This window comes from Panicum virgatum, chromosome 4N, assembly GCF_016808335.1.
Source record: "Panicum virgatum strain AP13 chromosome 4N, P.virgatum_v5, whole genome shotgun sequence".
Taxonomy (NCBI): domain Eukaryota; kingdom Viridiplantae; phylum Streptophyta; class Magnoliopsida; order Poales; family Poaceae; genus Panicum; species Panicum virgatum.
In genome coordinates this window covers 32,879,909-33,020,888 of record NC_053148.1, presented here as the reverse complement: position 1 = coordinate 33,020,888, position 140,980 = coordinate 32,879,909, and the positions used below count along the sequence as shown (strand labels likewise).

General features: G+C 45.8%; 9 protein-coding genes and 2 long non-coding RNA genes across 20 annotated transcripts in view; 5 read left to right on the top strand and 6 right to left on the bottom strand.

Moving 5' to 3' along the window:
- LOC120670430 (ABC transporter C family member 8-like) overlaps positions 1 to 485 on the bottom strand; it is a 6,575-nt gene extending 6,090 nt beyond the window's left edge. The window contains exon 1 of the mRNA XM_039950525.1: positions 12 to 485. Coding sequence (XP_039806459.1) covers positions 12 to 48 — 37 coding nt within the window. The 5' untranslated portion in view covers positions 49 to 485. The remainder of the gene's footprint in view (positions 1 to 11) is intronic.
- Positions 486 to 669: 184 nt separating this feature from the next.
- On the top strand, positions 670 to 2,274 carry LOC120669332. Its single transcript, XM_039949102.1, has 2 exons — positions 670 to 700; positions 1,322 to 2,274. Exons 1-2 carry the CDS (start codon positions 670 to 672, stop codon positions 1,981 to 1,983), a joined length of 693 nt encoding a protein of 230 aa, XP_039805036.1. The 3' UTR covers positions 1,984 to 2,274.
- A 33,194-nt stretch (positions 2,275 to 35,468) lies between these two features.
- LOC120671564 lies at positions 35,469 to 36,608 on the top strand. The gene is made up of 2 exons (XR_005673675.1): positions 35,469 to 35,875; positions 36,105 to 36,608. It is a non-coding gene; the product is annotated as an uncharacterized LOC120671564 (long non-coding RNA).
- Positions 36,609 to 47,505: 10,897 nt separating this feature from the next.
- On the top strand, positions 47,506 to 50,480 carry LOC120670420. 4 transcript variants are annotated; one of them, XM_039950516.1, is made up of 5 exons: positions 47,506 to 48,756; positions 48,879 to 48,993; positions 49,730 to 49,795; positions 49,878 to 49,963; positions 50,036 to 50,480. In XM_039950516.1, exons 1-5 carry the CDS (start codon positions 48,622 to 48,624, stop codon positions 50,315 to 50,317), a joined length of 684 nt encoding a protein of 227 aa, XP_039806450.1. In that variant the 5' UTR covers positions 47,506 to 48,621; the 3' UTR covers positions 50,318 to 50,480. The 4 variants fall into 4 exon arrangements, with proteins under 4 accessions (XP_039806450.1, XP_039806449.1, XP_039806448.1 ...); XM_039950515.1 differs by lacking the exon at positions 49,878 to 49,963 and having other exon boundaries at positions 47,510 to 47,888; positions 48,575 to 48,756; positions 49,730 to 49,794; XM_039950514.1 differs by lacking the exon at positions 49,878 to 49,963 and having other exon boundaries at positions 47,510 to 47,888; positions 48,439 to 48,756; positions 49,730 to 49,794.
- Positions 50,481 to 50,584: 104 nt separating this feature from the next.
- LOC120670422 (K(+) efflux antiporter 6-like) lies at positions 50,585 to 52,192 on the bottom strand. 2 transcript variants are annotated; one of them, XM_039950519.1, is made up of 5 exons: positions 52,037 to 52,192; positions 51,832 to 51,896; positions 51,663 to 51,735; positions 51,452 to 51,531; positions 50,585 to 50,730 (listed from the first exon to the last, which is right to left on the bottom strand). In XM_039950519.1, the coding sequence occupies exons 1-5, from the start codon at positions 52,049 to 52,051 to the stop codon at positions 50,718 to 50,720; spliced, it is 246 nt and encodes an 81-aa protein (XP_039806453.1). In that variant the 5' UTR covers positions 52,052 to 52,192; the 3' UTR covers positions 50,585 to 50,717. The 2 variants fall into 2 exon arrangements, with proteins under 2 accessions (XP_039806453.1, XP_039806452.1); XM_039950518.1 differs by having other exon boundaries at positions 51,457 to 51,531; positions 52,037 to 52,191.
- A 1-nt stretch (position 52,193) lies between these two features.
- LOC120670421 (eukaryotic translation initiation factor 1A) lies at positions 52,194 to 52,972 on the bottom strand. The gene has a single exon (XM_039950517.1). The coding sequence runs from the start codon at positions 52,875 to 52,877 to the stop codon at positions 52,443 to 52,445; it is 435 nt and encodes a 144-aa protein (XP_039806451.1). The 5' UTR covers positions 52,878 to 52,972; the 3' UTR covers positions 52,194 to 52,442.
- A 2,700-nt stretch (positions 52,973 to 55,672) lies between these two features.
- LOC120670419 (K(+) efflux antiporter 4-like) lies at positions 55,673 to 63,468 on the bottom strand. 6 transcript variants are annotated; one of them, XR_005673199.1, is made up of 20 exons: positions 62,863 to 63,468; positions 62,636 to 62,679; positions 61,684 to 61,742; positions 61,507 to 61,579; positions 61,311 to 61,372; positions 61,139 to 61,214; positions 60,933 to 61,007; positions 60,136 to 60,207; positions 59,960 to 60,043; positions 59,471 to 59,539; positions 59,153 to 59,230; positions 58,928 to 59,016; positions 58,571 to 58,667; positions 58,394 to 58,447; positions 57,858 to 57,953; positions 57,492 to 57,697; positions 57,331 to 57,408; positions 56,870 to 56,914; positions 56,334 to 56,427; positions 55,673 to 56,246 (listed from the first exon to the last, which is right to left on the bottom strand). XR_005673199.1 is itself a non-coding variant. In XM_039950511.1 (20 exons), exons 1-20 carry the CDS (start codon positions 63,197 to 63,199, stop codon positions 56,230 to 56,232), a joined length of 1,797 nt encoding a protein of 598 aa, XP_039806445.1. In that variant the 5' UTR covers positions 63,200 to 63,463; the 3' UTR covers positions 55,673 to 56,229. The 6 variants fall into 6 exon arrangements, 5 of the variants coding, with proteins under 5 accessions (XP_039806445.1, XP_039806444.1, XP_039806441.1 ...); XM_039950511.1 differs by having other exon boundaries at positions 57,492 to 57,680; positions 59,153 to 59,239; positions 62,863 to 63,463; XM_039950510.1 differs by having other exon boundaries at positions 56,341 to 56,427; positions 57,492 to 57,680; positions 62,863 to 63,459.
- Positions 63,469 to 69,258: 5,790 nt separating this feature from the next.
- Positions 69,259 to 72,554, bottom strand: LOC120670417 (probable inositol oxygenase). Its single transcript, XM_039950505.1, has 10 exons — positions 72,189 to 72,554; positions 71,909 to 72,017; positions 70,744 to 71,030; positions 70,595 to 70,654; positions 70,444 to 70,496; positions 70,205 to 70,327; positions 70,034 to 70,103; positions 69,842 to 69,920; positions 69,651 to 69,732; positions 69,259 to 69,498 (listed from the first exon to the last, which is right to left on the bottom strand). The coding sequence occupies exons 1-10, from the start codon at positions 72,217 to 72,219 to the stop codon at positions 69,472 to 69,474; spliced, it is 921 nt and encodes a 306-aa protein (XP_039806439.1). The 5' UTR covers positions 72,220 to 72,554; the 3' UTR covers positions 69,259 to 69,471.
- Positions 72,555 to 79,389: 6,835 nt separating this feature from the next.
- Positions 79,390 to 81,134, top strand: LOC120670415. The gene is made up of 2 exons (XR_005673198.1): positions 79,390 to 80,711; positions 80,857 to 81,134. It is a non-coding gene; the product is annotated as an uncharacterized LOC120670415 (long non-coding RNA).
- A 5,518-nt stretch (positions 81,135 to 86,652) lies between these two features.
- Positions 86,653 to 91,093, top strand: LOC120669529. Its single transcript, XM_039949278.1, has 4 exons — positions 86,653 to 89,068; positions 89,433 to 89,698; positions 89,778 to 89,923; positions 89,994 to 91,093. The coding sequence occupies exons 2-4, from the start codon at positions 89,515 to 89,517 to the stop codon at positions 90,138 to 90,140; spliced, it is 477 nt and encodes a 158-aa protein (XP_039805212.1). The 5' UTR covers positions 86,653 to 89,068; positions 89,433 to 89,514; the 3' UTR covers positions 90,141 to 91,093.
- A 32,275-nt stretch (positions 91,094 to 123,368) lies between these two features.
- LOC120669331 (GDSL esterase/lipase At1g29670-like) lies at positions 123,369 to 139,423 on the bottom strand. Its single transcript, XM_039949101.1, has 6 exons — positions 139,381 to 139,423; positions 137,924 to 138,429; positions 137,235 to 137,528; positions 125,748 to 125,982; positions 124,903 to 124,923; positions 123,369 to 123,842 (listed from the first exon to the last, which is right to left on the bottom strand). The coding sequence occupies exons 1-6, from the start codon at positions 139,421 to 139,423 to the stop codon at positions 123,619 to 123,621; spliced, it is 1,323 nt and encodes a 440-aa protein (XP_039805035.1). The 3' UTR covers positions 123,369 to 123,618.
- Between the last annotated feature and the right edge of the window lie 1,557 nt (positions 139,424 to 140,980).

Here is a 140,980-nt window from a genome sequence, read left to right as displayed (position 1 = left end):
CCTGTTCTTACCAAGAACGGCCATGGCAGGATCACCCTTATCTGCCATTGCCGGCGCTCACATGCAGCGGCCGGCGACGGGAGCGAGGCGTCACCTATTCTTGGCCGAGGCACCACCAGTCGCTCTATCCTCTTCTCAAGTCTCAATCACCGCGCGCTGTGTGTTATGCATGGAGGATTGGGGAGGGGAGGTCGTTCGGCCGCAGCTGCCTCGCTCGCCGCCGCTGTGCGTGCAAAACTTGGACTTGTCCGCCGTCACTTTCAGAATTCAGAACCAAGATTTCCATTCCAGATTTCAGAACCGGATCTCGAATTGAAGGGGGCGGATCCAAGTTGTTGTGGTTTTGGCCTCGGCATGCTAGCTGCTGGTGGTGGTGTGAGACCATTGGCGTATGCTGTGACGTGGTAGGGGCCTGCCGTGCCGAGAGATGAGAGAGACGCATCAGAGAGCCGTACGTCTCTCTGCTGCTCAGAGAGGCCATTCTGTTCTTGCGGTCACGCCCATCAAATTGTTTGGTAGCAATGGAGGTGATACAGCAACAGTTGTCCCTCAGAGATGAGTAGCAATGGTGGTGCCCATCAGAGAGCCCTACGCAGGGTTTGTGCAAGAGTAGTTTGTCCGGGCATGTAGCAAGGATACAGCAACAGTTTTTGGACGCAGGCACCACGCATGATCAACGACAAGAGTGCCGTCGTCAGAGGTCGGACAACCACAGAGATGAGTTGATCGATGTGAATGCCGCACCGCACATTGGTCATGTTTGGATCCATAGGTTAAAGTTAGAGTTGGTTTTTTTGAGCCACTCTAACTCAAAAATCTTCAAACAAAATGGGTTAGAGTTGGTTAGATGTATCTAACCCACCCAAAAAACTATCCCCCTAAAATGTGCTTATTTGGGTTAGAGTGGTGGCCCCACATTTTCTCTCTCTCACTTTTCTCTCACTGGATCCAATTGTGGCCAGGCCACTCGGACCCTTCCCTCCCCTCCCGACCCCCCCCCCTCGAGACAGGAGGGGGCTTTCGCCGCCACGCCCCCCACCCCCGACGCCCTCCGCTGCCACTGTTTGCTGGCGCACCCCCCACCCCCGATGCCCTCCACCGCCCTCGTTTGCTGGCAGATCTGCGCCGCGCAGTCCCCCCCCCCCCCCCGAGCGGCCCCGTCCGTTCTGCGCCTCGAGCGGGCCACCCCCGACGCCCCTCCGCCCGCCCCCATTCGCCGGCGTCGCCGGTCGGAGACCCCTCGCCGGCGTGAAGGGCCGTCGGATCTGCGCAGCGCGGACCCCGACCGGCGTCCCCTTCCTCGTTCGACCAGCGGCCTGAGCGGGCCACCCCCGACGACCCTCCATCGCCGGCCTGCCTCCTCGCCGCGACCTCCAAGCCGGTCCTCCTCGCCGCGCCCTCGAAGCAGCCCCTCCTCCCCGCGCCGCCGCGAAGCCGCATAGCGCCTCGGGGCCGTCCCCGCTGGCCTCTCCTCTAGCCCCGGCCACCGAGGGCCCGCCGCGACCGCGCCCTCCGCGACAGCAACGGCGACGACGCGGCGCCCGCGCGGTTCGCTCTCCGGCCGTGGCTCCCGTGGCGCGGGCGCGGGTCCAAGCGGTTCCCCTTGCGGGGCTCCTCTCCTGTCGGGAGAACGCCGTCGTCGCCGACGACCCCGGCGAAGCCTACGCGACGACCGTCGACATTGCGGGCGAGGCGCACGAGGTGTCCCTCGCCGTGGAGGACTCCGCCATGTGGGTCGCCATCGACGGCGAGAAGGCCCATCAGGTGCGCCGCCTCCGGTGGAAGTTCCACGGCAGCGAGAGGCTGGACCTCCCGCGCGGCCGTGGCCGCCCGCGCGGCCGTGGCCGCGGCCGCATCACGTGGGACCTCCACGACTGGCTCTTCTGCCCCGATGCGGCTGCCGTCTTCGAGGTCTCCGGCGCGGACGAAGACGACGACAGGCGCGGCCCGTCAGGTCGGGTTCGGACACGGCGCCACACTTGAGCAGGTCAACGAGGCGTCAGTGACCGCGGCGCGGACGAGGAGGGCGCCGCTGAACGCCGCGACGAGAACGGCGGCGAGCGCCCTGCTCCGGCGTGAGAGAGGCGGAGGGGAGAGAGGGAACTTTGGGAGAGAGATGGGGCGGCGTGGGAGGGAGAGAGGAGCCAGGGAGGAGGGCACACAAAGCTGGCCACACCAAATCCTGCTGGAGAGATATTAAATTATTGGAAAAATGTATTTAATCTAACTCTAACTCTTCATCCAAACACAACTTTGGTTAGAGTTAGTCCAAGATTAGTTCTAAGTTAGAAGGCAACGTATCTAGTGCAAACCAAGGACCTCGTGCAAACCCGTGCAAACCTACTAAACAAAGTTTCAAAAAATTCTGAAAAAAATCATGAATGTGCTTCTCAGCTTACCTCATCTATATATAAAATTTCATGGTCAAATTCGTCTTAATCTAGAAGTTACAAAAAAGACAAATTTTCTGACAACAATAATGGTTCAAATGCATCTCAAATTTGTCTTTTTTGTAACTTCTAGAGTAAGACGAATTTGACCATGAAATTTTATATATAGATGATGTAATCTGAGAAGCACATTCATGATTTTTTTCAAAAAATTTTGAAACTTTGTTTAGTAGGTTTGCACGGGTTTACACGAGGTCCTTGGTTTGCACTAGATATGTTCCCAAGTTAGAAACCAACTCTAACTTCTAACCCAGTTAGAGTATTTGCTTGGCGCCACCTAGTCCCTTGCACCCATTTAACACTTGCTTAGGAAACCTGGTGTTCCTCCTTCGTAGGGCAGCGTATGTACAATAGGGCCACACGAGTGCCTGTCAAAGGGCCCGTGGATCATGCGCTCAATATACAAAGTCATATGCTGCCTTTTTAACGCCGTGGATCGTTGGTTGAGCTACTTGTTTTCAACTAATACTTTTGCTTTTACACAAAAAGCCATATGCTACGTTGGGATTAGGTAATCATTTTGAAATGGACCAGTAAGAAAGCTGCCGATTTTTTTCTTTATATTCACCTACTTTTAGGGATAGGGGCCCTATATATTCTTAGTCTGTCGTTAGCTTTCATTGGTCATGGTAGAGCCCCACGACGGTGGTGGGTCCATGGGTGAAAAAAAATTAATTTGGAATCGGAAACCAGACCGTATGCAAGGACAAATTTAGATTCATTGCTGGAGAAACTGAACAATAGTCGATATCATGCACGCCGAGTGAAAAAAATAGCAAATAGGAGGTAGAGAGAAACTAGATAAAAAAACGAAAAATGAATCTAAGAGTTGAGCGACGATGTATCATCCCTCGGCCAACGAAAAATAGGAGGTAAAACATTGCGAGTAGGTAGAAGCATGTCCCGCGAATGACGCTGGCAGGATGGCCAAAGATGCGCGCAATGATGTTGGCGACAAATGCAGAGATGCAGGCGCCAAAGCAGAGGATGGCTGCGAGCCCCATCTAGGGCAGGCAGGGGTGCCACCATCAAGTAGAAGTATAATCATTGGCAAGCAAATGCTGATGTGGAGGAGCGAAGAGAGGAAAGAGTGAAGAGTTTGGCTAGTATGCAAGCATTTGCTATCATTGGCTTATAGCCAAGCAAATGCTGATGTGGAGGAGCGAAGAGAGGAGAGAGTGGAGAGTTTAGCTAGTATGCAAGCATCAAGCTGGGCACGAAAGTATATGCAGGTGGTGATTAAATGAATGTGAGGAGAACTAGAAAATAGAAGATAGAACATGAAATAAAAAAGTTTCTTATAAACAAATAAGAGGTCATTATGGTATAGATTGGCGCTTATAACTTGACTAATAGCCTAGCACTCGACTCTATTATTAAACTTGTTCGTAGGACTGGCTTACAAGATTTGTGTGCCGGAGATACCACTATACAACATATAGCTTTTACACGTAGCAACCCATGAATATATTTATAGTTAAGGGGAGTTCACAGACGGGAGAAAACTTTATAGGGGAGAAACACAAACTAAAAATAAAAAAATCTATTCATTCTCGGAAGATATGGCTAGCTCCACCTCGTAAGAGCCGAAAGGTATTTGGCTCCCGGGCTCTGTGATTGTCCAACTAATTGGTCGGCTCATCTTGAATTTTCATGAAACTCTGCTATTCCTGGACTCCCTCCAGTAAAAAAATCATGTTGCTGTGCTCCTTCCATACTATTGTCTCCATCCCAAATCATTAGTCAATTTGGTTTTTATAGTTGCATAGTTTTTATTATGCAGTTAGATGTATATTATATCGAGATACATAATAATCTGTATATTAAAAAGGTAATACTTCCCTACGACAGACACTCGTGGCCATCCTGTGCCCGCGTAATCCCACTACCTACGGATATCGTGCGGCTTGCGATGTCGCAAGTGTATTCACTTAGGACTCGTTTCGTTCCCCACGGCAAAGCAGTTCTACCACAGCAGGCAATTGTCTCCTACCTAACATCCGCTCGAGATGGAGAACGAGCGATAGCTCGGACGGTAAAGGCTTGAGTGGCACGAGCCGCCGGTCGCGGGTTCGAGCTTTGCTCGGCCCGCAATTCTCAAGGAATTTGCCATTTCTTTCAGGTACTGGTGGTCGTCATTTTACATGTGAGTTCAGATACTACAGCTTGTACTCTAGTATAGGACTCTAAAAAAAATCCGCTCGAGATCCAAACCTGAGCCGGAATCGATGGCACGAGATCTACACCAGCAAGATCACAATAATCTCAAAACCTAGTAGGCTTGTAGCGACCAGGCCCCTTGTAAAGTTATAATCCAAGTTACCACGAGCTTCACATGCCTCAGCTAGAGGCATACCTATCGTCGCTTTCAGGTTCTGAAGGTCAAAGATGGAGGGCCGGACGACCCTTCTTCATCCGGCGTTCCGGCAGCAGTAGCGTCGACATCGACCATAAGCAGTGGCCAGTGGCTTCTCGTCATCGACATGCGACACCAGCAGGGGCTTATTTGCGAGACAAAAGGCTTAATTCCAATACTTCTATATGCGGTAGGATCAAATAAATTCATATGCAATAATTCCGAAGGTCTTTCGGTTGACATAATACTTTTAGAGGGATGAGAATTTGCAACTTATTTTCCGACTTGACATGCACTACATAACTTATCTTTTTCAAATTTCACATTCTTCAAACCAATAACTAAATCATGTTTCACGAGCCGGTTGAGTTGTTTCATACCAACATGACCAAATCTTCTATGCCATAACCAACCCAAAGATAATTTAGAGAATAAGCAAGTAGATAAATTTGTCTTTCTAGTAGTGAAATCCACAAGATATACATTCTCATGTCTAAACCCCTTAAACATTTAATCATTTCCATCCATACTAGTCACTTCAACATCATCTTTAGTGAAACTACACTTATAGCCAAAATCATAAAGTTGAGTGACCGACAAGAGATTTAATTGAAGAGAATCAACTAGCAACACATTTGAAAGAGAGTGATCATTTGAGATAGTAATTTTACCAACTCCTTCAACCTTGCCTCGGCTATTGTCACCAAAAATGATATCACTATAGCCAACAACATTTTCATCAAGAGAGAAAAACATCTTTGAATCACCGGTCATATGTTGAGTGCATCCACTATCAAGCACCCAATGTTTTTCTCCGGCCTTATAATTCATCTACAAAAGAGAATTAACTCTTTTAGGTACCCAAATTTTCTTGGGTCCTTGGATGTTAGTGACCAAGATTTTAGGTACCTAAATGGAATTTTTTTAGCACCAAATATAGGTAGCACAACATATTTAGCACAAACACTATCTTTAGAATCTCTCATAAGAATATAACTAGAATCAAAGGATATAACTTTCTTGTTTATGCAATTCTTCTCATTATGACTTATATTCTTGCACTTCTCACAATAAGACCGTCCATCTTTCTTCACAAATGTAGTCTTGGTAGCATAGAAGGCTTTCTTGCCTTTCTTTGAAATGTACCCAATACCTTGCAGATTTAATGTGAACTTTTTGCTAGACCAACAATAATTGAATTTGGCTCTACTATCATAGCGCTTGCTCAAATCATTGGTCAAACAAATGACTTTTTTCTTCAATTTTTCATTCTCCAAAACAAGTGATTCATCACAAGAAGATATATTATTTGTGCTACATGAAGGGTTAATGGAGCTAGATACACAACATGATTTGCATGAATCATTACTAACCCCCATACTCAAATTAGCCTTATTCTCGTGAGCAAGCAAGGTGTTGTGAGTTTCCTCAAACTTCTCATGAGCTTTTTTAAGATTCTCATGAGAGATCTTTAGCTCCTCATAGGAAGTTTGAAGTGAATCAAATTTCAACTTCAAATCCATCAACTTTGCCTTTTCCTTGGTCACGAGTTCACCGGCATCATTGAGCATGTCAACAAGATCATCATAAGAAAATTCTTTAAGTTCATCATCTTGCAATATCTTTGAACCACCTTCTGCCATAAGACAATATGGTGTGAAGAAGAGTGATGGAGCTTCCTTGATGGCGATCCCGGCAACTCCCTTGGAAGGCTTGTCATCCTCACATCATCATTTTCATCGGAGTTTGCATCAGAATACTATTCAACAAAGTAGGCTTGACTATTTCTCTTCTTCTTGATGAAAGTAGGCATGACATGAGAGATCACATTCCAATACAACCCTCTAATTTTGTCCTTGTTCCCCCTCTTAGGCATAAAAGTGACTCTAGCAATCTTATTTATAACTGTTGGATGGTATCTAAGACCCTAAATGCCTCCAAAAATGCGAGGAATTCCCAAGGAAGCAGACTCATAGAACATAGGGTAATCATTCTCATATATGGGATTTTCTAATACACCATTGGCACTTTGCTCATCCTTTAGAAAATCATAATCTAACTTGTTTGCAGCTGCAAATTGATCAAAGGTTGCATAATAGACTCTTTTTTCCAGTCATCCACCACAATTTCTCTTCTTCTATGTTAATTTATGAAGTTGCATAGAATTGGTGAATCACTGTCTCATTCTAATCCCATCTATGCCGAAAGAAATTTGATAAGCCCATATTCTCAAATCTAGCCACTAAATTAGCCATGACAGCTTGGTTACTCATGTAAGCTAGATCTATGGTTTGATGACTGAAGACAATTTTCTTGACCATATGACCAAAGAAGGCATCTTGCTGTACCTGAGTGGTGGAGTATTGCACATTGGTGTCACGAGGTGTATGATACTGATTCACAGACCTTGCATTGGAGTATGACTCAGTTGTCCACTGTCTGTTAGGAAGATTTAGGGCAAGGAGATCAATGACCTCGTCCTCATCACTCTCAACTTCCTCCTCAGATGAATCTCCAACACCGGCAACTGATGATGCTGCAGCCATGTCACTTGGATTAGGACTATAATCCTTATCATTTGAATCATCCCCATCTCATTGTCTCTTAGATGCACTAGCCTTCTTGATTTTGGAGGTAGTAGCTTTGAGGATCTTCCTTGGTGGCTTGAGGTAATGTTATCGCCATAAATTAACAGGTTAATTTATGGGCCGAAAGCAAGATGGGCTTAAAGCAGAAGATCAAGAAGACTTGTAAATCGGCTCCTGCGTGAGCATCTGGGCCACATGGGCCATGTATCTTAGATTTAGTTTAAGATTAGAGATAGAGTCCGATCGGGACAAGATTAGTTTAGATTGTTTCCCAAGTCTCCGGACTATAAATATGTATCCTTTGTTATTCGTAAAAGGGGCGTCATCACGACTCGCAAACAACAACTCTCGGCGCATCGCCACCCCTAATCCTAGGGTTTTCAACCAAGTAAGCGCCATGCTGCCCTGATCGCTTCTTGCGATCAGGACAGCATTGTTCTTGCTTTTACCTTGGTATTACTCGTACTGAAGCGTTTTTGATGGCGAGTAGTACTAGTTATCTTGATGTTCGTAGCATGTCTTTTAGTAGATTCATCATGCTTTCGTTGCTTATCGTCTACGAATATCACGTTGTCTCTGTGCAGTCACGTTTCAATCTCATGCTAGTTCTTGTCGCATAGAATTAGTCGCACAGAGGCAACACCCTGCTTCTTTTATATCTAGTAGATCTGATCTGTTCTGGTTTGCTCTTATCTTAAGAGTTTGCGTAATATCTGCTAGGTTAGGCCTTGCAAACGGATTGGATGATCCGATGGCGTAGTAGATGCTTTATCTTAGCCTTGATAGGGATTGTTCCGGGAATCGGCTTTTGCTAGTTCTTAGGCCTCTGTTTTAGGTTATGGTTTAGTTATTTGTTACGTTCATTAGGCCTAGTCACGTGCAGGATGTTCCGATCTAGCAGTGAAGCTTTTACCATCGTGGATTAGATTAGTTAGATTTAATTGAAGCAGCTTTACAGTTATTCGCTTATTTCATCGAAATCTGGATGGTTACAGATCCGATCTGACATCGGGACTCGATCGGCTCTTTAAAGCCGATGCAAGAGTCGTCCCGGGGAGCCGACCACGGCTCGGACTTACGATTACACGTGTCTTTGTATGCAGGAAACTGTTCGGAGCACGTCTGCACCCTCCTGATCGGGTATAGGTCAGGTGGCACGCCCGGTTTTCCACAAAACCTCCGGGCGCGTGACGGAATTGCGGGCCGTCGACGAGGGAGTAGTGCCTGCCAGCGCCCCAGCAACCTCCCGGCTCTTCGTGTTGCCCGTCGCTGCTCGCCGGTGGGTTTCGACTGATAACACATTCTGGCACGCCTGGTGGGACACTTCTCGGCAACAACATCTACTGCAACAATGACTGGAGCTCAAGATCAAGAACCCGCTCTCAAGCCCGTCACGTATGAAGAGCTTCCTCCTGAACACAAGAAGAAGTATGATGAGGTCAAAGCTCTGCTGGAAGCCGATCTCATCGGCTCTTTTGAGAGGACCCGCAACCATGGCATCAGGTGGAAGGGGTTCTCGCCTGAAGGCGCTCTCGACTATGTGGACCTGTCTGTACCATCAGAGGAGCGCACCAGGGCCCTGCGTCAGGAGATGAACTACATGGTGGCCCATTCGCTTCATCGGCATTCTCAGAGCCTGATGAACGAGCTTGAGCGCATGGCGCATCGCGTCATCCAGGAGATAATCAAGAACCAGTACTCTCCATCGGGGCCAATCCTGGGGAGTCACATAGAGGAAACTGCACTGCATTCTAGGCCGCAATTGCCATTCTCGTTTGCAGCTCCCAGACCACAGAGCTCGCCGATCTACGTCGTCCACAAGATCGGCGGTGATCCCGGAGAAGGCAGTTCCTCACCGAGCCACCTAAGGAGATTCCGCATGGCTACACGTGCGCCTACATCCCTGACAGCGTCAGTCCAGCACGCTCGGTGCAGATGGTGAACCCAGGAACTTCTGGAGCAGACGCAGAAAAACAAGCGTGGCTGGCAAAGTACGCTACTGGGCCGAGTGCTGAGCCATCGGCCCCAGGAGTTCTTAGTGTGGAGTAGGTCAGTGCAATACTCAGAGACCAGTTCGGCATCCTGCCCAAGAGGAAAGCGATCGGCTATTCCAAGCCGTATCCAAGCGACTATGACTTGATCCCACTGCCACCCAAGTATCGGCTTCCTGAGTTCACCAAGTTCAACGGGTCAGAAGGAGCCAGCTCCATCGAGCATGTGAGCCGATACTTAACGCAGCTTGGGATGATCTCAGTGTCGAATCCATTTAGGGTCTGGTTCTTCGGCCAATCCCTTACAGGCCCAGCTTTTGGATGGTATGCGTCACTAGCTCCGGATTCAATTCGGACTTGGAGACAGCTTGAAGATCAATTCCATACCCAGTACCACTCGGAAGCTGCAGAAGCTGGAATTGCCGACCTCGCCCAAGTCAGGCAGAAGTAAGGAGAGACTGTGTCAGAGTACATACAGCGCTTCAGGGAGGTCAAGAACCGATGCTACTCGTCGCGCATCACAGAGAAGGAGGCAGTCGATCTGGCTGTCCTGGGACTCTCTAAGCCGATCAAGGATGCGGCTTTTCAGTTGGAGTTCACATCTCTGGCGCACCTGGTGCAGAAGCTTACAGCATACGAGCATTACCATCCTGAGCTGTACCAGAACAAGTTCAAGCGCCATGTAAACATGGCACAAGTTGAAGAATCTGACGACTCTGGCGAGGAGCAAGAAGTAGCCGTGGCAGAGTGGACCCGGGGGGCAAACCCTGTCCCGTGTAAGTGGGTCAAATAGCAGGGACTTGTGAAGGGCTTCGACTTCGACGTGACCAAGGCAGAGCAGATATTTGATCTGCTCCTCAAAGAAAAACAGCTGAAGCTTCCAGAGAATCACAAGTTGCCAACGGCCCAAGAGCTGCAGGGAAGACTGTACTGTAAATGGCACCACTCGTTCACTCATTCCACGGGTGAGTGCAAGGAGCTACGTCGTCAGATACAATCGGCTATCGAGCAAGGCCGATTAATCCTGGCTCAACACACGATGAAGGTTGACACCAAGCCCTTCCCGCAAGCTAACGTGGTGGAACTGTCAGCTTTCGGATCCGAGGGCCAGGACTTGGCATTCCAGATCAACATGGTGGGACCCATGCGCCGCCATGACAAGCAGAGGGGAGAGGCCGTTTCTGGCAAACGGCCGCAAGATGAACGTGAGCTGGAACAGCGGCATGTGACTGAAGAGCAGGTGCGCCACATCCGCAATCAGCTTCCAGCTTCTAATCGGCTTCTGGAAAAATACCAGTACCAGTACCAGCTACGCCGCCGATATGAATCGGAAGAAGACGAGTACAAGCACCGCTCAGGAAGGACATTGGGGAGGCGCCAGGCTATACGCGACCACTGGCATTGCCCGTTCTTCAGGTACTGTTGGAATTTCGGCATGAGCCGATTACCTACTATAGATGATTGCTTGGAGTGCAGGCTTTGAGGACATCAGCAGGAAAAGACATCAGTGTTCCGGCGCTTGGGGCCCGGAACGCGTCAGGATGACCACGTGAGGCGCCCATCCAGGGGTGATTCAGAGCTAGAGGAAGAAGACAGGTACCATCGCCCACGGTGGTGTCCTGACGGGCTTAATCGGTCGCAGAAGCGCAGAGTTCAGCGCTTGCGCAATCTGGAAGAGGCAGAAGCAAAGTATCTTGACGTGCTGAGGAAAGCGCGTCCGGATCTCGCGGAGCAAGTCAGGCGACCGCAGAGGGAAGAGAGGCGCCCCCAAGGAAGGAGTGGCGCCCCAAGCAGACAAAAGCCGATGAGAAGCCATCGGCTGATGTGAACATGGTGTTCGTGCTCCCGTCGGAGTTTCGAGCACCCCAACCGGAGGAACTGGCCATCGCGCAACTGGATCTCGGCCCACGGCCAATCATTTTCGAGAAGCCCAAGGAGAAGAGCTACAAACACTTGAAGGGGTTATATCTCAAGGGCTTCATCGACGGCAAGCCTGTGAACAGGATGTTGGTCGACACTGGTGCCGCAGTCAACCTGATGCCATATTCTGTGCTGCGCCGATTGGGTCGTTCTTCTGCCGATTTGATCAAGACCAATGTGATGCTTAATGACTTTAATGGACAGCCATCAGAGGCGATAGGGGTTCTTAATGTGGAACTGACAGTGGGCCGCAAGACTGTACCAACATCGTTCTTCATCGTTAACAGCAAGAGTACATACACAGTGCTGCTTGGAAGGGACTGGATTCATGCCAACTGTTGTATCCCCTCCACAATGCATCAGTACCTCGTCCAATGGGACAGCGATGAAGTAGAAGTGGTCCCTGCAGATGATTCCAGCGAGGTCTCCGTCGCGGATATGCACGCTCGGGATGCAGAAGGACAAGTGCCGATCTCAGGGATCGCTCTTAAAGACTGTGATCGGATCGAGGCGACAAAAAACGGACTGAGGCTGGTCTTATCCACTAGCCTCACAGAATAGATGCACCCTGGCTAGCCACGGGGTGTAATAAAAATAGAGAGGCCGGTCCCGGCGATCGGCCCCGAAAAATAGAAAAATTCTGTTTTTGGTCGGAATTGTTACATCATGTACACACGATGGCCTGCTCTAGCAGTTGGCCATCCATTGACTATTTGGCTCTGAGAAATAATAGAAGTATAGAAGTGGCCAGCCCGTGTGGATGGCCAAATAATTTTTCTTGTCATCTCCCTGTGTTTGCCGCTGATCTTGTGGATGATGAAGACTCGCTTGCGTTCGCAGCTGATTTTTCAGATGACGGCAAACTCGGATACGGGTTCACATCAGCTGATGATTTGGAAGAGATTGACATCGGTCCTGGGGATAAGCCACGGCCGACATTTATCAGCAAGAAGTTGGATCCGGCTTTGCGAGAGGAGATGATCGCACTGCTAAAAGAATACCGGGATCCGAGATGCCCAGACTTGATAGAAGCATAGTTGAGCATCGGCTCCCGCTCAAGAAAGGGTTTCGGCCGTTTCAGCAACGAGCACGTCAGATGAAGGCCGAAGTCTTAGAAGAAGTTAAGAAAGAGGTGGAGAAGATGCTGGATGCTGGGTTCATCAGGCTGTACCGGTATGCAGAATGGATCTCCAGTGTGGTGCCGGTACAAAAGAAAGATGGCCGATGGCGTGTCTGCGTCGATTTTAGAGATCTCAACAGAGCAACTCCGAAGGATGAATACCCAATGCCTGTTGCAGATACATTGATCAACGCCGCTGCTGGCCACAAAATGATGAGTTTCATGGACGGTAATGCCGGTTACAACCAGATCTTCATGGCCCCGAAAGACGTGAACAAGACCGCGTTCAGGGTGCCAGGCGCAGTTGGCTTGTTCGAGTACTTGGTTATGACCTTTGGACTGAAAAATGCCGGTGCTACGTACCAACGTGCTATGAATTACATTTTTCATGATCTCATCGGCAAGCTGGTAGAGATTTATATTGATGACGTCGTGGTCAAGTCCAAATCAGTTGCGGGGCATCTAGAAGATCTGCGCCAAGTTTTAGAACGGACTCGAAGGTTTGGACTCAAAATGAACCCGAAGAAGTGTGCCTTCGGTGTATCGGCCGGTCAATTTCTGGGATTCCTGGTGCATGAACGGGGAATCGAGATCGGCCTAAAGAGTCAAGAAGCTGTGAAGACGATGAAACCACCTACTACGAAGAAAGAGTTGCAGAAACTCATCGGTAAAATTAACTTTGTCAGGCGATTCATTTCTAATCTGTCTGGGCGCATTGAGCCGTTTATGGGTTTAGTGAAGATCAAATCCGAGGATGAGTTTCGCTGGGGGCAGAACAGCAGCAAGCTTTCGATGAAATCAATGAGTATTTGTCAAAGCCTCTAGTGTTGGTTCCTCCTCAGCATGATAGGCCGTTTTATGTGTACCTATCCGTGGGTGACACTTCCATTGCTTCGGTGCTAGTTCAGAAGCATGATGGCCAAGAGAGGGTGGTTTTCTACCTCAGCAGACGCATGTTAGACGCCGAGACCAGGTATCCTGAAATCGAGAAGCTTTGTCTTTGCTTATACTTCACATGTACGAAACTTCGCCATATTTTGCTCTCGGCGGAAACAATTGTCATATGCAAATCGGATGTCATAAAACATATGCTGTCGGCCCCTGTCCTTAAAGGCCGACTCGGAAAATGGATGTTTGCATTGTCAGAATTTGATATCCGGTACCAGCCTGCAAGAGCAGTCAAAGGACAAGCACTGGCGGATCTTGTTGCGGACAGGATCAGCACTGATATTGCTGCATTATTTATTCGTGCTTGGACTATGTTCTTTGATGGATCGGCTTATGATGACGAGTGCGGTGTGGGAATTCTGTTGGTGTCGCCTCGCGGGGCGACTTATTCCTTCTCCATCAGAATGATTGTCCCGTGCACCAATAATTTGGTGGAATATGAAGCCTTTCGCAAAGGGATGGAATTGCTTCTCGAAGCCGGTGCAGAAGCGGTGGAAATTTTTGGAGATTCGAAGCTGGTGATTTCTCAGCTCACGGAGGAATATAGGTGTGAGAGCGAGGCTCTTTTCCCGATATGGATGCAGTGCTGTGAGTTGATGTCACGATTCAGGTACATCAATTTCCACTGGATACGCAGGACTCTGAACAATGAAGCCAATGATTTGGCACAGATGGCTTCTGGCTACAAGGAGACAGCCGATGGAGTCGACGTGGAGGTTCAGTTTCTTGAACCTGGAGACTGGAGAGCCGATATCTTCAATTACTTGAAGGATTCGGATCGGGGGGCACCCAGAAGGATAAGACTCAAGGCCATGAAGTACATTCTGATGGGGGATGACATGTTCTATAGGACCTTAGAAGGACTACTGCTCAAATGTCTGGGACCTTCAGAGTCAAATCGGCTCTTGCATGAGGTTCATGAAGGAGCATGCGGTACTCACCAATCGGCTCATAAGATGAAGTGGCTGATTAGGCGATCGGGTTATTACTGGCCCACTATGCTTGAAGATTGTTTCAAATATTACAAGGGATGTCAAGCATGTCAGAGGTTTGGTAAAATTCAGATAGTGCCAGCATTAGTGATGAATCCTATCATCAAACCCTGGCCATTCAGAGGTTGGGGCATGGACATGATTGGACAGATTAACTCGTCGTCTAGCAAGGGTCACCAATGGGTCTTAGCTGCCACAGATTATTTCACAAAGTGGGTATGGGTAGAGGCAGTACCCATGAGGTCAGTGGTGTCAAGAGATGTGATCAGCTTTGTCAAAGAACACATCATTCACAGATTTGGGATCCCTCAGACCATTACGACCGATGGAGGATCGGTCTTTATATCGGAGGAGTTCAGAAAGTTTGCCGATGACATGGGGATCAAGCTGATCAGATCATCTCCATATTATGCCCAAGCTAATGGACAGGCTGAAGCATCCATCCAGAGCCTCATCAAGCTCATTAAAAGAAAGATCGATGAATATCCTAGGCGCTGGCATGAGGTGTTGTCAGAAGCTTTGTGGGCATATCGTATTTCGTGTCATGGGTCCATCAAGACGTCGCCGTACCATTTAGTCTACGGCCAGGACGCTGTGCTACCATGGGAAATCACGGCTGGATCAAGGCGCGTTGAGTTTCAGAATGATCTATCTGCTGAACAGTATACAGCCTTGATGAATGATAATGTGGAGGACCTGACAGAGCTAAGGCTTTGGTCGCTGGAAAAAATCAAAGAGAACAAAGCCAAAGTTGCCCGTGCATACAACAAAAAGGTCACGCCTAAGGATTTCCAGGTGGGAGATTTGGTTTGGGAGGCAGTATTGCCGTTGGGAACTAAAGACAGAAAGTTCGGTAAATGGTCTCCAACTTGGCATGGTCCGTACAAGGTTGATCAGGTTTTGCCTGGGAATGCGTACATGCTCGAGGAATTGGACGGCGTTAAGTTTCCTGTTGCTGTCAATGAACAGCATCTGAAGAAGTATTTCCCAAGCATGTGGAAAGGCGAGTAAAGAAAAGCCGATGAGATCCATCTGGCTGCAGTGTAGGCCAACACGTTGAGTTGGCCGCAAAAAAAAAGATGATAACAGGCCAACACGTTGAGTTGGCCGGTAAAAAAAATGATGATAACAGGCCAACACGTTGAGTTGGCCGGTAAAAAAAATGAAGATGGTAGGTCAACACGTTGAGTTGGCCGGTAAAGAAAGATAGCCGATGTGTAACCATCGACTTAAGATGTTTTTAAACAAGTACAACTTTCAAGTTAACTGGCAGTACTAATTCTCTCTTGAGCCTATCTACTGGTTCAGGAATTCCTCTATGGCATGGATGGCTTCAGTACGGACGGCGTCTGCTCGTGCTACGATCACTTCGTCATCCTTGTCATCGCCTGTAACTATCTGCCGACTCAAGGTGCTGATCTCTGCAAACTCTGCTTGTATCTGCTTGGATATTTCCTGGGTTTCTTGTTTGGAGTTTGCAATGGAAGCTTCCTCGGCCTGGATGAGTTCTTTGGTAGTGCGGACCTTTTCTTCGAGTTCCACCAGTTCTTTCTTCAGGAGGTCGAGTCGATTCGTGTTGGCAGACACGTCAGCTTTGATATCTAGAGTTGCCTTCTTCTAGTTAAGAGCCTTGCACTTTTGGGTAATATCAGCTTTTAGAGAAGCTTGAGAGCGACGTGCTTTCATCCTTTCTTGCGCTTTATTGACTTCTATCCGAAAGAATGGAAGGTTGCTGGCTGACCAGAGTTTGATTTGCAACGGCTCCGGAAGTTGGGATTCTATTTGCTCGAAGATGTTCTTTATCTTGCTGGAATCATCAACTAGAGCATTGATCGGAGCAGATAGGAGGTCTTTGATGAGTTGAAGCTGATGTGCCAAGTTAGCCGATTGTTGTAAGGAAGGTGTTTCTGCTCCAGGGACAGTTAGGCCCATTGATGCAGGGTCAAAGGAAAGCAAACATGAAATATCAAAACTCTATGGGCACATCTGGAGTTAGTGCAAGATGCATTTATGGAGTTATCGGCTGGTTCAGAATTGGTTTTTGTAATGTTACCTATTCTGAAGAAGAAGTCTTGGACGGTTCAGGAGCAATCGTCCTATCAAAGCTGGTGTTGACGTCAAGAGCATCTGCTGCATCGGCTTGTTCCTCGTTTGTATTCATCAGTGCATCAGGTGTTGCAGCCATCTCGTGTTGTTCCGGGCTTTCTGCATTGGAGATGTTTTCGGCTGCATCCTGGAAATAGAATTACAGTCAACCAGAGCATATATGTATGAAATAAAGAAGGAGGTTTTGAATGATGAGTTACCTGGTTGGTATTAGACTCTGATGGACTCGGAGGAGTTGATACTAGTTTCTTGATCACTCGCCTTGTGACATCTTCCTTTTCTTGGTCAAGACTCGGGGGGCAACGCTTGCAGAAGTTTGTCTTCGTTTGGAAGCCGACTGAAGTAAGTCTGGCTGAACAGTCATTATCACTTTCTTCATTGGTGGTGATCCTTTGCAGAAGAGTACATCAGGAGCAGTTGGAAGAAAGTGAAATGGCTCCTCAGTACTGGTCATGGGTTCTGGACCATCTTGTTGCTGACAGGATGAGCAGTTTAAGCCAAGAGAAGGGAATAGAGGATTTAAAAGGATAAATGCATAGAATCAGTACCTTTTCCTCGGGGATTACATATTCAGGATCAATTTGCTGCAGTCGAGGACCTAGAGCTTTTCTGAAGACATGAGTTTTCCACATCTTCCACCAGGTATCAAAGCCGATTGATGAAGAAGTGAAAGACAAATCGGCTGGTATTGGAATGTGGAGGTCATCAAACATGCTGTAGCATCTTGAACTAGTAAGACCGTCAGGCAGATCGGCTCTGCTCTCCACCAAGTGGTGAATATGGAAATGGGGAGGGACCTGTCCTAGGCCAAATTGCCGAGCTGCTATAACTGGTTGGTAAGATTCATAACCTGGCTTGATAATTCTGTTAGAAGTGCAGATGCCAACGGGGAGGAAGCCAGGTCGAATCATCAGAGAATACAGATGCCGAGTGCTGTCGTCATCGGCAAAGTTATCTAATCTAAAGGCAGTTGGGTTCTCAAAGGATTCAGATTCAGTAAACGGGAAGTAGAGAGGATTGTCTAGTCCTTTGTAGAAGACTCTAAACCAGTTTGTTGCATCTGTTGAATTCAGTTTACTGCCAGGGAAACTGAACAAAGCTTGGCCGTAGCTAGTACATCTAATTGGTTTGCCACTCTCATCAGGGAAAGAGTTCTTGGTCAGGCCTTGGAAGTTGGGAATATGGTGCTGGAAGTACAGTTGTGCCCACAACTGAATGAACCACCAAGGGCCTCCAGTTCTCAGTTTCTTTTTGTTAAGTAAATTAGATGTCATCAAATGGAGATATCTGTAGGTTTCTCCAAGGAAGAGTTTGCCTAGGCCGGTGTGATTACCATGGGCTAGGTGATAGGCCAAGAGAAGATAGTTCTTAGTGGGAGCTAAAGAAGGACCACAGAAGATGAAGTGCTCTAACCAAAGATTTAAGAAGGTTGTGTGTTCCTTCTCAGTCACTGGACCTTTTGTTTTCATGTGCTGACTCATGTAAGTACCCCAGTTTGTGCATTTAACTTTGGAAGAAAGTTTAAAGGGGTCTTCTGCCATTTTGTGAGCAGCAGGATTGGGAGAGCTAATGTCTAGTCCAGTGATCATGGTAACATCCAGCAGAGTAGGGGTCATGGGTCCATGACCAAAGAGGAAACAATTCAGAGCATCAGACCAGAAATAGCCAATGGTTTTCAGAAGATTTTCATCTTTGTCAAGAGGTGATAGTGATAAACTAAGAGCATCGGCTATGTTTAAATCTTGCCACAAGGGCATGTGAGCTTTTGCTACTCTGTTGTACCATGTAATCCAGCTCTCAGGAGGATTAGGCCAGGCTCTTAAGCAGTCGGCCCAGAGGTTCAAATCAATGTTTTGGCTCACAAAAGGGATCCTATTTGCTTCACAAGAGATCAAATCTATGGGATTTTCATGGGTTTGTGGGCCAAGACAGAAAGATTTTGGATTAGAGGGATGCGGCAAAAGGATGTCTGACACCTGAAGTTCAGAAATTCAAAAATATGCGTACGGTGTCATGTTTCAGAGTTTCAGTTTCAGAAACTTGGTAAGCTGAAGAAAACTAAAAGACTAGGCCGGATAATACCTTCAGGCCGTGGATTGCCGTATCATGGATATCAGAACTTGTTGTCTGAACTGCAAAATCCGCCATGGTTCAGATCTGTTGACTTAGGGTTGGATTGCTGTGAGTTCTGATTCGAATTCCGGCTGCTTGGAGAGTTTTTGCTCGGATTTGTAGAGTTTGGTTTTCGAATTACACTCGAATTTGAGAGTTCGTCGAGTTCGGTTCAAGCTGGAAGTGATATTCTACTCTTGTGCGGGTTGCTCCTAGTTTGAATTTCGTCGGCTCTTGGATATTTATGGAAGCCTGATGCATTGCCATCGGCTTTTTGTGAAATAAATGAAGACATGCGAAATTGGGGAAACTCGATTTCATTTAAAAGGAAGGTTCATTACAAGGAAAGCCGATTTTACAAAGGAATTAATCCTTCGGCTTTGTGATCCTACCCCTACGATACTACTACTGTTCGTAGGTACCTAGTACCTATGACGCTTGGGGCTTCGGGCCGGCACATCCCCGTTGTCGTCGTCGTCGCTGCCGTCGCCGTCATCGTCGCTGCTGAAGGTGCTGCTGCCACCTTCAGACCAGGAGTCGCTCCAGCCGTTGCCGTCGCCGCTGTTCTCCTCCTCGCTGTCCTCCTCGGAGGACCCGAGGAACTGGAAGGGCTTTCCGCCCATCGGCTCGTCGTCATCGGAAGGGGAGTCGATCTCCTCTTCCGAGGAAGAGTCGACTCCGTCCGAAGAGGGGTCTTCTTCCTCGTCCTTCTCCGACTCCTCTTGGAACAGGAGCCGGAGGTCTTCTCCTTTAGTTTCGGGCTCGTCCTCCTCGGAGGCGACCCCGAAGTCGAACTCCTCTGCATCCCAGTGCAGAGGAGCCAGTGCTTCGTACGCCGTGGTTGGGTCCCACTCTGGCGTTGGCTCCCGACTCTTTGGGATGGAGTCGACGGAAGAAGCAGGAAGGGGGGAAGAAGAAGGAGAAGAGGAAGAAGAAGAAGAGTCACCGAAGGAGTTGGAGTCGGAGGAAGAAGAAATCGCCATTGCTGGTGCTGGAGGATTGGGGTTTCTGCGCTATTGGCTTTGGGAGGAAGAAGGAGTTTCGCTGTGGAGAAGAGCCGATTCGAGTGAGATTAAATAGTGAAAAGATGGAAGACGGATCGACAGTTTCACATTCTACGAGGAGCCAGTTGCAGAGACGTTGCGTCTTCCTTGGTGGTTGCAGTATGTTTAATGAGCATTAACGGGAAGATGAAGCGACGGATTGGTTTTGGAACTATCATTGTCAAAACCAGGGGGGCATGTGTTATCGCCATAAATTAACAGGGTTAATTTATGGGCCGAAAGCAAGATGGGCTTAAAGCAGAAGATCAAGAAGACTTGTAAATCGGCTCCTGCGTGAGCATCTGGGCCACATGGGGCCATGTATCTTAGATTTAGCTTAAGATTAGAGATAGAGTCCGATCGGGACAAGATTAGTTTAGATTGTTTCCCAAGTCTCCGGACTATAAATATGTATCATTTGTTATTCGTAAAGGGGGCGTCATCACGACTCGCAAACAACAACTCTCGGCGCATCGCCACCCCTAATCCTAGGGTTTTCATCCAAGTAAGTGTCATGCTGCCCTGATCGCTTCTTGCGATCAGGGCAGCATTGTTCTTGCTTTTACCTTGGTATTACTCGTACTGAAGCGTTTTTTATGGCGAGTAGTACTAGTTATCTTGATGTTCGTAGCATGTCTTTTAGTAGATTCATCATGCTTTCGTTGCTTATCGTCTACGAATATCACGTTGTCTCTGTGCAGTCACGTTTCAATCTCATGCTAGTTCTTGTCGCATAGAATTAGTCGCACAGAGGCAACACCCTGCTTCTTTTATATCTAGTAGATCTGATCTGTTCTGGTTTGCTCTTATCTTAAGAGTTTGCGTAATATCTGCTAGGTTAGGCCTTGCAAACGGATTGGATGATCCGATGGCGTAGTAGATGCTTTATCTTAGCCTTGATAGGGATTGTTCCGGGAATCGGCTTTTGCTAGTTCTTAGGCCTCTGTTTTAGGTTATGGTTTAGTTATTTGTTACGTTCATTAGGCCTAGTCACGTGTAGGATGTTCCGATCTAGCAGTGAAGCTTTTTACCATCGTGGATTAGATTAGTTAGATTTAATTGAAGCAGCTTTACAGTTATTCGCTTATTTCATCGAAATCTGGATGGTTACAGATCCGATCTGACACCGGGACTCGATCGGCTCTTTAAAGCCGATGCAAGAGTCGTCCCGGGGAGCCGACCACGGCTCGGACTTACGATTACACGTGTCTTTGTATGCAGGAAACTGTTCGGAGCACGTCTGCACCCTCCTGATCGGGTATAGGTCAGGTGGCACGCCCAGTTTTCCACAAAACCTCCGGGCGCGTGACGGAATTGCGGGCCGTCGACGAGGGAGCAGTGCCTGCCAGCGCCCCAGCAACCTCCCGACTCTTCGTGTTGCCCGTCGCTGCTCGCCGGTGGGTTTCGACTGACAACAGGTAATGAATAACTCATAAGATCAATTATCCAAGTGTAAGAAATTAAGCCACAATGAATTATCATAAGTCAGCAAGATTCTGCAAAACTGGACATAGGCGGACCGTCCGCAAGGAATGTGTGGACCCTCCGCTAGGCTGGGCGGACCATCCGTGACCCGCTGTTCATGCACAGAGACACTGAAACCGCCCCAAATTTTGATCCATCCACAAACTGAGTTCTAGGCCAAATCTACTAACCAAATTTTAACCAAAGCACCACCTCAGCACTAGCAACAAGTTCCCCAAACTATTTTTACAAATCTATGGTCCAAAATAGATCAGAGTCCCAAACCCTAGCACCTTTCATTGATGAAATCCAAGAATATAGGAAGAAGAATCATTGAAATACCGAGAGGACATGATGAAGGGCGTCGCGGAGTGTCCGGGGATGTGCTCAAACCGTCCGAGAACCACGCCAAACACCCTTGTCCCTTGGAGGCCCCTCCACGTGCTTGAGGAGAAAGAAAAAGGCAATGGAGGCTCTTTTGGTCGGTTATGAGGTGGAAGAAAGAGACACTCCCATATAAGTCAGTTTCTAGACGACCCCACAATTTTCCGCAGGCGCGGACCGTCCGCGGTCAATGGGCAGACTGACCGCCAGCCAATTTTTACTCTAATTCTGAACTCAAACTGCCTCGGTAAAGATCTTATCTGTCAACGGTGGACAGTCCGCGGACCATGGGCGGACCGTCCGCACCACATCTTTTCTGCTGATTGAGTCTCTGGTAAAAACATTTCCCTTAACGGTGGACTATCCGCCTCTTACCCACGGACCGTCCACAAGTCAATTTCCAGAATGTCCAGGAATTTAGTGAATTTTCTCAAAACCAACTTCAATTTGGGATCATTGCTCATATAAATTTCTAAAAAATTGCAAAATTAGCATGAATAACATCTAGAAGCTTATATAAAAGTGTGAGAACAAGAATTCAAAATAACATAAGCGTAATCAATGAGAAATCAAAAATAGCCCAAAATGCATCAAAATTCCAGAAAATTGAAATAAAAGATGCATAAAAGACCCAAATGCCATATACAGTAGTTTTCAAGCCACATTTAAGAAGTCAATGACAGGTAGCTCATTTCTCAACTTGCAAAACCGAGTTTCATCCAAAGACTTGGTGAATATATCCGCTAATTGATCATCGGTGCCAATTTCATCAATCTTGATATCACCCTTGTTCACATGATCTCTAAGAAAATGATGACAGATATCAATATGCTTGTTTCTTGAATGTTGCACCGGATTAGTTGCAATTTTCATGACACTTTCATTATCACACAATAAGATAATTTCATTAAATTTGACACCAAAATCAAGAAGAGTTTGTTTCATCCATAATAATTGTGCACAACAACTTCCGATCAAAATATATTCCGCTTCGGCGGTTGAAAGAGCCACTGAATTTTGCTTCTTCGAAGACCAAGATACAAGAGACCTCCCAAAAAATTGACAACCGCCGGAGGTGCTTTTTCTATCAACTTTGCACCCGGCATACTCCGAATCTGAAAATCCAACCAAGTCAAAATGAGCACCATTGGGATACCATAAGACAATATTTGGAGTGAATTTCAAGTATCTCAAAATGCGTTTGACGGCGGTCAAATGACATTCTCTAGGTGCGGCTTGAAATCTTGCACACATGCAAACACTAAACATAATGTCGGGCCTAGATACAGTCAAATAAAAGAAACTACCAATCATGGAATGATAAAGCTTTTGATCTACCGAGTTACCTCCCTTATCTAGGTCGATATGTCCATTGTTAGCCATAGGAGTCTTGATTGGTTTTGCATCTCCCATACCAAATTTCTTCAAGATATCCTTCACATATTTAAATTGACACACAAAGGTGCCTTTATTAAGTTGTTTGATTTGAAGTCTAAGAAAGAAACTCAATTCACCAATCATGGACATCTCAAATTCCGTAGACATCATTTCACCAAATTCCTCAAAAAATTTGGGTTACTTGAATCAAAAATAATATCATCAACATAAATTTGACAAACAAACAAGTCTTTATCAATAGTTTTAGTGAACAAGGTAGTGTCAATCTTACCAATTTTGAAGCTTTAGAAATAAGAAAATCCCTTAGCCTTTCATATCAGGCTCGGGGAGCTTGCTTAAGACCATAAAAAGCTTTTGAAGGCTTGTACACATGATTTGGCTTCTTAGGATCTTCAAAATCGGGGGTTGCTCAACAAACACAAGTTCACTAATTTTACCATTCAAGAAAGCACTTTGCCCATCCATTTGATAGAGTTTTATATTATGTGAGCATGCATAAGCTAGCAAGATTTTAATAGCTTCTAGTCTAGCTACGGGAGCAAAAGTTTCACCAAAATCCAAACCTTCGACTTGAGTGATGCCTTGAGCCACCAATCTTGCCTTGTTTCTCACAACAATTCCATCTTCATTTTGTTTGTTTCGAAAGACTCATTTAGTGCCAATGACATTATAATTATTGGGCCTCTCTACTAAATCTCAAACTTGATTCAGGGTGAAGTTATTCAATTCTTCATGCATAGCATTCACCCAATCCGGATCTCTCAAAACTTCATCTACATGGTTAGGTTCAAGAGAAGATACAAAAGAGTAGTGTTCACAAAATGAAGCAATACGAGATCGAGTTTGAACACCCTTGCTAATATCACCCATGATTTGATCCATGAGGTGATCCTTTGCAAGAACATGATGAATTATTTGAGGAGCAATGGGCTCTTGAGTTGATGTAGAAGGTGAAGTGGTTGAGAATACTTGATCTTGTACTTGAGAGTCATCATTAGTTAAATCTTGTACAATTGGTTGAGCTTGATTATTTGAGATAGAAGTTGAAGGATGGTATGCCACATGCTTCGGCATGTTAAAAAAATAAAAAAATAAAAGATGCATACCCAAAGAAGGTATGCCACATGCTTATGCATGTCAAAAAAAAGAAGAAGATAGCCCCTTGAAGGCTCCACAATCATAGAAACCATAGAGAGAATCTCCCTAATGATGAGAAGTGACTGAATAATTCCATACAAATCTTTGAATTTAAATTGACTTCGATGCTCTATATATGATGAGTGATTGACTGGATTACTTGAGGCTTTACCGGTTTAGTCCATATATCATATGTGCATGATTATGCTAGCGGCTGCGAGGCGGCGGCGGTGGCGTCGCGCAGGCGTCGGTGTGCGCCTTCATCCTCATCGCGACGGTCTCCCTCATCGCAGGCGCCACACTGTACGGGTGGTGCGAAGGCATTTTGACTAAACATGTTGTCGCGCGAAATCTAACCGAGTCCCAAAAACAGCCTGTTTAAAAGGCCCCGCTGCAAAAGTCACTCGAGTTAAGGAGTGTTTACCGAGTTTCTGTGTGGGGTAGGGGTCCAAATTGGTAGCTAACTTGTCAAGGATTGTGACACGTTCAAAAGATTCCAGAACAAGGCGAACATCTCATATACTGTTGGTGGACCCGGAAGGCACAATGTTCAAACCAAAGACCCACATGCAAGTGCCAAGCACGTCAAATGAGGAAAGTACCCAATTTCAGCTAACGGTTCAGCGACTTCGTCTCCATCCTACGATCAAGATCTAACAGTCCTATTTCGCGATGCTATGTAACGGGAGTTGTCGGCAAAGGAGCTGCGTTTGGTACCAGGAGACAATACGTGGAGTCTTTTCAAAAAAGAAGACCCTAGGATCTATTTGGTAAAAAAATATGCAAGGGCAGTTTGAATTGTTTATGCAGGTTTAATTAAACGCCTAGGATGGAGCCATGGAGGTCAAGAGCCCTTATGCATACAATGTAGGTGTTTGAGCAAAATGACACTAAAGTATTATCAAGCAAATGTACAACGACCCCTCCTGATAGTACGGCTATCCATCTTATTAAACCGGTCATTTTCATCCTCTATAACAGAAAATCTACTCATGAACTAGTGATGAAAAATTAAGGTAGAACAGCTCAAGAGATCCATCTACGCTGCATCCTGTGGTTCGGGCAGCGTTTGCAGGAGGAGGGCTGCCGCAATGATGTTCTGGCCCGCGCGGAACCCTTGCGGGAGCCACGCGCAGGCGTCGTTGGCGATGTCGCGATTGACCCCGCGCCCGCGCAACCGTGCCAACCGGCCAGAATCCCACGCCTGCTAGGAGACCATAAAATCCTTGAAGTATTTACTCTCCGATAGCCAAATATCCACTATCTATCCAGCAACCTAGTGCAATAAATAGCTAGCATTTTTCCTGCCCGCTCTCTGCGCTGGTATATTCTCTCTAATAGAAATAGAAGGACCACCTTCATCCTCATCTTCTTCTCTTGGTGTAATATCACCAATGGACATATTCTTGATTGCATTTCTCAAGTCATCACTTCTCACATCATCAAGATTTTCTTGTTCATCATGAGACCCATTTGTTTCATCAAACTCCACATCATATGCTTCTTCCACAATACCATGACTTTTGTTATAAACCCGATAGGCCTTGCTACAAGATGAATACCCAAGAAGAAAATCTTCATCACATTTGTTTTGAAAATCTTCTTGAGAATATAGTATTTGCAACCAAATATAAAAAAATATGAGATATTTGGCTTCTTTCCAGTTAACAATTCATATGGGGTCTTGTTATGGAATCTATGACAATATAACCTATTAGAAGCATGGCAAGCCGTGTTGATTGCTTCGGCCCAAAAACTATCCGAAACATTATACTAGGAGAGCATTGATCTTGCCATATCAATCAAGATCCTATTTTTCCTTTCAACAAGACCATTTTGTTTCGAAGTGTATTTGGTTGAGAACTCATACTTGATTCCCTGGTCATCACACAATTCCTCAACTCTTGTGTTTCTAAACTCACTTCCATTGTCACTTCTCACTTTCTTCACTTTGAGTTCAAACTCTTCAGCCCTTGTTATAAATTTTTTGAAAATATCATATGTATCGGCCTTATCATAAAGAAAGAAAACACATATATATCTTGAGTAACCATCCACTACCACAAGAAGCGATTTCCTCCAATACTTCTATATGTGGTAGTGAAAGTGATCGGACCGTGCTCTAGCCTAAGAGGGGGAGGGGTGAATTAGGCAAGTTAAAACCTTAACCTATGGCTCCAACTAATTTGCACAATATTAAACTAAAACATGCTATCTATATATGCAACTAAGGTTGTTCTAGTGTGAAACCCCTATCCCAAAAGAGTTTAGAAACCTATACCATTTCCTATCAAGAAACTACTCTATGATAGTAAAGGCATACAAGAATTGCTAGTAAGAAATGCGGAAGCTTAAAGAGCGGGATAGGAGGAAGCAAACTCTTGACGCGGGTGTTTATCCCGTGGTTCGGTTAGCCACAAAGACACACCTACATCCACGTTGTTGAAGCACTCAATAAGAGTATTGCTTCTCGGTAATCAAGTCTCTTCCGCGGACTCAACCACGGTCACCTTGATCCCGATTTCCACTAAGGAGCTTCTCCATAAAGGATGGGGTCTCCACGTCCCCCGCACAAGGTTGTCGTCACCGCTCCACACCAAGTCGGAGGGTCGATGATGTGCCGGTGAGCCACCAATGCTCCAAGGTGTCGGCGCACCGAAATCTTCTTTTGGTTCATTCAAGAACAAGAGCACAAAGACACAAAGCCTCTCTTGTTCACTCTCTAAAGAGCTAACCAAGCACTAACACCCTCAAATATGTGCTAAGGACTAAAGATATGATCAATAAGCGCTTGAATGGCTTGGAGATATTCTTGGGTGTGTTTGAGGCTTGTAGCAACTCCAGCAAACTTCAAATGGCCGGAGGATGGCATATATAGGCCACCAAGTGGAGAGAGCCGTTGGGAGCCATTACCCAACTTTTCTGCGTAGCGTCGGATAGACCGACGGTGGGTCACCGGATTATTTGGTCACACTGAGCCACAGGGTAGCCATTGGGGTCTCTGACAGCTGACACAGGAGGCACCGAATAAACCGATAGGGTGGCATCGGTTCATCCGGTGCGCGTCGGATCATCCGGTGCTGAAGAGATCTTCGGCTGTCTGCTGACGTCATTGCTTCGACGCTATGCTCCGGTGCCCTTCGGATGATCCGGTGCTAAAGGTTTGGCTTCAGCGCGCTTGACATCGTCTCTGGTACGTCCTCCGATGATTGCTCCGATGCTCTAATCTTGATAGTGTCGGATCATCCGGTGCCACTTGACCTTCTCACACTTGTGCTGCAAATTGCACCGACGCCTCTGCGTCGGTTTATCCGGTGCCAACCGGATACACCGGTGCCCCTGCATCGGATCATCCGATGCCACTGACTTTAGCAGAACTCATCCATTTCAATCTTTCTTTGAGTTCTTTCTTCGTGTTTAGCTTTGCTTGGCCTTTTTACATTATCCGATTAATTGCGTTGTTACTCAATCACCAAAATCACAAAACAATGGCCTAATGGGGCCATTTTCCTTACAGGTAGAACCAAATAAATCTATATGCAATAATTCTAAAAGTCTTTCAGTTGACATAACACTTCTAGAGGGATGAGAATTTGCAACTTGCTTTCCCGCTTGACATCCACTACATAACTTATCTTTTTCAAATTTCACATCCTTCAAGCCAACAACTAAATCATGTTTCACGAGCCGGTTGAGTTGTATCATACCAACATGACCAAGTCTTCTAGCCATAACCAATCTAAAAATGATTTAGAGAATAAGCAAGTAGACAAATTTAACTCTGTAATAGTGAAATCCATAAGATATACATTCTCATGTCTAAACCCCTTAAAGATTTGATCATTTCCATCCATACTAGTCACTTCAACATCATCTTTAGTGAAACTACACTTATAGCAAAAATCACAAAATTGAGTGACCGACAAGAGATTGAATTGAAGAGAATCAACTAGCGACACATTTGAAAGAGAATGATCATTTGAGATAGCAATTTTACCAACTCCTTCAACCTTGCCTCGGCTATTGTCACAAAAAATGGTATCACTATAGCCAACAACATTTTCATCAAGAGAGGAAAACATCTTTGAATTACCGGTCATATGTTGAGTGCATCCAATATCAAGCACCCAATGTCTTCCTCCGGCCTTGTAATACACCTATAAAAGAGAAGTAACTCTTTTAGATACCCAAATTTTCTTGGGTCCTTGGATGTTAGTAACCAAGGTTTTACGTACCCAAATGGCATTCTTTCTAGCACCAAATATAGGTAGACCAACATATTTAGCACAAACAGTACCCTTAGAATCTCTCATAAGAATATAACTAGAATCAAAGGATATAGCTTTCTTGTTTGTGCAACTCTTCTCATTATGACCTATATTCTTGCACTTCTCATAATAAGGCCGTCCATCTTTCTTCACAAATGTGGTCTTGGTAGCATAGAACGCTTTCTTGCGTTTCTTTGGAATGTACCCAAGGCCTTGCCGATTCAAGGTGAACTTTTGGCTAGACCATTAATAATTGAATTTGGCTCTACTATCATAGCACTTGCTCAAATCATTGGTCAAAAAAATGACATGCTTCTTCAATTTTTCGTTCTCCAAAACAAGTGATTCATAACAAGAAGATTTATCACTTGGGCTACATGAAGGGTTAGTGGAGCTAGATACACAACATGATTTGCATGAATACCTTTGAACCACCTTGTTTCATAAGACAATTTGGTGTGGAGAAGAGTGATGGAGCCTCCTTGATGGTGATCCCGGCAACTCACTTGGAAGGCTTGTCATCCTCGTGATCATCATTTTCATCGGAGCTTGCATCAGAATCTCATTCAACAAAGTAGACTTGACCATTTCTCTTTTTCTTCACGAACTTTTTCATCTTCCTCTCATCTTTTTTCTTGTCCTTCTTGTTCTTGTCATTCTTCTTATTTGGGCAATTATGATGATGTGGCCCAATTCACCACACTCAAAATATGTCTTGTCAACAAATAGATTTTTCTTTGATGATTGCCTCTCTTGCCAAAGCTTTTCTTGTTCATGAATTTATTGAACCTCTTAACAAAGAGGGACATCTCTTCATCTAATTCTTCTTCTTTGCAATCATTCTCTTCTTCATTCTTGATATTTTGTGCCTTGAAAGCCACACTCTTCTTCTTCTCATTAATTGTCCCACCATGAACTTTATCTTGTGATTTCTTGAACATTCATGAGTGAGCACTTCTCGCAATAGTTGTGTGGGAGTAGCGGTCTTCAAATCCGACCACACTAGTAATGTCACAATAGTGTCATATCTTTCCAGAAGGCTTCTAAGGAACTTGTTATAGAAAACCACATCCGGCACTTCACAACCAAGGTCCTAGAGCTCATTCACAATGTCATTTAGCCAGTTGAACATCTCGGCCACACTTTCCTCCTTCTTCATGGCAAACTCACTAAACTTTCCCTTGAGCACATATACTTTTGCCTCTTTCACACTTGATGTGCCCTGATGAATTTCCATGAGCTTTTTCCATATCTCATTTGCAATGGTGAGATTCTTGACTCAATTGAACTCACTCACATCAAGAGCATTAAAAAGCACATTCACCGCTTGATCATTGAGTAGCTCATTTTCTTCATCTTGAGCGTTCAAGTTCTTCTCATCCAGAATGACATATCCATCATTCACAATTGTCCATATTTTCCTACTCATAGCCTTGAGATGAACTGACATCCTAGTTTTCTAATAGTCACAATTATTTTCATTAAAGAATGGTGGCTTCCCAACATGAAGTCTATTTTCACTAGTCATTGTTCTACTCCGTGATGATTAAATCATTGTTTAAGGAGTACTTAGCTCTGGTATCACTTGTAGGATCAAGAACACCGACTAGAGGGAGGTGAATAGGTGGTTCAAAACTAAAATCACAAGCACTAAAGAAATTTAATTAGTAACACAAGAGAACCCTATATCATGCTACAATTTGGGTTTGCAACCTAAGATGAAAAGATACAATTTAAGCTCTAGTAAAGTAAAATGCTCAAAGTAAATGCAACAATTAATGTGAGCAAGAGGAATAACCGAGCTTGACACAAGAAATTTTTTCTGTGGTGTTGATGACTTGCCGGTCACCCCTAATCCACGTTGAGGTGGATTCAAAGAGTCAATCGCTCCTCTATCAAGAAACTTCTTGATCTTGAGCCGGCTTGAATCGTTGAACCGCTCCAGACCTCGATTCCACTAGAGTTGCTCTTTACCACTCCGGTGAGGTGAGCAAAAGACCTCTTACAACCAATTTCGAGGCTACTCAACAATCTCCTTGGAGGGCTCCACGAAATCAACTCCTCCAAGCCGTCTAGGGAGAGGCAACTCTCAAGAGTAACAAGTCGATGACGCTTGCTTGAAGTTTTCTTAGTGCCATAAAGCTCAAACTCTTGATACAATGCACTAGAAAGCTCTCACACTCACAAGAATGCAATCCCTAAGCAAAGGGTGTGTGAGAGAGGGGAAGATCAGCTCAAATGTGTCAAGAAAGCTTTCAAAGTGTGGCCAAGAGAGACCTCAAATGGCCGGCCAATGGGTATATATAGAGTTCCCCTAAAAAAATAGCCGTTACACTCTTTTCTGCGTAAACGCGGACCGTCCGCGGTTCAAAAACTGGACTGTCCACCGTTCAAATCCAATGAGTTAGAGTGCAATGATTGTGTGTCAGAAGTGACCGTCGAAGTCCTGGCGGACCGTCCGCGACCTAAGGGCGGACCGTCCACAATACAAATACTCCGACCACCAGAGACGAAAACATCTCTGGACGTTTTCTGCAAATGACCGGCGGACCGTCCGCGCCCCCAGGGGCGGGCCGTCCGCCGTTCAACTTTAGAGCCCTAACAGAGTTGCAATGTCTCTGGACAAAAACTTCAAAAGACCATAGAGGCAAGTATGCCTCTGTAAAATTTCAAGTTAGAGGGCGGACCGTCCGCCCACATGGGCCGGACCGTCCGCCCTTCAGCAATCTTGCCCACCAGAGACAAAGTTGTCTCTGGACAATTTTTTCAGTGTATGGTGGACCGTCCGCCCATCTGGGCCCGACTATCCGCACTAGGCAGTCAGTGCATAACTTTTGAAACCAAGTTTTCACTTTCTCAACGTTGTTAGCCATCATGCATGCAACAACTATTTTTGAGCAAAATGGCACTAGAGACCCGCCAAGCAAAGGTGCAAGGACCCCTCTTGATAGTTCGGCTATCTATCCTATTAATCCGGTCAACTTCATCCACTAATCGCCTTTTGACCGGCAAAAATAGAAAAGCCCTATGTTATACCTTTGCCTTTTGTCAGAGAGAAACGAGATAAAAGGCAAACGCAGATCTTGTTTGATCTGTGATTATAATAAGCCGGCCATGTTTTTTTTTCTTTTCGCAGGGGCAAGTGCCATGCATACTGGATACTGTCATGCATACATGTGCGCATGGATCTTACTCATCTTGTTTGGCATCTTGTTTCCTATCAGAGAGATGCGATGACATGAGTAGCAGGGCTGCAGGGGCCTTGCCGGGAGAGGCTCTCTCATCGGAGAGGAGGTAGAGGCGTACTACGTCTTTGTGCTGCTGAAAGATCCAAAGCCATTCTGTGCTTACGGTCACGAACATCAAATTGTTTGGTAGCAATAGTGGCGGCGACCTATGTTGTCTTTCTCTACGTAGGATTTCTGCTAGAGCTTGTCCGGGCACGTAGGATACAACAACAGTTCTTGGAGGCACGCACCACGCACTAGCTGTCCACTCGTGATCCATTTTTGTTAGAGTGCGCAGCGAAATTCAGTTCGGCCCGCTATACTCACCAACCGGCACCCTACCTTGTTCAGATCCACGGATGTAAGATCCAGACACCCCTCGGCGCATCCTCGCACGTTTTCTATCCCCGGAGACGGAGATGAGAGACATGATTGGAGACGGTCTACTGGAATTCAATGCTCCGACCTGATCTGCAGTACTCCTACTGAAGAGGGGGACTCAGCTACTGCTACTGCTACTGCGATATGCAATAATTGCTTCAATCATTCAACGACAAGATCTCCGGCGACAGCCGTAGAGATGACTGGTGCCGGCGCCACGCGCATGCAATGGCATGTGTGGTGCGGAACAATTAATACATTGACGCAACTTGCTTGCCGCTGCTAGATCGGTCACGTTGCTGGCCGCCCATTTAACACCTGCACCAGCAGCAGCTATTGTGAGGGCGACGCCGCCGGCGAGAGGTGCTGATCCAGTTTTAGGGCGTGTAAAAAGGCTCGTGGATCATGCGCTGAATATATATACTACAAAACTTGAGTACATGATCGCTTTTGTCGCCTAGGATAGCACCATTGTGTTCAAGCTACGTGTTCTTTCCAACTAATATTTTCTTTTTACTTTTTACTTGTAGGGTTGACACACTAGCTTGCTACATTGTTGTGCTAGTCAGGCGTTGCTAGATAGTTACTCTTTTATTACTAGCCGATCGATCGCCTTGCTCCATTGGTATGGACTGCTACGATTGTGATTAGGTAAAAGTTTCTAGATTCATCTCCGGTGAAAAATAATACTCTACCAAGTAGTGGTAACATGGAGTAACATGTTTTTGACAGCTAAGAAGCCGAAAACCTGTATTTTTGACAGCAAAGTAACATGTTTAGAAACACTCAAAATCCTGGCGAAAATTGGAGGAAGCAGGGACTTACTCCGTAAAATACAGGTGGCAGTAGACTATTGTCGGACGATAGTGTGTAACTGTCGCAATTTACCAGTTCATGAAGCAATGCCGTCTTGTCTTTGTCCAGATGAGCCGTGGCAAACGCAGATCTTGCTTGAGTTGATCTTTTATTATTTTAAGCTGGCTGCTTTCTGTTTCTTCTCGCAGGGATACGACCTGCAGGTGCCATATGCAGAGATCTCACTCATCTTGTTTTCGGCATCTTGTTTCCCGTCAGAGATTCGGCGCAACCAGTTCATCTGACTCGCACGTTTGTTTATTTTTTCCTTGTCGGTATATGCCAACAGTACTGCATTTCCTGCATGGTTGTTTTTTCTTTATTATTTTTCGAAGGAACCTGAAGCTCTCATGGTGTCCTTTTTGGTTGAATTTATTCCTTTTGAATTCAAGTTGGATTTGGTATCTCTTGGCACGTCTATAAGGATGATAAGAGAGCTCTTTTATAACAATTAGCATAGCGCAACCAAGTTTATGGATTTACATTGTGGGTCAACAATTTTGGACTGATATACATTGTTGCACAAACTACATTTACTCAAAGATAGTCACAATGATTTTTGGACCCGTGTAGATTATTACTGAAGAAAATAAATTTAGTGAATGCAACAGTCAAAATGGTAAGTATAAAGGCAACGTATGCTATGCAAACCATCTTCGTATGCAAATTATGGAAACTCCAATCTGGACCATCGGATCAACATCCAAGGGGAGGGGCACAGGGGGTGGGAGGGGGGATTTGTAAAAGTGTGATTGCCCAATCCAAGGGCAGGTCCAGATTGTAAGATTATCTCATCCCCCATGCCCTTGGATGTTGATCTGGTGGTCCAGATTGGAGTTTCTATAGTTTGCATACGAATGTGGTTTGCATAGCATACGTTGCCAAATATAAAAGCTAGGGTTCTCTGGTACAAGTGTTCGTCGAGTTTCAAAAGAATGCATAATGCCAGTTTCAATGGGAGTGCCATGAGCATTAAATTTATTAAATTTGTTGATATGACACAAGAGAGAGAAGGGGGAGTGTCATGGGATGTGAGCGGAGTGTCATCACCATGACACTCCTCCAGTTCAGTTATCTAGTTCACAATCTCATTAACTGTGCGATGATACTCTCCATTGAGATTGGCCTGACGAGTCATTGAATAGTGTGATATGTGGTCACACTGCCAAACTCCAGGGATAGACATGTGGGGAACTGTAGCGGCCTTCAGTATGGGCCAAGAAATAATTGAGATGGAGGTATATCTTCTAGAAGAAAGAGCATCAAATAATTTAACCTCGACCACCTCGATCTCATGCCGGCTGCGATTTCTGTGTACCCTTGTATGTGTCTCTATTTCTGTCTCCCCACTGTTAATCTTGTTATTGGGGCGTGAATGAAAATGCTAGAGGGCCCGGCTCTTGAAGATGAGCCAATCAGTGACCAAGCTGCAGCCATCTCATGCCCGCCTGGCCGCCAGGCCACTATCGTGCGCGGTCCACGGCGCTGCTCTCGACATCATCGTCCCTTGCCATTCCGCGGCTATGCTCACCTCCATCCACCTCCTATGGCTTGTGATAGTTGAGGACTCGCCGTTTCGCTGCGCCATCCACAGTCCACACACACACACCTTGTTGTTGTCCCTAATCACTGCTGACTACCAATTACTCTGTCAAGCAAGCCGCTCACTGTTGTCGGCTTCGCCCAACCAACGTTAAAAGAACATTCCCGCTTTCATCAAAAACACCCCTTTACTTAAGGGATTTTTGTGGAACCCTTTGAAGTCTTCTACATTGCATTTCTGTTTCTTATGCGATGATAGAGAGGTACGCACCCATGGAAAATCGGTAATGTAAGGATTTGCACATTCTCGACTGTAAAATGAAGTAAGAACCGCTCATTTCACCAGACATGAAATAGGTGGCAGAGCCCCGGTGCATGCAGGGCTGTAATGGCAACTTCGGAGGCCCTATGCAAAACTATGAAGTGGAGCCTAGTGGCCTAATAATAACTACTATAAAAATAACATTTATGTTATAACATAGTACATATAAACAACATTGTGTCAAACTCAGAGATGGCGATTACCTTCGATAGCTTCAATCCAAACGCTTGTCAATCCAAGTTCAAATGACGCTGGCACTAGCAAACACACAAAGGCAAGGCACACAGCCACTACACGTCCGCACCAAGCCTGCACCCGTGACCCGTGACCCGTGCACCGCACCAACCTGCACTACAGGTCTGCAGCGGCCAGGCGCAGGCAGCCAGGGCGGCAGGGCCAGGCCACGCGAGCGCCGAGCGGGAGGGGATGCCTGAGCGGCGGGTGGCGGGCGCTGCTGCCTGCTTCGCCCGATGCCTCGGTCGCCTGGGCGGAAGTGTAGATGTCGCTCGATCTCAGGCTGTTACAGTTTCCTCTTCTCCACTATATTTAAGCCATAATTTGCATTGTATTGGGCTAAAAATAACTAAAACAAAGCCTACTATATAAATATAGCTAATGCACTCATTATATTTTAGGGGCCTTGTGTGGTGGCACGGGCCGCACAGACCTAAAAACAGACCTGGGTCTATGGTTTTATTGCACTATTACTAAAACTGTCATATATATATATAATTGAAATTAATATGTACCTAGGTAAAGCATTTTGTACCTCTCACGGCGACCCCAATCCATGGACCATGGTTTGTAGCTGCAGACCGATTAAAACTGATCGTTAGAAAAAGGTTCCGCTAAATCCCAAAAATTTTTGACACCAAGCGCTGCCATACCCGCCCGACTTACCCTCAGTTTGAAATTCCAGCGTTAATCACGGGATTCCTTCCTGCGCCACCCCTCTGCACTCTCCCTGCCGTGCCGCAATTCCTTACTGGGCACCTGCCCGATCCCAAAATCGTCGCCACCTCCTTCGCCTTCCCCTCATCCCTCCCGTCGCTCGAGCACTGGACGGAGAAACAGGGCCGGGCGTTCGGCGACGAGGACCGGCGACGAGACAGAGGCGAGGACAAGGCGACGTCGGCGAGGCTTCGCGGTGTCAGGAGGCGGAAGACCGTCGAGGCCAAACCTGGAAGGGCAGCGGCGGCCACGGCGCGGGCAAAACGATACGAGCATCGCGGCCGCGAGCACAGGCTGATTCCGGTGATAGCCACCGACGGGTAAGAGTAAAAATGGACCCCCCCCCCCCCCCCCCTCCCGACCTCCTCTCTGTAATCCCCGGCTCCTTGGATGCTATCGTACCCTATATCGCCGCCGATTTCGCCGCACAGTGACGCCGGCCACCATTGTTCTGCTACCTCGGGTGTCATTGAGCTCTGCTTGCTAGCTGCTCGTTAAAATGCCTATTTCAGAAGTGCTCGTTGAAATGGCCTGTGTGTCTAGCTGCAGTGGCCACCAATGCACTACCGGGAAGGAGATTAATCAAGGACGGACCAAAGCAACTTGTTGGGGGGCAGTTTCGTGATGATGGCTTAGAAAAAAGGGACCTGAACACACTTGCATTAGGGGAGTTTGGGTCTTGTTTGTCTAAACCTGTCAGTGTGATGCCAGGTCAACCATGCACTTCATACGTCCTTCCACAAACGGTGCTGGATTTATTTTGTTTTTTGTTGCTTCTTCAAGGTAAATAATTTTAGAGTTAGCAGGCACCTGTGCGCTTTTACTGCCAGATTAGCAGGCACCATTGCTTCGTTATTTACAGGATCTATTTTTGACCTCTGTACTCAGTTATTGCTTGATTTTGTAAGCTGAAATATTTTGCTTGATCTTTGCATTTTAACAAAAAGGGTTTGGTTCACAATAGAGAACAGAAAGGGAACATCATGTATTCAAATATCCAGCCTCTATCTGGAATTGACATTGGTATGGTCAGATATCTGCAATTCAGTTTCAGTTGATGGTAACCATTCCATGGAATGACATTTGCCTTTCGTTTAAGCTCTATTATTTTCAGGATGACATTTAACCGGCTATCGATGAGCTGAGTTCTCCACATTCAATTTTAGGGTCTATTTGTGTGTCCGTGCTGATGTTAATCTAAATGCTCTGCACATGATGCAATAACTATTGTAATAATATAGATCATATGCCGTACAATCCAACACTCTAACACTCTGCAGGCACCTCATCCGCTGGTCTAACGCAAGGATTTTCCAGGTCATGTTGTAAAATCGGAATAATTTTTCCTGTGGATTGTTCATCTCCAATCAACTTGCTGACGGTAGGGACATGTGCGTGTTTTTTTGCATCATTATTTTTCAAACACGTGCGTGCCGCACGTGCATCCTACTAGTTAGCTTTACAATCAAATTAAGCACACTGTTACCAAAACTTTAGCTTTACAATCAAAATTAAGCAAAATTGCTGATGCTTCCCAAAAATTAAAAATTAATGATACGGAACTCTCATAGCACCCCATTATTAAGACTGATCAGTTGAGGGAACAAGGCCACGAGTCATTTCGTCCTACCAAAAGAGAGATTGGGTTTAAAGGACCGATAACAGAACCACACGTAGTTGCTACGTCAAGAGGGCTGTGTTGGGCCACTTATACCTTTGACTCTCACATCATTTTTTTGGAAAACCGTTGAGTTTAATTTGCACTATCATACATATGCCAGCTTTAACTTTTACTTAATATCAGAACAAATTGTATCTATGAATGCATGCAAATAATGTGTCCTATACCCGAGAATGATTATATGTTTTAGAGACATAGTTAACTTCTTATCTGATTCCATATGTCCTATGCTGCATAATAATTTGTGATATTTGTTGAGAGAGAGAGAGGGGGGGAGAGGACCTATTTTTTAGATAATGGATAGTGTTCTATCCGGCTTCATCTATCCAGGGTAGGATCAGACCAGAAGATTACAAAGTTCTCGGGAGTAATTCCCGGCACACAACCAGCAATCGAAACAAAGCACACCAAGAGAGGACCTATAGAATTTGTGTCCCGTACACATTCAACCTCAGGTTAAAGCATTTTTTTTCGGTACCTATGCTAAGAACACAGTTTTTTGGACCGATAGATGGCTGCTTGGGAAGAATCTCAAACAATCCTTACCTCATGTTTTTGAGTCCGTAGCCAACAGAGCAAGAAAGAGATAAGTTTATGATGCACTAACTGAAATGAGGTGGGTCTCTGATATACAAGGGGCTCTCTCACTGGATGTCTTGGCTGAGTTACCTTGCCTTGTGGGATCTTCTCTCTGATGTTGAGCTGCAGCCAGATGTTGAAGATGTACACATATGGCAATTTTCTGCCTCTGGTCAATATTATGTGAAATATTCCTATGAAGCTCTATTTATTGGGGGCACTCTTCTCAAACCATGTGAGAGAATTTGGAATAGTTGGGCACCTGGCAAATGCAAATTTTATATGTGGACAATGGCGCATAAGAAATGTTGGATAGCGGACCGTCTTGCTAGGAAAGGCCTCCCCCATCCTGAAGTTTGTCCCCTTTGTGGATCAGGAAGAAGAGACGATTGATCATCTTTTGGTTTCATGTGTCTTCTCAAGACAGGTCTGATTCAACATTTTACAGAAGGTAGGCTTGCAGATTCTAACTCCTCAATTGGAGGACAGTTCCTTCGAGGATTGGTGGGCTAATGCACGTGGGAATGGACAGATTCAAAAGGGGCTGAACCCCATTATCATTCTTGGGGACTGGTCCATTTGGAAACATCGCAACCGTTGTGTTTTCGATGGGATCATCCCTAGTTTGCCTAGTGTTATCGCTGCTATTATTGAGGACTTGCAGCAGGTCTCTTGCTGGGGCTCGAGGTTTCACACCTCCTGGCTCCAGTGCCACCAGCTGATTAGTTTTTTTGGTCTAGTAGGTCTAGTACTTCCTTCCCCTTTTTAGGGCATTACCTAGTTGTTTGTATGGGGTAGGTTACAGGCCCGCAAACTCTACACGGGGATTCTCCCCCTCTTTCTTCTTTCTTAATACATTGATACGTAGATCTCCTACGTGTTTGACAAAAAAAAAAGAGAAAGAACCTATTTTCTTGGAATCTAGATAAAGAAAACGAGAACAGTGAGGAAAACTCTAATTTATGGATAAAAGCTACAAACTGTTAGTGATATTGTGTTAGAAAATGAATAGGTGAGAGAAAGGGAACAATGATAAGAAGTTTTACTAGCGGCAGACTCCAATTTATCAATTGTGGTGTATCAGAACTGAAGGCAGCTCGAGGACCCGAGCAAACAGTTAGCCGAACGCCTATTCGTTTGGAACACGAACATGATGCCCTGTGTCACTATATGTGGGCTAGATGATTGGGGGCATCTCGCTGGTGACCCTAGTAGCAGTCAACAATAATGACCCTCCAAATCGGAGGTGTGTGATTACAATAATTCCGTGCCAAACATCTTGCAGACCACGAAAAAGGATGCATGTAACCCTAGATATATAGCAACTCTTCCAAATTAGTTCATTGAATATAGTAGCCACTCCTACAAAATAAAACGAAGCACGACAAATACACGACAACAACAACGAAGGCGCCGTCAATGAAGACTAGCATTTGAACCTCTCTTTTGGACGATCCTTGTCTGCATTAATCCTTTATCTTATTCTACTCCAAAACGGGATTTTTTCCCCCACTTGCTGATTTGCCTGGCTGACAAGCAGAAGAACTTGCCAAGTTACTCTTGTTCTACCGCATTGCTTTTCCGTAATAAAAAAAAAGACAGAACGATAAGCTCAAGGTACCAAAATGCATCACGGTTGAACCACTGATTAGTAGTAAGATGACTTGCTAGCTCTGAAAGTAGATTGGAAGGGGACAGGTTCTGATAAGGACAGTCTGAGACCGGAAGTACCAGTTCGACATCAAACTGATATCTCTTTTCCCAGACCAGATTCCATCGACACAAATTGGGAGTCAATGATGCATGCCTTTGATAAGTACTAGCAAAGCCGCAAAGGTAGAACAGTTTGATTGCTTGATTTAACAAAGAGGGAAAAAATAAAGATTCATTAAGGAGCAATATAGCACATTAACACCAAATCTATTATCTTATTATTTGGCCAACAAACAGAGCCTCCACGTTCGCTCTCAAGGTTTAGAAATTCCCACGTTAATCGGAGAAAAATAGAAAAATAAAATTACCTACCACTACCATTACGATAAAATTAGCCTAAAATACCCCTATGCCTAATTAAATATCACCCACCAATGCCATTAAAAAAAATAAATATAAAATATCATTTAGCTATGTATAAGTTACAAACATATACTATTAATAAAAAACTAAAGCTAACAACAATCAATTAAAATAAAACAAAAATAAGAATAATTATATGTATAATATTATTAAAGCTCAACAAATCAAATTGTTATTATAAGTAGATTTGAATTGTTTTAACCAACAATAAGACATAAGTTATGTAATGAATAGGGTGATGTATGGTAAAAAAAAGTATAATCTTTAAGTAAGGATATAACGACATGCAAATTTTTGAATTTTCAATACTAGCCGCGCAAATGTGCGGGCTATACGCCTAATTATTCATACATCACAACTAGTATGTAAAGCAATATTGTTACCAATCAACAACTATTTTTTTTACACAACAAGCAACTGTAACATGGGAAAGGTATATATAGCAGATTTGTTATGGTCTCGGTGATAACAAACTGCTCACAACTTGGAATCCAATCCTATCATGCTCATGCATGTGCTGCACAGATCGAATCTGCAACAAAACATATTACAGTACAACCATGAAGACACGTCCATCTAACCTCATCGGATCAAGCCAGGCAGAGCGCTTGCTGCCCCCTCCTTGGCCTAGCGGCGGTCAGTCTTGCGTGGTGACGGCCGGTTCAGTGCTTGGTCTTTTCCGTTGGCAGCGGGTGTGGTGGTGGTGCCAACCTGCGGCGTGTTTGTTGTTTTTGCTCTTTTTTTCGGTTGCCTGATGATTTTGGCCTCTCAGGACTATGGACTATAATCTTGTATTTTCTTCTGTTATATTTAATAGAAACGCACATGTGTTGTTCGTTCGGAGAAAGGTGGTGGTTGCAATGTCTTTGACATGGTGTCCCAACTCCTAACCACTGTGCCCATCTGAATTCTGAACCCTACGTTTTCCAAGAGCGCTAAGGCTTCGCTTGCTATAGCACGAATGGGTGAAAGGATCTTGGTGATGCCTAAAGCGGGGTGAATAGGAGAATCTGTAAAATTTGAAAAATTCTTTGCACAAGTTAATCTGTTGTAACTTCCGACCCTGTGTAGGGAGTTCTGACAAAATAAATGAAGTAGAGCGTGATTCAAAATCTAAGAGGAAATCAAAAAATCTGTTTGAATCAGAAGTTCATCAAAGTATTATAGATAACCCTGCAAATGATCTCGTGCACAAAACCAACTCCAGAGAGTAGATCTGGACAAAACAAGATCAAGATCAACAAGAACAATATGAAAACAAGAACATGTTGACACACAATTTATCCTGAAGTTCACTCCCACTAAGGAAGCTACGTCCCCATTGAGGTGCCCACAAAGAGTAGGGTTGCCCTCTGACCCTTTTTTCTCACCCAATCAAACACTTAGGAGGATTGAGTTACTTACTAGAAAAGTCCACAAAGGATGAGGTGATACAAACTTTATGGAGCGCACACACACAAGAGAGGGCGCTCCACGGGCGATGCCTAACCGTCTAGAAGCAAGCTTCAAGAGTAACAAATACGAATTGATGAATGGAGATGCTTCAAGTGCTCTTGAGATGAACTTGGTTGCACTCACAAGTCAAAGGCTCAAGCTCATACTCAAATCTTGCTCACACCCAAGCCCTAGCTCAAATCAAGTCAAGGATTAGCTCTTGGCAGGATTGGGAAGAAGTTTTGAAAGCTTGAGTGGGTGTTTTGTTTGTTGGAGTCAGCAACATTAAATAAAGGGAGTGAGGGGTATATATAGCCGAGTCCAAAAAACTAGCCGTTACATGCTGTTAAAGTGATTGTCGGAACTTCCGACCAGTTAAGAAACCTTTGGCCGAGAACCATTTGTCGGAAAGAGTGAGAAACTTCTGAAGGGGGTCGGAACTTCCAACCCCACCTAAATCAGTTGGCCGAGCACCCCTTATCGGAAGAACTTGGACACTTCCGATGGGGGTCAGAATTTTTGACCCCTAGTCGGAACTTCCGACACCAGCTGAGAAATAGGAACAAGTGCTCAAGTGAGTGCTTTTGTGTCTCTCATGGGTTGTTAGCATCTCAAGTTTTCACTTTGGCATCTCCTAGCAGTCTTTTCGCATCCCCTTAATAGTATGATATTTCCTATACTCAAATTCAAAATAGAAATTTGTAAAAGATCTTCAATGAAGCTCAAACACCATCTCTTTAGCAAATATAGTGTCATTTGCTCTTTTTTATTTCAATGATTTTTTATCCTGCTCATAGCTCACAATAAACGCATTAGCTCCTTAATTATGTACGTTATCAACACCAAAACCCACTTAAGGGCCAAATGCACTTACAATGGGCCTCACCACAAAAAGCTTGGGTTGGGATAGAAACACCATGTGATGACATGGACATACTCCTTTTTGCGGCCTGCACAGAAATCACAATTGGCAACGAAAAAAGGACAACCTTCTGAAACTCTGGACGATTAAACGCACTACAAAAAATCTATTGATCCATGATGATTAAATTTCATCACAGATCATTAAAAACCTGTCATAAAACAGTATCTATAATGATCTCAAATTGCGTCATGTATTGAGCATCATAGATTACACCTCGTGACGTTCCTTAAAATTTCATCACAGATTGTTTGATCCATGACATTTTGAAACCGTCATAAACTGTCTCCGAGCCCGGGGAACCCAAGCCCGTTTTCTATGACGAAAATAAACATCACAACCAGTATAATTTTCGTCACGGATTCCATTGCTATGTCACACATCGATGGCATGGAGGATGACGTGGCTTTTGACATGGCGATGACATGGATGTCAATGATGATATGTAATTTGACGTGGCCGATGACATAGCTGCTGACATGGCAGTGACGTGGAAAGTGGTGATGACATGGCGCCACATGGATGCTGACATGGACAACAATGTGGCAGCAGACACGTTAGCCAATTTGGGCATCATTTACACAACCCATATAAACAGCATGATCATTTCAGCACAACCCAAGATATATCAAATAAGAAATTAACATCTCATCACATAAATAAAGTTTGATCGAGCATTTCATCAAATGTCAAATCACATAAAAAATTTTCATCCAAAATTGCAATGAGATATATTTGAAAGCTAACATGCATTGGCAATCTGTACATAAGGTGTATCATTTCTCTTTTTTCTGTAGAGGCACTCAAACAAATTTGATGCACTTGGTCCTTGATCTTTGTACTTCTCTCCCTGAAAATTGCAAGCATGCAACAAACTTAATCTTTTTTAAAAGAAAAAATAGAGAAGCCATTTGCAAAGCTAGACTAATTGAGATACAAGAATTAGTTCCTGTAGGAAGCAAAATTCTCTGCATATGTGAAACCATGCTTTACAAGCAATCTGATAATGTCTAAGTTAGTTGTAAACTTCTCTTTTGTTGAGAGAGATTAGGGGGTCAATTCTCCCATCAATTGTTTCTTTCATTTTATTTTTTTGTTACATTTAGTAAGCTCTAATCATATAATATTTTTTTCTTGCTCATATTATCTTAAATATTCCAATATATTTTACCATGTAATAGAAAATTTTGCTATATCAATTTTTCTGTTTTCCTCCCTAGCATTGCACCCACACCATTATGTATTGCTCACCCTCATGTTGATCCATGACGAATTTATAGAACGTCACTATGTAGTGGGCCGGATCATGACGAAATTGATAAAACATCACTAATTTTTGGGCCTAGAACCCACAACTCCATATCCATGACAGAAACCACAAAATCATCATAGATTGTGCGTTATTGTGATGCCTTTTTAAAATGTCACAGAAAATTCGTCATAGATCAACAGATTTCTTGTAGTGCCGGCCGCCGGCCAAAGGACTTGGCACCAAATCTTTTCAGCATTTCTAAGTTCAAAAGGAGAACAATAGCAGAAGCTTTTACCGGAAGCACGTGGATCAGGACATACGAACTCAGCAATGGACCATAAAGTAAATGGCAGTTCCTTTGAGCTGAAACGAGTTTCTCAAATGCTGTCCCGGATTCCAGTAGTTCCGAATATTTCCCTTGCTGCTCCTTCCATTACCTGTATAATAAATGACAGTTTATGACACAAGGATCTTTGATATAAAAAGTTTCTGAATAATTATGTTCAGAATATCTACTTACCAAGATTCTACAAGCTTCAGTCAGAAATTCAACTTGGTGGGTCACAAGAACAACGGTCTTCTCAGCAAGTGCTGTCATGACACAGTCCTGCATGAAAGTCACCTTAGAATTGTCTGATGGAGAAAGCAAATCATTTTACGGATACAGATCTAGGTGGATCTCTGCAACTTACATAGAAAAGAATAGCAGCGGTGTGTGCATCAACTGCACTGAAAGGGTCATCCAGCAGATAAACATCTGCATCAACTGAATGTACCTGAGCACCTGGCCTAAGGCAGCAGGTCGAATGCTCTGATTTTGCTTCCCCAGGCCAGTGCCATATACGAACGCCGTAGCTGCTCTGTGCTGGCTCGCATGCGCGCAGTGGGGCTACTGGCCCAGCTAGCTGCCGATGCTGCCGCCGAGCGCCAGCGCACACGCGCGTGCCTGAAAGGCGCTAAGCCCAGCACGCATTAGCGGCGCTATTTCTTCTCGCCGCTACGGTCTTTAGCGACGCTAATTGCCTCGATAGCGAGCTTAGCTCCTCTAGCTGAGGAAAGAACCTTATTGTAGCGAGAGTTTCCATGAAATACTATAGCGCTACTATAGCCCACTATTTTAGTCATTGCATTTAACACATGCACCGGCTATTATTATGGGTCAGTTGGATCCATGTCACTCCAATTTCTTGAAATTGGATCTCATGTTGAAAATCATGCCATTAAGTAGCATGATTTTCAACATGACACCAAATTTCACGGAGTTGTGGTGGCATGAATCGAATTTTCCCTATTATTATTGTGAGGGCGACGCCGCGCCGGCGAGAGGTACTCACCGAATTTCAGGGCGTGATTGCAGGAGTGCTTGTCAAAAGGCTCGTGGATCATGCGTTGAATATACAAAACTTTTTTTTTGAACGGCAGATATACAAAACTTGAGTACATGATTGCTTTAGTCGCCTAGGATAGGACCGGCAAAACCCTAAATATACTCGGCAAAACCCTAAATATATTCAACAAAGCCTTTACCGAGTGCCACCCACGGCAAAGCACGCTCGGATTCGATACGGTCGGCAAATAGCTCTTTGCCAAGTGCTTTTTATCAGGCACTCAGCAAACCTTTATCGTGTGTCAAAAAGCACTCGACAAATAATTTTTCAAGAAAACAAGAAAACTGATTTTAAAAATAAAAAATCATTTTAATTCGGGGACATGGAATTTTTTGAACAATGTTACTATCATTTTGTCGAATGAAGAAAGGACTAAAATAAAAGTTATAGATCTTGAGAAGTTATACAACTTTATAGTTGAAAATATTTCCATTTGAATTAATTTACTGCTTCATAATGTGCTTTGAATTTATCATTTGCCGAGTATGAAAATAAAACACTCGGCAAAGAGCTTCTTTACCGAATGCAAAAAATAAAACACTCAGCAAAAATAACCCATTTTTAGGTGGCGGACCATCCGTCGGTCAAGACGTTCGGACATCCGAAATATCTGCATGTGAGTTCAGACGTTCGAAAAGAGCTGCCCGTTTGAACGTTGAATGGCCGACAATGTTCAAAGTTGTTTTTTTGTGGAGCTGGAAAGTCTATCCTTTGATTGCCCAAAAAAGAAAAAGAAAGTCTATCCTTTGATTGAAAAAAAATGTGATGGCCCAGAAGGTAACGGCGTAACGCGTGGGGCGGCCCATTTTGCGTGCTGCCGTCTGACTGCCCATTTGTAACCCAAATCAACTCCTAACAGACCGAAAGGAGTCCATTAGACCAACTCGTCACACCTCTCGGCGCCTCCTTCGAACCCTAGGAACGAATTCACTAGTCACCTCGTGCCGCCTCTTAGAGCATGGCTAATAATAGAGCTAAGTGTTTGACTATAAGCGAAGATACAAGAGTCAAGTTGTACAATAAGTAGTCTTTTGTTTGTCTACAAAATATCATTTAATTCATACCTCACATTCTCTTTCCTATTCACCCTCACATCTACTCCTACTTGGATCCACTTTTGCCTAGGAGCTTGCGCTTAGCTTTTATTTGCATGAGAGTCAAGCTATCTTCTATCCCCTCCCTTCTCTTACCCACATCAGCAAAAATAATAACTAGTTTGACTATAAATTCATTATTGTACTTGAGCTACAGTGATCCATGGGCATTGCTGGGAATACCCAACTTTGGGGGGGGGGGGGGGGGAATCAAGTATATATCAAGTATACATGATGTATATGATATATTGGGTCGAATTGTCTATTTTCTGGGATAGGAATCAACCCAGCGTCTTTTTTATTTTTATATTTTTTAAAATCATTTTTTACAGAAATATATTTTCGGTTTCATAATTTACAGTTTTGTACCCCTACCGCCCGGCTGCGGGGCGGCAAGCCCCCTGCCGCCCTCCTGCGGGGCGGTAGGGACCTGAATATAAATAAAATTTATTTTTAATCACATTTTAGCCCCTGGGGGAGCCTGCCGCCCCCCTGCTGGGCGGCAGGGTACCTGCCGCCATGTGGCGGGGCGGTAGGCCAGGCAAAAATTTATTTTCTTTTTAGTTTCCAAAATAGTGAACTTCTAAATTCAATTAAAAATTATAAAAAAATCAAAAAAATGCAAACTAAATTTTGTTAGGTTTATTAAATCAAGATCTATAGAGAAAAAATACTCATGCATGTGAAATGTCAATTTTACCCCTGCTAAAATTTTAGGTTATGTTTAATCTAGTTTATTTTGTATCTATTGTTCTGTTTGTCTAAAAATCCTGAAAATTTTGTGGTAGCCTACTCTTTTCATTTGTATTCCACTGGAAAATTTTCAGGTGCATATCCTAGGTGCGTGTTTGTGGATCTATTATTCCACTGCTAAATGATGGAAATCAAACAATAATAGATCCACAAACATGCACCTAGGCTATGCATCTGAAAATTTTCAAGTGGAATACACATGCAAAAAGTAGGCTACCACAAAATTTTCAGGATTTTTAGACAAACAGAACAATAGATACAAAATAAACTAGATTAAACACAACCTAAAATTTTAGCAGGGGCAAAATTGATATTTCACATGCATAAGTATTTTTTATCTGTAGATCTTGATTTAAGAAACCTCACAAAATTTAGTTTGCATTTTTTTTGATTTTTCTATAATTTTTAATTGAATTTAGAAGTTCACTGTTTTGGAAACTAAAAAAAAATAAATTTTTTCCTGGCCTACCGCCCCGCCACTTGGCGGCAGGTACCCTGCCGCCCGGCAGGGGCGGCAGGCTCCCTCAGGGGCTAAAATGTGATTAAAAATAAATTTTATTTATATTCAAATCCCTACCGCCCGGCAGGAGGGCGGCAGGGGCCTGCCGCCTCGCAGCCGGGCGGTAAGGGTACAAAACTGTAAATTATGAAATCGAAAATATATTTATGTAAAAAACGATTTTAAAAAATATAAAAATAAAAAAAACGCAATCAACCCAACTCGTCCTCCATCTCCCTCCCAAGTTGGCCCATTAGCTAGCAAGCAGCCCAAGGCTCACGTTCTCAGTGTCACAGAACAGAGGGGCACGCCATGCCTGTTCCTTAGCGTGGCGGCGCGGCTGGGCGGGCGACGGCCGGCGGCCGGCACCAGCACCACTCGCACGAGCGGCGGCCGGCGGGTGAGGCCTCGGTACGACGGTGCCGCGGCCGGCGTCGGGCAGCCGCGCATCGGCGGGTGACCCGGCGAGGAGGCGACTGTCCAGCAGTCAAGCCGGCCGGCAGCGAGAGGCCGCGCATCCACGGTGACCTGGTGAGACGGCGACCGTCCAGCGGTCAAGCGGCCGGGCTGAGCACTTGGACGGCCGGGCGGCGAGCACCGCCGACGGCGATTCTTCAGCAGCGGTGACCAGCCGACCAGAGGCTAATTCAATTGGGTGAGGACTAACTACCCTTTGCCATTTCATGATTTTAGAATTTCGTAGGAAGACTGGATCTGTTAGTTGTTTCCTAGTTCATTCTACATTTAATCTCTTCCTTACTGATATGCGGAGAGATAAAAGATTTGCAGACGTGAAAAGTCTAGCAGATTTCCGTTATGCTTGTTCAAACAGATATGCACCTTAGACATTAAACAAGCTTCTGAAATTGGTGCTAGTACTTCCAGTAGCTACTGCTAGTGTTGAAAGAGTATTTTCATCAATGAATTTTGTGAAAAATAAATTGAGAAACAAGATGGGGGATCAATATTTAAATGATTGCTTGGTCACATTTGTTGAGCGTGAGTTCTTTTGCAAGCCAAGGAAGCAGATATCATCAAACATTTTCAAGCCATGAAGGAACGAAAGTTAATATTTGATTGTAATATTTTTAAAGTATTTTGTTATTTTTCTTTTTTCATGGATATCTTAGTCCTTAGACTTGATGCATGGAACAATTTGTGCCTTTCGTTTACAATGATTCTGTGAGCTACTTTCTACTTTTTAGGTTGATTTTTTTCAAAGGAAATAGGAATACCCAACTTTGTAATCCTGGCTCCGCCACTGTCTCGCCGACTCGCCGTTGTCTGAGAGAAAGATTCCCTGTTAGCTGAAATTGGCTTGAGGTTTTTTTTTTCTTGAAGAACAAATTGGTTGGAAGATTGAATAGGGGGAACAGGAGGACTAGAGAATGGTGAAGGGGAGGGCGAAGCCAACGCCAGTCAACGCGCCGGCTGAGGTGGTCTTCGACCCATCGGCCTCCGGCGCCCGGAAGCCCCTGCACCCAGGGGCGCCGTCCACCAGCAACAAGTGGCGCAGCTTCATGGTTTGTCTCTCGTGCCTTCTCTCTGAAATATCCTTGTTTTATTGGTTCTGCCATTCCTCCACGTTCACTGTAGGAACCCAGCAATTTCTGTTTCAAGCATCCTAATATTCACTTCTCTCTAGGGATCGGATCTCTTGGATATGTATCAGAAGCCAGTTTTGTTGAAATCTGTGGACACATCTGATGATGAGCCTGACATTGATATTGGGAAGCTGTTGAAAGATGTTGAGCTCTTTGGTAATTACTCTATAACTGTTTACACCACATACACAGAAATTGTCATGTGTTTCTTACTCATATCTTGTTTATACCATCCTGTCATCTAATGTTTGGATAGCAATAGCATGCCTTCCCAACTATGTTAGGTTACAGTGACAAGAATTTGTAAACCAAACTTTTGCACTGCTCAAGGAAACCCTGAAGCAGCAAACTAGTGCATCTAAGGGCCTGTTTGGCAGGGCTCCGGCTCCTCCAAAAACAGCTCCGGCTCTGGCTCCTCAGATGGAGCGGCTTCTCTGGTGGAGCTGGAGCCGTTTTAGAAAATGTTTGACAAAATAGCTTCACTTGTTAGATTGATGTGTAAGCCGCGTGAAGCCACGATTTCATGGCTTCACCTTGCCTGTGTAAGCCGCCGATGGCTTCAGGACCGGCTTCACACGTGAAGCCGGTTACAAACCTACCGTTTGGGAGGGCTTCGCCTGGAGCCGCTCGTGAAGCCGCTCCAGAAGCCCTCCCAAACGGGGCCTAAATTAATTTGCTATCTATTTTTCTCAAACCTAGATTGGGTGAGTCTAGCAGCTTATTCTGGAGTTGGCACTAAACTACAGTCTTTTGTTGAAGAATATGATTTGTGTGTGACCTTATGTGCCTGTAAACTAAAAGAAGTGCTGCATCAGTGCAGCTTTCTCCCCCTATTATCTGGTTTTGAAGGACTTACTAATGTACAATCATTCGTTTGATGCTTCATTTTTAGGTGCATCTTCATTTAAGGAGCGGAAGAAAATCAAGAACCATAAAGTGGTCGAATTGGGTGGAAAGGTACTCTCTCATTTTCTCTACCTCTAGGCATTTTGGCTGGAAACTTTTTCATTATCTCAATGTTTATGTTATCAGCAATAGGCCATTAAGAAAACACCACACACCATTAAGTGTAGCAAAGCCAACTCTTAAGAATCAGAAGAAAAGAGAGTTGAAGAAAATTGAAGAGGTATTCTACTGCTTATCTGTTGCACTTTTTATTTAGGACGCACACAAGTAGTGAACCTTGAGTTTTACGCAGGAAAAGCTACTTGGGATTTTTAGGAAGCGAGACAAGAATAGCAAAGTTCAGAAGACCAGACCAGAGGACCGAGTTCTCAAGGCCATGGAAGGACACTTCAAGAATGGTATACTTGACGTGAAGCATCTTCTGTCGGCACCAAAATCATCAGGCAAGGATGCGCCGGAGCAAAAGATGAGAAAGGGCAAGCACAAGGGGAAGGGAAAACAGAAGGGAGGCAGAAGAAAGAAGCGTCGAGGAAAACACTTTTGTAACAAGTTTTGTATTAAGATAGATGAATGAAACTTTAGATGACACCTTGTAATCTTTCTGGCATTAAGATATTGTACCTTGTTCTGCTGGAATCTTGGAAGCAATACTTAAACCATGTAATCCTCGAGGGAAATGAAACACCTGTGACATAACGGCGCATGTAGAAGGTGCTGATATATAGGTTGAATGAAACTTTAGAATTGCATCCAAAAACAATCTTCCAGGTCATACTTTGTGATTTCCGTGCGCCTCATCTCAAATGGCAGAAAAAAAGGGGGGGAGTGAGCCTGTTCGGCATTTTATTTCGATGCCTCATCTTATTTGGATGCTGAAAAAATCATCCAACAGTGTAGGTGGCAGACAATATTAGCCTTTGCAGTAGAAAACTCAAGTCCCAAAGCAAATAGGAGAAATATCACACCAAACTGGGCTACTGTTTCAACCTGGAAACATATAGTGGAATGTAAGAAACGTCATACTTAAGAACATGAAATAGTTAGAGTATATCTTGTCAACTCTATCAACGCATTACTGGATCAGGAGCACAGAATAGCAGCAATCAGGAGGTCAAGGAGGTGCAAATTCATATGCAAAATATTCAAGACGAGCTGAGATGTATGAAGTGGTGAAGCTGGAGCAAAAAAATTATCCAAGTAGAAATTTGACTACCATGCTAAAGAAATATACTAAGAACTGAGCACTGCACATATACATAAAATAAATTTGTTTGAACTTTCTAAGTCAGTACGAGCATACATATATTTCAGCACCAGCTGACTGGCAAGCTCTCTGGTCCACAAGTTTCATTTTATTGTTCATGCTTAACCAGAAATAAGTTTCACTATACTATACCAGCTTACAGAGAGAGCGGATCCATAAGTTCAACCTTAAGTTACAAAGCTTTGTTCTAATAAGTGCAACTAATGATCATTAAAGACCAAAAAAACCAAAATGGTCATCCACAACCATATAAAGTACAAAACCATCAGAAGTAAATTAATGGCATAGGTACCCTAATTTATAATGTTAAAACTAATTGTATACATCCAAAGCAGCTGGCGTTGTTACAGAGTTAATGAGTGAACAGCTTAGCACAAGAGCATGTCAAATGTGGAAGCCAAAGAGATTTAGCATTTAAAAAACAAAAAACAAAGGTTAAAGCACCTTACTTGCACCATTTCATTGACAAAGCTAAAGCCTCCAGGCCCAATTATAGATCCTGCAAGTAGATAACCTGTAATCACCTGCAATATATTTTGAATTGTAGATTTACATAGCTTAACCTTGCAACATGCATCTTTTCAAACTGAAAAGTTATGTTTCCAGTTGTTAATAATGATGTAGAAATTAGAGAAAATAAAAGTAGGGTACTCACAGGTTGTCCAAGGCAAGCAAAGGCGATTCCACCACACGTGGCAGACACGATAACAAGAAGGTCTGATATCAACCTACAATAATATTATAATATACATTTAACAATTAAGTTTACATGAAGGAAAGATATTTCATTAATTGCCTCAAACACTGAGCACATAGTAGCATACCTAAGGTCCAACTGCAGCACAGGGTATTTTGACTTTAGATTTGATATGATAAAAACATTATCCTGGAGTGAAGATTGGAGCAACACAGAACTATTAGGAAACAAACGATAACATCATGTCCTCAGCTCTGTGCCTGCATGTATGGTGCATATGCAGTAAACTGGCAGAAAATACCAAACAGTTTATGAACTATGTTGTGAACCCATTTCCTAATATTCATTCATGGAGCAGATGGAACTGGAATTAAGCCTTCAAATTTCTCAGGAAGCCCTCACACAGCCCCCAAATTATTATAGACCGCAACGAGAGTTGCAGCCAATCAGCCAAATCAACAAACCTGACAACACAATCAAGAACAATAATAATCGAGAACAATAATAGCAGCACCAATATAGCACTTGTTGTAATAACATCATGTACCAGATTGGAACGATATCAATCCGCGATTATTTAACCACCTCAGATCCTAACCACATTTCGTCGCATTACAAGATAATGCTGGCAAAAGTGCAAATCCATAACAGCCAGCCTAAACCATATCACCACATGCCACTAGAACACATAACAATAAGTCACATATAAGAAAGTAACCACGACGAGAAACAGGAATCTTAGATCTTGTCGATGTCCTCGTCCTCGAACTGGATGTAGTCGCTGCCCTCCTCGCCGTCCTCGGGCCCGTCGACGTCGACGCCCTCGTTGAGCCTGAGCGTCTCGGGGAGCTCGCCGTAGGCCTTGAGCAGGCGCGCCTCGTCGTTCATGTACTTGAGAATGACGTCGGCCTTGTCGTCCTGGTAGTCGCGGAGGCCGACGAGGACGATGTCGCCCGCCGCGATCCAGACCTTCTTGTGCATCTTGCCCCGGATGTGGCAGAGGCGGCGCGTGCCGTCGACGCAGATGGCCTCGCAGCGGCCGTTGCCGAGCATGCGGGTCACCTGCGCGTACTCCTGCCCGTCCTCCTTGAAGACGAGCTCGCGCTTGTCGTCGTCCGCCTCGTTCTTACCCCGCTTCCGGTTCTTGCCTCCCTTACCCTTGTTCTTCGGCATCTCGGCGGTGGGACGAGGGCGGCGAGACGAAACCCTAGGCGTACGAGATCGAGGTGAGGAAAGGAGCGCAAATCCAATTCTGCGGACGCTCGCCCCGGGCCCTGCTAGCGCGCGATGGACGAGCGGTCCGCGTGCCGCACGTCTGCACCGCGGCAGCACAGGTACGTACTTGGTTTTTTTTTTCTTTTTTTCACTTTTTCCATTCAACTAGTTTTTTTTGTCATAGTAACATTTAATATTTGTACTCATGGATCCTTATGTGCATAATCTATGTACATAAGTTGTCTAGTAAAATTCCTATCCAAGTTATAACAAAAGCTATATGTATAATTTATATCCTTCATGAAAATTGTGCTACAAAATTATTATGCACAAGTTAGGAGGAAATAGTTATACATATAAATCGGATGTTGTTTAAAAGTTGTATGTATAAGTTACGTGTATAAATTGTATGTCTTGAAAGTTATGCTAAAATTATAGTCCATAACAAAATATTACTAACGAGCTAATAATCAAAGTTATATATATATATAAATTATTATATACTAAAAATAGAAAGTTATGGAAATAAAAAACTTTCCAAAAGTGGAAAGTTTGATGTTGTTAGGAATCGCTCGCTGGCGCCGCTTCTGTAGAGCGACCGCTAATTAGCTGGCCCCGGAAAGGAGGCTGTGTGGCTTGCGGTTCGTGGGACTGCTGTTGGGTGGGTGCGGCGGCGAGTTTATAGCGGGGAGCCGGGGAAGCGAGGGGAAGAGGGGGGGAGGGGTCTAAGCGCGGTTGGATCTAGGGTTGGGGGTGATGGACCATTGGGACCGAGAGAACGGGGTTGGTTTCTGGATAAGCAGGGAAAGTGGTGGACACGCAGACTCGTGGCAAAGAAAATAGTTTGTGTTCCATACGAAACTATTCTTCAAATTTTGCATGTCCTTCCAGTTACACGCGCGAGGACACCTCGAGTTAAAAGAGAAAAAAAATCTACTTTACCGCTCTCAACTATTACGAAAGTCTAATTTTTATCACACAACTATAAAATCAGGTATCTAGTCCCCTACCCCTCCCCCAATTATTAAAACCATTTATTTTACCTCCTAGGGGGTTTCACAAGTGGTTTTTGTATTTTTCTTTTAGATTTTTCTTTCTTATCCCTTTTTCACTCAATTAAGGTAGCAAATGTGAATAAAAATCATGAAAATCGGCATAGTGGTAGAGGAGAGTACAGAGAATCCAATTTCACAATTTTTCGAAGTTGAAACTAAACAAGTTTGAAATTTGAAATTTTTAAAAAAAGAAAGAAAGATTTCAAACTTCATTGAATTTTTAAAGCATCAAGATGAGCTCTGTTTTTAGAAAATTTGAACCGTGTGATACATATTAGAGGTGCATTATTAGAAAATTTTATCTGTATAACAAAGTTTTTAAGTTTCTCAGGAAGGGTTAAATTTGATCCTTTTATTTTTTTTAGAATTTGAAATCTACTCAAGAATTTGCATATTTGATGTATACATATGTAAATTCTTGAGTAGATTTTAAATTATGTGAAAATAAATAAAAAAAGATAAAATTTATCTCAAATTTGACCTTCATAATAAACCTTAAATTCTGATATAGAACCAATACTCCCCCAATGGTGTCCTTATAATATGTGTCACACAGTTCAAATTTATCTAAGATGGAGCTCATCTCGATGTCTTAAAAATTCAATGAAGTTTGAAATTCTTTCTTTTTTAAAAATTGTAAGTTTCAAATTTCTTTGGGTTTAAACTTCAAAAATTTGCAAAATCGGGTTTTTTGTACTATCCTCTACCACGACTATGCCAATTTTCATGATTCTTGAACCATGTTTGCAACCTCAATTGAGCGAAAAAAGAGAGAAGGTATAATAAAAATCTTTGAAAAAATAATGTAAAACCATTGAGAGAGGAAAAAACAAACGGTTTTGATAGTCGAGGAGACTCCATACCCGGTTTTATAGTTGAGGGATGAAAATCAAACTTTTTGCGGTAGTTGAGTGAGAGAAAGTAGACTTTTCCCTTAAAAGAACGACTGTCTGAAGCCATGTAGTTGGAGTCCTTGTGCATGCTCGGGGAACAAAGCGTGACCGACTCTGAGGAAGCATTAAAATTAAGGAAAAATTAAAGACCTAGGTCAACATTGACTAGGCAAAAACCAACAGAACATGTAGATTATAATATGTATATTAATGAATAAATTCATATTACTTGCGCTCGTGCTCGTCAACCCAATCATCAAGTAAGTTTATTCTTAAGATCTTGTCTATTATAATTAGACAATGAAAATACACGCCCTTTTGCTGTGCTTAGGAATGATGGAAAGGATAATAAGGGGAGGGGATTCGCGTGGACTGGATTCGAGCAGTAAGACAGCACTAACTTGTGACAACACACTCTGTTCGTTTGGCTTGTCAACCAACCAGCCAGCAGTACTGTTCTCTCATACTAAATCAGCAACAGCCACCAGTCAGTCATACTAAATCAATACCAGCCACCAGCTACAAGCCAGTCAGCAGTATTATTCTCTCATAACAAATCAGTACCAGTCACTAGCCACAGCCAAGCGACACAACGAATCAATACTTCTTTCATTCAAAAGATACCCCAAAGTATCCGGACATATACCAGAAATGTCCAGGTTGTCGATCGAATGTCCAAACATATGTCCGGAGTATCCAGGTTGTCGACCGAAGTATAAGATGCTATCTAATCCAAGGAGCAATTCTTATGTACAAGCATTTGGTACATGTATATAATTAGTACACCAACAAATGAGTTTCTGGATCAGGGAATGTAGAAGCCTTTCTTAATGAGAATATCAGCCGACGTAAGTTACGTAACTGAATGCTTTGTTCACATAACAAAATTCGTGATCTGATGGCTATTTGTCGTTACACACTTTTCGTGTTGTGATGATACACAGTTTTGCTGAATGAATACAACGGGCATAAAGATCAGGCCTACATCCTATCATGCTAATCCAATCAATTAATCACCATACATTCTTATGTTACATGAAACCCTCAATTGGGGTCGACAACCACTCACTTCACCAATCATTCACAGACACTGCGCTCTCAAAAACGGCAAACCAAATTGCCCTTGCAGCCGCCATGATGGGGGGAGGATACACCTTGCGCTGGGCGCAAAAATCAGAGTTGAGTCTCTTGCCACCACCCTTGTATATCTGGTACAAACTCTTCGGAACGGCAAAAATACTTTACAGAGCTTGTAAACTTAAGCCGTACAAAAAAAACAGCTTGCAGTGTGCCAAATGTCATGAATCATGTGATCCTTGGACTATCAAATTGATGCGCTTGCCACTATCGATGCGGAGGCCATCATTTTTCAGGCCCAACTGAAAAGGAAGAACCGATGAATTGATTGACAAACATTTCTGTAGTAAAACAATCAATAGATGAACTCAATTGATATGAACGTGTACCTCCCACCTGATTGCTATCAACAGAAAACCATCTCAAAAGAACCCCGAGGTGGACCATCGCTGGGATCATTTTGAATAGCAGAGGGGTCGTCACCTGCAGAGGTACACATGAGTCAGTAACCCATTTATATGTTTAGGATGAATCAAATGACAAAAGGGCGGGCATGATGTTCTCAAGATTTTTTAGGCAATGCCAGTTAGAATGGTGCTGTTCACAAACTGTCATTTAAAATGTGAAACTATCTCAAAAAGCCCCTTAATTGTACTGGCCCAATGGGCACATGTGTCCTTTCATAAAGTAAAAATGGGGAAAAGTTTGCAAAAGAATTGATGTGTGGCATATCTCATGTAGTTTCACTGTTGTCCATGGCATTATATGAAATCAACTCTCCAGAGTCAAATGACAAAGAAACTATTCTCTTGAATGAAATTTCCCTACAAAATGTGCTGGTCTCACTTGCGCTGAAAGTTTGAATGTTAATGTTTATCGAGATACAATGCATGGCTTAAAAGGAATGGGGAGATAATGCAAATACCAAGCTAAGTGCTGTGGTTCCAAGAAGAAGCAGGTATAGCTTGCCCTGTAGAAAACCAATTCAGCTATCAGACGCCATCAACACCAACTAAAATTTAATAATTGAAAAACAGTGGTGCTGCCTCATCGGGGGTGGGCAACCAAATAGGGACTAGTACCCACAAGACTATACAAGGAAGCATAATAAGTAGTTAATATTTTGATATAATCAAAATATTTATGCGCTTTATTAGGCATGTTGAAGTTAAGCTTAGCCATCGCAAGTTAATTCATGGTACACCAGTGCTTACAAGAGTAAGTTACCCCTGGCTTTAAGTTCTCAGCACAAAACATGTAAGGCTACGATAGAAGATAGTGACGGGAGTAGCCAGAAACTAAGAGGTTTTGCTGCACTATGAATGGATAACCATGGTGCTTGCCTATGGTAAAACACAAAAACGGAACATAATATCAAGAAATAACCTCAATCAGATGGATGCTTGAAGCACGGCTAAGTAGAACAAAAGCGAACTCTCCTATTTGTGCAAGAGACATGCCAACCTATAAAAGAGACAAGAGGTAATTGACTGTATGAGCAATGGCAGGTGTGAGTGCACATATTCAGACAGAGATGGAAGACTTACAAGAAGAGATGTTTTGTTGCTATAGCCAAACCCTTTTACGACAATAGCAACAATAAATGTCTTTACTGTGATCACCAAAATTACAGCTGCAAGGAGTATATCCACATGGTTCCACAGGAAATGGACATTAATTAGCATCCCAATGCTGGCAAGGAAAAGAGCAGCAAAAAAGTTGCGGATAGGTTCGATCTGCAGAAAGAACAAACCTGAAATAAGAGAACATATAATGAATTACTAACTACAAGGGTCTAGCTATGATTTGGCACGAGCAGTAAAAGAAAGATCAAACTAAATAGTAGTTCCACTTTTAAGTATGAAAAAAATGGGATAAGCAAAACAAAATGCAAGGTATAGGTAATAAATTACTTGTTCCAGAGTATGTTGTGCAAGGTCTGTCGTTGATATCATTACTCCAGCTGCGAATGAACCCAACTCAAGACTGAGGCCCAACTTATCACTACACTGCATCATAGAAGGTTGGTCCCATGTGAACAAAATTTGGGAATACATACCCTTAAAATTAGTTTCTGACTACAAGAACAAAGATGCATCATGTACGTGAGTAAACCAGCAATGCAACAAAAAAGAAGGAATGGCCTGTAAGTTGAAAAAGGTAACTAGTGAAAAACAAAATTACAATCTGAATGGAACGGAAAAGGTACTAGATGAACAGTTCGATATGAATTACATATTCACTAAAATTGATAAGCTAAATCAAAATTTACAAAAGTGAAGTTAGCATTTGCAGCACACCTATACTGGTCCATCTAAACATGACTTTCATACAGGTTTTATCACATGTAAGCGCATACTCACAATTTATAAGAATTAAGAAAAGATTGTTTTCCATGTTACTGCACAGGTTTTCACTGCGTAACAGTTCATGAGTAGCAGAAACTCACCCAAGCAAATAACAAGCAGAATGCAACTGCTGCCAGCTGGTATAGTTCATTTGTCTGTGTGAAATGCAGAGTAACCAGATCATTACAATTACAGCAAAGAATGTTTTAGAAGAATAAATTCAATACAATTGCTCGGTAAAAAATATGTACTGCTTTGGCCCCTCAATTAATCTTTACCTGAGATGAAAGACTTATCATCAGTTTAAGAAACCAAGGAACGCCAGTACGGGAGAGGATAGACAGAATGGCCAGGAACGTTATCAATACCACCAGCCTGAGAAGTTTTGTATCATAAAAATTGATTCAACAGCTGACTATATCCTATAATACTTTTACAGGTTCACAGAAAAAAAATGCAATTGGCAATAAAGGTCCAAATTTCAAGTGCAAGATGCAAAACATATCATAAACTAATAAGGTAGGCGTTGTTGCCATACGCACAAACAAAGAAAACATCCAGTTCATTGTAAAAGAAAACTAAAATATAAAGGCAAGTATTTCAGGGCAAAAGGGGAACGGAAATGCTGCACTTACGACTTTGTCATTGATGCAACTCCATGAAGAAGCCCAGATGTACCACTCAAAATTGGAAGAAGTGCAAACAGAAGACCAACAGCACAATCCTGAGGGAAGGGATAAGGAATCTTGTCATAAAACTGAGATATAAGACTTTATTTTTTACAAATATTAAGAGTCTTGAAAGTTAATTAATTCTTAACAAGGGTATCTTGCAAAAAAAAAGAGGATGAAGGACGAGACCTGCAATATAAGCGTCCCGACTGTGACTTGGCCATGAAGAGCATTGATACTGTTTCTTTCCATCAGAAATTTTAAAACCTTCATATACAAGAGATGCCATTATTTAACAATTAGATAACCAAGTGCACATGGCACATAGGCAGCACCAAGAATGACAACAAATGACATGTACAGTACGAGCTTATTGCAATTGCAAGTGATAGAACATCCAATGCATATTATATTAAGAGGTCAAACATCATTTTGCCAATTTGTCAGTTCGATCTATGATTTCGCAATACTAAATGTCTAAATCAAGGAGATTGGCCAGATACTTACCACAGCCGTTGAAGACATAGAAAGAAGAACGCCAACGAAAACACCTTCTTTTGTTTTGCCTCCACAAAGCTGCATACACACCACACAAAGATCTGTGAGCAATGGTCTTTGGAATAAAGAATGGAGAAAACACAAGGAAATATAATCCTACAAAGAAAAATGCCTAGCAAGGAAAATGCATCAATTGTTGCACAAGAACACTGGGAAGCGCATTGCAGAAAGCTTTTGACTAGGCTACTTCTAGTATATATTTTTGATGTAGTCACTTTTACTGGCAGTAAGTTCAAACGAGCAAAGGGTGCAACAAATATAGTTATTGGGATAAGATTTTATGAAGCAATTAATTATTTGATGCTTGGACATATGGTGCACAGGATGATTGAACCTGATGTTATTCAAAGAGAGTGTGATAACGAGCTTTACACAATGTACAAAACAAAGAGCTCCAAAGTGTAAATCATAATGTAGACAACAGAGACGAAAACATACTGTAGCCAAGATACCACAAAGAAACATGAACAGCATAATTTGGAGCAATCCTCCGAGGACGGCAACAGCACGAACAACTCGAAGCTGAGGCAATGTAAAAACACCACATATGTTAACTTCTGATCACAAATTGTTTTACCAACTTAATGTATCAAGGAATATTGAAGGTAGAATACCTTTGCAGTAGAAAACTCAAGTCCCAAAGCAAATAGGAGAAATATCACACCAAACTGGGCTACTGTTTCAACCTGGAAAAGAAATAGTGGAATGTAAGAAACGTCATACTTAAGAACATGAAATACTTATGTACATCTTGTCAACTCTATCAACGCATTACTGGATAAGCAGCACAGAATAGCAGCAATCAGAAGGTCAAGGAGGTGCAAATTCATATGCAAAATATTCAAGATGAGCTGAGATGTATGAAATGGTGAAGCTGGAGCAAAAAATTATCCAAGTAGAAATTTGACTACCATGCTAAAGAAATATACTAAGAACTGAGCCCTGCACATATACATAAAATAAATCTGTTTGAACTTTCTAAGTCAGTACGAGCATACATATATTTCAGCACCAGCTGACTGGCAAGCTCTCTGGTGCACAAGTTTCACTTTATTGTTCATCCTTAACCAGAAATAAGTTTCACTATACTATACCAGCTTACAGAGAGAACAGATCCATAAGTTCAACCTTAAGTTACAAAGCTTTGTTCTAATAAGTGCAACTAATGATCATTAAAGGACAAAAAAACCAAAATGGTCATCCACAACCATACAAAGTACAAAACCATCAGAAGTAAATTAATGGCATAGGTACCCTAATTTATATTGTTAAAACTAATTGTATACATCCAAAGCAGCTGGTGTTGTTACAGAGTTAATGAGTGAACAACTTAGCACAAGAGCATGCCAAATGTGGAAGCCAAAGAGATTTAGCATTTAAAAAACAAACAACAAAGGTTAAAGCACCTTACTTGCACCATTTCATTGACAAAGCTAAAGCCTCCAGGCCCAATTATAGATCCTGCAAGTAGATAACCTGTAATCACCTGCAATATATTTTGAATTGTAGATTTACATAGCTTAACCTTGCAATATGCATCATTTCAAACTGAAAAGTTATGTTTCCAGTTGTTAATAATGATGTAGAAATTAGAGAAAATAAAAGTAGGGTACTCACAGGTTGTCCAAGGCAAGCAAAGGCAATTCCACCACACGTGGCAGACACGATAACAACAACAAGGTCTGATATCAACCTACAATAATATTATAATACACATTTAACAATCAAGTTTACATGACGGAAAGATATTTCATTAATCGCCTCAAACACTGAGCACTTAGTAGCATACCTAAGGTCCAACTGCAGCACAGGGTATTTTGACTTTGGATTTGATATGATAAAAACATTATCCTGGAGTGAAGATAGGAGCAACACAGAACTATTAGTAAACAAACGATAACATCATGTCCTCAGCTCTGTGCCTGCATGTATGGTGCATATGCAGTAAACTGGCAGAAAATACCAAACAGTTTATGTGGTTGCACCTTTCGATCAATCAATGTCGGGACATCCTCTTGCTCAGATCGATCCAAGAAAACCTCCTTAAAGGGAAATGACCTTGAGGGAAAGGAGTCACAAGCTTTAAGCTCTATTGCAGATTCTGAATCTAAGGTTAACTCCATCTATCAAAAAAAAAATTGAACTGTGGGTTTGTGGCATACTTGTTATCTTTGGTCTCATTCTTCTTTGTTACTCTTCTAGCCACAGTTTCAAGAACTCCCTGGTATGAATAGTTGAATACAAGGAACAAGATGATCAGTTTGCATTACATATTTGATATATGCAAGAACAAAAAAATTTCCAAATACTAGAAAAAACATGAATAATGCACTGCAGCTATGTAAATCTAGGGTGCATATATGTGTTTAAAGTTCTACAATATCCAAATAGTAATCACTATGTTATTGTCTGAGAAAATAGGTGATGTGACTACATTTTTCTTGAGGCCAATGGGCATCATGCAGATAATATGGTATGCTTCAAATTGAAGAATAGAGTATATTGAGAATTGAGAAAGTAACAAATGTGGTAAAGACGATCAGAAAGTATTGCAATGGAACCATATTTATCTATTTGAGGTACCAGACGTCTAACAGAATTCCAGTGGGGACAGAGCTAGGGAATGTATCCAAAACTAGGTCTTCCTATAGCAGATTAGGTGTACTATAAACAAGTTTTAACTGTCTTAAACAGTAGCTTATCTGCACCATAAACATTTAGTCATATACGAATTGTTATTATTATTTCAAAGTATAGTACACAATAAATACCAACCAAAATATTGCCATTGTCGTGAGCACTAGGAAATGTCAATTCAAAGTGCATCAAGTCAAAACGCTACATACTACATACTAGGCCAAAGGGACCAAAAGCAACACAATGATGCCACATGGATGGACCATTGAATGCTTGGGTATTACAATACACTAACAACATGGTCAAGGCATCATAACAACAGATTCAAAGTGTAGTATTCAGCCACAGCCCAGTTCAAAAGCCCAACTCCATCAAATCTAGGCATCCAATCTTCTGAAATAAAAAACCGACAGCATCTAAAGTAGTTTCATAAATCAAAACGGTAGCGCAGGGGGAAAAATGGCGCGACGAACTGACCTGCTTCTCAGCGACCGTGTTGTTGAAGCTCCCAGGGTCGGTCTCTGCAAAACCAGAGCACAGATTAGCACGAGCAAGTCGAAACCCAACCCGGGGACCTCCATTCTCAACGCCCCAGAATCCCCAGACGCTCCAACCACCGAGGCCGAGATCTGGCCAGGACGGCCACCGACACGCTCGCCGCACCCTCAGAACCAGATCCCACGGGGGTGGCCAGATCCACGCACCTCCGCCGCCCTGCTCGCCCTCGGACTCGGGGAACTCCTTCTCCAGCGCGCGGTCGATCATGTCGGCGAAGCTGCCCTCCTTGTTGTCCGTGGCATTGCCCTGCGCCGCCACCTCGCCGCCGGCCTCCGCGATGGCCACCCGGTCCCCGCGCGCCTCCGCCTCGGCCTGGGCCTCGGCCTCCTGCTTCCCCGCGCGGGCCTCGCGCCCGGCGGCGGCCTCGGCGGCGGCGGCGGCGGCGGGGGAGAACGCGGCGGCCGCGGCCAGGAGCAGGGCGCCGAGGACGAGGAGCGGGAGCGAGGAGCCCGGGCGGCTGCTGCGGCGGCGATGCGGCAGCATCGCCGGCGGAGGTCGGGGCGGGGTCGGTGTGGGCTGGCTGGCGCTGACCGGCAGCCGGCCCCGCTGGGGTTTAGATTTTCCGGAAGGGAAGCGGCGCGTGGGCGTGGCGGGGACGGTGTGCGCCGCTCGTGCCGGGGAAGGGACGCACGCGCTCGCGCTCGCGCTCGCACGCACACGCAGAGAGAGAGAGAGAGGAGAGAGGGAGGGAGGGGGGCGGAGCCGCGGAGGGAGACGCTTCGCTTGCTTTGTTGGTGACTTCGCCTCCAAGTGAGCAAGCAGGCGGGCAAGATCGGCAATTTGTAGGGGCTTATTTTGTTTATGGAGTTAGTTAGGTGCTCACTTCAGCAGTTGCTTATATATGGATAGGTCACAGATCTATATGAGCTGTGCCATATACTATTAGCGTATTCCTCACTATCCAACAAAAGCTATATTAGCAAGTACTACTATGAGTATCTGTAGTATCATCTCCATTGCAACACCTATAACAAAGCTAAAAACTTAATTGAGATCTAGACCGACTCCCCCCACTTAGCATGGATAATATGAATGCCAAACCCATCAGCTTTTTTTTTCATTTTATCTTCTTTACTTACATATAATATGTAACAATATGTGGTGAAAATTGCATGCTGGCCGGCTAGAAACACTGAAGCCAGTATGCATAGGAGGATCGTGTCCCCTTCTTCTTCTTCTTTTCCTATTGTCAGTTTCTGGTATCACAAGATGGTGTCATGTTTGCTATAGTTGCAGGGTTCGAAGACAGTCTACCGAGCACTCGCAGTCTCGCTCCATCGGAAGGATCAGTCAGAATCACGACGCATGCAGCTCCAGTGGAGCAATCACTCCCCCAGGCCATGAGGAGAGGTCACCCTGTTCATGGTCCCGGTTTAGCGGGTTTTCTAAACCAACCCGCCCAGCCCACAATGGAGCCAGGTTCAGCGGTTTGAGACCCACAGTTTAGATGGGTTTCGACGGATTCATCGTGCATGCTGGTTGCCACAGTCCCAAAGCGCATCGTGAAGTTTCGACGCGAGAAAACTATTGACTGTCGAGCGGTCACCGCTAGGGAAAGGAGCAGAGCTGTTGGCAGATGCAAGGCTGTCGTCGAGCTGGCATCACGAGCGAGGCCTGCATCACACCGTCGGACCCGCCGCGGTGGAGCAGAGGCGCCGAGGTTGGCGGCCACCGCCGCTGCAGGCGGGCGGGAGCCCCCGCCGAGCGGCACAGACCCCGGTCAAACCGGTCCGGCCCGGTTCCGGTTTTTAAACCGGCCCAAATTCAAAATTTAAAATTGAATTCAAAAAAATGAAAAATTCCCAAAAAAATTCTAAAAATACTTCAAGGTGCGACAAATCTAATGGTGTCAAATTTTCTTAAAAATTCGTTCATTTAGTATAGTTTGCGGGATTTGAAGTTAAACAAAAAAAGCGTGCATACAAAAGTATACAAATACAATGTAAAAGTAGTACAAAAGAGGGTTGGAGGGTTCATTTAGGCTAAAACATGTTATACAAACATTCATTTAGTATACTTTGCGGGCATTTGAATTTAAACAAAAAAAATTGAATTTGGCCGGTTACCGGTCAAACCGGCCGGTAAACCGATCAAACCGGCCGGTAAACCGGTCTAACCGGCCGGTATACCGGTACGAACCGTTTGCACAAAAGATTTTAAATTCAAATTTGACTTCGACCTGTTTCCGGCCAAACCGGTCCGGTATACCAGTACCGGACCCCGCCGGCTTGGCTAGAGATGGCAGCGGATCGGGTTCGGTGCGGGTATCCGCGGGTTTCGGTTTTTCGGGTTTGGTGTTGGTTTTTCGCCCACGGTTTTCAGGTTCGGGTTTGGGTTTGGTTTCGGATTCGGTTTCGGATTTTGGTTTCCACCCGTGGATATCCAATGGATATCCGAAATAAATTATTTGGAATTAAAACTCATGTTTTATAATATGTTAATGATAATTTGTTTACTTAGACTATTAAATTTATTGAAAGTTGAGTCATGAAAATATTTATTATTTGTTGCCTCTTGTTTATACATGTGAATATGTGTATATTTATCTGCGGGTTTCGGATATCCATTCAGGTTTCGGGTATCCGCGGGTTTTTATTTTTTTGTGATGGATTTCCACCCGAATCGGTTTCGGTTTCGGGTTCGGGTTCGGGTTTCGGTTTTGGGTGCACGGAGACTCTACCCGATCCGAACCCGACTCGTTGCCATTCTTAGGCTTGGCCGGACCGGTCGGTAACGTAATCCCTGGCACAAACACGCTGAACTCGACGCACGCCGCCACCATGGGCGGAGCGGAGGCGCCGAGGTCGGCGGCCACCGCCGCCGCTGCGGGCGAAGCGGAGGCAACGTGCCGCTGCGACCTGGAGTGTGCGGGCGGGAGCGCTCGGCGAGCGGCGCGTACACGTTGGGCTCAACGGCGCCGCCGCCGTGGGCGGAGTGGAGGCTCTGTACCACCATGAGCGGCCGAACTGGCGAGCGGAGGGCGCCGGGAAGGTGGCGAGCGGAGCGCAGCGAGGCAGGCCTGCGCAGCCTCTGCTACGGGGACATCGCCGCTAGTGTGCTAGTGAGAGGCGGCCACAGCCTGCAAGACTCGCGCATAGCATGAGGAGTGCGGGGTGCTTGGAGGGCAGAGAGACTGACGGAAGTTGAAGACAACCTGCCGATTATGCTAATGAGATCCACAACACATTATTAACTGTGTTTAGTTCCAAAAAACTCCCCCCAATTCCAAACTTTCCATCACATCGACATCACATCGAAACATTAAATATAGCAAATGACGCATGCATGGAGTATTAAATGTAAGTAAATAAAAAAACTAATTGCATAGTTTTGATGTACACGACGAGACGAATCTTTTGAGCCTAGTTAGGTTATGGTAGGACAACAATTACCACAAACAAATGAAAAGTGATATGTATGCTACAGTGTCCGATGTGACTTTTCGCATCCCCTTTTCCCTCCATCTAAACACAGCCATTATCTCTCACCGGGTTAAGCAGTAGAACCCGGACTAAACCTAATCCGTAGGGAGCATGCAAAACGGTTTGATACGGTGCCGGTTCCACGTGTTTGGTGGGTTGGAACCGGACCATGTACAGGGCAAGGAGGAGGATCCAATCCAATCCACCTAGTTGCAGTGGGTCGTCTTTTGTTTCGCTGGATGGATGGATGGATGGATGGGAGGGAGAGGGCCAAACTATCTGGTCCGGCCAGCGTGGAGGGAGCGAGCAGAGCACGATGTCCCCGTGCGCGGAGCACTGGAGGAGAATTGTTGAGTTGGTTTGGGTTGGATGCGCAAAAGAAAATAATGCGGCGGGACCTTCCCGTCGGTGTGGACGGAGCAAGCGTTGCTAATGCTACTCCTACTTGGTGGATGGTGGTCTCGGCACACTGCAGGTTCGGGTTGGCCGCGGTCCACTCGATCGATCGATCGTGGTCAGACGCCCAACCTGACCGCAACGCATGATTGCTAAAAAAAAAATCATGACGATCGAATCGGCTGCGCAAGAAGTAGAGGAATTGCTTCCTCCTTGTTTAGATACCTTCAAAATTCTAAAATTCTAAAATTTTACAAGATTTCTCATCACATCGAATCTTTAAACGCATGCACGAAGTATTAAATGTAACAAAATAAAATAACTAGTTACACAGTTTGACTATAATTTGCGAGACGAATCTTTTAAACCTAGTTAACTCATGGCGAGACAATAATTACTAAATACAAACGAAAGTGTATATCCAAAACTTTTCGCATCTAAACAAATCCAGCGTCAGTTCAGATTCAGGCCCGCCGCGTCAAACTCCTCTGCGGGCCGCAGGGGCGGAAATAAACAAAGGAAACCCGAGTGAGCGTTGCTGTTGCAGTGCATCACAAGGGGGAAAAGGAGGAACGTCCTTTTCCATTGGGTGCTGGCCAAGCCTTCTGCTCCCTCTCCTCTCGCCGTGCTTTGAACGAAGCCAGCCAGCCTCGTTTCTCCTCCAGCGAAAGTTGAGTTGCCGTCGCCGTCAGGAACGCGATCCTGCGTGCTGCACTTTGCTCTGGACGTCTGGTCTGCCCTCGAGTACGGTACGGCGCAGGAGCTGAAGCGGGGTGCGCGCGGGAGAACTTATCCGCGGAACCGAGCCGTTCCTTGTCCAACCCGATGTGTTCTTCCGATCAGAGCGACAAGCCAGGGGATGGGGATCCATCATCCATCGTTGGTTCGCACGCGCCAGCTGCTGACCTGACTTGTGTTCGCCCTGCGTTTCTGCTGTTCGTTTGGTTGTGGTTGGTGGCTGGTATTGATTTATTATGAATGGTTGTGGTTGGTGGCTGGTATTGATTTATTATAAAGAAATAGTACTGCTGACCGGCTGATATCTGCTGGTTGGTGTTGATTTAATATGAAAAAACAGTATTGTTGGTTGGTTGGCTGGAGTCAAACGAACACATCAGTTCGTGGATGGCTGGGACTGATCGAGAGCCTTTCTCTACAAAGGTATCAGGTTTCAGGCCCATCAAAGAGACCCGCCATTTTGGACCTGACGTGCCAAGTTCCTCATCCCTTGCTGACTGACATGAACCTTCTTTTTTGCTCTGTAACTTTCTATTTCATTTTTTTCTAAATAACTTATATTCACATTAAATTTGAAGTTCATACGCAACTCAAAAAATCAGTTTCCGAAGCCCATCTGAGCATGTGATGATCTCTCTCATTCATCACATTAGGGTTAGTTTAATGGGCCTGATCCCTAATTGGGCTGTATTATCCAGATAGAACAGTACATTTATGGAATTTTACAAAAAAAACACCCTAGAAATACTGCAAATTACAACCAGCAACCCCCAGCGTGGAGAGTGTCCTACCCGGCCACCGCAGTCCACCGGAGCCAAGCCAATAGCCGCCATTTCACTAACGACGAAGTCCACAAGTGGAGACCGCGGAGGAAGACTTACTGCTAGACAATGAAGCCGAGTAAACAGCCTCCCAAGCACATTGGCCATCTCCGCAGCAAGTGAAGACCGGCATCCAATCCGACACCGCCAACCAAGAAGCTGACGACTGGAAGCAGAGGGTCCCGGAGCTAGCACCGCCAGCCCCGCACCCAAGGAACAACCATTCCGCCGTCGCTAGCCGAAAGACCAACGACCGGAAAAGGAGTCCGCTGTCACCCAGACGACCGGCGACCCAGACAAACCCAGCACCCATGGGGATGCCGCAAGCTCCTACCCTTTCGCAAAGAAACAGGAGGAACTCACTTGCGCTGACTTCACCATAGTCCATGAGGACGCCGAAGCAGCATCCAAACAGACCACCAAAGAAGCAGCAGCGAAGACAAAAGATCCACCACTCCACGAGTCCACCACAAGCAACCACCAGGAGGAGGAAAACAGGCCGCAGAGGATTCACCATCCATGGCTTCAGTCGAACCAAGTCGAAGAAGAACAGGGACAGGAACCTTCCGGCAGAACCAAAAGAGAGGCAAACTAACCTCAACCAGACTTCACCGTTGAAGATGGACAGATCATCTTCCAGGTCGGAGAAGAAATTTATTGGCCGACTGAGCAGATCAAGCATCAACACCGCTCGCGGCAAACTAGCTCCACCGCCGACGACAACAGCGAGCAACTCTAGGTATAGACAGACATCTAACCTATACAAGTCCGCGCGTCGATTCAGCCACCCCCCTCCCTCTTCGGCGCCGGTCCGGCCGCCGGAGAGGAAAGGGGCCGGCGGAATCGCGCTGGAAAGCTTATCGCCTCGTGTTCGTCTCCTTCGCCTCTCTCTACTGTAGAAGCAGATAAGGACGGGCAGCGAGTGATCCCCCTACCGTGTGGGTTGTGTTGCACGTTTGGGCATCTATAATCTTGCCAGACGAGACACCACGAGTCTCGCCACTACTACTACTGTTTCTGGTGCAGCTGCATTTGGAAAGCCCATCCAGAATGTTGACCAACAGAGCAATAACAGTCACTTACTCACTTCACACACGCCACGCCAGAATTTAGATGGTACAGCAACTCACAAAGGAAAAAAAATGATTTGGATGGCAAAGCGAAGTCACCTAATGCAAAGAACAGATGCAGCAACTTTTATTCGAATTTTATAGGATCGCATGGAACTCTGATCTTCACGGTACAAAATGGTTACACTCTCGACTCCACTCGGGTATGAAAAAATGTTCATACACGGACACCTTGTACTATATTTTTCTATGGTACATGGAGACTTGGAACAACTCTTTGGTTCCCCTCCAAGGTGGGTTGCGCCTTTTCACCATCTCAGCTTCGCCGGGAAGTACTGCAAAGGAACATTCAGACAAGAAGATGGCATCAGAAATTCAGAACGATGACACACTTCATCAGAGTTAACCAACCAGCTGGTGTTCTGACAGAGATTGAGCTAGGTTGCTAGATGCGAGATCAATGCAAGCACATGTATGCATGTTATACCTTGTCGATGAGGGACATGTAGTAGGGCTTCACCTTCTCCACATCTATCCTGACATTGCTCTTGCTGTACAAGTCATACTTGCTGCAGAAAAGGAATAAGAGATGGTAGCGTCACCAGTTGTAAGTAAAGTGTCCACGTCTCGATGATATCAAAGCCTGCAAGGGACCGATGGATCCTGTGGTTGTCTTACTTGAACACATGCAGCCACTTGAGGTTCTCCTTGTCCTCATCGTTCATCAGGTGCGTGTAGGCTCCATGCTTGTGCAGGGCTGAATCACATTAAAAAAAATGCAAGAAATCAGTAACCTATGATAATCTCTCTTTTTTTCTTTCCAAAAAGGAACTCCTATAACTGGCCACAAAAAGATTATCAGGAGCTTACGGTAGAAAGAGTGGTATCTGATGATGAACAGCCCAGCAGAAGGAAGGGTGGTCTTGTTCTCCTTGGCCACCTGAGATGGATAACAAAAATCTGAACATTCAGAAACACCGCAGCTGCAGGTGCAGGGTACTCGAAGAATTGCTCTGTAGCCTGTATGATGCGCGCACTGACCAGGTACATGTAGTCGTCATGGCCCCATGACATGAGCACTTTTTCGAGGCCGCAGCCCTCGGAGTAGACGCCGAGCTTGGTGTTGAACTTGGGGTTGTGGTAGTCAGGGTTCTCGTTGAAGTACTGCACCCAGTGTTCATTCATGCTGAATATGTTCAGAATTACGGAAGATGGATATAGAAGGTTCAGAGACTAAATGGGGCACTGCAATCTGCACCCTCCAGTTGCTCCATTATTACCTTGAAGTGCACGTTGCACTCGTCGTACGCGCAGCCGACAGGGAAGGTGTCACCTGACATTCAGAGGTTTTAGTCAGAGGTGGATCAGGCGATCAGCCAGTGTTCTTGAGGATCTGTAAAAGCAATGGTCAGAGAGATTGCTTTCACTTACCGACAACTGCCCACTGAGGGAGCTCCCCGAAGCTTGGGTGCAGCAGCACCTTGCCCAGGTCTGAAAAAACAGAGACATCTCCCATGTCACAACAGGTTTCAGTCAGCGAAGAGGCAGGCCGCAGCAAGGAAGAGGAAGAGGAAGGGCACCGTGGATGAGGCCGGTGAGGTGGAGCCAGTCCTGGTGGGGGTAGTCCTTGCGGATGGCCTCGGCGGTCTGGAGGAGGTGCTCGATTTGGGGCATGTCCAGGTCCGGGTCGCTGTCGTCGATGAACTCGTTGAGCAGCTCGATGCACTCCCAGATGCCCATCTCCGTCCTGTCGAGCCGCCCGTACTCGGCCCGCATCCGGGACACGAACTCGTGCGTCTGCCGGATGTGGTTCACCTCGTAGAACTCCTCCACCGTCTTCTTCCGCTCCGACTCCGCGTCGTAGTCCCTGCAGCAGGGTCCAAACTTGGGGTTCTCAGCAGTTTGGCTCTCTAGTCTCTATCTCAACAACAACAAAAAAGAGAGCTTTTGATTCGCCTGTTCATCAAGAATGAAATGAAACTAACCCATGGTGACAGAGACACAGAGTAAGAAAGGCTCATAAAAACAAGAGAGAAACAAATAAATTGAATTGGGCATGTTAGCAGAGCCGCAAAAATATCCTGCGTGTGGGGCCACTTCCATGGACGCCAGGAATTCTTTGGCAAATTGCATGCCAGAGTGTCCTTTAGTATTTTTTTAGATTGTTCTCCAGTTCTCCCTCCAGAGATGCGGGAAACCCCGTGGCATCTTTATCTTCTGAAGATTTAAAAATTCATTTGCAAAATATCTGCACATGAACGCCCTTAACTAACCAAAATTAAGGCGTACTATATGACAAAGTTCCTTTAATATTTTTCAAGAAAAAGAGGAAAGGTTCCTTTGATCTTTTTTTGCTTTGATGACGAGAATGCCCCAAAATGCAGGGGTCAAACAAAGCGGTCTGTTTGTTTCCTCCTTCCGCCAAGCTGAGCAGACAAGCAGTGCACGCACGCGACCACGAGAGAACCCTGCGTGTTGCCAACGAATTTTGCTGCCGTGGTGTGGTGATTCTCAATTTTCGCCCCATGTAAAAATGTAGATTTTTTTTATTTTTCAAAAAAATGTGGGTTTTGCGAGGTGTTTGTTTTGTTATTATGAAAAGCAAGAAAATCGAAACCGCCACGCATCTGTTTCTTGTCTCCGGCGTGACGTCGATGGCAAGGAGAGGCGTTTCTTTGCTTTCTGCCGCTGGCTTTTGACAGGAACGCACGAGAAGCAATCACCACCGGTGGTAGGCTGGTTCACCTGAAGGTGTTGCCGAAGGCGTTGGCGTCCGGCACGACGAAGCCGCCGTCCAGCACCAGCTCCGCGGGGTCGCCGCCGGCGGGGACCTTCCTCTCCGCTGCCACCGCATCTGCAGCCACAAAAGGACGCTGCCCAATGACACCACCGAATTCACCAATTCGCCGACATCAATTATTCCTGCTGCTCGAGTCTACTCTAATGGGCCCAAATCAACCCGACTGAGCAGGGCAGATCGGCAGAGGGGCTTTGCAAGAGCGAAAAACTGAGACGACGAGATTACCGAGCTGGGGCTGTTCAATGGTGATTGTCATCTTCTTCCTCCTCGATCAGCCTCCAAACAGCAGGAGGTTCAACAGCGAGAGAAGCAGAGTCCAAGAACGCGGCAATGGGAATGGCGGTGGCCTGTGTATCCGGAGGCGGAGCTCGCAGGGTATTTATAGCAGGAGGCCCGGGGCGCGAGGCCCCGGTGTCAGCCGGCGGCAGAGCCGGGCAGCACAGCTGTGGGTGACGCAGCAGGGAGGGATTCTTGGGGCGATCGGGGGGAGAGAGAGATTAGCGGTGGCGTTATCCGGGGGGATCGGGTGACTCAGCCATGGCGTGGAGCTGCGCCTGTAGATGACAGCGATACCTCACGGCTCGCACTCCTTGCTTGGTGTTGGTGGTAGGTGCTGGCGTGCTGCCCTCCTCGCACTCTTGCTTGCGTACTAGTGATTGGCGCGCGCCCATACGCGCGGGTTGTTGAGCGGGTTGTTGATGTGTTGTATATGTTGCATCATCAAAATAGAATTTCAAATGATGGTTACACATATTCAATAGTTTTAGCTAATTTAAAATTACGAAGTTCATTGTTGATCCAAGTTAAGAGAAAATTGATACATGAAAAGCAGTGTAGACTATATGTGCATGCAACATTGCTGACTCGGACGCTCCATTTGTTTTACTGTGTAATCGCCAGTAAAAGGGAAAAAGTTCACAAGAACAGCTGCAGCCTCATCGCAGCATAGTTTCAGATTTACTGGCAGATAAGAGGAAATTGGCATCAGCGTAGGAGTACTTGTTCTTGCGGTGTTTCTTGGTTTGTTACAATTATCAGCAGTATTTCCATTTTCTGGGTTCACGGTCATAGTGCAAATATGTGAATTTGAAAGGTGAATATAGTCATGTATGTTTACATATGAATAGGATATGATGAAATGGTAGAGTTTTTCGCGATCGTGCCTGAGCACGTTTTTTATAGGATGTGTTTAGCCCTTTTGGCCAAACTTTTTTGAATCAAATCTTGCTATTTCGGACTACTAAATAAATTCTATTTGCAAAACTTTTTGCATGGATGAGTTTTAAATCACAAGACAAATCTAATAAACCTACTTAATCCATAATTAATCTATAGTTAATTCATAATTAGCGAATGGTTATTGTAACATCGATGTTGCAAATCATGAATTAAGTAGACTCATTAGATTCGTTTCTCGATTTACAACCTATCAGTGCAAAAAAATTTGTTAATAGACATCATTTAGTACTTTATGCATATGTCCAAATATGTGATGTGATGTTTTTTGCCTTTTTTTTGGCATCTGAACACGATGAAATGCTAGAGTTAATCATACTTATTGCGTCACTGTCAAGACCGTTTGTGATTGGAGGGGGGCATCATGAAAAGGTACAAGATCCAAAGGGAGAAAAGAAAAGCAAGGAAAATAGATAATATATATGGAGGCATGGAGGAAATGCGAGAAAATAGAAAAGATATTTTTATTCACCTACACATGGTTGCCCTTGAATTAACACCGGATAAGATGCAGCTACGATAATTCACATTCTCTATTGTTTCTAATTACAGGTGTTATGCTCTGTAGATTACCACTGACCATAACCTCCCTCCGGAGGCCCATGGAGACGAGGCGCAACGCACGAATGGCACCGAGGCAAAAAGCATGGCACGCGGCAGCCGAGGACTGTTGCCTATTGGACAGTAGTCGTCTCCCAGTAAAAAAATGGTCAAAAGAAGCTGGCCGGCGTCGCAAGCCGAGCAGGATGTACACGTCGCCGATAGGAGGACGCGTGGCGACAGCGACCGCGAGGCAGCAGCTGAATTCACGGGATGCTACGAGCCAGGCGATGACGACCGGACGAGCAGCTGATTTTCCGATGACGTGTGCACGCTGCGCGGGCGCCTCCCCCGCCCCGTTTGTTATCGTAGATTAGTATACTTTCTTTGATTTTTTAGAGATATACAAATTGATAATTGTTAGGTGCATCTCCAATCTTGCTTAGTTGAAATATTTATACTAATTCTTCAAAATGAGATATTATTTTATAAAAATATCATAAATATTTTAATTAACGAGGGTTGGAGATGCATCTAAAAACACTAATTTACATCTCTAATTTTTTTCTCTCCTTTGCTGCCTCCTCAGCCTTGGGAGCTAGCTAGCTAGCTAGGGATGAGACGTCAGCTTGGAAGGGAAAAGGTTTTGCGGTTAGGATCCGGTTTAGTTCAGAGAGGAAATGTGTCGGTGCTTTCCGTAGTATGGAGAGTAATGGGGTGCTTTCTACTGTCTTATAGCAAACTTGAGTCATGTCCACAAGTTTTGCGGCTATTGTAAAGCACTGTCTTTTAGCGTCCACATGCATATATACTTGTTGATAGTTGGGACTTGCGAGGATGATCAGATTTTTTTTCTCTCAAATACCTACGAGAGTTGCACATCATTATATATATATATATATATATATATATTAAGAAAAGTGACTATATTATTTGTTACACATCCTCGAAGCATATAGCTCAGGCCAGCACATAAGCATATTTCCGAACAATCGGCACGTATGTAGAACATGGTTTTGATCACTAAGTTTTGCTATAATATATTTGTAACCTATGACAAAGGTATACTATTATAAGCTATTTTTTATGCACACCTTTCAGATATCAAACCTTAACGTATAAACAATAATTTATAATCAAAGTTCGAAGATTTTGATTTTGATTTCAGATATCAAACTTTAACATACAAATAATAATTTACAAATAAATGAGGGTATGAGAATCTTTTCACGCTACCACTAATTTGTTTGAAAAAAAAGTAGAATTGCACTTTTCATGGGACTAGGGCTGGGCATTCGGTTCTAACCGAACCGATCTGTTCGGTTCCTCGGTTCTCTTGAAAATTCGGTTCCAAGAAAATAGGAACCGATCGGTTCTTTTCAGATATAGGAACCGACAAATTTCGGTTTCGGTTCTTTCGGTTCGGTTCCGGTTCTAACCGAAAGAACCAAGTGTTCACAGAATAAAAAAAAAGATCTCGGGCAGTCGGGCGGAGGGAGCCGCCGCGGGCTTGCGGCGCCGGCGGCCACGCACGCGCTGGCCGCGCGCTCCGGGAAGAGGAGGTCGACGGAGGAGCCGAGGAGGTGCGCCATTGGGGTCTTGGGAGAGGAGGTGCGAGCGGCTGAGAGCGTCGTCCTCTGCCTCCTCCACCGCAAGACCTGCTGCCGCGAGCTCCTCCGGGGGCGGGCGCTGGGCGTGGGCGGCCGGGGTCGGCGAGCCGCGAGCTCTGGCCGGTGGGCGGTGGCGAGCGAAGCCCAGCTCTGAGGGCGGCGGCGGGAGCTGGGCGGCGGGGTCGGCGGGGGGCTGGGGGGCGAGGGAGGCCGGGGGCGGGGGTCTACGGCGGCCGGGGGCGAGGGAGGCCGGGGGCGAGGGTTTGCGGCAGCCGGCGCTGGTGGTCGGGGGTAGGGGATGCGGTGGCCGGCGCTGGGGTTGGGGGTAGGGGATGGATGCGGACGTCAGTCGGTGGCTCGGTACGGGGGCCTGCGACCCTAGTTTGCCTTAGTTGGGCCGGTGCTGGGCTTGATGATTTAATGGGCTGGGTGGATGTGCATTAGTTCGGTTCTTTGGGTTAACTCGGGAACCGAACCGAATTAACCGAGTAAATTCGGTTCCCGAGAAGAAGGAACCGAACAGGATCCGAAATTACTTGGTTTCGGTTCTTTCGATTTCGGTTCGGTTCTCGGCTCTCGGTTAAATTTGCCCAGCCCGACATGGGACGGATCGAGTATTATTTAAGGGAGAGTTACAACCTTTTACATGGCTCTATAAGATATTGTAGTCATCTTTACAAAGTCGCTCTCTTTTTTTTTTGCGAAAGGGAAGATATATTAGATTGGATCACAGTACATCCCCCTTTTACAACCAAGACCCCAGCAAAGAAGAAAATTACAAAAAGGACCCTAGAAGCCCTGTTCGTCTTCCTCCTCTGCTCCGGTCCGGCCGACTGAACAAGCCGTCCGAGTGCAAATCCTAGGGCTCCTTCTCCACCGCCGGAAGACCTCGAACATCGATGAAGCCGCAGAAGCCACCACCCCAGAACTCCAACCAACATGGATTTGAGCCGCTGAAAGAACCTCGGCGATCTCTCTGACAACAGAAAAAGAGACCCGCTAGAGCTAGCACTCCGACAAGGAAGCACCAGCCCAGCAACAACTCCGACGCCGGTGAATGGACCACCAACGCGGAACACGCTCACGGGGGAGTACAGAAGGTCCGACCCTTTCGCAAAAAGATCGACCAGAACAGACCTCAACCGAACGCCGGAGGCGACGCTACCACCATCGCCAGCGGAGAAACGATGAGGAACAAAACCTTCACCGGCGAAGACAAGATCCCAGCCGGAGAAGAAACTTATTCGCCGACGAAGCAGCAGCGTCGCCGCCTCCGCCCGCGGAAACCCTAGTTCTGCCAAGGACATCCCCGGCGAGCAAACCTAACTACAAAGTCGCTCTCTTGAATCTCTCAATTCTCTAGAGTTGGTCTCCTAGCCAAGGGACTGACTCGAGGTGGATGAGGTGAGTATATGCTCTTGATTGCCAGTTCTTTCACGTATACGTAGGTCAATGGAGGGTTTGGTTTGTTTTTTTACTCCAAATGTTTGGTGATATGGATTGACGACTCTAGGCTCTTGTTCACCTCATCACTTTGAATCTTTGACACGGCTGCCATGCATCATGCATGCTACACACGACAATTAGCACAAGGTGTCACACGTTTCACGCCGAATCTTATCTGCTTTTGCGTGGCTGCCTCCTGCAGGGGGCTGACGCCGGCCCGACGCTTCACTTCATCACACGCGTAGGTGGTGACGACGACTCACGTGTCGGCCGTCGGTGGCTAAAGCTGAATAGAGCACGGACACGAGGTGCTGCACGCCGCAACTCAAGGAGTCAAGGGCTCAAGGCCATGTGCCACCTCGCGGTTGCTTATAACTTTGTGTTTTACTGTCAAAAACACACAAAATAAACAAAGGTTTTGGGACTTTTATATATGTGCTACTCTTATTGAACACTATGCGAAGGTTATGTTTTATGTTGTGTGTAATTAACTATTCCAAATTTGATATCAAGTTGCTTTAAATGTGTTAAGTTTGCATATTTAATTTGAAAAATGATGACTAGATTTGTCTCCAAAAATAATTTCATAACAATATATATTTGCTATAAGTTATAAATACATTACAACAACAGAGTAGTCAACTTTTACAAAAGAAAAACAGGGTAGTCAAAGTTGTGTTGTAGGATTGGTCATGTTTAAAACGGTGTTTATTTGTGATTGGAGGTGCAAACAGTTAGAAAAACTCTTGTGCGTAATTCTTTTTCTTTTGGGAAAAAAATCTAGTTTACACTCTTCAACTGTCACAATAGTCCGATTTCCATTCTTCAACTAATGGTAAACATCCAACTGTTGAATCCGAGCAAATTGAGCCCCTTGAGTGGTTTCAAAAGTCTTTTTTTCTTAAATTCTTTTTGGGAATTAAAAATTTTTAGATCAAACCAGAATTTTTTAATTTATAATAAATGAAAACTAACTTTGTGTAACAGTCCAAAATCTCACACAAATAAAAACCGTATAAATTCAAAATTCAATCTCGAAATTTATTTTCAAAAATATAATTTTAAGACTGTTGAGATCATCTACCTTTGTATGAAAAATCCCTTCCAAATTTAAGTTATCTAATTTCCTTCTAACCCCTATCATCAAATTACTGTCTTTTTCTCTTTTTATTTCTCAAATCTTTCTCACCCTTTCCCTCTGTGTCGCTGGACAAAAATATCGAAGTAAAGCAACATCACCTCATCCCTTCCTCCTCCATCGAACAGATCAACCAGCAGCCTCCTCTATCTGTCTCGCACGCCAGCAAATCGAGCAAGCATACAGGGAGCACACAGTACCAATATTTACTCTTCACTCTCTCTCCCGCAGCAGGCAGCACAGCACACATGCATGTATGCACACATTTAACACTCTCTTCTCTCTCACTCATTGCACACTCACGCACTCGCAGGCGGCAGCAGTAGCAATAACTCTCACTCTCACACGTCTCTTTCATACAGCAGCTCTCTCTCTCACTCTCTCTCCGTCGGTGGGCAAAGGCCAAAAGAAACAGCAGCAGGCAGCTCCATCTCTCCCTGTTCAAATCTGTCGCTGCCTCCATGTGCTCTGATTTTTCTCCACCAAGTTGTGCAACAGCAGCAGCTCCCTCCGTTCTCTTCCTCCTCTAATTTTCTTGACCACCGCAACCACCAGGGCTGCTTCTCCACTCGATTCCCCTCCCTTGATTCCTCTACCGCAAGAACAAGCAGGCATCAACTTCTCTCCTTTTGCTTGCTTCTCCAGTCGACACTACCCAACAACAGCTTGCTGCATCTTCTTCTCTGGTGATCCAGAGAGCAGCTCATGCTCCATTAATTTTCTTGCCCATTTCTTTTTCCCAAAAACTTGAGCAGACGAGCAAGCAGTCCATGGCCACCGAGCGAAGCACCAGGGTTCTCCCTCTCGATCTCCAATTCCTGTCTCTCCACCGAGCAAGCATCCAGCACTAGCTTAGTTCTCTCGTGCACACCACCGTATCCCTGCTCCCTCCTCGCCGAAGCTAGTAGCTCAAGCAAGCCACTCCGATTTCCACAGCAAGCACGGGCTCCACTCCAAGCATCATGCGCCAGCTATTTTTTTTCTTCTTGGCCTCACCTGCCCGTCGGACCACGACGATGGCCACAACGAGTGCCGACGCTGCCGACAACCCCCAGCCCAAGGAGGCGCCGAGCCGGAGCCGCCGCAACGGCGGCCACGCCGAGCCGGAGCAGCCACGAGGAGTTGAGCGCTGGGGAACCGCCGTCGAGAGCTACGTCGCACGCCAACGGCCGCGACGAGCGGGACCGCGAGCCCAAGCACCACCGTGCCGCACCGAGCCTTCGTCACGCCGGCCACACCTACACCGTCGACCCACGGTGAGCGCCGGCCGAATCTTATCCTTGCGAACCACCATGTGCTACCGGCCGATGGCCGATGAACATCATAGTTGGCCCTAGTAATTCCCTGTCATACCGTTTTTGTGCAGGAGCCGAACGTCGTCGCCATCCGTTTCCTGTTGCCGCCTGACGCCATCGTGGCCCGGCTACGCCGTAGCTTCGCGAGCATCGCGGTAATGCCGCGGCCTCGGCTATGCTGAATGCCTGTGCACGCACACGCTCGGTGCAGCAGTACCGGCCCCTTTATTCCTTCTTGGCCACCACTAAGCACACGCGGCCGCCGTGACCTCGGGTTGCCGAGCGCCCGCGCGCGTACGCGCCGAACGCCACCTGAGCCGGGACCAAAAGGCCCTGCCTTTGCCTCGCCAACGCCCGCGTCCACCACCGCAGTTGCTGGTCGCCGCGAACCGGGATACCGGAGCTCGCATGTGTCATGACTGATCAAAATGACCGGCTTCCCTCGCGCACTCTCTGATGTTTACACGAAGGCAAGTAAGAGCACCTTCCAAGTTTCTCTCGGTGGATGGAAACACGCACACACACACTTGAGGAAAACAAATGCAGGAACACAAACTCTGAGAGGATCACTAACTCACACAGAAACTCTTCCGTGCTGCACACCAGTACTGTATTTGTATTCACCTCCACACACACGCAGTACAAGCTGATTACACAGTTTAAATAAACACACTCCACACCACGTCCGGTCCCACCACATGGCTGAGCACTCGTGGCCTGACCACGCCTCCCTGCATGCAAGCCACACTTACCTGCATGCAGATCACCATTAACTAACTTGTGCTAACAACTCGTACACGTTGAACAACAAGCTTCAGTCCACTGTTAATGCATGCACCCATATTAACAAGCTAACCTCTACCTGCTCCTGAACGTGCGCCACCTCACCGCCGCCCCGCCTAGCCGCTACCTTGCCACCGTGCACCGCGGACCTGGAGTGCCAGGACACTGCCAGCACGCGCGCCCGCTTCACCCTGGGCCAAAAGATCGAGCCTTTCGTCGCCACGTGCCAACATCCTGCTCAAGGTGCCCCTCGCGGTGCCATCCCCTTTCGCTGAGCCCGCGACACGCGCGAACCGCACTCATGCATGTCGCGACACTCTGGCCCCACGATGAGACCGCACATCAATGTCCGGCAGCTTTCGGCGTCGCTCCGCACTGTGGCACCATGATGCTTTGCCGCCCACGCCGGCTTTGCCGGCTCGTCGCACGTGTGGCGACAACGCCGCTCCTCGCTACAGCGTTGGCTCTGTTCTTGCGCCAGTACCCCGTCACGCCGCTGTCGGCCACTGCCTCCTCTTGGTCTATAAAAGGGCGCATTCGCGTAGCTCCTCTATCACTCCCAACTCATTTCCAACCAACTCGGCCACCTTCCCAAACCTGGCTCACTCACCCTCTCAGTTCCACTAGAGCAAGATTTTGCTCGTTGCTCTCTCTCCGACCACCCTTTAGGGGAAAATCTCTCGAGCTTGTCGTGCTCTTGGTAAGCACTGCATGCTATCTGGCCTAATTCATCTTCCTAAATTTATCTAAAATCTAACTCTAACTATCTTTGTTAGTTTTATAATTTAGAGAGTTCAGTTTATATTTATGTATGTTTTGTTTGTTTGATTTGTAACGCGTAATAGTCGCCGAGAGTTCGCGAACAACGACGAGAAGAAGCCTGGAGTCCGGTGCCGCGGGATAGGAAGTTTGTACCGCAAGCAGAAGCCCGGAGTACGTACCGCGAGCACGAGGACTAGTACCGCGAGCCGGAAATCGAAACGCGTACCGTGAGTTGAAATACCCATTTGTTGAGCGAAGGCAAGTTCAATCCCGCTCCTTTGATGCATATTTTGTCCTAGTTTTTATAAACACAACCTATTGGCCTGTTTTATAAAATTGCATATATTTTACCTGCTGAAAACATGGTTGGATAGCCACCCCTTGATTTGTTATAACCATTTCTTGACCACCTAGATTAATGTCTGAATGTGATTTATTTGGACGTTAATCGCTACTAGAACGCTTAGGACCTTAAACACAATACAACTTGTTTTATAAAAAGAAAATGTGAAATTTTCGAAAGATAAGTTTAGACGGGATGGATGGCACTTCTGTGTGAATTGCCAAATGGTGTGCTCGTGCCTGTGTGGTTGAGCAAGGAAGGGAGATATCCATCTTGTCACAATTAAGGACCGAGTTGGTGTGTCATCTCACCTAACTCCACTATCGTGCAAACCACTCGACCGTTGTATGGGCAACGACTTAGCATAAACCCCACTAGTTAGTCTGATAGCCATCAGGAGAGCTGAGAGCAACAGGTGATCAAGGAGAAGGGATTAGCTCTGTGTGACTTATGCCCCGGTTAAAACATCTGTGATAGGTCAATGACTCCTTGGTGGATCCCGTGATGGCTAGTCAGGTCTAGCTAAGGTGGGTAATGGCTTTGTTGGGATTTGCACCGACACTACGGTGATCGAGCTGTGGTATCCCGCTTGTGGGTAAACTTGCACACCTCTGCAGAGTTAAAATCTATTCGAATAGCCGTGCCCACGGTACTGGGCGAGTTACGGTGTGGTCACATAACTAGTGTTTCTTCTGGGAATGGATGTGTTGGCGTGAGTTGTTTTTGGAAAGGTGTCCGGCAGTTGTGCCGTGCTACGGCGGATGAGGAGTCTGGTACCAACTTAAAACTTGGATCCTGTGGGGATCAACACTACGTGTTACTTGGTACAAGAAAACTTGCTTTGAAAATTCTTTCTTTCAAATGAACCCCTGCATCAAAATTAGCTTTCCGCAAATTAAACCTTAGCCTTATCCTTGATTTACCCTGTGCATTATATTCTATTTATACCCCTCCGTGGGTGCGGTTGGACATGCTGAGTACGTTTGTACTCACCCCATTCTTAATTTTTACAGAGGAAGATCCAGACTTCGTTCCCGAAGACGTTGAGTACAGGTTCCGTCCTGCACCCAACCTTGCCCGTGGATAGGGTCACCCGTAGGAAGTTCCGTATGGCGCAAGACTCTGATGACCCCCTCTTCGTAGTTAATATCGTTGTGTGGGTGTTAGTTGTTATTCTCGCGATAGTGGCGCTTCACTGCCCACTTCCGCGTAGGGTTGTACGATGATGTACCATCTGATGTAATAAAAGTGCTATCAGCCTCCTGGGACTGATGTTGTATCACTTTTAAGTCTTCTCTTATGAGGGGATGCTTCACTTTGGAACTGCCCAAAGGGTAACCTTGCTCGATTTCAATAGTTGCATGGCTCCCGTTATCCATTCTTATAGTTAAGGGTTAAAAATCGGACTATCATGCTATTTGGTAATGGCAACGACAAAGTCTAAATTACCATTAGTTTAAACAGTTGGCCCGTTATCCAGTTTTTCTTTTTCATTTCTTTATGATGAACATGGCCCGGTAACGTCAATCTTTTCTCCCAACCTCTATATTATCATTGGTTTCACTTAGCGAAGGTCCTTCAATTGGACTAATTGTCGAATTAAACTGTGTATTGCCCCATTGACTGTCCTCGGCCGTCGATTGTGACGGGGACCCCATTTGCACCCGTGAACTCATCTTTCAGTGTGTACCATTAACGTAACGTAATAAGCAAGACAAAGACAGCTAGCCCCAAATAATATGGATAATGCTAGCCGCCAATATGAATCCAGATAATTGGTGGTTGCATCTTGCCACTATGCCCAACCAAACAACCCTTCCGACGAAAGGTAGAAATATCATCTATTATCGGAAATATGGATCGGATGAGCTAATGGCTTCATCACCAACATTTATTATGCCTGCCCATATATAAAAGTAACCACATCTGTAGCCTTGCAAATAGGTTGGGTTGAAATAGATTTATAGGTTGGATATAACATCTGTCGTTGCACGTCTAACCATACCTTTTACTTTAGGACAGAGAAAATATGCTATTTCATTCGGAGGGTAACTAGCTCATCTTATGTCTGATTAATATATAGAACTGTGGTAATATATTATGGTGGATCCTTTTCACTATAGTGTGGAGGTCCCGATCCATATAATATATTGAAGTACAGTAATACAGTGGATCCTTCTCACTGGTGTAGAGAATCCATGCCATATGCATGCACCGACTATTCCACAAAAATGACAAGATTATGTGATGCACAACAGGTTATGAGATGGCAACAGATAAAGTTATCATAGAGCTATCCAGGTCCAAGTTGGCAACTAGCCTGCGGCACAGCTAATAGCCGCGTTTGCTGATCCGGAGCGATGCACACCGGTGCATGCATGTAGTAAAAGTCGTGGCTTGTCGTGTGAAAATAAACGGGGGTCAAAGTACTGAACGTGCTATCGCCTCGAAACTTGTATTCAACACTCTATCTCGTTTGCTTTTAGTTTAAAATCATAAATTCGCTGGCATCGCATGTTTAAACACCAATTAAAAATATTAAATATAAACTTATTACAAAACAGATTCTTCGTAGGCGATAACATTTCTTACCTGGACTGCCGGAGCAGTGCAAGCGACTTGTTTGACGATGCTGGGTAAAAAGTTCCAAAGCGCACACCCACCGTAGTCTGTGATGACCGACGAACTGAGCTCAGGAAATTGACTGGTACGGTGGACTAGAGAGGAAGAACCGTATCAGTTTCCAAACTCTTCCTCCGAGAAAATTGCTCCGCTTGAGCCACAGGTTAGTTCATTGAAAATGTTTAGGTCGATCTGTGTCGCCCGCTGACTGCGCCTAGCTTTTCATGCCTATGATATGTTCCAAGATACAGGAATTCAGACGAACTAGCTAGCGATGATCTGTTCCTGCTCATATGAAAAAAAAAACGAAAACAGTTATTAGGTGGGCCTAGGTGGGCTCTGCTTGCACCACACACGGTACAGTTTAGTGACCCGATTATTATTATATTAGCTGGTGTCCTTGAACTATTATTGTACGAAACTATTAGTTTGTGCATTTGTGACATAATTAAGTTTTGTTTGTCGATGCAGTTATTACGATACAAGTTGCTGTACGGGAACTATCCAACGTCTTTTCTTTCACTTGAAATGAAACAAGACAGGCTTACTTATCTAGAGCGAGGAATCAGTTTGGCAATATGGCGACTTCATCAATCTCGATGATTTACCGGTTCAGTTTTCAAAGATGCTCATAAAAATAGGGTTCGCATGCATGCATCCATATGGGTGAGTGTGTGTGCGTTCATATGGATGGATGTGCATGCATTATATTTTTGGATTAAGGAAAGAGTTCCGGCCTTGATCATTCGCTCACAGGCGAACGACTACAGCCAAAAGGAGTTACAAGAGTTCTTAGACTCTTGACCTCAAATGAGGGATTTCACAAATACAAAAATAAAAAGCAATAAAATAAAGAAAGAAATATAGAAGACTAAGCTTCAATCTTCTTATTCGTTCTCGTTTCAATCTTGCAATGTTTTTACGCGGTATCAATCTATCACATCACTCGCCTGCTTAGAAGCTTGAAGTCCAGATTATCCGTTGCTTGCCCTTTTCAATCCATATACTTTGCACATGAGTGCCAAAACATTCCACTTGAGCCGATCCCCACCGGAATAATGTGCGAACTCCAAGGTGGCGACGCTTCACGCCACCGTCGCCCGCCTAGATTACCCAGGCAGAGTTTCCTCTAGAAAATCCACAAGGTGAGGAGGTGGCACCTTCAACGACGCTTCCAATAAAGGTTGCAGCACCCAAGAGTGTCGCCGTCGTCAACTCCAACAGACGTTGGCCGAGACTTTCGGCCAGCGCCGCCAAATTCACCTATGCACATCACCCCAGGCAGCGACCAGCACTGCGAAAATGAAGGAGCACCATGACCGCCAGCCGCGGTGCCGACGGCTCAGCGCCGCCGAGACCCCTCCAGCGAGCTCCGACGGTGGCGGCGTGGTCTGGAGCCAGCGGAGAAGAACTGTCCTGAGATGCTGTGCCACCGGCCACCCCTACGGAAGCCGCGCTGCAGACCGCTGAGACCCCATGGGGAGCCACGCCAGTGCCGCCGCTCCACGAACTCTACGGCCCTGAGGTGCCGCGATGCAGCCTCGGCCGCTGGCCGTCAGGCCCGTAGGACGTCTCGAATTGCCGCGCTGCCGGCCATCAGGCCTCGCCACGGAGAGCCTTGCCCGGTGTAGGAAAGGAGGCACGGCCGCCGACAGGAGGCACGGCCGTGGCGCAGCAAGTCGCTGATGTCCCACCACGGGGAGCCACCACACGCCACAGCCGCCGCCCACGCTATCGTCGCCGTCTCCCACGAAACCTGATTTAGATATGGGGGTGGGAGGATATTGGGAGAGCACACAACAGGGCTGAGAAGGCCTCGCCGCCACCGTCCTCGTGTCCGTACGGACTTCCGGCAGCACGCTAAAGCAGTAGCGAGGTCAGGATGGAGTGGCGGAGGGGACGGCGGAGTGCGGCGGCGGGGATCTGTCAGTGTTTACCGCCAAGCCTGCTCAGGGATACCCTTAGCAGTAAGGTTTGTAGGTAGGGATCGACTGCTCTGGAACTCGATGGTGCAAGGAACACAAAGATTTAGATAGGTTCGGGCCGTGAGTTATGTAATACCCTACATCCTGTGTGGTGGTTTGTATTGCCTTAGGTATTGATGATTGTTTGGAGGAGGTCCCTGTCCGTCCTTATATATCCGGAGGGATAGGGTTATATGAAAAGTCCTAGCCGAGTACAGTTGGAATCCTATTACAACACAATCAGGTAGTTTCCTTTGTATTGCAGCTAGTTCTACGCCTATTCGGGTAGTTGCAAGAGAGGTAAGGTACATTCAAGAGCTATCCCTTACTCTAGAAAATTCTATGCCTATAAGCAGTCCCGCTGCCTCGGGTCTAACAAACCTCCGAGCTCTTCGTAGCCGAGTCCTGCAGGCGTCGAGTACTTGGCTGGGCGTCTTCGAGTATTTTAAGTAATTGGTACATCCTTCAGGTTGCTTCTGGTCCTTCCTTCGGGTACATCGAGTAGTCCTCTAAGTACTTCTGGTTGCTTCAAGGCTGTGAGGTGCTCAAGCCCTGAAATCTTAATCATATATGGTGCGCGAAGTACTCGCGCTCCATATGGAGTAGCCCCCGAGCCTTAGGTTGAGTCGTAGAATCAGGCTGAGGGTCACTTCAGTCTTTTTCCTTCTTTATTTTTCAAAAAAAATTAAAAAATAAATCTCTGATGCACATATCCCACAGCTCTCGAGCCTTAAATCAAAATCTCTTTTGCTGCGAGTAGCCCCCGAGCATTGATTTGGAATTAAGGATTTAAGACGTGGCATCAGATTTTATCCTTCGGATTATTTGCAGGATTCATCAGATCCGGTATCCGAAAAGACCTCTTTTTCGGGTAAAATCCCAAAAAAATGATACAATTGGATACGTCACACTGATTGCACCCGAAATAACTTTAGGAATAAAACCCGGGATGTACGTCTCTTTATTTTGTGCTCACGTGGGACGTTACTGTTTGGAGAATCTGTATTATTGCGTCTTTGACCGCATTCGTGAATGCCGCCATGAATGCCTCCATGAATACTGCCATGAATGCTTTTTACTATAGAGTCATGGGTTCTCCTTCAGTAAGCCCCCTTACAGCTATAAAAGGTGAGATAGAGGCCTTTGCCAGAAGCACCAATGTGTAGCAGCCATGGCTTATCCTTGGTGTTCTTGCTCTCGCCCTCCTAATATTTGTGTAGTCCTTTCCAGCAAAAGGTGCTAGAATAGAACTTGCGAGTGGCAAGAAAAGTCCCTGCTACCTTATCCCGCAACCCCGATGCTCTCATCGGATCTATTCTGGACATCATGTCCTTGCATCTTCCAATGTGGCAAGTTTTCTGTGAACTGGTTGTAGGTATGTATGTCGTTCTTATGGGGTTGCCTGTTTCTGGGTGCCCAAGAACTGACATCTCTGGCAGAAAGGCTTAATCTTGTCACAACGTATTCGGGGAGAAGAAGAAATTTCTCCACAAGATACTACAAGAGGATTTGAGAGGCGATTACTGTAATATGCCTCCATACTCTTGAAACTTTTCTCCCAGAGTACGAGTATCATTATTCCCTTAATAGGAATAACAAGTTTGTACTTTTTCATAGCCTCAGGCTGATCTAGCTGTAGCAGGTTTCCCAGGAAGCCAAGAAGTGTGCGAGCAGACCCGAGTCGCTGTAAAGTTAGATAGGAAAAAATACTCGAGTTGTAATATCGAGTAGTTATACTGTGTCGAGTACTTTTTCTTATTCTGAAATGTAATCTCAATCCAAGAATAAAGAGTCGAGTAGTTGACTTGGGATGTGAGTGTTTTCTTTTTCCAGAGTGTAATCTTAGAAAAAGAGAATGTCTCAGGAAATCCCATTTTTTCCGCGATTTGCAACGGACTGTTGGTCTGTTGGGTGTTTTTACCATACTGCCACTACTATTATAAAATGAAACGGTAACTAGGTTTAACCCCACCGGCCGCCATTCACTTTTACTGCTTTAGATCTATTCTCACCCTCAAGCTCCCAGATCTAAAGTTCTTGCTTCCCTTTGCTCCCTATTTTCTTCCTAGAGTTTCCGCCAGTGTATGCGTGTGAAGCGATCCGTTGATTTCCGGATGGCTCCCAAGAAAGCGAATAAGGGGAAGGGTGCGGCTGCCGAGCCAACCCGGGAAGAAGGCTGGAACACAAGTGCTCCCAATCTGACCTTGAAACCTTAGTTTCGGATGGTCTTTTGGTTCCCAAATCTCTTATCCAATGGCTTCCTGCCTTGGGTAAGGATCATCCGTATGAAAATACGGGGGAAATTGTTGCTTTCACACCTTATTTGGAATGGAGATTGGGGTTTCCTTGTTCGCTTTTTTCTCTGGACTCCTGCGCTACTACAAGATCCAGCTCCACCATTTAATCCCAAATTCCTTTGTTCATATTTCGATCTTCGTGCATCTGTGCGAAGCTTTTCTGGGCATCGAGCCCCATTTTAAACTCTTCCAATTCCTTTTCCATTTGAAGCCGCAACCAGACTCCTTTGTTTTAGATGTAGTAGGAGGTGCGGGTCTGCAACTTAGGCAAAAAAAGGATAGCGAGTATATCTCTTATAGTCTTAGCAATAAAGTAATCGAATGGAAGCCCAAGTGGTTCTATGTCGAGAACCAGTGGGAAAGCTTTCCAATGATAACACCAGGCCCACCAATTCAATGGCCTAAGTGGAATAAAAAACCAATCGATGAGAGTCAGATCCCTGAACTGCTCGAGCGAATTGCTGTTCTGAGGCAAAATATGTTAACTGGAGAAGCAGTCGTATTCGACTGGATGAAGAGAAGGATCCAGCCATTACAGGCTCGGGAAACACTTGGTTTCCAGTATCAAGGAACAACTGACCCATCAAGATACTCGAAGGAAGAGATCTCGGATGATGATGCGTTTAGTCGAGTACAACGACTGTTGAAGAATGTAAAGAAAATCCCAGTTGTTCCTGATACTTTTTCTACTGCGAGTCCTCCGAAGAAGGTACTTGATAAGAGTAGTCGATACACAGTGATCGAGTACTTTAGCATAGTATAAATTTGATAGGATTTGCTTTCTGTAGGAGGACGTGGAGCGCTTTAAGAGTAGTCCTTCACCGCCAGGCATTTATTCACCCTTTTGTTCTTCCAAACTTTTGATCTGTTAACCAAGTCTTAGTATGCCCATATTTCATATAAACAGTACTGATGTATAACCTTGGTTGTGCAGATGAGGAGGCGGCTAGGGGAGGAGTGATAGGGAGCTCAGCCCTACTCCGAGTACCGATACCCAAACTAGGCATCCGAAGGGTACTTGATCGGTGGCGAGGAAGCGTCCCAGCTCCTCCCAAACTGCTAGCGACAGGTAAGTAGCTAGTTATTCTGCAAACGAGTACTTTTCGTTGTCGGTTAGCAAGTTTTGATTTGTTTTTAATTTTTCAAGTCCGGCGACAAAATTGCCACAGACCGCATCATCTGGGGATGATACTATGGTGGGATAGTCCGTCCCTTCCACCATAGTGGACCCGTCAAAGGGGACCGGGACTACTCTTTCTGCGAGTAGTTCCGATGTAAATAAAGCAAGTGATGTGGGTAAGCAGGCCATAGTTGTGAAGCCTGCCCGCAAATTTGGCATCAAGGGTCTTGCTCTGAAAAGAGCTCCTACGTATCCTCAAAACTTGTAGTTGTAGGATTTGTCTATGTATCGAGTAATTAACTCATCTTTTCAGTGATACATTCCTGGGAACGAATGAGGAGGCTGAAGATAACTTAGCCCCTAAAACATCGAAGAAGCTTCCGAGCACTCCAGATATGAGTGCTCGAGATGCGGAAGCCATGGCCAATGCCATGCTTCTAGATTCTCCACTTCCTGATATCGAGAAGAGCGATGAAAGGGTCCCAGAGGAGAGTGGAAGCGACAATCTTCCGAATCATGATGATGGTGAGAAACTTCCTGAGGGAGGCGGCGAGAAGCAGCCTGAGGAGACCCCTGCAGGTACGTTTGTATCATCTTCTATAAGAAGACTATATTTTCTCTGCTCTTAATTTGATTAAGTAGCATATTATTCCTCTAGATTCCCAAAACATAGGGAATACTGTAGGGAGGGTTGAAGATGTGCCCAAGAGGGCTGTATCTGAAGTGCAGGCGAGTACTTCTCAAGTCTCATCGGGAAGTAACTTGCTGCGAGAGAAAGTGGAGCTTGCTTTCAAGCTGCTGGAGGTAAGTAGTCGAACAATTGGAATACTTTTAGTATAGATCGAGTAGTATACTGATCTTATTATTTTTGCAGGAAGCACTGGGACGGGAGGGTGGCCGATCCCAGGACGATACAGAGCTGAATGCCCTGAAAGAGAGGGTTAAGACGCTCTCGACCGGAAGGCTGCTCTCGAGGGGAAGCTTAAGAAGCTCTCCCAATCCAAGAAAGGTTAGTCTTTAGCATACATGATGCAGTCAACTAGTTGATCTGCTTGGTGTTTAAAAGATTTTCTTTTAATCGAGTACACAGCTTGTGCAAAATCTTTAAAGATTCAGGAAAGCTTGGTACTGGATCTAAAGATTTTTATGTACCGAAACACAGATGAGATTGAAAGACTCAAGAAGATCAAGGCGGATTCAGACCAAGAGATGAAAGGCGCCTTGAAGCAGCTGAAGGAGCTATCCGAATCCTGAGATTCGATGTAGCAAGAACTTGTCGCGCTGCGGGAAGTCAGGGACGCTGCCCAGGAAATAGCTGAGGCTATGGATATCTCTGAAGGGGATGGAGATGAACTGCTTTCATTAGCGGGGAGACTTCATAAAGTACCCGAGGCCTTCGAGAGGTATGTCTCCACAATCACCCGCTAGTACGTGGGTCACGTACTCGGGCTGGTGAAGTCTTACTGGACATCTACTCATCTGGACGCACTTGGGAAGGGAGCCAAAGCTGACTGTACGGATGAGCAATTCCGTCAGTATGTGGAAGAAACTTCCGTGGTGGCCAACCAGATTGTGGAGTCCCTGAACAAGCCTGATTCTCCTTGATCTTCGAATGAGTTTGAGTTGGCACGTGGGCCGGGAGTACTGCTTGGACCAATATTGAATATTTGTGTAATGTTTGAGTACTCGTTTTATGGTAGGATTGTGAAATCCTTTGATGTGTCAAGTAGTTATACTCGAGGATCCTGAGTGTAGGCAGCATCGCGCCCACTCAGTTATAATAGTAGATGCAATAAATTGTACCCATGAATGCCTTGTCACACCCTGAAATTTTTGAATTTCAGGATGTGATTAAAATTTAAAATAAATCCATAATTTTCTCATAATTTTAAAATTTCCTCAACATTTATTTTCTTCATAGGGAATTTGGTATTAAAAAATATAATAATTGATTGTCTTCTAAATAAATTAAATATTATTGTTCTTTTGTGTTGCATTCATGCCGCAAAGCATTATTTTATTTCTTGTTGTTCAACTCGAGTTTAAATTCTTTTGAATTTAAATTTGAATTGAATTGTTTGAATCTTTTGTTGAAAAAAAGAGAAGTAACCTCTCTCTCTTTTCCCTATATCCTTTTGGCCCAGCCCATCTTCCTCTCTCCTTTTTTTTCCTTTCTCCCGCGGCCCAAAACTCCTCTGCCGGCCCACCTTCCTCTCCCGCGAAGCCTAGCCCGACGCTCCCTCCCATCTCTTTCCCGGCTGACAGGCGGGCCCCGCCTGTCGGGCCCGTCCCCTTCCTCGTGCCGAGCCGGGACTCTCCCGAGTCCGGGTGCCGCACGCGCCGGCGCGGCCTTCTTGGTGCGCACGCCAAGGAGCCCTACTCCAGCCTATAAAAGGCGCTGCCCCGCACCCTGGAACCCTACCCCGCCGCCGCCGTTGCTTTCGTTTCGCGCAAACCCTAGCGCAAGCCGCCGCCATTGGGGCTCGTCGAGCTCGGTCCGGCCGTGTTCCGCCGCTCCGCCACTCCAACCTCGCCAAGAGCCGCCACCGGAGCTGCGCGTCGTGGTAAAGATCCGCCCTAGCCCCTTCTATCTCTCTCTCTGCCTTCACGCACGTGGAATCGCTCGCCGGAGCGAGTTTCGGCTACCCGCTCTGCCCTCGCCATTGAACGTCCCTTTCCAGTCCTTGGCGTCCAGTCCCGATGCCCTAGTCATGTTCGCCGTCGCTCCAGCTCGCTCCCAGGCCCAACCCGAGTCGAAATCGTGGCCGGAATCGTGATTTCGGTCAACGCCGTCGAGCACCGCCGCCGCCCAGCCTCGCCGCCGGCGCCAAGCGCCGCCGCCGTTCGCCCCAACCTCCCCTGGCCATCCGATCTTGATCCGTCGGCCTAGATTAGATCTTACCCGAGTCAAACAAGCCAGGTGCCAGTCAACTGAGGAAGTTTGTCAAAAGAGCCCCTCTCTTTTCTGGATATCAACCCGCGATCCACACATGTTCAAAAGTATTTACGTACAAGCCCTTTTATTTTCAGTTTAGCCCCAGACTTTTTGTAAAATAGAACCCGCCGTCCTTGAGCTGGAGTTTTGCATGCTAAACCCCAAGTTTAGGGTTTAATTATGTTTAGGTCCCTGGTTTCTTTAGAGCTAGTCCCTGGAAGTTTAAATCTTTCGCAAACAAGTCCTTAGAGCCTTGTTTTAGCCATAACTTCTTCGTTTTAACTCCGTTTTCATCGATTCTTTCGCTCACGTGATCCTTGCAATGTGTGCAATAGCTTTATAACCTTTTTATCCTCTGTGAGCACACTTTGTTGTGTCTTACAAATCTTTTCAGCTAGTCCTTAACCTTTTAGTTAATCGCGACTAGATCCCTGAAGCACCGTTTAGTCTATAGAATCGCCGTTTTAGTTCCGTTTTCCGCATTTCTTGTGCTCTCGTAACTGTAGCAGTGAGCTCTATCCTTTAGTATACTCTTTGAAAGCCTTTCTTTTGTTCTGATGTATTGTTCTTACATGTATCTTTTTGTTTGCTTTGTATGGTTGCTCGTTGATTGCTCCGAGTAGAAGGATCGCTGTTTGAAGATTGAAGATCAAGAGTTCCAAGTGAGCAAAAGCAGAAGAGCAGTAAGAGTAGCTTTTTGTTCAAGAAAGGCAAGTGACCCTAACCATCTTTCTATCTATGCTTATATACAAGAGTACTTGATTTAATTGGAACATGGAGAACCACCCAAGAAAACCGTATAACCATAATACTATATGGCTCTGGTCTTGGCTAAGTAATTAGATGAACTATATGTTGTGTTAGGGTTGTTTCGCTTGGTGGTTATGAGTTTGTGTTGTGGAGCGGGTGAAGGAAGCTGTATCTTCTGAGGGACCGCAATGGCAGGGACCAACACATACATATAGGGATTCTTTGTAAAGGCCTCGTAGCGTCCCTATGCAATCACACCTCGGAAGTGTGGTATTGTGCCTAGCTAGCACATTTGCGTGGTTGGGTTCAAAGTTCTTCGGAACTTTTACACTAATTGTGGTGAAAGTGTACAACCTCTGCAGAGTTAAAACTAACCGGTTAGCCGTGCTCACGGTCAAGAGCGGCTTTGACCCTCACATGATTAATAAACTTAAAGATGGATATAAATCACATTCTGGTTATTTCTTGTGGCCTTGCTGAGTACCAACCATAAGTGTACTCACCCTTGCTTACTGCTGCTCAGAAGGAGAAGGTTTATGAAGTTTTCTGAAGATGTTGCTCAGTTCTAGGCGTACGCAACCCCCAGTCGATTGCCTGTGAAGTTTGGAGCCTTCGTTTCCAGGAAAGCTGTATAACTCTGATAGTCTTTTATTTGTTTTAGTTCTCTTTTTCGTGATACTGTTACTGATTATTCACTTATAATGTCTCTATATGTATGAAACTTGATTCTGGCATACATATAGATATGCATTCGGTTTTGTCCTTAAAACCGGGTGTGACATGCCTTTAGAAGGCAAAGTATTCTCGAATGGGGTCGAGTTTATATGATTCTGAATCCGAACTCTAGCGCTGATCGATTAGGATTGAATCCCGCAGGATTAACCAAGTGGGGAAAGTGCTAAAAGAGTGTAAAAAGCCGTAGCTTAGTGTAGGTTTCCTTTTCTAAGGAAAAGCTTTGTCTTGTCTGAGCGAAGCTCGTATGGACTTAGTTATCCACCGGGGGAAAACTCTTATCGAGTATTAGGAGTGGAAGATGTTCCTTGATAGATAGGTGAACAAGAGGTTCTTGTCAACCTATTTTAGAGATCAAGAACTTATTCATACTCCTTGAGGGATTTTCGTAGTTAACCAGTTAGGATAGACCTTGCTTGGTCACCCAGATAGTATACAACTATTGTGAAAAAATATCCCGGACTACTCGATCTTATCGAGTAGTATGTCCTATACGTGGACTGGATTGATTTCTAGAATAGGACTGTTAGGATTGAACTCCGTCGAGTTAACCAAGACGTAAATATTCTACAAATATCCCGAGATTACTCGAGTAAGGCGAGTAAGGTGTCCTACCTGAGGACTGGATTAACTCTTAGGACAAGTCTGTTAGATACGAACCCCGTCGGGTTGCCCAAGATGAAAATGCCGAAGGAGTATCCAAAATCTACTCGAGCCAGCGAGGAGGGTGTCCTTTAACCAAGGACTGGAGTAATCTTTAAGACAAAACTGTTAGGTATGAACCCCGTCGAGCTATCCAAGACATAAATGTCAGAAAGATATCCAAAATTTACTCGAGCGAGGCGAGTAAGGTGTCCTTTTAGCCAAGGACTGGAGTAATCCTTAAGACAGAACTGTTAGGTACGAACCCCATCGGGTTGCCCAAGACGTAAATGTCAGAAAGATATCTAAAACTTACTCGAGCGAGGCGAGTAAGATGTCCTTTTAACCAAGGACTGGAGTAATCCTTAAGACAGAAGTGTTAGGTACGAACCCCGTCGGGTTGCCCAAGACGTAAATGTCGAAAAGATACTCAAGGGTAAACCATGAAAATTACTCGATAGCTGCCCTGATGCAGCTTTTTGGGGTAGTGCTTGGGTATTTTGCCTTGTGAGTGAGAGCCAAGTAGTCGATTTGCGGAAGAAATCAACTTTTATTATGGATTTGTCGAGATTACAATAGTTGTAAAGTGACAGACTCTGACTCTTAAGGCCTACCCCTTGCCTGTTAGACGTGAGCAATGGTTTACAAGACTGAATAAAACTATTCAAGGGTAAAACTAGTCGATATAGTGGTCGACTATGGGTAGAGTCTCATTCAGGAGAGGTGCCCCGAGGGCTTTGCGGAGTGAATCGCACTCGAAGATCGTGTGAGGGCTCTTCGGGTGGATGAAGCACTTGCGCTGTAGAGTCTTGTTGACCCTGGCTCCGCCGAAAGATGTTTCTCCTTGATGTAGGGTGCCCGGTTTACCCTGAGGACGGGCGTTTGTCGGCTTGTACTTTTTGAAGGATGCGGAAGCATTTGGTGGGATGCGGTAGTTGGAAGAGGGGCTGTAAGCCTCGACTTCCTCACGTTCCTTTCTCCTTGAGATAATGACGTTGCGCGCGTCACGACCAATGTTGATCACATTGCGAAGGTCGCAATTGGAGTAGTCGTAGTTGTCGCCTTGCTGCTCCTGCTGGTTGTTGGCGAGGTGCTGGCGCCTAAACGCCCTCTTCTGGTTGAGCAGGCGACGACGCTCATAGAGATTTTCTGCTGGTTGCTACTGCTCGAGTTGCACAGTGACTGTTACTGCTGGAGGAGGTGCAGGCGGATCTTGCTTGATAGTATCTTGGGCTTCTATGATTGTGGGCGGAGTAGTTTCCATGTTATCGGAAAGGTACTCGTTGAAATCGTCAGAGTTGTAGTCGTCGAGGTTGAGACGCTCCGTGGAATCACCCTTGGGTTCCTGAACTTCGGAGATGCGAACCATGAGGATTTCTCGGCAAAGATCTTGAATCTTTTGGTCTTGTTTGCTTGAGGACGGGTCTAGAGGAGTGCTCTGCTGGAAGGGCGGATCCATTGGCTACGAGCCGGAAGTATGGGGATCTTGTATCTCCCTTAGGTGCACTGTCCGTCCTTGCGGCATTGCATATATGACCAAGTCAGGGAGGGAGTCCCGATCGGACTTGGAGTTCTTGGTCGAGTTGGTCTCGACTTGCTTGCTGTACTAGATTAGGTTATCTAGCTCGTCCTCTGAGTTGGAAGAGTACTTGGATTCGGAATCAGTTAGTCCACCGATTTTAGAGTATGTGTGCATTGGGTGAGCGAGAAGCGGGATGCCCATCTCTACATGGAGGGCGTTTTTGTTCTTCTAATGTAGCCATGATTGAGTGGGGGTCAGCCCTTCAGGCTCCTTGATCCAGGGTTTGTCGAAGATAGACTCGTTGGATTGTTCTGGAGCTTTGGCTTTTCTCTTTTTATGTTTGGCTAGTTCCAAGAGGGCATGAGCATGCTGTGATGGGTTAGCCATGGCGTCCATGAAAAAGTTGAAATTGTCAGACCAGTCTTTGAGATCGTCAAATGGTTCAAAGTTGTCGAGGTTGTTCATGAATTGATCAAAGTCCTGATCAAATGAGGACTCGACTGGTTCGGGAGTCCGAATGTGAGTAGGTTTCGGTGAAGGGCTCTGAGGTATCCTGGAGATAGACGGTCCCATCCGAACAAGCCAGAGGTTTGTCTCACCAGACCCCCCACAGATTCCTCCTCCCGATTTCTTCTCCTTATTTTGCGGGGTGCTTTCAGCTATCTTGATGCAGTCGGCAAGCTTAGAGTTCACTCGATCGATCCCTGAGAGTATATCGCTCGACCTTTTCTGTGGCGGGTTCAACACTTTTGGGTTCTGCTGGGATGTAGATGAGCCAAGAACAGTTTCTGCGAGTTTGATGCTGCCCTCTATTGATCGTGAAACTCGGTTTACTCCATCGAGTAGTTCTAAGTTTGTGATCTTGGGGCGTTTATCGTTTTGAGATGAGTCAAGTATTTTCCGAAGGTTTCATAAAAGAATCAGAGTTTGTGTCGAACTCGACTGAACCAAGAGTTCGATTTGAAGTTGACACGTTTTCTGGGTTGTCTGAGTCGAGTTCGGGTAGAACTCTTTTTTTGTCGAGATCCGTAGACTCACGGATGTTGGCGACTTGGGAGGTGGTTTTCGGTTTAGGCGAGTTAGGCGTGATAAGGTGGCTAGAGAAGCCGCCCGATGCGTCAGCCGTGCATGCCCAGGAACCGAAAACTAGAGTTGTGCCTTCCGGCACGTTGTTGGCGTTGCTTGATCTGGCCATCGAATTCGCTGATGAACTCGCCGAATTCCCTGCCTGGCGAGCCAGCTGTCGGTGTTTTACCTCCAAGCCTGCTCAAGAATACCCTTAGCAGTAATGTTTGTAGGTAGGGATCGACTGCTCTGGAACTCTATGGTGCAAGGAACACAAAGATTTAGACATGTTCGGGCCGCAAGTTGCGTAATACCCTACGTCCTGTGTGGTGGTTTGTATTGCCTTAGGTGTTGATGATTGTTTAGAGGGGGTCCCTATCCGCCCTTATATATCCGAGGGGATAGGATTACATGAAAAGTCCTAGCCGAGTACCGTTGGAGTCCTACTACAACATAATCGGATAGTTTCATTTGTACTGCAGCTAGTTCTACACATATTCGTGTAGTTACAAGAGAGGTAAGGTACATCCAAGAGTTATCTCTTACTCTAGAACATTCTATGCTTATAAGCAGTCCCGCTGCCCCGGGTCTGACAGGATCCGCCTGAGCCGCCCAAGCGGGCGACGTCATGTGCATGCATTATGAGTGTCTGTGTTGTACTGTGCAATCTAAAAAAATTATCTTAAAAGTTGCTGCAGGAGCATCTTTCCCTTGAAAACAAGACAATACTTATCCAGAGCAAGCAATCGGTTTGGCAATGTGGGATAGTAGTAAACTCCAAGATGTTGCAATTTGTATGAAAAATGTCATCAAGTGAGCTCATGTTAGTGATTAACAAATAATATGACTGGATAATAGAATTTTCAAGCCCTGCAAAATACCGGAACAGTTCTTTTTCCTAACGGGTATGTACTAATGAAAATGAAGTTATGTACCGATCAAGAAACAGTAGCACATATTTGATGTTGTTTTAGATTCTTCTTTTCTAAAACTGGAACTTGAAATTGTGATCAAAATTAAGCGATCACAAATGGAGAAGTCACAGCATACAAGACACATTTTGAATTCTGTCGCATATCACGATATCACAAGTTTTCCCAAGCTCATGCTGTCCTCTTCAAACACAATGTTGTGGAAACGACTCATTCGCAGGAAACAGAGTGCATGATTAAGCTGACCACTGAACAGCCTAACAGATTAGCAGACCGCTCTAGGAGACTGATCATCCTAGTCAAACCCAGCCCACTGACATGCAGAGGCAAAAGATTTTAAGAAACAGTACCACACTAGCAAATAATCTCTACGTGCCTCAGCAGGCACAGCCCCCCCTCCCTCCCTCAATCCACCGCCATCCCTGCCGCCATTCCTGTCTACCCAATCACCATACGCAGTTTGAAATTCAAATCACTCCGCCCTTCCCTACAAAATGCACGGAACTCCTTTCATCCAGCGCCCAACATCTTCCCCTCTTCCTCGGCATCACCTCTGCAGGACCTCCACGGCACGGGGAGGACCTCCACCGCATGTGGTGCAAAGGCCAGGAGGACCTCCACCATCCGCAAGAACGGCAACAACCATTCCCAATCAGTAAGCGTGTGAGCAACAACCATTCCCCAACCGGTAGCAACAAAATCCAACAATCCCAAACGAAATTAACTCCGTAGCAAAAAAAATCCCATGGTCCCAAAATCCCCAAATCATAAATCAAGCCGCCGCCGCCAGCGTAGCAGCCAGCCGTGAGCCACGGGCTCTCACCCCCTGAGTTCCTCGGAGCCGCCGCGATCTCTCTAGTATTGCGCGGCTGGTCCCCTTCTGCCGTGGGGGCACCCTGCGATGGGGTCGGAGACGGAGTTGTTGAGGCCGAAGTGGGTGGACATAGTGGCGGGGTGAAAGGAATCGGGTGCTCGTAGTCTAAGAGGGGAAGGGGTGAATTAGACAAACTAAAAATCTTAACCTCAAGCTCCAACTATTTACACATAAATTAAACTAAGACATACTAAATAGATGTGCAACTAGTGTTCTTCTAGTGTGAAAACCCTCATTCCAAAAGAGTTATGCAACCTATAGCCAATCCTATCAAGATTCTACTCTAGAAAATAAAGGCACACAAGGATTGCAATAAGTAAATGCGGAAGCTTAGAGAGGAATGAGAGAAAGCAAACTCTTGTGACACGAGGATTTATCCCGTGGTTCGGTTAGCCACAAATGCACACCTACATCCACGTTGTTGAAGCACTCATAAAGAGTATTGCTTCTCGGCCACCAAGTCTCTTCCGTGAACACTCACGGTCACCATGGCCCCGGGTTCCACAAATGAGCTTCTCCACCAAAGAAGGGGGTCTCCACGTCCCCCGCACAAAGCTTGTCGTCGCCACTCCACACCAAGCCAGAGGGTAGAAGACATGCCGGCGAGTCACCAAGACTCCAAGGATGGCCGGCTCACCGAGTACTATCTTGAACTGCTCTCAAGTACAGCACACAAGGCACATAACCTTGCTAACACACTCAAACATGAGCTATCCTAGCACTCTCACTTACAAGAATGTGCTAAACCTAAAGGATTTGATCACTAAGTACTTGGGTTGGCTTGGATGTGTTCTTCAATACGTCTAGGGTCTCTCTAAACTCCATCAAGTTTCAAATGACCGAGGAGAGCCGCTTATATAGGCCACCAACTCAGATAGCCGTTGAGTAGCCGTTACTGCTTTTTCTGCATGGCGTCGGATAGTCCGACGGTGCCTCTGACAAGTCGTCAGTTTATCCGACCCTACTGTCATTTCCCCCGTAGACGTTGCAGTTTAAACCCTTGCCGACGTCATTCATTCGACGTGTTTATCCGACGGCCTTCAAACACTGCTTCGGATTATCCGGTCCAACTAACATTTTTGAATTGCATCCCAACGGCACTTGATCATTTCCACTGACCATTAGTCCGACGCTCAGACTCAGACACATCGGATCATCCGATCCCACAGCATGATTTCCAACTCGAGAAATATGCTCTCTGCAGAATCACCCGAGGCTTGCTCCGACGGTACCTTGACATGCGTCGGATAAACCAGCTGGTTTGGTCGGATATACTGACCCTAAGGTCGGTTTATCCGGTGCGCCTGAGTTTCCTCCATGTGGCCTCCACAAGTAGTGCAAATTGCACCGATGCCACTGCGTCGGTTTATTCGGTGCTGACCGGATACTCCGGTGCTCCATGTTCGGATCATCCGGTGCCACTAGAAACAGCAGAACTCGTCCAATTCAATTTTTCTTTGAGTTCTTTCTTCGTGTTTTGCTTTGCTAGGGCTTTTTACTTCATTCTAGGGACCTGATGAGATACACTTGATAAACACGTTTGTCCCAATGATTGCATTGTCATACGATCACCAAAATCACTCGAAATGGCTTAAATGGGGCCATATTCGTTACAATCTCCCCCTTTTTGGTGATTGATGACAACACAATCAAAGCAACTTTAAATTTGCAAAAAATTGACAAATTGAACCACTTACGCTTGCTTGGATGCTTACCACCATCCAATGTTGACTTGGCCTCCCCCTAAATCTATAATTTCCCCCTTTTCTTCTCCCCATATTTCTCCCCTTTTGAAAGACATTCCTCCCCCTTTGGGAGATACTTGCTTTGATCCACATTTCTCCCCCTTTGGAGTCAAATCACCTAAAAAGGCCTTGCAAAATAATAGAGCTCAAAGGAAAAGTTAGTAGCCTAGGGAGTTAGTTTGATGAATCATGATCCAATTGTATGATATCGATGAAGATACCACTTGAATGATTACTAAAGTGGATCACAAAACATGAAACATGCATGATATGAGCTAAGCTTTCCACTTGTGTGTGCATAAAATGATAATGTGAAAATCAAGTGCACAATTAGGTATTTAGACCAAGAAAGCTTAGACCATATTATACACGGAGGTAGCTCTAAAAGGATTAAGAAATGATAAAGATATCAATTGAATGAGTTTTAGAACCTTGCATACCTCCAGGGGAACTTAGTTACCTTGGTTGTACCACTTGAAAGAAGAGGAGTGAGAGGCACATGGGTACACCAAGGAGAACAAATGTATGAGCACATAGCCTATGAACTTAGATATGGAAATTTAAGTTCAATAAGGCTTAGCTCAATATGCATGAAAGCACACTACTTTATCTAATCACTCTTATAGAGTTGTTAATTCACATTGAGCGTGAACAACATTCTCTTAGAGTGTTAACTCTGGAAAAAGACTACAAAAGATAAACTTGCAAACACGTTACTCTCCAAAACCACAAACCATAGGATGAACTCCCCCTAAAAGTGTGTATTTAGTGTCTGAATCACCAAGCGAAAGCATGCACATTGTTTATGACAACAATGGAAAGTTTACCCTATAGCTTGTGTTCATGGTACAAAAATAAATACATACCTCATGAAGTCCAAGTACCATGAAAAGTGATCTTGTATAGCTTTCTACGCACTTATTAAATCATGTAGGTTGCTCATAGGTTAGATCATGACACAAATAATCCACCATATGTAACACTAGGAGATGCAATGCAAACAACCTAGCAAGGGTAATGGAACTACATAATGCTTGAATTGAAATCTTGCAACCATTATCTTATGGGAGACTTGGGCACCACATGTCCAAATTGTGAGCTTAATTTCTTTAGCTTGAACCTTCACACCATCTTGTAAGCTAAGCCTCCAAATCCCCCGAAACCGATCCTTGGGCTTCAAGTATCTTTTGGGACCCACACCATTTGAGGCCCTTTCATATTGGTGATGACTTCCTTGGGCACCCAAATGGAGCGGTTCCAACTCCAATCCTTCTTCCCAACCTTGTGAGCAACCGCTTTGTCATTGTCCTTCTTCTTGATCATATAGGTGGTGCTTTTGCTCTTGTTCTTCCGGTTGGGCTTGGTGTAGATGAGAGAACTCTTGATTGTGATCTTTTTGTTCTTCTCACCCGGAAGCTTCTTCTTTGTTTGAGAGCACTTGTTGGACTTGTGGCCTTCTTGATGGCACTTGAAGCATGTCACGGTGGACCCCTTCTCAAGCTTCTTCACCATGTCTTCACGGTTATCTTGAGAAGGTTGGACAATGCTCTTGCCCTATAATCTTGCCAAGTCCTTCATGAGCCTTTCCACTTCTTACTTGAGCTCATCATTTTCCTTGGCAATGAGATCAACACATGATTCTACAATAACATTCTCATAGATTTCTCATTGCAAGGGTTAGAGCAAGATTTATCAATGCAAGAAACATCTACCTTAGAAAAAGGAGGTTCACAAGGGGTAGATTGCTCCATTTCCAAGGAGTCATTTGTTTCTTTAGTGACGCTCTCAATTTTTAATTTGAGCTCTTCACGCTGCTTGTTAAGTATTTGGAATTTGCACAATAAATTATCATAATTTGTAGCAAGAGTAGCATTAAGATCATTAAGAGCGTCACATTTTTAGATTGTTTCTTAATTGCTCTTTGGTGCTCATGTACTAAGTCAAGAAGCTCTTCATAGGAAGGAGAGTCGGAGTCATCATCACTTATATCGCTTTCCATACCTTTAGCCATAAGACATATGTTGGATGATGAAGCCGCGCCCATGTTGAAGTGGGTGGTGAAGGTCTTGTTTGACTCATTATTTGAGTTTGTGCTTGATTCTTCACCACCACTTGTCCATTCGCCAAGAACAACGAAGGCCTTTTCCTTGGGCTTCTTCTCCTTATCCTTCTTGAATCTCCTCTCAACCTTCACATGTTGGTGGTGAGGCCCATCTTTGAGGAAAACTATGTACCCCATCAAGTTGATCTTCTTCAAGCTTTTATTCATGATCTTCACTTGCTTGAAAAGTTTGGGGGACATGACATCTTCATCACTTGAGGAGCATTGGCTTTTATTCTCCTCTTCCTCTTCACTTGAGCTTCTCTTGATTGCCATTAACAACCTTTCTTGCTTGCTTGTGAGAGCGCTATGTGTTGGTGAAGAAGGTGGAGCTCTTGCCTTGATGTCATTGCGAAGCTCATGGGCGATCACCTTGTTGAGAACTTTATTTGGTGTCATTGTTGAGAGCTCTTTCTCATAGAAAATAGTTGTCACCAAATCATATTCCAGCCTTCAGAAAGAGTGAAGGATCTTGCGTATGAGCTCTAAATCATCAATCTTCTTTACCTCTAAAGAGTTAATCTCATCCACAAAAACATTCAACCGTGAGTACATGGATTCGGCATTCTCATCATCAAGTTGCTTGAAGCTATTAAGTTTATCAATGAGAACATGATATTTTTCATTTGCCACATCTTTTGTGACCTCATGGTTGTCACTAATAGTTTTCCTTAGATCCTTAGCATTTTCACAAGCAAACACTCGGTTGAACACGGTGTCACCAAGAGAACTTAAAATAGCACATTTTGCAATAGTATCAAATTATTTCTTTTGTTGACCTTTGTTTTTCATGCCCTCACTAGTTACTCTCCAAACGTTTAGGCCCTTAACTTGGAGATGAGATTCCATTAAAATCTTCCATCGTTGGAAGCCCGTGCCATCGAACCGTGGAGGAGGTCCTAAGAAATCCATCCCTTCCCAAGCAAGCCTAATACCGATCCTATGAGCCGGTAACACAAATTGCCAATGGAATTGGCTTACTTTGTGCGAGGTGTGAGTCCCGGCTCTGATACCAATTGAAATAAATCGGGTGCTCGTAGCCTAAGAGGGAGATGGGGTGAATTAGGCAAATTAAAAACCTTAACCTCAAGCTCCAACTATTTGCACATAAATTAAACTAAGACATACTAACTAGATGTGCAATTAGTGTTCTTCTAGTGTGAAAACCCTCGTCCAAAAAGAGTTATGCAACCTATAGCCAATCCTATCAAGATTCTACTCTAGAAAGTAAAGGCACACAAGGATTGCAATAAGTAAATGCGGAAGCTTAAAGAGGGATGAGAGAAAGCAAACACTTATGACACGAGGATTTATCCCGTGGTTCGGTTAGCCACAAAGGCACACCTACATCCACGTTGTTGAAGCACTCACAAAGAGTATTGCTTCTCGGCCACCAAGTCTCTTCCGTGAACACTCACGGTCACCATGGCCCCGGGTTCCACAAATGAGCTTCTCCACCAAAGAAGGGGGTCTCCACGTCCCCTGCACAAAGCTTGTCGTTGCCGCTCCACACCAAGCCGGAGGGTCGAAGACGTGCTGGCGAGTCACCAAGACTCCAAGGATAGCCGGCTCACCGAGTACTATCTTGAGATGCTCTCAAGTACAGCACACAAGGCACACAACCTTGCTATCACACTCAAACATGAGCTATCCTAGCATTCTCACTTACAAGAATGTGCTAAACCTAAAGGATTTGATCACTAAGCACTTGGGTTGGCTTGGAGGTGTTCTTCAATGTGTCTAGGGTCTCTCTGAACTCCAGCAAACTTCAAATGACCGGGGAGAGACGCTTATATAGGCCACCAACTCAGATAGCCATTGAGTAGCCGTTACTGCTTTTTCTGCATAGCGTCAGATAGTCCGACGGTGCCTGTGACAAGGCGTCGGTTCATCCGACCCTACTGTCATTTTCCCCATAGCCATTGCAGTTTAAACCCTTGCTGACGTCATTCATCCGTCGTGTTTATCCGACGGCCTTCAAACACTACTTCAGATTATTCGGTTCAACTAACATATTTGAATTCCATCCCAACGGCACTTGATCATTTCCACTGACCATTACTCCGACGCTCAGACTCAGACACGTCGGATCATCCGATCCCACAGCATGATTTCCAACTCGAGAAACATGCTCTCTGCAGAATCACCCGAGGCTTGCTCCGACGGTACCTTGACACACGTCGGATAAACCGGCTGGTTTGGTCGGATAGTCCGACCCTAAGGCGTCGGTTTATCCGGTGTGTCTGAGTTTTCTCCACGTGGCCTCCACAAGTAGTGCAAATTGCACCGATGCCACTGCGTCGGTTTATTCGGTGCTGACCGGATACTCCGGTGCTCCTTGTTCGGATCATCCGGTCCACTAGAAATAGTAGAACTCGTCCAATTCAATCTTTCTTTGAGTTCTTTCTTCGTGTTTTGCTTTGCTAGGGCTTTTTACTTCATTCTAGGGATCTGATGAGATACACTTGACAAACACGTTAGTCTCAATGATTGCGTTTTTATACGATCACCAAAATCACTCAAAATGACCTAAATGTGGCCATATTTGTTATACGGGGCAGGGTTAGGGCTTGTGGAGGGCGCCATGGTGGCAGGGGGTAAGGTTAGGGCTTTGGGGGGGGGGGGTCGAGGAAGCCGATGACGTGGGTCTTCGCTCCTGGCGCTTTTTTCTTTTTTTATATTTTTAAAAAATAAAAATTTCAAAAATATATGTCCGTTTTGAAATATTTCAAAAATATCCCCCGGTCGCCCCCCCATAGGGCGACAGGCCCTAAGTGTATTTTTTTTCTTCAAATTTGCAACGATGTCCCTGGAAAAAAGGGGGCATGTCGCCCCCCCCCACGGGCGACAGGGGGGGCCTGTCGCCCCCCCCCTCGGGCGACCGCTGGGCCCGGCCCACGGGCGCGGCAGGGGGGCCTGTCGCCCCCCCACGGGCGACCGGGGCAACCCCCCCTATATAAGCTCCAACCCCCCCTTCTCTCCTCATTTGAGCCCGAAAATTCCACCAAAAATCCAGAAAAAAAGAGAGAGCTGAGGAGAAGGGAAGCGGCGAAGCCCTGCCGGATTCAGCACTTGTGATCTGCAGGTTAGTACATTTAGTTTATATATTTTTCTATTTAAGTACTACGCATTTAAGTAGGAGTAATTTAAGTAGGGGTGAGTAATTTAATTTAATTAGTGCTATAGTAGAACCATTTAAGTAGGAGTTTAATGATACTTTAGTTTGTAGTTACGTAGTAGTAAATTAGTTTAGAAAATTAGTACTACGCATTTATTATTACAATTGCAGTACTATTAGAGACGTGTTTATAAATTAATTATGATTTAGAATAGAATTTGGCATATGCAGTATAGAATTTGAGTGTCATCACGTAGTTATGAATACTTATACGTTGTAGTTGAATTTCGTACTTAGTTTTTACGGATTATTGAATAAAGTAGTGAAGTAAAGAGTATAACTCGATAAGTATTATGTGATATACAGATATGTCGAGCAAGATGCAGTTTCAAGTATTTTATGGTGACTACAATGTTATGTATGGGCCAAATGGAGTAGATCTTTCTGCCTTTAAGTGCACATCTAGCGCCATAGATAAACCTCTGGAAAGGAGTTTTGGTTCCATATGTAAGTGGCTGCAGCGTGGGTTCCGTGTTGATCCGTTAACACATGTGATCACCGTCCAGTCTCTTGTTAATTGGGAGGTAGAAAGTGAATTATGGGAATTGATGATGATACACAGCACTGATGACTGGCAGAAGTACATGCAAGCAGCTCTAGAGCGTGGGTGGCCTTTGGCCATTCTTGTTCAAATTCGGGAGAAGACACAAAATGAAATCCAACATTGTGCAGATCAAGGAACTCCGAGTATTCGAAGAGAGACCAATTATGTTGAGCAAATGAGTCAGAAGAGACAGAGAACCAAAATATGGGACCACAGGGCCTTGTTGATGAGGGAGAAAGGATACATAGCATTGTCGACGAAATGGAGGTAGAAGACCAAACCGCAATAGAGATGGAAGAATATGAGGGCTCATCTGATGACGAGCAGTACTCATTACCAAAAGAGTGGAAGGAGCATGGTTTTGGCAGTCATGTCGCAGAAGATGTACGAAATCAGGAGTGGGAGTACAGAGGGAATGAGGTAGTGCAAGGTGCAACATATCCAAACATTGAAGCCGTAAAAGATGCTGTGAGACTATGGGCAATATCATTGAAATGAGAATTCAGAGTTGTAAAGTCTGGCAGTAAAGAATATGAGGTGAAGTGTGTGAATGATGGATGTCCATGGCGTGTACATGCATTCAAGGGAAAATGGAAGTCAAACTGGAAATGTTCCATTGTGACAGAGCACACTTGTTTGCTGTCAGAAGTTCTTCCCTCGCATCGCAATATATCTTGCGACTTTGTTGCAAAGCAAATGTATAGGTTTATTATGGACAACCTAAATTATGAGCAAAAAATGATTGTTCGACACATTGAGCAGACTTACCAGTACACCATCAGTTATTTGAAGGCATGGCGGGCTAAACAAAGGGTGTTCGAGATGCAGTTCGGCACATACGAGGCATCATATGATAACCTACCTCGTATGTTATCCCAGGTTGCTGCTAGAAATCCTGGAAGCTTTTAAGACACATACCTCGTACCAGCCGTGACTAGGGGACAAAGAATTATGCAACGAGCCTTCTTTTGCATAGGTGCTTGTGTTAGAGCATTTCAGTTTTGTCTTCCGGTGATCTGCATTGATGACACATTTTTGACTGGAAGGTATAAAGGTCAGATACTCACCGCAGTCGGTGTAGATTGCAATAACTAAATAGTTCCGCTCGCATTTGCATTTGTTGAGAATGAGAACATAGACAGTTGGTATTGGTTCCTTGAACGAGTGAAGATTCATGTTGTTGCTGCACGTCCAGATGTGTGCCTTATTAGTGATAGGCATGCAGGTCTGCTGCAATCAATACTGAAATTGCAACGTGGAACTGCGACAACGCCTCCATTGTGGCCCGATGTCCAAAACAGGTGGTGCATTAGGCATATGGGTGCAAACTTCTATGACCACTTCAAGAACAAGGATCTTAAGAACCTGTTTAAGAGGTTATGCACCCAAAATCAACAGAGAAAATTCAATGCATTATGGCAGATGCTTGATCAGTTGACTGCAGAGCTAGTGAAGGTAAAGGCATCAGGAGCAGGCACGAGTCAGGCTGCAAAGGCTAGGGATTCAATTGAGAAGCCATTTTCACACTGGATTCGAGGTGCACCTAAGGAGAAATGGTCATTCCTGTATGATACCAACGGAATACGGTATGGTATTCAGACAACGAACTATGCAGAGTGTTTCAATATGGTTATGTGTTCTTGTCGTGCCTTTTCTCTTGTGGGAATTGTTGAGTTCATCATGTATGTGTGCATGAAGTATTTCAGAGAGCGTTACATGGCTGCAAGCATAAACATCAGCAACCCCCAAATTCAGTTTTGCAAAAGAGTGACACAATATATGCAAGAGAAGATTGAAAAGGCCAAACTGCACCGCGTCATATCGACAGGTACAATGGAGCATAGATTTGAGGTTCTATGCAAGGATAGAAGTGGTCGTGGAATCCGTAGAGATAGGGTGGTACAGGAGAGTTTGATTACAGTAGATGGCAAAGCCTTCTGCTCCTGCATGAAGCCTAAGTTATTGCATTTGCCATGCTCCCATCTCATTGCGTCATGTGCAGAGTCTGCGTTGCAGCCAGGAGTATTTGTTTCAGCTTACTTCAGCAAGGAAGCAGCTGTATCCACCTGGGGATATGAGGTATATGGGATTGGAATTGTGGGGCCTTTCACTCAGGATAATGAGAATAAGATGTTTATTCCTGATCCAGCCACTAAGAAAGGCAAAGGCCGCCGTCAGACACGTCGTATTCGGAATGGTATGGACGAGTCGGAAGCAAGCAAGGCACAAAAGCGTTGCAGCCAATGTAGAGCATTGGGTCACAACTACAAGAAGTGTCCTCAGAATGCACTTCACGATGCTGCTGACGTCGGTCCTTCCGGAAATCCCAGAGATGGAGCACCGTCTACGTTCAGACGAGCATTGGCGAGAATTGCTCGTGGAAGGCATTCGGTGTCATGATCCACAATTGTATTTCATTATTTGTAATATGTAGTAATGAAATATTGCAAGTATGTAATAAAATATTATTGTACCTATGTGTCCAGTTTGTATGAAATATATATGTACCTATGTGTTCTCATATATTTTTGAAAATGCAGGTATGGAGATGGACTCCTTGCTAGTCCCAGTTATCGACTCGAGCCACAGGTCTTACTTTGCAGCTGTTGAGCACCGAGCCCTAGAGGTGCTACGTCCTCGTCCACCCAGGGAGACCACGATTGGTGTGACAGGTATGTAATGAAATATTATTGTTTATCACTTATGTATTCGTCGGTATTCCTTTATTTAGACAATTTTGTTTATTGCAGGTTACGTGAGGCCGGTCTACTGACTCTGAGCCGTCTTGTCGAGGTTGGGCCTATTCAGCTTGACCGATCCCTCCTGACGGCGCTCATTGACAGATGGAGGCCGAAGACACACACGTTCCACCTCCCGTGTGGGGAGATGACTCCTACGCTACAGGACGTGGCCTACCTCCTCGGCCTCCCTATCGTCGGGGAGGCTGTAGGTCCACGTGTGGTGGCGGCCTCGTGGAAGGATGACCTGGAGGCCCGTTTTGCCCTGGTTGACCACGTGGAAGAAGCAGGTCCGATCAACCCGCACCCGCGAGCAGTAGGTCCTTCGAAGACCTGCTTCCTACAGTTTACAGTACGTATTCATTCCATATATAAGTTTAATTGTTACAATTCACATGTTCCATTGTCAGTTGAAACCATTAATCTTAATTATTTATGCAGCCTGCCCTGTTGGCTGCGGATGCCGACGAGTACAGTGTGACCAGATCGTTGGAGGCGTACCTACTTTGGTTGTTTGGTTACATCATGTTCAACAACACTCATGGCAACTCGGTCGATAGGATTCTCCTTCCGTATGCACGGGAGATTGCGGATGGGGACGAGGACGTACCGCCCTACAGCTAGGGTGAGGCGGTACTTGCAGCCACTTACCGTGGACTCTGCGACGGCTGCATGAAGACACATGGGAACGCTATCCTGGCAGGGTGCCCACTACTGCTACAGCTTTGGTCGTATGAGAGGCTAGCCGTTGGTCGGCCCATGGTCAGCCACGAGCCTTACCACGGGGGCATGTACGGCGACGAGGAGGACGAGAGGCCCACTATGGGAACTATCTGGATCTGGCGTCAGGTACGTTCACAATAAATCTAATTTTGTTATTCATTGTTACATGATGCATTAGCGCACTTTTAATGTTACTTATTCCGAATGCAGAGGTCCTGGGCGCATGCGCAGGTTAGACGCGCATATCCTGAGTTTGTTTCGGAGCTCGACATGCTGACGCCTGAGGATGTTGTCTGGGAGCCTTACAGCCCAGAGGCTGTGGCTACCCGTGCACCAGCAGGCCTGTCTTCACACTGCTCCGCGAATGCGAGCCTGTGGCTTACTTCCGCCGTCCTGGTTTATGACATCACGGTTGAGGCATATTGCCTCTGGAGAGTCAGGAGACAGTTTGGGCAGCGGCAGGAGTTTCCGGTGCCCACCGCGTTGGAGCGTGTCAGTCGCCAGGACCACAAGTAATTATGAATGAACTTGGCTCATACATTCGTGTCGAATCTAACGATTCTTCGTGGTCCACTTTGTAGGTTGTCAAGGAGTGGCTTGTCGTGCTCTGATGATTGGCTCATCATGATTCTGTGACACCCTAGGTGTCTGCACAATAAAAACTGCATTTGATTGTATGCATCATGTGTTTAATTGCTTGAAAAGGATCTTTTTGTAATTATAAAAGGTTATTTGTGTAATTATGATTTTATGCAAGGTCCTTTCTGTAGTTTATTTGAATATGGTGTGCAATTATTGCTTTTGTGGAGGGTGTTTTTGCAAAATTCAATGCATTTATTACATGGCAGCAAATTTTGCTTTTAAGTCTAAATTTAAAGTGAAATTACCTTGAAAAAGACAAAATTCCTGGAATTCAAAATCCTTTCCATGTTTTCAAAATTAGCTCTTTATTCTTTGATCAAATAAATTTTTGCACAACATCAAAGTTGTAGATCCTGAAAAGTTGAACAACTTTCATGTTGGGCACTTTTTTATTTGAGCTTTAGTTTAAAAGTTATTTCTTGTTTACATTCAGGTCCCTGAAACTTTGGAAATTGCGTTTAGGTCCCTGTCTTCGACCTCCAGCCTGCCCCTCTGTTTATGCTGTCGCCGGCGCGTCGCCGCGCTGCGCCCGCCGCTCTGGGCCACCCCCGCGCCACCTCCTGCTCCTTGTGGCTTCCACGCGTCGCGCCTGAGGTCCCCGCCGCCACCCAAGCTGCTCCGCTGGCCTGGTGCATGCACGCCACGCCGCCCAGAACCTCCTCGCGGCTGCCACCTCGCCGCCGCCGTGGCCCGGCCAGGACTGAGCCCGCCGTTCTTGTCTCTCGCGCACACCAGAACCAGGGGGCTCTCCTTGATCTTTTCCCCTCACTCTCTCGCCCTTCCCCTGCCCAGACGCCACAGACCGCCACCGCCGCTCCACTTGAACGCCGGCGAGCTCGAACTCACCGTTGAACTCACTCCTGCGCCCTTCCCCGCCCCAAATTAACCCTGCCAGCAGCTCCGCCTTGGCCCCGCGAAGCTCACCCACCTCTCCTCCTCGCCCAATTCGCACTGGAACACCTCGCCGCCGTAGCCCGAGCACCGCCGCCGCCCTGCTCGCCGTAGACCCGTCAGTCTAGTATTGCTCCGCCCCTCCCAACCACCCTAGAAGCTTCACCTTGCTCCCGTGAGGCTTTTCCCCCACTTGTTGTCGCCAATCCGCCACCGGAGCGCTGCCTCCGCCGTTCTCCTCCGCCGCCGACCGCCTGCTCGCGTCGCGCCGCCACCACAGGCCACCCCGACCTCGATTTCGGGCATCTACAGGTGCTCCGTGGTCCCCTCTAGCTCCCTGACCACTCCCTTCTCGCCGCCGACGCCTCCCTTCGCCGGTAAAGGCCGGTCAAACCCCGCGCCCCTCTCTGACCTCGGCAAGGACCTCGCTGCTAGAATTCAAGAAATGCCAGGGGGTTATGTGAATAGACTGTGACTCATATGAATAGTGCCACTAAGGACTCCTTTGTAATTTTTGCAGTGAACTTTGAAATTCCATAGAAAATCGTAGGAAATTCAGAAAAAGGCAAATCTTGATGTTTTGGAATCCTTATACAAAGATCTTTGCAGTAGAATCAAAATATTATGGTTGCTTGTTGAAAGTTTTTGCTGTATAAATGGTTTTGTGTCACTAGGTAATCAAAGACAAATTGTTTTGTCTTTTTCTTTACTGATGATTAAAAGCTTGTCTTGCAGTGAAACTTTTATGGTAGTTTGTTCTTGTAAAACTAGTGTTTCTATAAAAATTTCGTGCTCAGTTCTCATGCGTAGCTATTTATTTGATTTAATCCTTGTTTAATAGACTTTAATTATGGTAAATAGTTTCTGTTCTTAATAAATCATGAAAATATTTCGGCATGTTCTTCTTGAGTAGCTTAGCTTGTCCAGGAAGTTTGAGCCATAGTTCATGGCTAGAACAGGAGCTAAAATGAATCTTGCTAATCTGTTGTCTGTTTTGTTTATTTTCTCAGAATTAATTCTTTGTAGATAAAATCATGAAAAATTCGCAGTAGCTAGCTCATTTCTGTGTAGATCTCCTGTTAAATTTTGAGCTTCTAATTTGTTGTAGTTTGACCTGTATAATTCAAGTTTTTTCTATGTGCTGTCTGAATGATTGATTTGTTCTGATTAAATGGTTAGATGTTATGGCATGATTTTTAGAGGGTAGGTTACTTTGTTCATGTTCTATTTAGTGTAATTTTGGAAAAATTTATTACTGTTTGTACTCTGAGTAGTTGATTTATTAGCAAGCTATGTTTTGTTTGTTATAGAAAACCACCCCCACTTGTTTATGGAGTAGTTCACTTCTTTTGTGCTGTTGATCATGATGCCTTGTGTAGTTAGCTTTGTTATTTAATTACTCTATAAACGATTGCCCATGTGTGTTTATAATATTGTTCTTGCATTACATATAGATACGACTACTTTGTCGGACGGGACGTACGAGCTGATTCCGGAGTCTGACGGAGGTGATCCAGAAGTCCAGGTGAACGCCGCTGAACTAACTGAAGCCCCGAACCAAAGTTCAGAAGAGCCTAGGGCTGAAATAGTTAGCGACTACTGAGAAGGCAAGCCCCGGACATAACCTATATTTTAAATTACTATCATTTACTGTATCATTTACTTGTGCATTTACAGTTCTTAGGATTTGAATTGAAACCCTAGATGCATGATCCTAGGAACCTATGTACTGAAAACTAGACTTGAGTTCGACTAATTGCTAAGCTTATAGGACCGGTAAAAGTCGAGTGATTGCCTGTCACTCGCGAGCTTTATAGGAATTGCTTGTTTACTTTCTGTTAACAATATAAGGACGACGGACGGGGTCGTGTTCGATATCATGACCTTTGGTGAGACCCCGTCTGTATTGATGAACTTGCTAAGGTCGCGGTGTGTGGTAGCGGTGGTTAAGTTTTTGAAAGTACTAGCCACATGCCGTAAATATGGTACGCGGCAAGCCTAGTAGCCGATTGGACCGGGGAGTGGATATACCTCCCACTCTCTCTTTAGAGATATGTTTTTAAATATTATTGTTGATCAACACTGCGACTTCAAGGGAGAAGGGTGGACCTTGGAGCCCTATAGTCGGGGAGAGTGGCACTATCCACAAGCCGGAAAGAAAGGTCAACGGTTGTTTGGGAACGACCCGACGGTGTTCCAGACGTGTGTGCTAGGTTTATCCTTGCAAGGTTGAATTTCGATTCAGAATCGTCCGCCTCTCACGATGAAATAAGACTACTTAATCCCTTTGCCACACAGAGTAATAAGAGCAACAATATTATTTATCAATCTTGATGTTTGCTTAGTTTTCTACCATGATTGGATAGTAGTTGCTTACATAGAATGGTTAATCAACTAGAATCTTGAAAGCTAAAACTTGAAAGTAAGGATATACTCTTTATTGCTTTTCAGCAAAAAGAAAAACTAGAGCCTCACTGAACTTTGCATAGTCTAGCTAAAGTGGGCTACTTATACCCCTTGGCGGTTAAGTCTTGCTGAGTATTAGAATACTCAGCCTTGCTGTTGAAACCCTTTTTCAGGTGAGTATTGAGGACCAGGTCGCTAGTTTATCTTGGCCCTGCTCCTTGCCTCCTGGCTGGTCCGTAGAGTGGGATACGTCTTCGGCCGGCAATGACTTTGACGAGTAATACCATGCTTGGGCTAGCCTGGTATACTTTGGCGACGTGTTGTAGCCGTCGTGTTTTATCTTCCGCTATTAAATTCTGAAGTTTTACACTTATGATTTGTATAACTATTTACAAAGTTTGGTTTTGTAATAAATACTTTGAAACATGTTGTAATCACTACTTTGCCTATGTTGTAAACTTGTGGTTGTAATATCTCTGGACTCGCCTTCGTGCGGGGTATGCTTGTTCGATCCTAGAACCAGTGGTTGTATCGGGACGTTACCCGACAGACCAAGAATTGTTCCGTTTGAAGTGCGTTTGAGCTAGTGTTGCCTTTATGGTGATGCCCTGCGCACTTGAGCCGGGATAATTCAGGTGGTTCTGCCACAGATCCAGCCGTGGGTGGACCAATGGGAATAGGCAGACGAGCACTTGGTCCATCCAACAGGACCACACACAGACAGCTCCTTTAGGGCTTACGTCACCTGGTACTTACCCCGGACTCGGGCTCGTCTGGTTTTTGTTGACACTCACCCGCAGCCACAACAGGCGAGGCCTTAGGATGGCTATGCCCGGCACCACGTGGAGGCACTAGCTGGCGCGGTGAGTCTCTTGATCATATTTGCATATATATATATAATCATATTCATAAGATAATTCATGTGTTTGTAACTGTACCTTTACTGAATGGATGCAGTTTTGCCTTTGCAACATGATGGAGACGGACTGCTCGACTTACTTGACGAGGGTACGTGCCGGATCCCCAATGACCCAGTTTGAGCAGACAGAGGCATGGTCGAGGCAGCGTGATCAGTTGCGTCAGGTAGTGCACAACTTGGGAAGCCGTGTGCAGTACGAAGACAGCCACGGGTCGTCCCAGGCCTCGTCGTCGTTCCCGTGTCCGTCGACCGTGCACGGGCCGACGTCGCAGTTCTTCCTAAGTGCAGGTAATGTACATATCTCTTTAAAATTAGATCAAGTGTTCCTACATATTTACTAATATCACATACATGATACGATCCAGCTACTGCGTTCGGCCATACTGGAATGTTTAGAGGGACAACACCAGTTGGCGGACCATATCCAGGGATTTTACCGGGGCCACAGATACCGGTCTACACAGATTAGTTTATGTTTCGTATTTCGGTTTCTACATGTCATGACAAAATATACGAGCGTACGCTAACATACACATTTTTTGTGTAGGATTCTACCCCGATGCGGGCGCCAGACCTTCTTCTTCCTCCTTTCGACCAGATAACGAGACCTTCACCTTAGACGACTTTGACAGCTTGAGTCCAGAAGAGCCTGCCGCGCAAGGTGACCCCGATGTCTTGGGATATTCATAGCTAGGAGGAGCACCACTTGGGATCTCTCAGCAGCAGACACCGCAGCCCCTTGCGCGTCCTGAGTGACAGGTGAGGTCTCCGGATGTTCTCACCTACTCCGAGGGCCATGTCCGTGCCCAGCAGAGGGCTAAGAGGGTCCGACGCCCTAGGGGTGGTTAGATATATCTGATGTTTATTTGTAATGAGATAGCTGTGGACCGCTTATTTGTATCCGATGTTTATGATTGTACTAGTTTACTTGTCATTTGTTTCTATACATACTATTGATGCGAACTTATTATGTTTGTGGGTTCCATAATGCTCGTGAAATAAGGGAAGTTCTTGCGATTTTTTCCCGTGATTTAATGAAGGACAAGTTAGGTGCGGTAGGAGTTAGCGGCCGAGATCCTGCCGACGATGATGACGACTACACGCTCGAATAGCTCAAAATAGGAACCATAGTGTATCTAGCTACGAGTACGAGATCACAGGTTGCCACTGCTCAGCACGGCGATCACGGGTTTCCCAAATGTCGCATTCTTTGCCCAGACATACGTGACCCAATAGCAGTGCCCTTCCATTATTTCAAAAAGATGTGACAACACGGCAACCATTCCAGCTCACCTTCAAAGCAGTCTCTCTGTCGAGGACGACGGACCTGTCATTCTACAACGCAGGTCTGTGGCGTGTAGTGGGGAAGGCAGCATCTAGGCGCGATCGACCGAGCGGCATCAATGCAGCGCTGTGAGTCTGCATGCATAGAGATGCATCGAGTAGTCATTTCGAGAATCGAATCTAGCCTTTTCAGTGTTTGGTCAGCTAGCCTCTTCACTGTGTTGTCATGTAGGCTTTTTAAATGTATTTACACTCCACACTCCGGGTGTCAGACCTTTGTGCGCCTATAAATACTCCAAAGTTTGTGAACTCCCAGCAGCACTTAAACACCAAACCTCATTGTAAACCCAATGTCTGGAGGTGGGTCTAGCGGGAAGAATTACTACGGTTTTGGGAAAGGAAAAGGGGGAAGAAAGGGAGACCCCATAATATGGGAGGGGCCTCTTGGACCTGATTCTTTTCCGGAACCAGTGTTTGAGTTTCCACCACAGCACAAGAGTGAATTTACCAATGAAACTCCTCTTCGACAATAAGATAACCGTAGAGAACCGTGGCCAAAATGCAGACATGGTGATGACTGCTTAGTGCAGATGTGCACCGACGGGATGGATGGCGGTCGGCGTTTCTTTAAATATCCACACGCATGGGTAATACTCGGTTGTTTCTTTTCTTTATCTTCAATGAGACACCTTACATGAAATTTGTTTTGCAGTCTTCCGATGCTCTAGAAAACTGTGGTTTTACTAGGTGGGTCGATCCTGCACCAATTGATTCTATTCAGGAGTTCATCGAGTACCTCCAGATAAAGATCTTTGATCTGGAATGCAAGGTGAACCATTATGAGGAAGTGAGCGAGGGTAACAAAGACGACAAAGTTGATGATACCAGCAATGCTGCCGGTTCTCAGGATGAACCATGCACTATTTCTTACTGCAACTGTCCTTGTCACAAGAAGAAGGGCCCTGCGCCTCCGGCACCACCGCCTGCACCACCTGCAATGGGTGCATACTGCGGAGAAGGCTCAACGCAGTTTGCTACGTGGGGGTACGGCTACTAGAACTACCCTTGTGCTAGTGACTTGCTGCATCGTTGTGTTTGTTCTGTTTTTTTAACTTACCTAAGGCATGTTAGGTTAGTCCGGAATCTGTTTACCGTAGTTTGCAACGGGTTCTGCCATGGCACTGCATGTGTGATGTGTGTTTCATTATCGTTGTATTATGATGTAAAATTTGATGGTTCACATTATGTAATGCATTTCTTAGTTCTTATTTTTTATCGTTATATTAATTAAATGTGTGCTTTATAGTATTCTAGTCACATGAAAAGCTCTGAGGGCCATGTCCGTGCCCAGCAGAGGGCTAAGAGGGACCGACGCCCTAGTGCTTTTTATACACTTCAACGTTCGCCTCTGATCACTCTCGTATTTTCCATTACATACAATAGATGGTATGTTTATACTTCGATACTCCATTACGACTAAGTACGATTCAAACTCGACATTATGTATATGTCCAGTGAATGCAAGTTTGGTACGAGACATACATACAAGCATAATACAACATTAACAATACTAAATGCGAATACATTTTAAACCGATGAACATCATATGTTATAGATCATGGCATAAAATCATCTAGGTCGTCATCCCAGTTGACAGATGGTGGTGCTGCAGGTGGTGTACTATGGCTCGACGAACCTCTTGGCTTTCCCTTTCTCTCTTTTCTGGATCTACGTTCATGTACAGGGGGAGGAACATCATGTGTTGGAGGCCATGGTTTAGGGGGCATGAAGTCATCTATGTCGTCATCCCAGTTAACACAAGTTTGTGCTGCAGGTGGTGCAACATGACTTGACGAATCTCTTGCCTTTCCCTTTGTCTCCTTTCTGATTCTAGGTTCATGTACAGGGGGAGGAACATCATGTGTTGGAGGCCATGGTTTGGGGTGCATGAAGTCATCCATGTCGTCATCCCAGTTAACACAAGTTGGTGGTTGAGGTGCTGAAGCATGACTCGACGAACCTCCGGGCATCTATTCTTGCACAGGCCAAGTACTATCACCCGAAGTTCTTATCCGCCTCCTTCGTCTAGTTTGCGGCATAAGTCCACCGAAGATACATACCAATTTACGGAAATTTGGTATCGTTTTGTTAATCAACTCCGTGTCCTCGGGGTAATCCTAGCATATAATTAAAAAACAATGTTACTGTTTCATAAATATGGATTCAAAATGACGGACGGGATTACAACTGAATGAGAGTTACCTTAATGTGCATCTCATACACCTCTGACCGCATCCATATCTTACAAGAACTTTGTAAGAATCCAATGATATTAGGATGATTCGCTAGTTCACATACTCTCATGTATATCTTCCGACGTTCTAGCAGGTGTCCATTTACATCTTGCGTCGTAATACCTCGAAATAATGTGAAATCTTTAAACTCTACTACTTTGGACAACACCATCTCTATCGTACCATCGGCTAACGGATCCAACTTCTTACTGATAACAAGATGGGTCATGATATCAAGTATTATACTAGATTTTTCTTCGATCCATGAAAATCCTCCACAATTGGAGGCAGCCATTGCCTTATGCTGCAATATCAATATGGTACTTTCATAATTCTATTCTAATTCATAATTAATTTAAAAACAAGTATGTAATAGTACTGAAATTGTAATACTAAACGAGTGTTCTAAAGCACCAAATGTAATTCAGCTAATCTGCTAATTAAATTTAATTGCTATATAATATCAATGGATTCATACGGAAGTTACCGGTAGATCACAAGTACGCAATTCGGCAGAGCTTCGCCATTTTTTTCTCCTCACCCCTCTCTTTTTTCCTGAATTTTTTGGCTCAAATGATAAAGGGAATGGCGGCATATGGCGGCCAGGGCTTATATAGGAGGAGGGGGCCTTGTCGCCCCCCCCGGGCGACAGGCCCCTGTCGCCCGTTGGGGCGGCGACAGGCCCTTTTTTTTTTCCAGGGACCTCGTTGCGAATTTTAAGAAAAAAAACCACTTAAGGCCTGTCGCCCTATGGGGGCGACCGGGGGTATTTTTGAAATATTTCAAAACGGTCATATATTTTTGAAATTTTTATTTTTTAAAAAATATAAAAAAGAAAAAAAAACCTCGCTCCTGAATGGCTGAGTTGGATGGGGTAGGGGACCGAGGTGGTGGGCTAGTTGGGGTTTTATTTTGGGCCTAAATTGGCTTTGCGGACCAGGCTAACGAGCCGGAGGAGAGGGTTTCCTAGGCTGAAATTACGTGTCTGAGAAGTATGTAGTGGGAAGCCCAGGGAAGTCACTTGTAGTATAAACTCTACTGCTCGATTACATGGACTTCCTTCAGCTTGCTTCCGATATTAAATACCAAGCCAACAACTTGCCCTGATGGCTGATCACAACTAACCACTGGTCGAAGTCTCCTTGGCCTTCACCTTGCATCACTGCCGCTGATAGGTCTGGCCTACAAAGGCATCCATAACACTTTAAGGTGTCCGTAACAGCCATATGAAGAAAAGTATATACACCTGTGCCTAGCAAACAGAAATCATTAGCTGACAGTGAAGGTTATTGATCTGCACCACCTCCCAGTAGTGGCATATAAGTTTTCTTAGTGGTTCTTATGATAATGGGAATCTCCCATCAAAGCAGTGATGTCTTCGTTCTGACCTTATGGGAGTCAAATGGGCTTCTTGTCCTAGGGAGCAGATTTTCTTTTCATTTCTTTCCATTGATATTTAACAAAAATATCCATTAGCTATCCTATTAGTCAGCTTGATCTCCCGGAAGGCAAAAATGCACACCCGCTCTGTTCGGCCGCCTCGACCCGCCCCTCGCCCCGAGCTCCCTCCGACGTCGGCGGCGCGGTGGTTCAGCACGGCAGTCGTGGCGGCACGACAGGGACAAAGCTTGGCGGCGGCACCGTGGTCTGGCGCGGCAAGGCGAGATTTACGACGGCGCGGTAGGGCCGGAGCGTGGCAGCCCGGCGCGGCCGGGCCAGAGCTCCGCGCGGCCAGGCGGATCCGAGCTCTGCCCATCTGGTCGTGCAGAGACGGAGGTTGCGCCCTCGGCCGCGGATCTCACGCGTAGCGGGAGCTCGCACCCACGCCAGCAAAGCTCACCCACGGCGGTGGAGCTCCCGCCCGCCGGCGGGCTGCAGCTGGTGCCGGCCACGAGCTCGCCATATCCTTGCCCGCCTCCCAGGCAGGTGTCGCGGTCCCTCGGAGCTAGTGCAGCGAATGGTGGCGTCGAGCGCGATGGGCTCGGGCGCTCACTTTCTCGGTGCCGGTAGCGCTCCGCCGCATCATGGCGGCTCGAGCAGCCTGCCCAAGTCCGGCAGGGTTCAGGAACCTCACGCCAAGCAGCACCTTGGATGTGCTCCTTCTTGTACCGAGCGATGGCAACGGCAGGAGCATGCGCTTCTTGGTCGACAGCACTACAAGAAACTATTTAATTTGTGACGAATTTTTCATGACGTTTTCAGAGAACGTCATGGATTCATTGTTATGGGTACCAAGCCCAAAAACCGTGACGTTTTTTTCAGTTTCGTCACTGTCCGGCCCAGAACACTCTGACGTTAAAGAAAATTCATCACGAACAGCAAACTAGAAGCCTTAAACCAAATTTCAACATTCTACTAAGTTTTATTCCGCTACCTATCCTCCCGTATTATGCATATGTGATTGGATAAAAAAAAGTGATTGGGGAAAAAATTGGCGTTAAACCTTTATTCTCCCGTAGTATGCATATGTGATTGGGGAAAAAATGGTGTGGAAAAAAGTTGGCGTTATATGTGATTGGATAAAAAAAGTGATTGGGAAAAAAATTGGCGTTAAACCTTATCCTCCCGTAGTATGCATATGTGATTGGGGAAAAAATGGTGTGGAAAAAAGTTGGCGTTAAAAAGAAAAGGTGGCAGGGAGAATCGAACTGTGCTCTAAGCAACGGGAAAAGGCAACCTTGCCACTGCACTATTCGTTCGTTTGTGCATAAGCTTCGTACTATTCTGTTTTAGGTAAACTGATGGTGGTTTGGGTTCCTTGATCATGGAGAAACAGTAAGAACTTGGACAAATGTTGGTTATCAAAAAAGATGACACCACCACCGTACGTGCACACGACGCACAAGTTCCCCTTCTGCTGCCCCTTGCTGCCTGTGATTTGTGAAGAGGTGAGCAGTAGAAGCTAAGCATGATTTAGAATGATAGTGTGCCTGTGATTCAACTATTGTCCATGGTAACCCATTGGTTTCTTCGCACACTTGTACTGTCTTGAATGGAATTATACTATTTTGAGCAAAAGCTTTTTCGTCATTCTGGGCAAAAGGTTATGTTTAACAAATTTAAGATCTTGCACTGTAAAATACAATTATGGCTGCCCATCTTGGTTTAGGATATGTGTATGCAGATTGAGCTATTGATTTATATGCTGCCCACTACACTACCAGCTAATCATTTTCATCTGGGTTGTTTGTGATTTTTTCTCATGCTCATTGCAGCAAGTAAGGAGCCACGTGAGGGACGGAGGAGCCTTCAAGGAACAGGCAGCTAGAGAGATTGGTCGATGATAAGACTCTGCAGAAGGAAGCAGAAGGCTTTATTTTTCAGAATTGTGAGATGTTTTGCTAGATTAACTAGAGTTACACTGATTTTATGCTGAACTGAAAAACTTTGATGTTGTATCATGTATGTATGTGATGAGTTGTTGGATTAGAATGTATGCTAGTTAATATTTTGATTTGGGCTGAAATGATAATGCATTGATTAGAAAAATGGGCTGTATTTTAATGGCCCAGATGTAAAATGTGCTCTGCTTTTTTATGAGTAGAAACTTAATTTGGCCATATGCAAATGGGTCCAAATTGACTCGCTGCCACATCATTGTCCACGTCAGCATCCATGTGGTAGCCACATGGGCCGCCACGTCGAATGCCACATCAGCAGCCATGTTGGCCGCCACGTTAGATGCCATGTCAATGTCCATGTCATTGATAATTGAACATGTGGCATTATCTGTGACAACATCTGTGACGTTTATTTTCGTCACAGATATTGAGTTTGGGTTGGACTAAGTGGACTTTGGGCAATTTTGTGACGGTTTAGAAACGTCATAGATCGTGCCAATCTGTGACGATTACGGAAAAACATCACTTAATTTAATCTATGACGCTCAATATATGACGTTATCCGAAATCGTCATAGATGCTGTTTTATGATATTTTTTCAGTAATCTATGATGAATTTGTTTCTTCGTAGATTAAATGCACTACAGCGAGTCGGGCGGCGCGGACCACAGAGAGGCGAGGAGAGGAGGAAGGGGCGCAGAGAAGTCGTGACGGCCGGCGACATCCAGCGCACGGCAACTCCTGCAGGGCCCTCGCGCAGATGCGTCCAGCGCAAGGAGGTCGCGGCGGCCAGCGCACGGCAGCTCCTCGTCCAGCGCACGGTTGTAGGCGAGTGGAAGAGGGGTGGATACAGAAGTTATTGGATTTCACTCTCTTTTGATAGTTAAATGACTAGCTAAATAGAATTTATCTAATATAATTTGAAAAAGGTATTGGAGATGCTCTAAAATGATCTGTAGATGAAAATGCATGTAGCAATTATTTTATTTTGTTTAAAAATTATGTGCTGGCAGCATCACACGGGTCTAATATCTAGTCCTACCACTGCCATCCCCAGTATATGACACCCAGGCTGCCGGCTGGAGGCAATGCAACGCCCTGTCCATTTCCCTAAGCAAGCTACAGTTGAATGGCACCATGTAGGAAGCCACCATCCGTTCATGTTTTGCCACATGCACCAAAATGACATAAGGTGACCAGCGTATAGACTACTAAAGCTAAATATTTTAACACCCAACTACGCAGTGGGAAAAAGTTGGCCAAAATAGCTAAAATAAATTGGCTTGGCTAACTTGACCACACTTTGGGTGTGTGTGTGGTGGGGGGAGGGGCTCTCGTGGAAGGTAGATAAGTCATCTATTTTTAAAGCTTATTTAACCAAATTAGCTGCTGCAAATATGTTCAATATCTTAATAGGATTAACTCAATATTTTCTTAAGCATATTCAACATTGGACGATCAAAATGTTGAAACTGTACAAATGAATGATGAAATTGGAAGTACGAAATGTTGAAAGTACTAAATCTAATTGTTGAAGGCACTTCTTCTCCGGTGAGCTCAGTGCGCGACGGCGAGAGGCAGTGTCAGCGCGCGGCCCGCGCGGAGCAAGGGAGGGCTGGCGGCGGGGCAGTGCGCGGCAGCAGGCAGGGGAGGGCCGGCGGCGGGGCAGCACGTGGCGGCGAGGCAGGAGAGGGCCGCGTGCATGGTAGGGGAGGGTTGGTGGCGGTGCGCGAGCGCGGGTTGGGTCGGAATGTGGTGTTGGAGAGGGCAGGGGTGGGAGCAACACAGGTGAGAGAGGGGGTGAGGGTTAGGGTTTGGATGTGTTGATTCAACAGTTATAAAACGTTGCACGAATCTTAAACACTGGAAGATGTGGGAAAGAAAAAGTCTTCCAAAAAAATATATCGGATTAGCGCACTAGTGCCAATTCTTTACAAACACTGGTCCTAAATCCACAGAATGTGACTGATTACAACATACAAAACCTTTGTACATCCAAAAAAAACACGGGCCTTGGAAAGGCCTTGGGCCTAAAACCAAAGCTTTCGATTCAGCCCATATATGGCGCACTGGCCCGGCGCCTCGGACAAATGCTCGGCTACTAGATTATCCATTGAACTAGTGCTAAGACTTACAAAATTCTTATTTAACCTAGCTGCTAGATCATGCACGCACGGCTTAGATTAATCCATTCATCACAATTTAATTAATTACTAAGAGAAGGATTATTATCCTGCAGCGCTACAGCATGGCTAGCTTCTTCACGTTGATGGGGTAGGCGTGCTCCGGCGAGCTGGAGCCGTAGCCCTTGCGCGCGATCCTGGCGTTCACGGCGTCCGTCGGGTGCAGCCCGTCGAAGAACACGTACTCGGTCCGGTCCCTGCACACGGGCCCCTGCTTCTTGCACAGCACGCCGGACGAGCTCCGGGACATCTCGCAGCAGGCCCTGCCCGTCTCCCTCACGCCTGTGGGGTTTTTTTTTTCACACAGAGTTAAAAAGAGAAAAATCTTTTTACATTGTATATACGAGCTCCGGTTGTCTTCTGGGGGTGGGTCGGTGGGCGGCTCTAGCCGCCGCCGCTAGCTGCCGCGTCCCCCCTCTGGTTGTGTGGCCATCCTGCTTGTCCCTCACGGTTGCTGAGGTGGGATCTGGTGGTGGGGCTGTGGGTCGTCGTGGCAAGCATATCCTTGGTGCTACAGCCAGTTTCTTCTTCTTCGACCCTACGCTGCTCTATTCGTTATGCTTGTCGATTTCAATCTCGTGCCCTGCTATCGCGGTGCTTGACAGAGGATGAGTCTTTGGGTCATGGGCGAAAGCCTTGCTTAGCTTCGGATGGTGCAAACAATGGCGACATCTTTGGATGCCATTCACCTTGCTAGAGGCATTGTGGTGACCTTGATCTTGTGTTCCTGGGTGAAAACCAAGTCTCTCAGATGGGCAACGATGACACTTGAGTGGTGTTTCCTTCAAGAAGATGTCGTCTTGAGGATCTCTCCGTCCTGTATCGGTGTAGGTGCCATGGTTGGCTTCAACAATATTTGTCTCTTTTCACAGGGTGGGGGTTCTAAGTGGTCTCTGGGTTGGACTTTTGGGCAGCGGCAGCAGCAACGACGTGTTTTACTTCATTGCTTACGGAGCTGAGGTGGTCGCTCTCTCTTTTTGTGCACTCTCGTCGCTAAGCTTTGATGGTGTTACGTTGCTGCAAGCAAGTTTGGGCTACACACTTGGTGGTTTTATTAGGCTCGTAGTTTCTTTTGTTGTGTAGTGAGTCGCTCCTCTGCTTTGTAAGATAGTGCGTGGTGTTTGTGTGTCGAGTGGCCTCAGCTACTTGTATCATTGTAAACCCTTCTTCTCTTAATCAAATGCGTGCTCATGCACGTTCTCAGAAAAAGACGGATCTAAAGCGAGCTATAAATTAGAGTTGGAATGACGGGATCACGGGAGTAGCAACCGGAACAAATCCTGTGTCTTGTTAGTACCTGCACTAACGAGCTGCATTTAGAGCGAGGCATTAAAACTCGTACCGTGTTTGGCGGGGTGGTCCATGTGGGAATAAACCCATCGCCCGTTGACACGATCATGGCGATGGAGTGTGCGTGTGTTCAAGCCTGGTGGCGTGTGTGCGCGCCGGGGCGTTGTGTGTGCGCCGAGCGCGTGGTCTGTGCGCGCGGGCGTTGTGTGTGTCCAGTGCGTATGTGCACGCTGCGTGTGTGTGCGTCGTGCACGGATGGCTGTGCACGAGCCAGTCCGTGGCGCGCGTGTGATCGCGGGTGAGCGTGTGTGTCCGCGTGAACCGTGGTGGAGCTGATCGTCTGGCGATCGGGCGGCGGCGTGATCGGGAGCCGATCACGTGGATCGTTGAAGACCGGGTCGTGCGGGCGATCAGGACGGAGGAAGATGGCGGCCGTTGGAGCAGGCGCATTGGGCGGGAGCATCTCCAGCACGCGGCGAGTGCGCGTCAGAGCGCGTCATCCGCGTCGTGGCGAGGCTGGCGGTCCGTGCCGGCGTTCTAGGCTAGGTGGTGGATCGTGGGTGCGTCCTTTGGGCTATATATGCCCGTTGTACTCCGGTGATGAAGCTTGCGAGTCGAATTGGAGAGCGGTGTGCGGCACCGTGCGTTTGAGCGCGAATTCCTCTCGTGTCTACTGTTCATCTTCTTCCAACCGCCATCCAAATTCCGCTGCGTCTGTGCGCTAATCCGAGAGGCTAGTTGGCCGGGGAGCTAAAGGGTGGTGAGGTGTACCTGGTGCGTGCCGAGTTCACGAGTGAAAATAGCCGGATGGGTGACTTCACCGTTGACCCCCCACGGCGGAGCTCTGTTCGAGCAGAGCGGCGGCGATCGGAGCTCAGGAGGATCTCCAACAGTCCAGCATGTCCTTGATAATCTTGTACGAGTCGATGTAGGCGAGCCTGGCGGCGGGCATGCGCGACCTCGCGCCGTCGACCAGCTGCCGGAGCTCCGAGTTGAAGAGCGCCACCGCGTTGTTCACCGGCTCGATGCAGGCGGCGCCGGTGATGTTGAGGAACGACCGCACCACGGGGGTGCACCCGGTCGGCTGGATCGAGAAGACCACAAACTTCCTCGCGCCCAGAGCGTACAGCCTCTGCAGCGAACAGACAAAGCATGAACCATGTCTGATGGTACGCAACGCTGAAAATAAATGTGAGGCCATGCTCTTGGGTACAACAGAAAAAAAAATCCATATGTTTCTTTCGCTAGTGACTAGTGCATTCATTATGTGAAATTTCTCTTCTTTTTTCTAGAAAAAGAAGCAAAAAGATACATGGGTTTAAGGCACAGTAACCTTGCCAAATATTCATGGGAAATTCCTGCCTAAACAGTGCGAGTGTTCACTGTTGCTGTCCTTCGTTCCTTGCTTTAAAGTACTTGCATATTCCTTGCCTTTATTTCTCTCACATGTACTACTTTGCTTCATTCCTTACTCATCAGTATATGTATGAACTTAACTGGCCATATATACATGTTTTTAATAGGTGCTGCACATACCTGTCTGCCATCCTCCTATCATGTAGTGGAGCCATGGAGGACACCAATGGTCCATGGCGGCCAGATGCCCCTTTTGAGGAACGAGAGTTCTCTATTCTGCCTGTGATGAGTCAATTGTCAACCGTGCAGTGTGATCGTGCGCTTGGTCTTTAGATTGCAGGTACACGGGCGTCGAGTGTCGACGGAGAGTTGCCGTGGAGGAACTCGGGCCGGGCGGCAGCTGTTGCGTCCATTCCTGGATCGAGGGCGCAAGCGGCGACTGAAGGCGGGTTTCTTGGTTTGCGCCACAAAACCAAAGAGACGGACGGCGGTTGAAGACGCCAAGTCGTGGAGGCATGGGCGTCGGTCTCGGGACTGGCGGAGGCGACGGGCGTCGACGGCGTCTAGGGCCTCGCTGCGGGCGAGGAGGTGACGGGCGTCGGGCGGCGTCTAGGGCCGTCAGAAGGCAGAGGCGGGAACGGCGTCTAGGGCCACGGCGTGGAGGCGGGAATCTTCCCGCGCGTGAGGTTTTGGCGGTTTTCTCAAAATCGGCCATCTACTCGGGTTTCGCGGACCCTCCAAAACCGCGGACCAGATCTTCATCAAGATGGCGGCATCATGGAGAAGACTTCGTTTTGAAGAAAGAACCTCAGCCGTTAGATGGGAACGTGTACAGGGGGATACTGCAGACCAACCGGTCTGACCGGTCCATGGAACCGGTCTGACCGGTCTCCGCGGGTATAAATACCTCTTCACTTGTATTAGGTCGTGTGGTTTTTGTAACTCGTCCGTGAATTGCTCTTTCTCCCAGGTCGCCACCCCTGTGTCTCTCCCCCCGTTCTTCTCTTTAGAGTAGAATTAGTCCATGGATTTGTGAGACGTTGTGTTGGATTTGATTGGGAAAGGAGGCCCTATCCTCCTCGTGCCCTCTTGGCTTTTTGAATCAATCCAATCCCCTCATTTTTGTGCCCTTGTGTGATGGATTTTGATTTCGTTTTTGGTGCACAAGATTGTGAGGATTCTACGAGCTCTTTGTTGTGATTCCCGTGCTTCTAGTTCTATCCCAAACCCTCTGGAATCACGAGCTCTTTCGAATTTGGATTTCTTGAGGTCTTGAGAAAACCCCACCCCTTTTGATCTCATCCCGAAATTCTCTTGCTATGAAGATCTTTAGGGTGAGATCCCTTGTGGATATGTTCACAGGGTAGGTACGAAGCTTTCCTCCAAGTTTCATCAGATTTGGACGTGATTTGCTCGAGATTCGTAGTTTGAAGACTTGTTCACGAGTTTTTCTGGGTGCCGACCGGTCAGACCGGACAGCGAGACCGGTCTAGCCGTGTTCAGGCCCCGACCGGTCAGACCGGTCTATTGCACCGGTCAGACCGGTCCAGGTAGACAGAGATCTGCTGTTTTTCGACTCGCTTCCGATTTGCTTTGTTGTTTCGCTCGCACATTCGAGGCCTTTTGTGTTGGTTTAGCTTTTCCATAGCTACTCCAAACTTTGGTCAGAACGCTTGAGGGCTTGGGTGATTTTCGGGATATAGGCCGACGGTTTGAATTTCGGAAGAAATTTTGATCGGCTCCCATTCACCCCCCTCTGGTCGCCGGCTTCGGTCCCTCAATTGGTATCAGAGCTTGGTTGAGGTTTTTAGTACCTTAACCGGTTCGAAAACCACTTGGCGACCATGACGAGTCTTGGAAAGATCCCGGTGTTTTTCGGCGAAGACTATGCCTACTGGAAGGTTCGCATGAGAGCCTTCTTGCAGAGCATGGGAGCCGAGGTCTGGGATATTACCAAGAACCAGGCTTACGTAGTGCTTGCCGCTCGGGTCACTCCTCTCCAAGTGACTGAGTACGAGGCAAACGCCAAGGCTATCAATGGCTTGTTCGCTGGCGTTTCTCGTGCGGAGTTCTCACGCGTCCAGGGTTTTCAGGAAGCCCACAAGATTTGGACGTGCCTTGAGAACTACCATGAGGGCACACCTCAGGTGAAGGCCAGACTGTTCGAGACTCACCGGCGTGAATATGAGAACTTCACACAGGAGCCGGGTGAGGGCATTGACTTGATGTTTAGTCGTTTCCAGTCGATTGTGAACAAAGTCAATGCGAACAGATCTGCTGATGCCCTTGAGTACACAGAGCACGAGAAGGCTCTCAAGTTGCTCTACGCACTTGACCGCTCTGTGTGGGATCTCAAGGTGAACACCATCATTGAGTCTGCTGGCTAGGAGACTCTGACGGTGAACGAGCTTTTCAGCAATCTCAAGGCCACAGAGGTGGATAACCAGACACGAGCCAAGCTCAATGGTGCCCCTCCTTCCAAGAGCGTCGCTCTTGTGACTGGCCCCGGTGGATCGAGCTCTAATGCTAACTCTGCTCTTGGCTTTTCTCTTGCCTCTTTGCCTTCTGTTACAGATGAGCAGCTGGAGACGCTGGGCGATGACGACTTGTGCCTCCTCATCATGAAAGTTCCAGCGCGTCTACCACAACAGGCAGAGGAAGAAGAACCCCGGGTGCTACATCTACGGCGATTTGAACCACTTCATCGCCGATTGCCCCAAGAAGTCCGGCGGTGGCCAGAACAACCACTTCGACTACTACCGCCACCGCGACCGCGACGAGGAAGGCTCCAGCAAGGAGCGTCGGCGTCACACGCACTGTAGTCGTGACCGGGAGGACGCTTCGACAAGGAGTCGCTCAAGAAGCGCTTCCAGTACAAGGCCAAGAAGCGGGAGAAGGCCTTTCTGGCGCAGCTCAGCGACCCCAACAAGAGCTCCGACACCGACCGCTCTTCTTCATCGACCTCCGACGACGACGACAAGAAGAAGAAGAAGCGGGACAAGGAAGCCACCGGCTTCATTGGCCTTTGCTTGGCGGCCGGTCGGCGCAAGAGCTTATGCACCATGGCGGGTGAAGCCGATGGTGCTCGTGCGTCTTCGGGAGGACATGCTACACCGACGCACGCCGACTCTTCTCCTGGATCCGAGAGTGATTCAGAGGTAAACTCCACGATTGACCTGCTAGATACAGGGGTTAGGGAGTTGTACGCCGCTCTCGACAACCAGAAAAGGCTGCTTAAGGAAGCAGCTAGAGAGCGTAGAAAGCTTAAGGCTGAGCTAACTTGTGCTAGGGAGAAATCTAGTGAGGATAAGCGCGCTGGCTGCATATCTCACATGAACGATCTTGTTGCTCTCCGTGCCAAGCATGATGAGAACGTCGCGAACTTAGATGTTGCTAAGACTTCACTTGCTGACGTGTCTCATGAGCTCGCTAAGGCCAAGCATGAACTAGAACTGGTTAAGGACGCTCCTATTGTTAGCGATGTGCTTGAATGTGATGAGTGTCCTATCTAGCTTCGTTGAAGTCCAAGTTTGCTACTGTTGTGTGCGAGCTAGAGGAGATGAAGTCTAGGCCAATTTTGCTTGGTGCTTGTAAGCTTTGTCCCACGCTTAGGTCGGAGCTAGATGAGAAGAACGCTTTGATCAAGTCTTTTGGAAAGACTAAGATCGTAGAGTCTAGCCCACCTAGTGACTGCTCTGTTTGCCCTGGTTTGATTGCTGATTTAGATAGTCTTGCAGTAGAGAAAGCCAACTTAGAGAATGAGAATACCTATCTTAGGGCGATTCTGAGTTGGGTTTCTAGCAGTGAGCCGCAGTTGGGCATGATGATTAAGCAGTTCAAGCGTGGTGATGGGTTTGGGGTCGGTTACACATACATGAAGTCAGATTTTGACAGGTTGTATGGTAAGATTGGCAAGGCTGCTGGAAACACTGCTAGCACGAGCACGCAGCCTTCGCTTGTTGACCCCGTGGATGGTGTGCTGAAAGAACCACAAAAAGCACCTCCACAGAAGCAGGTTTGGGTTCCAAAGCCCAATGAGCTGAGGAATCCCCTCGACACGCTCCCTGCTGCCGCAGCCCAGGTTGCCCAGAAGAAGGGGGCTGCTCCTCCCCGTCCGCAGGCTAGGCCTCCACCTCCTAAGCGTGAGGTGAGGTACCACTGCGAGTTCTGTGACAGGGAAGGTCACCTGGAGGAGTTTTGCTTCAGGAGGAAGCGGGCTGTGAGGCGAGAGCAGGAGAGACGGAACGCGGACATGTACTCTGCTCGGGTGCATGGTCCTTCTCGGTGTGGTGGTAGGCAAGATGCTAGAGCACGCCGTGTAGGTGGAGGTTAGGGAGACGGTGGTGGTTATCGTGCTCCAGTGGGTGGTCAATTTGCCGGTCGTGCTCCTGGTCATTTTCAGTACGGCTATGGACCACGGGACCGAGGCTTTGGAGGAGGTTTCGATGCTCCACGCTTTCCTCGCGGTGGTGCTCGCCAGTCACGCGGTAGACGGGATGAGGGATACGCTTTGTCTAGTTTTGCTAACCCTTCTGTAGAGCAAATGGCTCGACACTGGTTTGCTTCTCACTTTGCTAACCCCAGTGTTGAGACATTTGCTCACCCTTTGGCTCACTACTGATGTGCAGGTCGGAGGCTTGGAGAACAGGTGGATTATGGACTCCGGTTGTTCGCGCTACATGACCGGGAATGACAAATGGTTCTCCAGCCTCACCCCGATGCGCTCAAAGGAGTACATTGTGTTCGGGGATAATGGAAGAGGAAAGGTACGTGGACTTGGCGCTGTTTGAGTTTCTGATCGCTTTACCCTGAGAGAGGTTGCTTTGGTTTCAAACCTTGGGTTCAATTTGCTTTCTGTTTCGCAACTTCTTGATGAGGGGTTTGAGGTTCGCTTCAAGGAGGGTTGTTCGCGTGTTTTGGATTCCAGAGGAGATTTGGTTTGCCGGATTACACCTCGCGATCGGGTTTTCTTGGTTGACTTCTCTGGTACCCCTCTTGGCCCTTCTCATTGCTCGTTGGCTGGTCCTTATTCTGATTTGTGGAAGTGGCATAGGAGACTTGGACATTTGAGTTTCGATTTGTTGTCGAGACTTAGCTCACTTGGCCTAATCCGAGGATTGCCCAAATTGAAGTTTGAAAAGGACCTTGTTTGCCATCCGTGTTGCCACGGGAAGATGATTGCTACTTCACATCCACCTGTTAATCAAGTGATGACCGCTCACCCTGGAGAGTTGCTACACATGGACACAGTTGGTCCTTCTAGGGTGATATCTGTTGGTGGGAAGTGATATGTTCTTGTGATCGTGGACGATTTTTCTCGCTATTCTTGGGTCTTCTTCATGAGAACCAAGGATGAGGCTTTCGAGTTTGTTCGAGACTTGATCTTGAGGTTGAAAAACGAGTTACCCCAGGCCATGCGAGCGATTCACAGTGATAATGGCACAGAATTCAAAACGCTCGTTTTATCACCTTTTGCAGTGATCAAGGGTTTGAACACCAGTATTCTTCTCCCTACACTCCACAGCAGAATGGAGTTGTAGAGCGGAAGAATCGGACGCTGGTTGAGATGGCAATGACGATGCTCGATGAGCATAGGACTCCTTGCAAATACTGGGCTGAGGCGGTTAACACCGCTTGTTACGTGTCCAACTGCATTATCTTGCGTGCTTTCATGCACATGACTTCTTATGAGTTGCGGTTTGGATGCCAGCCCCGTGTTGACCATCTCAGAGTTTTCGGTTGCCGGTGCTTTGTGCTAAAAGATGGAAATCTTGATAAGTTTGAGTCTCGCTTGTCTGAGGACATTTTTCTCGGTTATGCTTCTCACTCCAGAGCTTACCGTGTGCTGATTATTGATACTAACATCGTCAGAGAGACTTGTGAAGTTACTTTCGACGAGACTGCACCATGCAATTCTTCTGTCTTTGAAGTTGCAGGAGATGATGAGCTCGGCACCTCCATCTTTGAAGATGAGGAGGAAGAAGCTGCGGTGGGTGAGGCTGAGGCTACCACGCGTGCTGTGGACCCAGTTGCCTCCGCCACGAGCTCGGACGATGATGACGGCCCCGACCCGACTACGTCTACTTCCTGGGGGCCGGTCGAGCAGGTGACTCAGGCTTCACCAGATGTACCTGAGGAGACACCAGATTTGGTTGAGGAGGAGATGACTTCGACAAGGGAAGCACCGCGACACATTCAGCGCCGCCATCCACCTCAACAGATGCTAGGTGATCTCAACGAGCGAGTCACTAGGTCCAAGGTAACAAGTATCGCTGGCTTTGCTCATTCAGCGTTTGTTGCCTCTTTTGCGCCCAAAGATATTGGACACGCTCTTTCTGATTCTAATTGGGTCAATGCCATGCATGAGGAACTTGAAAATTTTGAAAGAAACCAAGTTTGGGTTTTGGTCGAGCCTCCACCTGCTTGTAATCTCATCGGAACGAAGTGGGTTTTCAAAAACAAGCAGGGTGAGGATGGGTTGGTTGTTCGAAACAAGGCTCGTCTTGTTGCCCAGGGGTTTTGCCAAAAAGAGGGTATTGATTTTGAGGAGACTTTTGCCCCTGTTGCTCGTTTGGAAGCTATTCGAATCTTTCTTACATTTGCTGCTTCCAAGGGTTTTAAAGTTTTCCAAATGGATGTTAAATCTGCCTTCTTAAATGGTTTCATCGAAGAAGAGGTTTATGTGAAACAACCTCCTGGTTTCGAAAATCCCAAGTTTCCAAATCGTGTTTACAAACTTCAGAAAGCTCTTTACGGTTTGAAACAGGCACCTAGAGCCTGATATGATAGATTGAAAACCTTTTTGCTGGCTCAGGGCTTTAAAATGGCATGTGTGGATAAAACTTTGTTGCTCATGCGGTCTGGTACTGACTTTCTATTAGTCCAGATATACGTGGATGATATTATCTTTGGTGGCTCTTCTCACGCTCTTGTCTCCAAGTTTTCTGAGCAAATGTCCAGGGAGTTCGAGATGAGCATGATGGGTGAGCTGCAGTTCTTCCTCGGGCTGCAGATCAAGCAAACTCCTCATGGCACTTTTGTCCATCAAGCCAAGTACACTAGAGACTTGTTGCGGAAGTTCGACATGAGCGACCTGTCTCCTCAGCCGACTCCGATCAGCACATCGACGGTGCTTGATGAGGACTTGGACGGTGAGGCGGTGGACCAGAAGGAGTACAGGAGCATGATTGGCTCCCTCCTATACCTAAAAGGCGACGCGACCGGACATTCAGTTCGGCGTCTGCCTTTGTGCGCGGTACCAGGCTTCTCCGCGCACCTCCCACAGGCAGGTGGTGAAACGCATCTTCAGGTATCTGAAATTCACCCCTGAATTTGGTCTTTGGTATTCTGCGGATTCTTCTCTGGTTTTGGTGGGCTTTTCTGATGCCGATTTCGGTGGGTGTCGGTTGGATCGCAAGTTGACTTCCGGCACTTGTCAATTTCTCGGTACATCTTTGGTGTCTTGGTCCTCTCGCAAGCATGCTAGCATAGCGTTTTCTTCTACTGAAGTTGATTATGTTGCCGCTGCTAGCTGCTGCTCCCAGATACTTTAGATGAAGCAAATCTTGCAGGATTATGGATTGAGTTTTGGTAGGGTTCCCATCTTTGTAGACAACATGTCAGCTATTAGCATTGCAAAGAACCCTGTCCTACACTTCAAAACTAAACACATAGATATCCGGTTCCATTCCTTGCGAGATAACCATGAGAGAGGCGACATAGACTTGGTCCATGTCCCTTCAGAGAGGCAAACCGCAGATATTCTCACCAAACCGCTTGAGCAGGACACCTTTGCTCGCTTGCGAGGGGAGCTTGGGGTTTGTTACCCCTTTTGATTGCTGACTTTTCTTTGGTTAGCTTTGTAGATTTTATTTGCTTCTCTTTGTTTTCTAGGTTTGTTAGTTGCATTGTGCATATGCATTGTACATGTTTGCATTTTGCATTGTCTCACTTGCACTAGCATTCTTGTATACATTGCTATGATCTTCTAGTGCCTGCTAGTGTGAGTTGATAAACTTGATCATGTATAGCTTGCCCCATTGTGTATATGACATCATCTGAGTTAAACTATTTTGATTTGAAAATCTGAAAACATGATCACCCTGTCTTGGCTACTAGCATGTTAGGGCGTGTTGATATGCTTTGCTATTTTATTCATGCTAGTGTAGCTTATCGTTCAACAATTCATACTTGAAATGATTTAATGTTGATAAAATTGCCTGAACTGTTCTTGAAATGGATTGAAAAGATTCAGGTGGGATTGCTTGTCGCACTGATCGAGCTTTCGGGACAGCTCACTTTGCACTTGTGAGAACCCGGGCAAGGCTGTGCATGACTGAAACGAGAGTCTTAAGTTTCTGATTGTCTTTGGCATAGGCTTGGCCTCGTTGCTAAGTAAAGCATGACAAGCTTTCAACCCCTGGCATTAAGAATTGCTTGATATAAATTTGATCGAAAAATGAATGTTTTGCAACATGTTTTGGCTGGTTTGGCTCACATGTATGAGTATGATTAGCACTGCTTTCCATTTCCTACTTGTTAGTGCTAGATCATGGGTGATGCTTTTATTTCTCCTAAACTGAACTTGACTAGCTCTAGACTGATTGGATATACCCTGTTGAGCTAGATGCAGGTCTTGTTTATGGATGCACACGTGCTTGTGACTAGATGTTGCTCATATCATTGTATCCCTGAATGCTTTCACTTACACCTCTTGCATTGCATTCATTGCATAGCATCTGTTCAGGGGGAGTTTCAGCTTCAGGGGGAGCTTTGGGTCCTTTTAGACTTGATGTGTGCATGTGCCAACAAGGGGGAGAATTTTTGAGAGAAGTGATCAAACAAGGGGGAGACTTGTTTGATTTTTGAAAAACTTGTTGTGCACAGGGCTTTGAGAGTGCATCATTTTGGGAGAGTTGCACTTGTGAGAGGGAAAAGCTTTGCTTGGGGAGTTTCTGCTTTGTTTTTGGCTCCTGGTTTTCCTCGCTTTCCTTTCACTTCCAGCATGACTGCGTCGAGTGTTACCTCTATCTTTGAGGAGTCATGTTTTGGCTTTTGATCGATTGCGTCGAGCCGTTGCCCTTGTCTTAGGGGATCGATCTGTGCTTGAGTAAGTGACTGGTTTTGCCTTTCTGAGCTTTGTGTCACTTGCTTGAGTTCTTCACTTTCTGCTTCTTTTTATCACTTCTCTGTTTTCAGGTGGTGTGTTGACAATGCACTCATCAAGGGGGAGATTGAGGAACGAGAGTACTCTATCCTGCCTGTGATGAGTGAATTGTCAACCGTGCGGTGTGATCGTGCGCTTGGTCTTTGGATTGCAGGTACACGGGCGTCGAGTGTCGACGGAGAGTTGCCGTGGAGGAGCTCGGGCCGGGCGGCAGCTGTGGCGTCCATTCTTGGATCGAGGGCGCAAGCGGCGACTGAAGGCGGGTTTCTTGGTTTGCGCCACAAAACCAAGGAGGTGGACGGCGGTTGAAGACGCCAAGTCGTGGAGGCACGGGCGTCGGTCTCGGGACTGGCGGAGGCGACAGGCGTCGACGGCGTCTAGGGCCTCACTGCGGGCGAGGAGGTGACGGGCGTCGGGCGGCATCTAGGGCCGTCAGAAGGCCGAGGCGGGAGCGGCGTCTACGGCCACGGCGTGCAGGCGGGAATCTTCCCGTGTGTGAGGTTTTGGCGGTTTTCTCAAAACCGGCCACCTACCCGGGTTTCGCGGACCCTCCAAAACCGCGGACCAGATCTTCATCAAGATGGCGGCATCATGGAGAAGACTTCGTTTCGAAGAAAGAACCTCAGCCGTCAGATGAGATCGTGTACAGGGGGATACTGCAGACCAACCGGTCTGACTGGTCTCTGGCACCGGTCTGACCGGTCTCCGCGGGTATAAATACCCCTTCACTTGTATTAGGTCGTGTGGCTTTTGTAACTTGTCCGTGAATTGCTCTTTCTCCCAGGCCGCCACCCCTGTGTCTCTCTCCCCCAGTTCTTCTCTTTAGAGTAGAATTAGTCCATGGATTTGTGAGACTTTATGTTGGATTTGATTGAGAAAGGAGACCCTATCCTCCTCGTGCCCTCTGGGCTTTTTGAATCAATCCAATCCCCTCGTTTTTGTGCCCTTGTGTGATGGATTTTGATTTCATTTTTGGTGCACAAGATTGTGAGGATTCTACGAGCTCTTTGTTGTGATTCCCGTGCTTCTAGTTCTATCCCAAACCCTCTGGAATCACGAGCTCTTTCGAATTTAGATTTCTTGAGGTCTTGAGAAAACCCCACCCTTTTTGATCTCATCCCGAAATTCTCTTGCTATGAAGATCTTTAGGGTGAGATCCCTTGTGTATATGTTCACGGAGTAGGTACGAAGCTTTCCTCCAAGTTTCATCAGATTTGGACGTGATTTGCTCGAGATTCGTGGTTTGAAGACTTGTTCACGAGTTTTTCTGGGTGCCGACCGGTCAGACCGGACAGCGAGACCGGTCTAGCCGTGTTCAGGCCCCGACCTGTCAGACCGGTATGTTGCACCGGTCAGACCGGTCCAGGCAGACAGAGAACTGCTGTTTTTCGACTCGCTTCCGATTTGTTTCGTGGTTTCGCTCGCACGTTCGAGGCATTTTGTGTTGGTTTAGCTTTTCCATAGCTACTCCAAACTTTGGTCATAACGCTTGAGGGCTTGGGTGATTTTCGGGATATAGGCCGACGGTGTGAATTTCGGAAGAAATTTTGATCGGCTCCCATTCACCCCCTTCTAGTCGCCGGCTTCGGTCCCTCACCTTTATTTGCATTGCTTGCATTTCCTAGCTATGGTCTTTATTTTCAAATGTCCTAGGAACTGTGATTCTCTAATCAGTACAACTACTGTATACTAATTACTCTACTACCTGATCATTTTTGCCTGGTAGTACACTAGTACTACACAGTGAAATGCACTGCAACTCTTTTATTACCATGAGCCAGCTGAGCAAGAGCTGAAGAGCATGAGCAACCAACCACCAGCCATGGGAGGGGATGCAGTTGCAAGCAAGAGGTTGGTAGTACCTGAAGATGGTGTGAGAGCTTGGTGATGAGAGACCTTGTGAACTCTGGCAAGGGGGTCCCGGTCCCACCCTCGGTGCCATTCTTCCTGGGGTTGAAGTAGTTGAGCAGGTAGTCGTTGCCACCTGTTCCAATGATGAAGAGGCACTTGGACAGGTAGCATCGCTGGAAGGAATCCTGGCGCTTGATCCTATGGTCGGCGGCGGTCGCCGCAGCTCCGCGCAGCTGGGCCCGCAGGTCGGGGAAGGTCACCAACGCGAAGTTGCTGATCTGCTGGCGCAGGCTCACCACCTCGCCCTGAACATAAATGGAGGAACCGCGCATGTTGGCGTGTTTGGTCAGTTCAGTCAGTGCTGCCATATATATATACATTCAATGTTAATCTAAACGTTAAATTGTGAAGAGTCACTCGTCCATCGTTTAGCAAAATGTCAGTATACATAGTCCTTTAAACAGTCTTCCAAATGGTCAAATTAGTTTTGCACAGTTTTACACGACTAATCGGTCTACACGGCTATTCTTTACACGTCATTAGTTTTGCACAGTTTTACACGACTAATCGGTCTACACGGCTATTCTTTACACGTCATGTAAATGAAATAAACGACCATATAGACGAACAATCATATATTAAGAGATTATTAACTAGTAATAACTACAATGTGAGTGTGGAATGAACACTAGCTACTCACGGTGAGCTGGCCGGTGTGGTCGAGGATGCCGGAGCCGCCGGAGGCGAAGTTGACGCCGTGCAGCGCGGCGCGGCCGCGGGTGCGCGGGTCGGCGAAGGGCGGGACGAGCCCCGGGAGGCGGAGGAGCTCGCCGAGCGCGTCGATGACGTTGCGGCCGTTGGAGAAGCGGCCCGAGGGGCCCAGCGGGAAGTCCACGCCGTAGGGGAGGTAGTCGGCGCGCACGCCGGAGCCGTTGAGGAAGTTGTTGTTGCCGTTGTCCACCAGCGAGCTCCCGAACACGAACATCCCCTCCACCTGCGGGCCGCCGGAGCTCCTACCCGCTGCTGCAGCAGCTCCTCCGGCGCCGACATGACGGCAGCTTGTCGCTGCAGCTTCACACTGTTCGCTGAGAAGCAGTAGAAGCGGCATGATGGTCAAGAGGTAGACGAGCTTCGCCATGGATGGACTGACAAGGCAAGCTAGGCTACTATTGTACTGTATGTCAGTGAGCTTCCAAGCTAGCAGCTCTGAAGTTTACCGAGGAGGTGTTTAGTTCATTTTGCAAAATTGTGTAAAGATGTAAAGATGGCATTTGAAGTACTAAATGAAGTCTATTTGCAAAACTTTTTGCATAGATGGTTTGTAAATCGCGAGACGAATCTAATGATGCTAATTAATCCATGTTTAATTAATAATTAGCGGATGGTACTGTAGCATCACTGTTGCAAATCATGGATTAAGTAGGCTCATTAGAATCGTCTCGCGATTTACAGCCCATCCATGCAAAAATTTTTATAAATAGACTTCATTTAGTACTTCAAATTAGCAAAATTCTATTTCACTTTAATGCGTTTATAGCTTTTTTGCAAAAACCTGTAAAGATCTAAACAGGGCCCAAAATGCACTGCATTTCGGGCGGTGCTACTTATAGACGGGAGCAGGGTTTAAGCAGAAATTCTTCTTAGGATTTGTTTAGATGCGAAAAGTTTTGAGTGTAAAATACTGTATCACTTTCGTTTGTATTTAATAATTATTGTCCCGTTAGAGGTTAACTAGGCTCAAAAGATTCATCTCGTAAATTATAGTCAAACTATGTAATTAGTTATTTTATTTAATTATATTTAATACTTCATACATATATTTAAAGATTCGTTGTGATGAGAAATTTTATAAAATTTTGAAATTTTAGGTACATCTAAACAAAGTCCTACTTCCATGCATCGTCGTCGTCGGCTCGATGCATGGTACCACCACGTGGATGGTGATGAACTGATGCTAATTCAATGCTGGTAGGTTTGACCAGTAGAGAGAGAGACTGCAGTTACCGTGCACGCACGTACTGTGAAAATTCAAAGGCAGTGCGAGAGCGTTCGCACATGTTCGGGAACGGCGGAATGACAGGGCACACGAACATGAAGTCTCACTGCTTTCGGATCCTGGGATTTACTGCGAGGATCTTTGCCGAGCCGGTACTGTACTGTGGACTGCGGTTCTGACCAGCTTCAGGAATGATGGGGTCATTACTGTTTAGATACGAAAAGTTTTAAGTGTAAAGTGCTATATCACTTTTATTTATATTTGATAATTATTGTCTCATTATGGGTTAATTAGGCTCAAAAAATTCGTCTCGCAAATTATAGTCAAACTGTATAATTAGTTATTTTGTTTAACTATATTTATTATTTCATGCATACGTTCAAATATTCGATGTGATGAAAAATCTTATAAAATTTTGAAATTTTGAGTGCATCTAAACAAACCCAGTGTTGGATCGGGGCCGGTATCAGGTGACAGTCGGGCTGCTGGGCATTCAATGAACACTTGACCGGGCGTTAATCTGCAATAGAACCCCCTGACTGCTCCCTGCTGTGAGCCTGCAGTAGCTTAACTTCAGTAGGGCCTCGAGCAGTTGGACTGGGAACTCGGTAAAATTGACTCGATCAGTTGAGGTAGATCCTGCTTTCTCCCATTGGAAATATATATAATTGGACTAAGATATAGTACGGCCTACAATATGAAAAACTTATAGATTATGAAAACAATTTTCATAACGAATTGAATCTAGTAAGTAGTAACACCAATGCCGTGTTATCAATCTATTCAGAATTTATATATGTTCATAGTCAAATGAGAAAAGCTTAATTTAGAAAAAAAAACTAGATGGACTTATATCCCTGACCATGGGATCGGAATTGTATGCATAGGCTAGGCCTCCTTTCACAATTTCTCCATCGAGAAAGCTGAAAGCGTTGTGTTGAATAACAACAGAATCATTGGGACTAATTAATATATTTGTCAAAAACTCAAGATATACCTTTGTAGATGTTTATAGGTTCCACGAATGCAATGGAAGCCATAAAATGATTAATAGAGAAGTGATCTGCCCGTGAAGAAACTGAGTCTGGCCGACCCATTCAATGAGGGGCAGAAGTACTGCATCAATCGGTGATAAAGGGCAAATGAAGCAGAAGCTACTGGAATGATTCATTCGGCCATGTCCATCAAAGGGTACCACCGGACCAATCGGTGGTATTGGAAAGAAGGAGATCATCTTTAGAATGACCAACACATTCAGTCATGATCATGAGCCACCGAATCAGTTGGTGATGCTGGAAGAAAGGAGAACGACTCTAGAATGACCGATTCATTCGGTCATATCCGAGAAGCGAATCAGTCGGTGTTGTGCAGGGACCCGCAAGTTAGCGCCAATGGCTAGTCGTCGTGGGCATCACCGAATTATTCGGTGAGACCACTGATTCAGTCGGTGAGATGCAGAATTGGGACTGTGAGTTGCAAAAGGCTAGTATTGGTTGTGGCTATATATACACCATATGCCCGGCCATTTCATGCGTTAGAGCTTGGAGAAGCTATAGATTTGGTTTCCACACACTGACGCACATTCAAGTGCTCTATCCACCAAAGTGCTCAATAGAAGATTAAGGCAATTAGTAAAAATCTTAGAGCTTGATTAGTACTAGTTTAGGCCTCTTAGCGTATTGCTTTTGGGTGTTAGCTTGGAGTTAGGCAATAGGTTTGCACACCTCTTTGTTATCATTGCTTGTGCGCACCAACAGTTGT

Excerpts from the sequence above, each read along its gene's own strand:
- LOC120669332 (XM_039949102.1), top strand. The coding sequence starts at position 670 with ATGATCAACGACAAGAGTGCCGTCGTCAGAG. Across the intron at positions 701-1,321 it reads CAAGAGTGCCGTCGTCAGAG|CGGGCCACCCCCGACGACCC; the intron begins GTCGGACAACCA and ends CAGCGGCCTGAG.
- LOC120670420 (XM_039950516.1), top strand. The coding sequence starts at position 48,622 with ATGGTGAAGGGGAGGGCGAAGCCAACGCCAGTCAACGCGCCGGCTGAG. Across the intron at positions 48,757-48,878 it reads ACAAGTGGCGCAGCTTCATG|GGATCGGATCTCTTGGATAT; the intron begins GTTTGTCTCTCG and ends ACTTCTCTCTAG. Across the intron at positions 48,994-49,729 it reads GAAAGATGTTGAGCTCTTTG|GTGCATCTTCATTTAAGGAG; the intron begins GTAATTACTCTA and ends CTTCATTTTTAG.
- LOC120670422 (XM_039950518.1), bottom strand. Across the intron at positions 51,532-51,662 it reads TTGCTTGCCTTGGACAACCT|GTGATTACAGGTTATCTACT; the intron begins GTGAGTACCCTA and ends AATATATTGCAG. Across the intron at positions 50,731-51,456 it reads TTGTCAATGAAATGGTGCAA|GTTGAAACAGTAGCCCAGTT; the intron begins GTAAGGTGCTTT and ends ATATGTTTCCAG.
- LOC120670421 (XM_039950517.1), bottom strand. The coding sequence starts at position 52,877 with ATGCCGAAGAACAAGGGTAAGGGAGGCAAGAACCGGAAGCGGGGTAAG.
- LOC120670419 (XM_039950507.1), bottom strand. The coding sequence starts at position 63,199 with ATGCTGCCGCATCGCCGCCGCAGCAGCCGCCCGGGCTCCTCGCTCCCG. Across the intron at positions 57,954-58,393 it reads TCTGCTTGTTATTTGCTTGG|TGTAGTGATAAGTTGGGCCT; the intron begins GTGAGTTTCTGC and ends TCTATGATGCAG. Across the intron at positions 57,409-57,491 it reads GCAACAAAACATCTCTTCTT|GTTGGCATGTCTCTTGCACA; the intron begins GTAAGTCTTCCA and ends TCTCTTTTATAG.
- LOC120670417 (XM_039950505.1), bottom strand. The coding sequence starts at position 72,219 with ATGACAATCACCATTGAACAGCCCCAGCTCG. Across the intron at positions 72,018-72,188 it reads CATTGAACAGCCCCAGCTCG|ATGCGGTGGCAGCGGAGAGG; the intron begins GTAATCTCGTCG and ends TTGTGGCTGCAG. Across the intron at positions 69,921-70,033 it reads CAGATACCACTCTTTCTACC|CCCTGCACAAGCATGGAGCC; the intron begins GTAAGCTCCTGA and ends AATGTGATTCAG.
- LOC120669529 (XM_039949278.1), top strand. The coding sequence starts at position 89,515 with ATGAGTGCTCGAGATGCGGAAGCCATGGCCAATGCCATGCTTCTAGAT. Across the intron at positions 89,699-89,777 it reads GCCTGAGGAGACCCCTGCAG|ATTCCCAAAACATAGGGAAT; the intron begins GTACGTTTGTAT and ends TTATTCCTCTAG. Across the intron at positions 89,924-89,993 it reads TTGCTTTCAAGCTGCTGGAG|GAAGCACTGGGACGGGAGGG; the intron begins GTAAGTAGTCGA and ends TTATTTTTGCAG.
- LOC120669331 (XM_039949101.1), bottom strand. The coding sequence starts at position 139,423 with ATGACCCCATCATTCCTGAAGCTGGTCAGAACCGCAGTCCACA. Across the intron at positions 125,983-137,234 it reads AGCTCTCACACCATCTTCAG|AGGCTGTACGCTCTGGGCGC; the intron begins GTACTACCAACC and ends TGTTCGCTGCAG. Across the intron at positions 124,924-125,747 it reads CAAGATTATCAAGGACATGC|TGGACCACCCCGCCAAACAC; the intron begins TGGACTGTTGGA and ends TTTATTCCCACA.